At 38.1% G+C, this 144,179-nt stretch overlaps 1 protein-coding gene across 1 annotated transcript; it reads right to left on the bottom strand.

Moving 5' to 3' along the window:
• Positions 1 to 41,252: 41,252 nt before the first annotated feature.
• Positions 41,253 to 125,976, bottom strand: Rspo3 (R-spondin 3). The gene is made up of 6 exons (XM_048425375.3): positions 125,390 to 125,976; positions 95,640 to 95,831; positions 93,471 to 93,617; positions 88,628 to 88,825; positions 43,003 to 43,172; positions 41,253 to 41,607 (listed from the first exon to the last, which is right to left on the bottom strand). The coding sequence occupies exons 1-6, from the start codon at positions 125,484 to 125,486 to the stop codon at positions 41,572 to 41,574; spliced, it is 840 nt and encodes a 279-aa protein (XP_048281332.2). The 5' UTR covers positions 125,487 to 125,976; the 3' UTR covers positions 41,253 to 41,571.
• Between the last annotated feature and the right edge of the window lie 18,203 nt (positions 125,977 to 144,179).

Below are 144,179 nucleotides of genomic sequence, written 5' to 3'. Positions count from 1 at the left end.
GGTCCTTGGGCAGCAGAGTAGAGGGTGCCTGAACTAGCCTTGCCCCACTATCACACTGATGATTATCTCAAATTATCACCATAGAGTCTTTGTCCGGCGACGGAAGGAGATAGAGACAAAGTCCCTCATCAGAGCAACGGACTGAGCCCCCAAGGTCCAGTTGAAGAGCAGAAGGAGGGAGAAGAAGAGCAAGGAAGTCTGGACTGCGAGGGGTTGTTTCACCCACTGAGACAGTGTGCCTGTTCTAGTGGGAGCTCACCAAATTCAGCTGGACTGGGACTGAACGAGCATGCGATTAAACCCGACTCTCTGAATGTGGCTGAAAATGGGGGCTGACTGAGAAGCCATTGATAAAGGCACTGGGACTTATTTCTACTACATGTACTGGCTTTTTGGGACCGTAGTCTATTTGTCCTTTTGGATGCAAAGCTTCCTAGGACTGGATGTGGTTGGGCGCCAGGTGAGGGGGGGCTTGGACTTCCCTGCCTTAAGGAGGGAGGGGGAGGGAGGAGGGGGAGTGGGGGAGCGGGAGGGGAATGGGAGGAGGGGAGGAAGTGTAAATTATTTGAATGGAAAAATAAAAACATAAAATATACTTAAGTACTATAAAAAAAGAAGGCAAATACAAGAAAATGCCTAATTTTATAAGGTTGGAGGTAATGTTTGTCAAGGTATTGTGTTGTATTGGTATGTTAATGGTAAAATTTATTGCTATTCAGGCACATATTATCTGAACCAAGCTTCATACTGGGGGAAGGAGGAATAACTCATATATTAATATGTTACTAGGATATATGAAGGTGCATACACATCTCACAGAACAACCATGGACTCAAACTCTAACAGAAAATCTCTACCATCTTACCTACTTTGCTTTGCTTCAGCAATTACATGTTTTCACCTAAACCTCAAAGTCATTCAATCTACTTTCTTTTTAACATTATAAGCATCTGGGGATCAAAGACTGTGCTTTCTCTTTGTGTTTTCCCCCCAGAATCCTCAGGGAATAAATACTAAATGGAAAAAATGAAGTATTAAAAGTTGAGAGGTTCAGTTATAACCAAACGTACTTCAGGTGTTTACAGGGAGAATGAGTGCCAGGGTGCTTTCAAGACTCACAGAGGTGCATTTGTGAACATGAAGTTTTTCTGTTCCATATTGCCTAACTTTAAAATATAAAAAAACAATAAAATGAAATACTTTTTAAAAGCAAATGCTGCTCCTTTAAGACATATTCACTAAACTTTCCCATTTGATACAAATTCAAACAAATGCATTTTGTATTGCTAGCTCTTTATTCTGTTATATTTCTTATTAAGTAAAAAATTTTTAATTTAAATTAACTTGACCATATTTTCCCCTCCCCAAATCGTTCCAGATTCTCTCTCCCTCCATACCTGCTCAGCTTAAAATTATTTGTTAAAAAAATTAGAAAAACACCCCTCCAAACTAAGATAACAAAATAAAGTAACTCCTAAACTGAAAAAGAAAAGAAAGCTCACCAAATTGTAACCAAATGAAAGAACTCACTCACAAAATCCATTATATGTTGGTCAGCTCCTTCTGAACATGAGGTCTATCCTGAGGGTGACTGATAGACCCAGTGTGACTCCACTGGAGTAAACTGGTTTTTCCTTCACTGACAGTTTCAGTTGCTAATATTTGCCTTTGTAGCTGTGTTTTCATTCATTCAAACTAGAACAAAATAAAAGGCAATTTTCATGTGGAAGGTGGTGCAGGAATACTAACAGAGCTCAGTAACGGGCTAGTTGAAGATATGGTGAAAAGAAAAGGAAGGAAGAAAGGCATTCTCGTTGGTAAGGGTGACGAGTCGAGGTCACAGTGAGTTGTAGATGCTTCAGAATCCTTTATCTTCAGCTGAGAAGTGGCCTGCATGCACAGACAGGATAGCTTCCTAAGCATCACAGTATTGTGAGATATTATTTTAAATGTGTAACGGTATGTAACAATCAGAGAAGAAATCACACTACAAAGAACATTTAAGAGTAACAGGAGACTCTCCTTGATAGAAACAGGAGTGGATCAATAACATCAAAGCTCAGAAAATGAACACGCACAATCCAGTTTGCAAGCCAGTAACACTAAATTTCAAATGCCAGAGCAAAATAAAACACTTCTCTGACTAAAGAAACCGAAGCAATTCCTTGCCAGCAGACATGTGCACCAAGAATTATAAAAGACACTTTCTTGGGCAGATGGAAAATATCATTGGGAAGAAATTTGGATTTAATCTAAGAAATGGAAACCCCCTAAAAGAGCAAACAAAAGATGGATAGTTTATTATTAAATGAGTTTTTATTAACTTTAAAGATAGAGACTATGTAAAACAAATACAGTGACAATGTGCTTTGGTGTTTAAAACATCTGTAGATTAAAATATGTGACAGAATTAAAAATATGACAAAGGAAAGAATGTGGACTTAATATTTCATAGTTTTTAAGTAATGTATAAACTTAAAAATATCAAAACCTGCCAGTGTTGGCACATGCCTATTACACAAACACTTGGTATCCTGAGGAAGGGGGTTCAAGAGTTCAAGGACACCTGGGCTAAAGAAAATATTAGATCCTACTAAAGAAAATATTAGAGCCTGTGAGATGGCTCAATAGGTGAGCATTCCTGTACAAAGCCCAATGACCTGAGTTTGAGCAACTATATCTGCATGGTAGGAGGAGAGAACTGACTACTGGAAGTTGTCATTTTAGCTCTACCCACTTGTCATGCCGTTCTCTCTCTCTCTCTCTCTCTTTCTCTCTCTCTCTCTCTCTCTCTCTCTCTCACACACACACACACACACAAACACAATAAAAATATAATTTAAATATTTTAAGAAGAAAATATATTTATTAAAATTTCATAGTCATTGTTTTATAAATATTGAAATTATAAATAATGCTTCTACAATTGCTTGACACACACATACACACAAATATACAATATATTTATGTAAATATGATTATATATACACAATCACACACATATACAAGCAATAATGGCAATAAAGTAGGGTAAAAACAATTCAAAAGATGACAAAATTGAAAAGGATTTTAACTGGGACAGTTAGCAAATAGTATGCTGGGCATGGTGGTGCACACCTGTGTTCCTAAAAGTTGAGAGGTGACAGTAGAAAGATTAAAAGGTCAAGACTAGTCTTGGCTACACAGAGAAGTCAAGGCTAGCTGCAGCAACAGGAGACATTAACTCAACCACCACCAAAACAAACCAAACAAACAAACAAAAACAATAAAGCAATGCAAACTGGTCAGGTAGTTTTGACCTCGGCACACAGATGATTACACTAAATATGAAAGGCCTAGTATACTCATTAGAAACCAGAGATGCATACTTGGTGATAGCTTGGTAAAGTGCTTACTGTTCAAGCATTAGAACGTGAGTTCAATTTCTAGAACATATGTAAAACCAAGCAAACAAAACACAGAGGTGATGGTATGGGCTTGTAATCCCAATGCTGAGGAGGTAAATAAAGATGGGTCCCTAAGGTTTGCTGGCAAGCCATCCTAGCCTAACCAGAGAACTCCAGGCCAAAGAGATATTCTAAATAGAAACTCAAGATGGATAGTTCCTAAAGGAGGACACACAAATTCAATTTCTGTCCCCCATTCCCACATACATACTCATAAATGTGCACCCGCACAAAAATAACACATTCAAAACCACAGAAAATCAGAGACATTCAGATTGATGCTTTGATAAATAAAACAGGCCAAAATCTAAGCTATTTATTACCTAAGAGTTTGGGCTGGAGAGATGGTTCAGTGGTTAAGAGTTCATACTATTCTTTCAGAGACCTGAGTTCAGTTCCCAGCACCTGCACAGGGCAATTCACAACTACCTATAATTTCAGCTCTAGATGATCCAACGCCCTCACATGGGCTCTGCAGGTATCAGTATTTACATTTGCATGTCTCCACACAGATACACACACACACACATATATAATTAAAACACACAATTGAAAAAAATAATAAAAGATAGGGAGCTTAAATAAGAATAAACAGAGCAACAAAACTATAGGAAGGGGAAACACTATGGAATAATGTATGCCGTGGAAAGACTACTTGAGGAGTGGTTGATGACTTTCCTTCGTCGCCAAAGAGAAGAAACAGGCATAGTACTTAACTTTTCAAATGAAACAACATAAAGACTACATATGGTATGAAGCATCGGGTATTTCTGAGAGACGAGACAGTGGTTAGGGGCTAGGGCAGGTGTTTCCAGGTCTTTGGCTTCCTATTTAAGAAAAGAAATAAAGCTGATCCAGAATTCAAAGTAAGAAAAACCTTTATTCAAAATAAGGCGACAGCACAGATCAGAGCTACAAGGTCAAGGGTGACAGCAGGCCATATGAAAGAAGGTGTCAAGGATCCTAGCTATGTTTTAGGGGGCAGTGTTGCACAGCATGTGCAGGTAAAAGTCTTGGCTTCAAAATGCGTTATTTTTAGAAGATGTGTCTGTGTGCATAATCTGAACCAAGTGGAGTCCTTGTATTTCCTAACTTTATTGTTTCAAGAAGAATAATTATCTTGAGAAGTGATATGGCGATTCTATGATTTTCATAGTTCAATGTCTTGAAAGACTTTCCAGGCCAACATCATCCATGCTGACTCAAGAAGAAATCAATAGTCCGAATATCCCCATTACCTTGTAAATAAAGTGAAAATTTTATTATATATGTACCCACAAGTTAACTGATGGCTAACTTGCTTGTGTGCTAAGCTATAAAAATATTTATGAGAAAATAATATCAAACATGTATAAGTTTTAACAAACTAAGGAATATTTTCCCTTTGTTTTATGATACTATTTTTCAAAAACTAATACTAAAACTGGTTAAGGCAAAAAAATGCAAAACAAAGAACTGCCCAAACAAGAAAAAAATGGATTAATATTATTTATATGCATATATCTAAAAATTAAAAATATTATAGAAAACAGAGCCCAAAATTGAAATACAATTAGTACAAACTAAGAGACAGAAATTGAGGTTCAACCTGAAGGTCAGAAAAGTAAAACAGCCTGCCACTGGCTCTTACCTGTACTTCAGTCTGAATTGATGATCCTGACTCCAGGAATCTGAACGAGACTGAGCCTGAGAGTTGTCTCCTCCCGTTTTGTAATCCTCTCTAGTTTGGGATTGAGGGTGTACATCACTATCACCTGGTTTCTATGGCAACTAGGGTGGCTACTGGGATTATAGATCACTGTGTCTGGTCTACATGGTTGGGCAATGTGGCTGTTTTACTTTTCTGATCCTCAGGCAAGCTTTATTCATTAAAAAATAAGTGAAATGGTCCTACACAAACTATTTTAATTATATAATGCACAGTAACCAAGTGGGTTATCTTAGAAGCAATGGATGGGATAACAGAAGATGAATCAAGACATTCTCAATATTACAGGCTTAAAAAATTAATAACACACTTCCAACTTACCTCAATGAACCTAGAAAAAGTGCAATTCTATGATATTTCCCTTTAAAAAAATCAACCAAGAAGGAACACAGGAATCCCTGAGCCATTGAGTGGTTCTCAACCTTCTTAATGCTTGCAGCCCTTTAATGCAGTTCCTCCTGTGGTGACCCCAAACATAAATTTATTTTCATTCCTACTTCAAACTGTGATATTCCTACTGTTATAAACCATAATGTAAATATTTTTGAAGACAGAGGTTTGCTAAAGGAGTCTCAACCCACAGATTGAGAACCACTGTTCTAAGTCAAGCACAGTGGTGCTAGAACTTGGAGCAGGAGGTAAGACGATCAGGAGTTCAGGGTCCCCTTTGGCTGCAAGTTTGTGGCCAGCCAGAGCTGCCTGAGACCAGTTCTCAAAAAGCAAAAATAAAACTAATCAGCCAAATGAACAAGCACCAGCCTTTCCCAATTTTAACTTTTTTTTTTTTTTTTTTTTTTTTTTTTTTTTTTTTTTTTTTTAGGCAGGGTATCTTTTTGCAACCTTGGCTGTCCTGGAAATAGCTCTGTAGATCAGGAAACATCTGCCTGTCTCTGCCTCCCAAGTGTTGGAATTGAAGGCTTATAACACCCTCTTCCATCTGCCCCCCACCCCCTCACCTTAACCTGATTTTTTAAAGGCAGGTGCAGAAACCTAAGCTGATATAGGACTTGTGTGAAGAATTCAAGGTCGGGAGCAAGACATAGGTGTGTGCTTTTCTCAGGCACAGGATGGGCATGGAGGATTCTATTGTAAGCATCAAACATCTGGAGTGGAAATTCCCCTATGTATAATTATGTGTGATTTGGCACTGTCTGCATGCTTAGAGCTAAGTGATGTGACAGACAGAAAGTTCATAAGCTATAAGACTCCTTTCCAACAGTCATTTACTACAACCTTTTCACAACCTTTTTTATTACACAGCTTCCAGATGATCCACACTTTAAAAAAGAAGGCTGACTATACTTTAGACTCCAAATTCTACCTAGTATTGATGCAAAGCTGCCCTTTTTTGGTTGTTATTTTGCTAAAAGATGTGATCTCAGGAATGTTAAAGTGAATACTGAATTAAAATTTCTTCTGCTTTTGGTTCTGCCATTGAGGAAATTATCACACTTTCTCATGGCTCCTGCCATTTATTAAATAGATAAAGAACTACACGAAAGTCTCTCACCTTTTGCAGTAGTGGGTTTCAATGACTTTTTCAAAGGATCTTTAGTGAGTTGTATCCAGGTACTCCCTACTTTGCCCTCCTCCCCAACCCTCATGTATCACTTCCTGTTCCAGTATTTTCTTTTAACCCTTTGTACCTCAGTGTTCTATTTCCTCTCCCTTAAATATCCCCTTTTCTGTGACCCCTAACTAATCCCCTGACCTCTGTTGGTATTCCAAATGAAATACATGTTTCTGAAAATTGAAAGCTAACATTCATCAATGAGAAAAACATGCCATTGTCTTTCTTGATCTAGGTTTTATTTAAAATAATTACTCAAACACACACATAAGCAAGAAAGACTCTCACTTCTTCTTCTAACTTTTTTTTTAACATGGGCCAGAAATACCCTGAGAGTTTGTTCTCATGAATCCTGGATTGCAGCATCCCAGAGGCTCTTAGTCAGTGCATCTGGGTGTGGAGCCAGGTAATTTTCATTTCCCGGTCCTGATACTGCTCTTCGTGGTCACACTGGTCAAAAAACTAAATGATACTTAAGATACTTGATGATGTATTTTTGGATGACAAATAGAAATATTCCAGTATTTCTTCTCACTGTCTAGTAGAGCACAAATGTTTGTTTGTCAGTCACGTGGAAGTACTTGTGCAGAAAAGCTAGCATTTACTATTTAGTACCTCCAGTGTGTCCTAGGTTAATGGAGCACATGGTTGAATTTGGTTTGCAGTTATGAAATTTCATCCTTTTGTGGATTTTTTTTATGTACAAAGCTGACTTTCGGTATATCAGCATAAAACACAGTTGTTACTTTCAAGATAATAAAAGAGACCTCAGAGTACGGATTCAGATTACTCTGAATAACACGTCCTACTATGGAAGAAGTTGCATGGATAGTTTTAGTCACAGAATAAAAGTAATAAATCTATTTTTAATGCAAATATGTAGTTGGAGTACCATGTAAGTGAGTCACATCAGAATAGGAAAATCTATGTTTCTGATGTAACTACATTCTTAGCAGCAGGGTTGGTGGAAGTTAGTGACCAACTAACTTTAACAATTCATTTAAAAGTTTTATGAATCTTATTTTGTTTATCTATGAATTTAAATGTTTGGGATATACAGAATTGACTATACCTGCAATCTGTGATAATTCATTATTTTATTCATGTTCCCTGGTTGCTTTACAATATTCTGTTGTAGGATATTCAAAACGATTACTGAGATTTGTTGAATGGCTCTAATGTGCATAATGTATACTTCACAGAGTAATCCTCAAAATCCCAGAAGATAGTAGAATCAACCTTTATTAAGCATTATTTGGTAAAGTATCGTCTTTCAACTGCTACAGTTTTCTACCCACACTACCTGTCGAGCTTTGACTCAGGAAAGGGATTTAGGACTGATAAAATTATTTAACTGTCATTTATACACCAACACACACTCATTCTCACTTTTATCAGCTAGCAGATAGGACATTGGTGGACTGTAGGCACTCAGATGTATTTACAGATTGAAAATAGTTCAGAAACATAAAGAACAACAAAATGGGCCAGAACTCAAAAATCTTAAAAATATGTGATCAGTGCTGAAATGGTTTAAATGCAGTCACAAGAAGTTCATGTGTTGAAATTATTAACATATGAACCATTATGAAGTCCTGGGGTTGAAAATATAATGACTTTGAGGTGTATCAGTGGAACACTGGGTGGTGATTAAGGTTAAATAAAACTATCAGATCAGGGTAGAGTCTTATGAGTGTTAGTTTTATAGAATGAATAAACAAAGCAACAGATAAGAAGATATGTAAACATACGTTTGTGCTGTGCTGGCTTTCTATACATGAGAAAACACCTGAGGTGAGTGATGTAGAAGGAAGAAAGATTTATGTTTGCTCATAGTTTCAGAAGATTTAGGTTATGACCCTGTCACCTTTACCTCTGATAAAGGAATATATTCTTGCAGGAGGGCACAATGAAGAAAATCTACTTGCCTCATGTAGTCAGAAAACAAGAGAAAGAACAAAAGGGAAGATCCAGGGACAAGATGTAACAACCTTCAAAAGTGTGCTTCCAGCAAACCACTTCCAAATATTTTCCACCTCCCAGTAGCACATTCAGCTAAGAATTTATCAGTGGATTAGTCCATTAATGAAGTTATCATTCTTATAATCCACTCACATCCCATTAACACCACCAGATATGCATCAGACTTCCAATATATGAGCTTTCACATGGGGGCAGTGCATAACCAAATCATCATATATCCTTATTTGCCCCCAGAGGTTCTTGCCCATCTCAAAATTCAAAGTGAATGAGCCTATCTGTATAGGTCCCTACAATCTAAGAACTCTAGCATTGTTCAAAATTCTTCTCTGAGACTTAAGACCCCAAACTCTTTGCCATGAACTTGTATTGAAAAAGCTTCATATTAATCTGTATCAGTACAATGGTGTGATAGGAATAAGATTAGCATTACCATCCCAAAGGGAGGGCACAGGGACTCAGAAGAAGGATGAACCAAAGCAAGATCAAACCACAACAGGGCAAATATTCTATCTTGCATTTTTATGTCCGTTATTAGTGGCACATGATGGCATGATATGAGCTCCAGAGGTTTTGGTACTATGGTCTTTCTGGCTGCAGAGAGACTTCTTTTTAGATCTTGACATGTTGTCTACACATAACATTCTTCTTTCTTTGGCATATGTTTCACAGTTTTGGAATCTCCGCTATAGTTTAGTTATCGACTTCATAACCTCTATCCATCACCATCTCAAGGGCATCCAGTAAGTACTCGGACCCTCCTGTACATTGCCTGGATTGTGTTCCTTTCTTTGAAACTTGGGTGGGTGGAAACCTTTGGGACTGCTTAATTATAGCATGATGTATACCTACCAAACCAGCATTATGTGGATAACGCCAAGGTCTGCTACCAGCTCAAGTAGTCACAAGGTCTGCTCAAATCATGGCTTTAATCTCCTTGGAGTATTTGTAGAGCTGGACACAGTGGCAGGTGCATTTCTTAAAGCCCCTGTGCAAGAAGACTGCTCTGGAACTGTCTTCCATAATGTCTTTCAAAGAAGATTTTACTTTTACATCCTTGCGTTTACAATGGGTATAATCTGATCAATTCCTGAGACCATCTCTTCTATTGTCTTTCTCTTCTATTGAGACCATCCTATTGAGGCTGTCTCTTCTATGTCCCTCTGCAAAGTATTTGGCTTTTCTTTATAATATGATATCTAGCCATCACTCCCCTGTTCCCTATACTCTACACATACGTTTTTCTAGCTGTACTGCATCCCCTTTACATTCTTTACATTCTTTTTGCTCACAGTTTCACTGTAAATCCACCTAACATACCAGCCAGCAATGTCTGTGTAAGAGCATGGATGATGGCCTGCCTAGAAATATCCATCAGATTCACTGGTCCATTCTCCCTACACACAGTTTACTACACACTCCATGGCATGCATCTGGTGTAAGTTATTTGCCACAGTGCAACATGAAAGGACTTGTCTAATCCCCAGTGGACTGGTTATTTCCATCTGAAACCTCTTGAGCATAATCTTTTCTGTCCACATTTCTATCAGCATTCTGATCTTTGGGGTTTAGAGTGTAAGCACTTACATCACCAATTAAGCTCTGCTTACAACATTCTGGACATTTTTCTAGCCTACTTCTAATTTCCACATTGTTCTCACAAACATGTTCCAAAAGTTTCTAAATCCCATGCCTAGGTGAAGCCATAGCAACAACCCTCTTTCTGGGTACCAATTTCCTGTGCTAGTTGCCCATTGCTGAATGTGCCTTTTTTTTTTTAAAAAAGGGACAGTCAGTTGACAGAAAGGAAGACTTGTTTAGGTTCATACTTTCAGAGACTCCAGTGAATGACCGCTCAGCTTCATTGCTTTGAGCATGTGGTGAGACTGAACATCTTGACAGGGCATGATACAAGAAAGGTGCACATCCTAAGGCAACCAAGAGATAGCAAAAGGGCACAGAAACATTCCATACTCTTTGGTTATGTATCCAGAGCCTTGTCTTTCAACTAGTACCTAGATCCTAATAACACATGCATTTATGACTTCATCAACGACTTAATCCTCATGACTGAGGTTTCATATCAGTTCCCATGGCCTCTAGGGTAGGGTGTGGTTTCTTTTTGTGTGTGTGTGTGTGTGTGTGTGTGTGTGTGTGTCTGTCTGTCTGTCTCTGTGTGTGTGAGTATGCATGTCTGTGCATGCAATTTAATCAGTTGATACCTTTCTTTCTTGTGCTTTGTATTTATGTATGGGTTAACTTTGTATGCTTAATCTCCTCCATTCCCATCCAACTTTCTGCTCTTCCTCTCTCTTTCAAAAGAAAAACTTCAAAAATAAAACAAATAAAAAGATACAAGTATCAAACCAAAACAAACAAAAAAGGCAAACAAAATACATGGAGTCCTTTTTGTGTTGTCCAACTATTCCTGAGAAAAAGGCCTACTCTGGTGTGTGGTTGATATGCCCAGTGTCATACAATTAGAGAAAAACTGATTTCACTTCTCTTAGCAAGTCCCAGTTGCAAATAGCTTCTTGTTTAGGGGTGGGGCTTTGTGTCCACATTCTCTTCTCTAAGTCTGGGTTTTGTCTGGCTTGAATTTGTACAGGTTTCTCATGTGCTGTCACAGTCTCTGTGAGTTCATTCATATGTGCCCCAGTCCTGTTTTGTCTGGAAGACACTGGGGTCCTCTATCACCTCTATCTCTCACAGTCTTCTACCTCCTCTTCCAGGTAGAACCGTGAGCCTTGAGGGAGGGTTTGGATAGGGATATCCTCGTTAGGACTGAGTGCTCCAAAATCCCGCACTCCCTGCACATTACTGAGTTGTGGGTCTCTGTGGTAATTGTTATGTCCTGAGAAAAGATGTCCCCTTGATGAGGGTTGAGTGAGGCACTGACCTATGGGTACTGAAGAATGTCATAGGAGTCATTTTAATGCTGTGTTAATATAGCAAACTAATAGTGGTTGTGGTTAGTTTTCTGTTTGTTTGTTTTTACTCTTTGGGGGCCCAATACCCAGCTCCTATATAAATATACTTATTATAAAAAACTTATTCTTACTTTGAATGCATGGCCTTAACTTGACTTGTTTCTAGCCCATTTTTCTAACTTATATTATTGCTTTTCTCTTTAATTATATTTTGCCTCTGGGTTTTTTACCTTTCTTTATTCCATAAATCTCTCTTTCCTTCTTACTCTATGGCTAGTTGTTAGACTGGGTGTCTGGCCCCTAACATCCTCCTCTTCTTTTGAGCCTAAATTTCTACTATTTATTCTATCTGCTTGGCTTCCCTACCTAGCCCTCTCTAGCCTAGTTTTTCACCATTCAGCTCTTTATTGGACAATCAGGTGTGTTAGGCAGACAAAGTAACACAGCTTTACAGAATTAAACAAATGCAGCATAAAAGAATGCAATATATCTTTGCATTTTTAAACAAATGTTCCACAGCATAAGCAAATGTAGCATTTTAAACTAATACTCCACCACAAGTAGCAGGCTTTCCCTTGGTATTTTAGCCTTTTAGCTGTTCCTTCTCCATTCACAGAGCCATGGAGGCAATGAACTCAAATAATTCCCAGAGAGGCCAAAGGGACTCAAACAGAAGATACAATGGTTAGTTCATAAACATTTCTCTACTTCACCACTTCTTCTTCTACCCTCAGTTAGCCTCCTCTACACTTTGAGAACAAGTCAGGGCAATGCCTGACAGGCAGTGCATGTGATTTGGAAGGTCCCTTTGGAACCTCTCATATCAGTGAGTTGGCGAGAGGGCTGAGCTCTTTAAGTTGACGTTTTCATGGTTGCATGGGCTATCTCAAGAGTCAGTAGAGGCCAGGTATAGCTTCTGAATCCATTGAAAGTCTTGTCAACTTGGAGGTAAGGAAACAGTGATAACTTTGCACCTTGGAACGAATTCTTTCTCTTATGTCATTACCACTTGTGCCAGGTTGGAAACACAATCAGAGCATCAGGAAAGTCAGTTTGAATTAAGGTGTACTAGGTCATTTTCTCTAAAGCAAATAAACAAAAAGTTCATATATATATATATATATATATATATATATATATATTACATATGTAGGCTATGACACAAATGGCATAGCCAGTGAACATGAAGGATATCATCTGCTGTACCAAAATGGTAACATCATTGAGAGATTTGCTTTAAAGGTAAATTTGTAGAGATTCCATTTTCTTTCCAAAATGTGATTACTGTTCTTCCACACATGTTGATACTTATGTAGCCAGGACACTCTGTTCTATCTTGGTTTCCTTCCCTCCTTCTAAGTAGTTCTCTGTCAGCTTCTGGCAGTCCCTAAGACTTGTGAAAAATACCTGAAGAGTTTTCCATTTGGATATTAGCAAGGGATCCAAGTGTTCCTGGCGGTTTGTTTACCTCCTACCCACGGCCCGTGGCCAACTGCTAACTTGAGAGACAATAGGAAGGTCTGCCTCCTTTTCCTTCGGATGGAGACAGATGCTGTGGTAACATTGTTGTTGCCGAGAATTTGACATCCTGGCAAAATTATGTTGACTTATTTTCTTAGCTGCGTTTATGTTCCCATCCTGCTAAATCTATTCTTTTCCTTCATATTCTTACTCTATAAAATACCACTACACAAACACTAGTGACAGACTTGATAAGCATCTAAGAAGCCTTACCTGAATAGGAGTAACCAACCCCATTTTTATTGGATTTAAGGGCCATTCCATGAGGTGGAATCCATGTCTGACACTGCTAAATGACGAAAAGACTAAAGACCTAAGGGAAAGTCTGCTAAATAAACACAGCAATAAAAAGATTTCTGTGACATTGTGCTGTACCCATAGATCAGCAACTCACTCAATCCTCATCAGGGGGACATCTTTTCTCAGGATATAGTAATGAACACAGAGACCCACAACTGAATTATGCTGGCAGTGAGAGATTCTGGAGCACTCAGCCCTTGCCTCTGTGAAAAGAGAGGGAACCTAATATTGAATCCTAGCTATGCTGACTATGACTTCTGCAATACTATATGCAAAGAAGCTTAGTCAACGCGTCCTCAGTCTCTGTGATCAGGGTCATGTAGGTGCTGTGTTTTAGTCCATGTAAAAGTTATTGACCCCTCAGGAAACAAGTATTCTTGACAAATTTGTGGGACAACTTGCTAATTTGCCATCTCTCTCTTTGGCTTGTTTTCTTCCCATCCATTGGCCTCCCTCCCTTCCTGCTTGCCTTCCTTCCTCCCTCAACCCACTTATCTGAGTTGGGAAGGAAGAAATGAGCAAAAGAATTTCCAGGTTAAGAAATGCAGCAAGGTGAAAGAATGTTGTGTAAGAAATTAGAAGAGTCAGCGCTCTAAAGAAATAAACCAATAATGAAAATTTGAACATGTAATGATGCATAAAAGATGATTCTGAAAATAGTAATGAGGGCTTTTAAAGAAGAATGGAACAAATCCCAGTGCAGCTGGCCTGATAAAACTAACAGGGCCACAGTAAAGAATATTGAAGAATACCAGAACAAAACAGATATCCAAACCTGCTAATGGGATCTCAGGATGTCTTAGGTGGAAAATCCTACTTTTGATTATATTATTTTAATATATGCACTTCACCACATATATGAATTTAGTTATGGTACAATACATGGAGGTGTGTGTGTTCGTAAACCTATGAATACCATAAGAGATTTCACCCAAAGACATAGCTAACCAGGATAGAACATCTTCCTTTTAATCTTAACAAGTACTCATTTTCACATATCAAGGGAAATACATATACAACAGAAACATAAACAAACATGACAATACTTTGTTGCTCTGGGGTTCACATTCCCACAGAGATCTCCAGTGGGTTGAGCAAGCCTTGACCATTCAAAGATTCTTTTAGCTTGGTGTATTGGACCTAAATAGTCTAGAACCAAGGTTCGATAAATCACTTGCTTTTTTCTGTTTTGTTTTTGGCTTCTGCTCTGACCTAAATTTTGCCAATAATTCCTGAGTCAAAGAGAACACACTGTTGAAGAACAAGCAATGGACAATAGCACAGAAAACCAAGAAAGTGTTTGGCCACAGACACAGGGCAGAGTCTGCTGGATTTCTTAGAACCCTCTGTGTTTTGGGGTTTGGCAGGGAAGGGAACTCAAGGGAGCTCCCTTGGCTCTTCTTGTGCAGCTGGGTGGAAGCACTAGCCAGGATTATGCAACACACACCAGATAAATGTCTCTATCACTTACACAAAGCCAGAAATTTAAAGTGAACGAAAATTGTCTTTCTATAAAACCAAATAAAATTAACCATCAAGAACATCCATTTTCCCCCACAGAGAATTATTCCTGAAGAAATGTGAAAATTCTAAAGTTCCATAGCAGCATGTACTTTCTCTTTGCTTCCTGTCCTGCTGGAAGAATAGGCATTTATAATTTTCAAAGCTTTAGGTTGCCAATTCTGGACTTAACAGACCTCTGTTGAGTTTGTATTCTCGTTTTTCATACACAGATAACATTTGCTTGTTTGTTACCTATTTGTGGTTGTGAAACTAACTTTTCATGTCTAAACCATCTCTCCTGTGCTGTTTTACTATTTTATTTGCATCATTGAGCTGGAGGCTGACAGTGAAAGTTTCGTTGATGAGTGGTTTCTCTAAGTAGCTCACTACGAATTGAATCTATATTTCCTCTCTTGCCAGGAATTGTGGACCACAGATTCGCATAACTTCACCTAACAAATACAGAGATGATTTATCAATCAAAGGGCACCACATATTCACTGTTGTAGTATGAATATTCCAGCATAGGCTCATATGTTTCAGTATTGAATCCCAAGCTAATCATGCTGATTTGGAAGGTTGTACATTCTTTAAAAGGTAGCAACTTCCTAGAGGATATGGGATTATTAAGGGAAGGCATTAAGGTTTTATTGCCCATCTCTTCTTCTTGTCACCTCATTGTCATCTGACTGTGGATGCAATGTGGCCACGTTCCTGAGGCCATGTCTTCCTGGCAATGATGGACCATACCTGTTCCTCCCTTAAGTTGCTTTCCAGGGAAAGAAACATTAAAAGATACTACTACAGACGAAGTGTTGGAAAATCTTCCAGAACAGTCTTGCATAACCCCACCTTCCAAAGACAAAGAGATGAGATGTGATGAGAGTTTTATGAAAATGTTACCCTATGCAAAATATTCCTTCAGGATTTGCTTCATCGCAGAAGCTATTTCAAGTGCCTCTTATACAACAGTCTTGGGGATTTTGGTAATTTTAAAGTTTCTTAACAGCAGAAAAGTGTCATTCCAATAAATTTTTTATCTGTTGCTTCATCTAGGTTAAGGTAGCCTTTGGTCATGTATACCTGATCGAATCCTAATATTCCAAGATTTTCATTATTCCATTTCCATATAATAAAAATATTATTATACTGCTTTAAACAGGAGCTTGAGCACCAAATTCCTAGTGGGAACCTGGCTGATGAGATTTAGTCATAGAGAAGACTCATTTGCTTGTAAAATTGAACAGCCCTGGGTTACTTAGAGCAAATTCCAGAACTTGGAGAGCTTGGTTTTTCTGATCAAATGTATTTCTTGGCTTTCATCACATGGAAGATTCTGTAATGTACCCATTCTAGATCACATTCACACTTTTCACTCATCCTAGAAATTCAGAACTTATTCAGTGTGTGCTGGCCTGAAGGCAAGGCTTAATTTCTTCCTTATCTTTCCTACAGCTGAAGATGCCTTGAAGTTAAGTTCAGGTCAGGGACATCTTAGGATTGGGTTGTTCTCTCTTATGATTTCATAGATTTTCAAAATCTCTCTAGATGGTGAACTGTCAATGTCATTTCATTTCCTTTTCCTCAAGCATCCCTCTTTTTGGCTCTAGGACTGTCTAGGTGGAATTTAATCATACCTCCTGTACCACGAGATGACCATCATGAAATCAGATTGATAGAGCCGTTCATGACACCATCTCTGAGCCAGCCCAGAAACATATGTTCAGAATTTTCTTTTTACGTTTACTTAAATTTCATTTAATTGTTTATTGTGTGCGTGAGTGTGAGTGCATGCATGCATGGTGTGTAGGTGTGCGGGTGTGTGCCTTTGTGCAGGACTGAAGAAATCCTGTAGTATTATTTATTTCCTTCCACCTGTTGGATTCCTCACATCAAACTCTGGTGGCCACACTTGGTGGTACATGCCCTGTGTGTAACTGATACATCTGAACCATCTTGCTCTCCTAGAGTTTTATTAACTTATTTTGCATCATGAGCTAGAATTGACATCTATCTTCTTTAAATAACAATCGTTTCTTATATATAGCTTAGCTAATCTTAAGGGAAGCAGCATTCCAGGCAGAACATTATATTTAAGCTCACATTCAATAGAAATATTATTAGACTATCAAGAAGGGCTTCCAGCAACCACATTTCTCCTACTAGCATTACGGCCTAAGTAGTACTCTGAGACTTAAACAAAATGAGATTAGGATGATCTTGATAGCCAGTTTGTAAGAACTGAAGGCACGATTATAAGAAGCTTACATTCTCTCTGGAGGTAGAAAGCACAGAAGTTTTATTTTGTGATTGGATTTAGTCTTTTCAACATATACCAATATCTTAATAATGTTAAATCCAATGCCCACACAAAGTCAGTGTCACCTTATAAAAATGTATAGTGAATGTAGTTATATATGATAAACCTCCTTCAGCAGCTGATAACATTTAGCACAGTTAGTAGCTATTGCTTTTCTGTCTTTATTTTGGAGTTAGAGTGCTTTTCCTATTAATTAGAATTCTCTGAAGGCTGACACCATGACTATCTTACTACGTCACCAGGGTCAAGCACTATTCCTGGCACATAGATTATCATCAGTACATACTTATGAAATCAATGCCAATAAGACCCACAAGTGACGATCTCATAAATTAGAGAAACAGCTGTGGTGAGTACTGTGTTATAATAGTACCTTGATTAGACAGAATTCCTTATTGTAGTAAAAATTCTGGCGAATGAAAATTTCATCCTAAGTGTACTCATTAAAACAATCTTCTGTCAGTTCTTCTAGTTAGAGATAACTTGCTCTAGTGTGTTGATTCTGCAGTCCCTGACGATGACCTTGAATCATTCCCACCCCTGGAGAGCCGATATGAGTATTAGTATAATGAGCAATTATTCTCACAATTAGGTTACAAATCAGTTAGCTGATTCATTTCAAAATGCCATCTCTCCTCACTGACCTTGTTAGAAACAGATTAGTGCTTACAAGTATGTAAGCAGAATTGACAGACTGTCTGGGCTACAAGAATGCAAACATGTCTGATGTGAAATGACTGTGGAAATTGGACTTTGAAGAACTATAGGTGCTTTCTTGTAACCAGGAATGGCCAACAGCCCAAAGTCAGAAATGAAATAAAGACCCAAGCCACTCAAGAACAAGGAACTGAGTAGATCTACAAACATGAACAAGGTTAGAGAAGACCCTCACCTCAAAATGAGAAGGGCCTACATTTTGGTAAGTTTTTTGTTTTGTTTTGTTTTGTTTTGTATCTGTTTCTTAATAAGAGCTAAAGCAGAAGAACCAGTTACTTCAGTTCAAGGTTCCCAAAACTCAGGGAATTTGAATTGTTTTGGGGATCTTAGTTTGTGCTTATTGTTTTCACAATTGATGTTCCTTATATTGTCTTATCAAATACTCAGACTTCATTTTTGTCTCAGTATTTCCAGACAGCAAAATTGAGTTTTGAAAGATTAAACAACGTGCCAAAGTTGGTTTATCTACAACATGTACAGCACAGGGAGACTTTAGCAAAGTTGTGTAACCAGTAGAAAATCCTATACCATGTTTTTTGTGGTGGAGAAGAGAACAGAGGCTGCAATCCCCCATCTACCCCCCATTGTACCACTCCTATACTGCCCCGAGCTGATTTTTTGCTTCTATCCAATAGAGTGCAGACTGAAGACTTGAATCCTCCCTTAAAGTATATATGATGGCCAAAAGTCAAATCTTCAACTTTCAATTGCATTGATTCACTATTGTTTGTAAGACCGTGTTTTACTTTGTGACTCTGATTGGTATAGAACTCATTATGCGGCTTCTCATGGTTTCATACTCATAGCAGACTATTCTACCTCAGCTTAATGAACACCGGAACTACAGTCGTGGACCATGCTGTTTGGTTTTTACAGTTGATCTTAAAGGATACTTGTGTTTCTTACTTTTGTAACGACGAGGGATGGCGATACAGTCGGAGACCCACATTGGAGCACCGGACTGAGTCCCCAAAGGTCCAAACGAGGAGCAGAAGGAGGAAGAACATGAAAAAGGAAATCAGGACCGCGAGGGGTGCGATCACCCACTGATACAAGGGGACTGATCTAATGAGAGTTCACCAAGGCCAGTTGTCTGGGACTGAGCGAGCACGTAATCCAGCCAGATTCTCTGAATGAGGTCGGATTCTCTGCATGTGGCTGGCCCGGAGTCTTTCTGAAAAGCCATTGACAATGACACTGGGACTTGTTTCCTCTGCATATACTGGATTTTTGGGATCCAATCTGTTTGGATGCTCACCTTCCTGAACCTGGAGGGAGGGGGGAGGAGCTTGAACTACCCACAGGGCAGGAGACCCTGACTGCTCTTGGGGATGGAGAGGGAGGAGGGGAGGGAGTGGGGGGAGTGGGAGGGTGTTGGAGGAGGGGCGGAAATGGAGACTTTTGTATTTTAATAAACTTTGAGAAAAAAAAAGAGTTATCTAGAAATATGCATAAGCTAATAGGCCAAGTTAGGATTTAATTAACACAGTTTCTGTTTGGCTATTTCAGGGCTAATCAGCCAGGAATAAGCAAGCAGTCTCCTACAATAAATTGGCACTCCAATATGACTGACTAAATCCACTAAAACCTCAGAAAAGTTGAGAAGGAATTCTAGACACAAAAGAACAGAGTTTAGCTTGGTTTTTTAATAACAGCGTTTTCTTGGGTGGACTCCATTTGCTACAAATAAGCAGAGACATGATTCTTTTAAGAGAAGGCTTTGCTGACTTAGTGATACCAGCAAAAACTGTGCAGTTCCTATAGGAAGGTTTCCTGGTTGACCAGCACAAAAGGCTCTGACTCTTATAGGAGGTTGGGCTACAGAACACTTGAATGGAATTCCTGGGTCTGGATGCTTGTATGCCCTCTTGGGGTTAGGAGAAAAATGACTGAGACTATGCCTGGTTCAGTACCCATAGCCTGGGCAGGCAATGGGATCTGGTCTGTTAGGAGTTCACAGGCAGGAGAGCATGACAGATTCCTGCCACCATAACAGAGACATTTCCAGGTCTCACAGTGTGCTACATGGCAGATATAGCTTTTACTGAGATTAAAAAAAAAGGGTTTATATGCTGCATGATACTTTCCAGAGTTGAGGTGGTGAGGAAAACTCACACCCAGTAGTCTCAGAGGCAGTGAACAGACTTCTGCCGTGTCAGACTGGGTGGAGTCAAAAGGCAAAGCAGTCTTATTACTAGCCAAGCTGTTTAACGTTTTAAGAAGTGCCTGGTCAAAAAAGCATTACACATGCACAATAAAGACAAATTCAGATGAAAAAGACCTCTAAATGGGTCACAGTGTTGAATAAATATTCATAGGCTTGGGAGAGAGAAGAAAAAGATAAAAAAATAAATCAAAGTATTTAAAGAGACAGAGTCAACTTGTAGAAAAATAGTAGAGTAAAAAAAATAAGCCACATAAAGATAGAAAATACGCAGAGAATCTGGATTATGTACATCACTGTGTTTTCTTTGAATTTTTTGACTGTGAATGAGTTAAGTACAGAGAAATATTTTATTGTACAGACTGTTAAACTAAACCAACATACATACTGTAAAGATCAAAATTTAGTCTAATGATATGTTGTTTTGGAAAAGAGGTCCTATTTTTGTTTCAACAGAAGATGAGAACCTGTGGAATCCTTCCAGACTAACGTGGTTTGATGGACCAAGACTCCATGAAAGGTCTCCGTGAACCACTACCCCCAAAGAAAATGTTTCATTAAACAAAAAGCAAGATGCAGTTTGGAGATAACTATGCCCACATTCTCAAATATTGTTTACAAATGTTTGTTTACATTTAAATGGGGGCATATGCTATAGAGGTTTGCATTGGTATGGATCTTGCTCTATTGATACAAATTTTAGGTCAATTTTGTTGTATGTATATTTCTGCTCTTGATTAAGGTATTTTGTTTTTGCAGCTCATTTAAAAATGTAATGTATAATTAAGAAGTATAGGTTAATAGATTATCAAGTTTGTACTCTTATTAGGTAGGTTTTCTATATATACAGAGATATATTTCAGTTAAAAAGGCATTTTTCAAATCTTTCAGAGACCTTCAGAATAAGACATTTAAAGTGTTTTAAGAAGTTAGGACTTTTCATACCAATGAGACACATCTGCTCCTGGCAGTACCAATCTACTTCAAGAGGATGATGAGCATCAAAGAGTTTCCTTATGGCATTGGTTAGCCATTTGGGCAAGAAACTGCTCTTGCCTGGACTGCTTGATGCTATGCTGTATGAACTGGACATACAGGACCCACAGAGAAATGACTACTGAACTTACCTAACGGTGAGATGATCCTTCAGGATTCCTGCTTCATGAAAGAGTCTTCTAGACAGTCTGTAGGACATTGAAAAATGTGACTGACAAATTGCCAATATAGGTGGAACTGTCTTTGATATTTTCTGCTTCATGGGAAAGTCTGCCAGATAGATACTATGAGCCTGCAGGCTTAAGATGAATTTTACTAAAGAACTTTGGGTGATTGTCCAGGCAGAAAGATGTCTCTGTCAATTTTAGAGTTTTGGAAGTTGCTTACAATGCACTTCCTGCTGTTATTATTCCTAATATTAGGTAATATTTTATTCTTCTGGAGTCTTTGATGAAATTGAAGAATTGATAGTTATAATTATAGTTTTCCTTATTATGCTAAAAGATAAAGTAAATATAAATATTGTAATTCTTTCTTTATACATGGCTTATTTATGTAATTTTACTACGTTAGAATTAAAACCTTCCTTTTTATTTAGACAGAAAAGGGGAGGTGATGTGGGATTCCACTCTGTATGCTGTGATTGCAATTGATTAACAAAGAAACTGCTTTGGACCTATAGCAGCACTGAACAGAGGTAGGCGGGGAAAACTAAACTGAATATTGGGAGAAAGAAGATAGAGTCAAGAGACACCTTGGAGCCACCAGAGGAGAAAGATGCAAGCCACCAGCTGAAACCTTGCCAGTAGGCCATGAGCCTCATAGTAAAATATAAAATAATGAAAATGGGTTAAATTAAGATGTAAGAACTAGCCAATAAGAAGCTAGAGCTAATAGACCAAATAGTGATTTAATTAATACAGCTTCTTTGTGATTATTTCAGGATTCTGGGCGACCAGGAAATGAACAAGTAGCCTCCTAGTCCACTCAGAATTAAAACAATACCTTGAAAATGAAATAGGTAAACCCAAGGTAAACATATTCTAATGCAAGAAAAGAGAAAAAAATATGGCAAAGCAGAAGGGTCAGGAAGAAGGAAAGAAGGAAGAGGAAAGGAGGATTATAAAACAAATCTAAAAAAAAAAATAAATCCACTCTGGTGTTTGTACTGTATTTTTGCAAACCTTAAGGTTTTGCAAGTCTTAAGCAGTTCCTGCTTGTGTCATGCATTATGGATGTATTCAGAGCTGTGAAACTCCTTGAAGCATGTGGAATATCAGAGAACCTAGAACATCCTGATCCATCTGCCTTGCCATTATTTCAATTTTACAATTGGAAATAAGATTGCTTGCTTTGCATTAAATCTTTCTTCCTGGATCAATGTATTTTTAAGAGCTTTTATGTCCAGAAGTCGCTTTTAAATATTGAGGAGAAAGGATAAACTTGAAGAGTAAAAGTAAATACTAAGTCATCTCCCAGAGTCTCTCAGCCTCTTCACCTTTCTAGTTACAAGAAAGGATTGGAGCCATTCTCAGCCTTCCCTTTGTCCTGAACATTTCAGTTATAGCTTGTGAGAAATCCAGTAGCTCTAGGTCTGACCCTTTACTACTAGATCCACTGTAGCTGCCTCCTGCTACATCAACTTGTTTGAGCTGCTTCCTCTGTTTTTATCTCCCCAAATCTATTGTCATCCTAGAGAGAATTTGTTGAAATATCACACAAATTGTGGAAACTTCTCTGTGGAAATTCTTGAGTACTTTGAAACCACTTAGCTAAGAATAAAATTCAAATCCCACTCTTTTTACCCCTTGCTTCCACTCCACTCTGTTTAAAAATGCTGTAGTATCTTGGGATCCTATAATTGCAAAACTTTTATGAGTGGCCAACAGATGCAGCATGGAGTTTTTGCAAGAGTGCACAGCTGGCAGTCTCTAAATGTCTAAAATACTGTTTGATTGACTTGATTAAGGTAATTGAATGTATAAATTTAAGTTTGGCACAGGATTTTAAACTAGTGATTTCAGTGTCCTATGGGGAAATAAGTAAGCTAGGAACCAAGACAGGAGACTATCTTTGTCTTATTTCTGTAGCAAATGTTATGAAAACTTTTTTTTTAAAAAAATCAGAAAGTCCTTTCTTTGAATTCTGACTTTACTACATTTCCTAATAGTTTAATCTTGGATATTTTCATTTGTTCTTATTTTATTTTTATTCTAAAAGATTTTATTTAGAATGAATTTATAAAAAGTTACTGTCATGCAGAGAGTACTTAGTACAGTACAAATTAGTTGTTACTAACTTGTTTTTAAAGTTGGAAGGTATAGGATGCATGAACAAAATTTCATTTGAATGGCTATCTAAGAGCAGTATGGTGGTTAATATCACCCAGTGCCTTCTGGCAGAGACAAAGGAGGGACATGTTGAAGGAAATATAACAACATCCAGGCATACAACAGTGATTACAGGAAGATAATAAGAGAACAGACTTAAAAATAATATAGAAAATTGAATCAGGCTCCATAAACAGATTAAATACGCTTCTGGCTTAAGAGAGAGGGTATGATGTGGTACTGCTTACCAAGCTAGAAAGACAGACGGTATGTAAATTTAACACCAGGAAGATGACAACTCAGTTTGCTCCAGCATATGCTTGAAATGCTATTTAGGTCATCCATAATAATGATGAGTTTCATTTGAATTCCTTTGAATTATCCATTAGTGATAAGGATATGGAGAAGATTAGGGTTAGACATTTAGATGTTAGAGGATCTGTGTTAAATGTGGTTAATATCTTACAGATGTACAAGAGTTTTTCATACGGCAGATAAAGGAAGAGAATCGAGACTGAACAATATCATAGAAACTGTGCAAGGAAAGGGCATTAAGAAGGGGGAAGGCAAGAATCTCATGCAATCAGAGGGCTCATAAGGTAAGGACTGAAATATGCCTGGTAATTTTAGTAAACCAGAAACATCTGCAAGGTGGGAATAGCTGTGACAGAGATAATGAGACACAGATTGAGGATTGGACAGTCTCAGGAAATGGGGAGGTACATGTGAGTACATAGTACTCTAAAGAAACAACAGCAACAAAATGGGATATGGAAAATGAGAAATTTAAAAAGACTCTTGAAATATACCTGGTTTAACTAAGGAACCTAAAGAAATAGAAAGATATGGTCCAAACAACACATAGACACCCAATACACAGGGCAGCCATTTTGCAGTGTGTATTGTCGGGGAGGATCTGGAAGTAGAAAAATATTCTTGCAAAAGGGTCTGCATTTTCTCTCTGATGTAGAGTTCATTTGCTAAGAGTGATGGACAACATCAAAGTGGTGAAGGTTCAAAAATATTATTGTGGGATAGGAAAGAGGAAATGGACAATGAGCAGTTAAGAAATTTTACTGTGTAGTGCTAATAGCTCCACTGATGTGGGAGACTATAAGTTTGTAGTGGCATCAATCCCTGCCACCATGATTTTTTTTTTTCTCAATGGGGTTTTGAAATCAGATATGATGGGAAAGGCAGGGACTGGTTGATGTAGGGTTCGATCTGGGGTTTTAGGAAGGACGGAGGACAACTTATAGTCTCAAAAAGAGTTTTAAAAGTAAAAAAAATCACTATATATATATATATATACATATATATATATACAGAATGGATAAAGTAGATTATTCAATGTACCCTCTTTGCAAGAAGAAATGCTGATTTGTATAATTGATCTCTGTTTGTAACATCAGATGTATGAGTTGGGTATTATTATGCCTGTTTATAAATGAGGAAAATTTACCTCAAGTAAATAATTGAATGAACCAAGTATGCAGATAAGAAATTAAGATAGATTTGACACAGAGAATATTACTATAAGACCAAAAGATGGAGACAGCAGAAAACTGTAGAGATTGGGAAATAATATGGTAAACTAGAAATGATAATCCCAGAGCTGGTCACTCACAGTCCGCGTTGGTGTCCTTTAGGGTATTCATGAACATACAGAGGTGAAAGTATTGGGTTACTATCCATCCAAAAGTGCCAGTCGTCGGGGTGGAAAGTAGGAGCGGTGAAATGACAATAATGGCATTGTGTCTCTGTGGAGCATGTGGGGAGTTGTGAGGACAGAAGCAGAACTGGTATGGAAGAGAAAAGCCTGATTTTGCCAAATGTGAAGGCAGCATCCACCTCATCCTTTGGATTCCCTCCTTCTGATCTGCACAGTTTCCTGTCTGACTTATCCACTCTTCACTTCTTTTCCCCTCCCCTCGCTGGTTTCTCTTGCAGACTGCAGCATGTAACTTCTACATTGAGGTACCAAACTCACTAGTCACGGTTTTTTATCAAGCTCAGATGTGCACTGTAGCTGTCAGGTAGTGGCTTGAAGACACACCTGAATGATTGCTTTTGGGAAAGATTCCCAATGTGCTCATAAGGACACGACTCTGGTGTCTTTGAGAAATTTTACTCCAGGAATGTAATTTAAATTAGATAATTCTCAGGCTCTAATGTTGTGGTAGAAATATCAGTTCCTATGCCTGAGAGAGCAAGCTATCCACTGAACAAGGTACTTTTAAAGCTCCTTTAGATTCCATGTCTGCTTTCCTCTCTTCTTTTAAACTCAGGTTAAGTTAAAACCTCCACAGGATGATCTTTGTCCGTGACAATTGCTCTTAATTCCTTGTTTGTGTATAGTTTCTTTAATGGAGGGTTCCATTGTTTGTCCCAAATCTATCATTCCAGACTGTGTGATTCTTTTCCTATTTTGATTTTTCTTAATCTGTCTGTCAGTTATTTCTTTTTGCATTGCCTTATTGTTTCAAATTTAAGGAATCATCCAATATTTTAACTTAGTCTACATTAATGAGACGGGAGTAATGGACAGGTTGAAGGATACAGACTCCAGCACACAGTTATGCAACTTTTAGTTGATGCTGATGATTTTTAACAGGATCCCTTACACATAACAGGGTTATTCAGTAAGATACAAAGCCCATTCTTCAGAGCTGATTCTCAATATTACTGATAAAGATATCCTAAAGAAAACTCCATTACGTCTTTTGATCAATATAACTCAATGAAGATTTCTTAATATATTATTGTAACCGCCTTAAGCAACAACAAAAGCCATGAAGCAGGAAAGTACCATGAGAAAGCAGAGCCCGAGGTGCGGACACTGCTGTGGGTCAGGCTTCTTGTGTTAATCTTTCTTGTGGCAAAGTCTGCGTTTCCTGCTTCTATATCCAATGCATCACATTATTTTTAGAATGTTGTCATATATCCACAGGCAACTTTTCAGTTGAAGAATTTCCACTTGTTTCCCAGGGAATGGCTCCTTACTCATGGTAAAGAGAATATGTTTGGATATAAAGCAACCTTAATGTCAGTTGCTTTTGAATACGTGTGTGTGCTCACATGTATTCAAGTTATTTTTTCCTCAAAGGATGCACCGACACAAGAAACTGATTTTTCTGACCATGTGTCTGATTCTACACACTAGGCTCTAGCTAGAAATCAAACATTTCTCTACCATTAACTCAGAAGAAACTTGAAGATATGCATTTTACTTCAGCTTGAATTTCCATTGGGCAGAATCCTAGAATTCTATATTTATCACTGGATCTGTACTATAAACATTACATTAGGCTTCTATTTTTAGCTGTTAAATAAGAAGCTAATGGAGAGTGTTTAGCTGCACTTTTGCTGAATAGGAAAAGAAAAAGATGCTTTGTGTCAGCAGCTGATTACATTAATAAAACATCCCATTTTTAATTGAATAGCTGAAATCATGCCAATGTGTAAAAGAGTTGTAAAGCTGCTACACAATACCACAAGATGAATCAGGCAAGCTTGCATACAGTGCGCTGCTACTGAAGGTATTGGAAAAGTAGAAAATAAAGAGCAGAGATTTACAATTCAAATGTTTGAAGTTTTAGTAAAATATTTTACTTGGTAATGGTGTCAACATAAAGTTTGCCTTCTCATTAATCTAAACTCTTGGTTCAAATTCTAGTTGTAGCTTGATGGAGTGAGAAATTGCATCCTTAAATTGATATTAGTGCCAATATTATTTTACATTTATAGCATGTCATATTTAAAATAATCTCTCTTAACTTTATTTACAATTTATTAGTAAAGAAGCATTCAGTGAGTAGAAATTGATTGGGTCTTGTAAGTTTTCTTTGAATTAAATTTTGTTGTAGAACAATTTCATACATGTGTATAATTCACACTGATTACTCTCAACCTTGATTGATCATCCACTCCTCTGAACTATCCCATGTTCATGTCTTCTTGGTTTGTTTTGGGATTTGCTGAGTTTAACCAGAGTCATCAGCATCGCTATGAGAATGGAGCTGTGGTATGGAACCTTCTGCTCAACAGTGGGTACACTGAAGATAATGACTTCCCCTCTGCCAGGGTCCCTCAGCCAGTCGTTCAGCAGGTAACAGCACAGTCCCATGACCTCTTCCACTCTCCATGGCTAGTTATGTGACAGGTAAAATCTTGGGCAGACACAGTGCAGGTAACCATAGCAGCTGTGAGTTCATGATGACAATGGACATTAAGACTGATAGCATTTGTTTATGGGCAAAAACATACAAGTTTAGAAGGCAGCTTGATGTCATGTCCAAATTCGTAAACAGCAATAGTAGTTCTCCTCTCCTGTAATCTCCTACCTTCTGCCGTTCTTCCTATTTTAATGTTTTTTGTGCTTTACTAACCCTTGTTTCTTAAGGCATCCTCCATCCCAAATCCCAAATACTCTTTTTCTAGTTTCCTGCTTTGACAGGTTTTCCAAGTTAAGCACACAGATATAAAGAGTCACAGCTAGGGTCTGTAGGATTTTTAAGTTTCTGGCCACTGTTTGAGTATGAGGTATTGTCTAAATGTTGAAAATGTTGACCTAAGTTCAAAGGAGGGTGACACTGTAGCTGGAAAACAGTTAAAGTGAAATATCATTTCTGGTTGCATGTGTAGAAAATTAGACAGTTAGGTAAAAGAGAAGGCAAAAATCTTCTTATTGGAATCATTAAGTACTTAGGAGAATATAAAGAGAGAGCTGGAAAGATGGAGCAAATCAGATAACAATACTATGGAAACTGGGATTCATCCATCACAATGAATAGCTTTAGTGGTACTTCTAGTCTTGTCACAGGTTAGGAAAATTCTAAAAATTGTCCATTTATTTAATATTAAATATGCTAAATATTTAAATATACTAAAAAGGGGGGCAATTTAGTTGAGAAGGAGGGAGCATGAGTGGGGTTCATGGCAGGGTAACTAGAAGGGGCTGGAGGAAAGAAAAAGGAGGGAGAAGTGATGTAATTCTATTTCAATTAAAGCATTTTAAAAAGAAAGAAAAATACTTCTTCTCTCCCTTTATATAATAAACTAACATGTTCTGGTCAAGTTTATATTATTATAAAACAGGCCATTTGAAAACATTCAGAAAGTTTTTCTCCCCCACATGTTGTGGGGAAAGATGTATTGCTAGGATTGGTGTAATAAATAGTTGAATGGTTACTAGGTAGGCAGGAGACATTGGAGTATGGAAACTGCTAAATTAAACCAATCGAAAGATTTTAAGCCTGTCTAAACATCAAAATAAAAATTAAAAAACATATACTGTATTGGGGGAGAGGTTATACCTTGGTTTTCACAGGAAACAAAAAGCTATGGTTCTCTTCAAAACTAGTAAAGCTCAGATTTGATTGGGTGAGACCTCCTGAAATTCTCGGCTACGGATGTAAGAAAAGAAACCAAGAAAAACTACAGAGCAGGTGACTGTAGTTCTGTAGGTGATGTATTCTGATCACTCTACTATGGGAACAACTCTGAGACTTGATGAGATATGATAAAACTCATTGACTACAAAATAGCCATGACTTATTTTTGCATGTCAAACTTTCATATTGCATGGATAGAGACTTGGTTATACAGTCCAAAAAAACTTATAAAGTTTACAGATGCCTTTTTATGCTCAAATGTAAAACAAAGAATCATTTGTAATTAATTTGTGAGTGTCATACATTTCATACTTGTGTTAATATAGATATATAAGTTCCATTTAAAAGCTTGTGTTTTCAGAACAAAAATCCCAGACACCAAAGACGACAAGTAGCTCAGCTTATCAAGTCTCTCAGAACGCCTCTGCTACAGTTTCCTCAGAATTCTACATCCAAAGTAATTTTAAAGTTGCTAAGGAGTTAGTCCAGCCGCACACACTGCTCTGCTTGACCATTATCCCAAATTTCTCAGGCTCTTTTAAAGATGACAACAGACAACAGGAAGCAGCTTAGGGAGCATGATACCCACATTCCAAAGAGGTGAGGTGGGTGACTTTTGGTCACTTAGTGAGTTATGGTTGTTTGTCATCATTTAGGGGAATTGGTTACTCGTTGTTGCTGGTAATGGTCAGAGAAAAAGCTGTACAAAGATTAGATTCAGGGATCTCTTTCTGTAGAGAAAAAGGGAAACATAGTATAGAAATGATTGGATAAAGGGGTGGATTGTTGAGTCTACCTTTTAACTAAAACACAACTATATTGGTATGTATTTTTATATACTGATACAAATTTAAGGTTATATATGTTTCTACTCTTGTTTAAGGTATTGTACCTGTGCAGATTATTTAACAATGTACTCTAAATTTCTAGTCCTAGACAGTTATTTAGGATAATAAAGAAATACAGGTTATTAGTTATCTATAACAATCAAACTTTTAGTCATATTAAGTATGCTTTCAAAGTCAAAAAGAGAAAATTTTAAATACCATCTTCAAACACAACAGAGACCCACAGAATGTGGAATTTAAAATGTTTTAGTATCATAAGGCTTTTTGTGACTGTAAGACATGTCTGATCCTAGCAGCACCAATATACTTTTAAAAAAGATGATGGAAATGAAGAACCTCCATATGGAGTTTGCCTTCATTCATTACAAGTTAGCCACTGGGCAAAGAAACTGTCCTTGTCTTGACTGCTGACAGAATACTACCCAGATTGAACAAACAAGACACAAAATAAGGTGATTGCCAAACTTTGCCAAGACGGTATGACAGTCCTTCAAAATTCCTGTTTCACAGAACAGTTCAACAGATATTTTAGGCCCATAGACCAAAGATGGATGTCCCAAAATTGCAGAGGCATATTGGAGTGACTCTCCAGGAAGTCACGATGTCTCTATTGTTTCTTCATTTTGGAAGTTGCTTGTTTTGTATTTTCTATTTAATCAAATAATATTGTATCCTTCCAGGTCTCTGATGAGGTTGGAGATAAGAGCTATAGTTACAGTTTTCTGTGGTTTTGATAGAATGTAAACTAGATACAAAAGTTTGGATTCACAAGATAAGAGAGTTAATGGAATATTTTCTCTGAATTTGCTAAATACTAATGGATTAGACATTGTGAATGTATTTCTTACTTGATAATTGTTCTTATTGTATATAGTTTTACTGTGTTAGAGTTAAAACCTTCTGTTTTTATTTAGATAGAAGGGGTAAATGTTGTGGGGTATTTGTACATAGTTAATATCTATTGCTGTGATTGGGGTAATACAAAAAACTGAGCAGCCAATAGCTAGAAAGGAGAGACAAGAGGAACTTCCAAACAGAGAAAGAACTCTGGGAAGAAGAAGGCAGGTTACCAACCAGACACTGAGAAAGCAAGATGGGCAGGCAATACAGAGTCGGGGTGACATGAAAGAGTGTAGATTAAAAAATACAGGCTAATTTAAGTTATAAGAGTTAGTTAAGGAAAAGCCTACACTATAGGCTGAGATTTCATAATTAATAAGAAATCTCTATATCATTTTTTGTGAGCTGGTGGCCCATAGAAAAATCTGAATATATCCACTGTGTGTTATAATCCTAAAATGTATCATTGTTTCTGAATAAATGGATTTTTTAACACCTACAAAATAATCACCAATAAAAGTGAGGTAGACCTAAGTAAATTGTATCATAATTTGGTCTTGCCTCAAGTTTCCTTTTTATCCACTAGCTTCAGAACTTCTCTCTGGTGTTGCCCTCATTGCACATCTGCAATTTCTCACATTTGATTTCTTCCTCAGCATACCATTATGTGGGATCCCCCTCTGTATGTTGTGAATATCATTGCTTAATAAAGGACTGTCTTGGACCTGTACAGGGCAGAATAGAGGAAGGCGGGGGAAACTAAATGGAATGCTGGGAGAAAGAAGGTGGAGTCAAGAGACACCATGTAGTTGCTGCCAGAAATAGATGAGCCGGTATGCCACAGCCACGTGGCCATACACAGATTAATAGAAATGGGTTAAATTAAGATGTAAGAGTTAACCGATAAGAAACTGGAACTAATGGGTCGAGTAGTGATTTAATTAATAGAGTTTCTGTGTGGTTATTTAGGGTCTAAGCTGCCAGGTGGTTGGGAAACAAACAAGCAGCCTCCTACAACATACCATAGCCTTGATTCTATCTTTCTGATTTAATTGAAACAATTCGTGAAAGATTATCAACTTGGAAGATCCAGGTGCACATGTCAATATTAAATAAATTGATTTTATTGTGACATTTGAAATACGGAAATTCTCAATATTTCAATATCATCATTTGCTTGGTTCTTGATGCATTTACTTTTTTGTTCCTCTGTCTCAGATTCTACCATAATTTTTCTACTAAGTTTTAAATAGTGCTAACTTTTCTTGACCATTTTTCCCCTTTTCAAACACAGGATTCATTTTGCTCTCCTGTTTCCTCTTACTGGATGGCATGCGTCATGGCCAGTACCTTTCAGTGGTTCCTCATGTCTGTCCCTTCCTCCCTCTTTTTCTGTATTGACTCAGACTTTGTTTACTGTGAATTTGAATATTATTTTATACTTTACAGTCTAAAACTGTTGCTCATCAGTCTTGACTCATTCTTAGCAAAATCTACCTGTTCATCTCCACTACACAATACTTAGCAAAAGAAATTGAATCATGCGATTGCTTTTTCAAAATTTCATATACATACATACATACATATATATATATACGTATATATTTGTGGTTATTTATGTATCTTTATATACATATATTTATGTATATATTTATATTTGTCATCAGTTTCCTGCCTACACACGTACTAATTTTTTTACCAGACTCTAATTCTTCCAAGTGCAATTGTCTCATATATATATATATGTCTTCTCGCAGCCTGTGCCACCCAGTCTGTTATTTTTCTACTTTGTTTCACTAGCAAACAAATAGGTAAATTTGAGGTGCAGGTTCAGGGTTTGAACATGCATTCTTGACTTCTTTTCCATTCACAACTGAGTGAAGGTCTCATTCCTCTTGACCACCACACCATTATGCACATCAGTAAAAACAAAACAAAACAAAACAAAACATTAACAGCATGCAACTATAAATGTTTGTTTCTTCCTCTAGGATGATTGAGCGATGACAAATTGTCTTATGGGCTTACATCAGGACTATCAAACAAGCTTCTTGGCAATAAGTAGGTGTGAAAGGAATACAGATGTGTGTACGTGTTCATACATCTTTATGTAAGTGCTTCTATTTTAGATTGACTTGAAAACTCTGTTTTAAACAGCATTCATAGCAAACCGAGCAAGCAACAGTTCACGGAGGTCCTATCTTGTGCTTCGCATGTCCCATTCTTTGTTTTGTTATCCCTTGCAGTAACTGTATACAGTCATTTTCTGTGTGAGGATACCGAGAATCAGAGCTTAAGCCATTTCTCCCGTGTCACAGGGTCAACAGTAGAGAGATTTAAATTGCACGTCTCCCTGTTCTCAAAGTCTGTGTTTTTCCCACTCACTCACCCAACATCCCCCACCCCAACTGATTTCCTGTGTTCTCCAACGATTCCATCTGACAGTTCATCTTGGCAGCTTCTCTAGAAGTGCATCTGGTTTTCCCTGGAGGCAGTCAGATGGGGCGGGCCAACTGGGAGAGAAAGAGGAACAGATGAACAAGTTGTCTGCAGGGGGTGGATGGAGGACCTTGTGAAGAGGCACACACAAAGGACTGGGGTGTACCCACCTGCTTCTTCTCATCTCTCTGTCCCTCTGTCTTCTCCTCTTCTTTCTGTTGAATTATGGATTATTTATTTTTTGGTTGGTTATGTTTAGTTATGTACACATGTACAAAATGAAAACCCTCTCAAAACTCACGGTATGAATCCATTTTTGCTTTTGTTTAAAGGATTAATCATGAAAAAGATCAGGGTAATCCTTTAAAATTTATTACAACTAATCATGTGGGTACACTTACAGCAGGGGAATCTGGAATTTCGGACAGTTTGCATGCAGTCCACCTACAAATAGCAACTAGGTCAATTTAATCAAAGGTAGGGAATGCTGGATAACATGGTTGCTATTTTTAAAAGAAGAAAATGTTAAAGTAAAACTCATTGTGCTGATTTGGTTTGGAACAACTGAGAAATACATAACTATATGTCACTAGGAACAGACTGTGAGCAAATGAACAGATGAAGCAACATCTCAGGCTCGGTTAAATGATCTTTCTCTGCCAAATGCTACTCTGTGGAAAGAGAGACACCTGCACTTTAAAGATACTTCTACAAAATCAATATTGCAATGTATTTATTGTCTACTTCAGAAATATTTACCTTTTTCTTGGTAACAAGTTCATCTAATTTTTTTAAAACATTGGGATTTGTGACTGGGAATAAGAAATAAATGAGGGAATATAAACTGGGGCTTAGTCCCATGTTTATTTATTTTCTTTTTGATTTAAGTTTTTTTCTTTTTAATTTTATGTATATGAGTGTTTTGCTGGCATGAATGTCTGTAGGTGCTTGGTGCTCATGGAGGTCAGAGCGGGTTGTCAGAACCCTAAAAATTACATTTGATGGACAGTTGTGAGTTGTTATTTGGTGCTTGGACTTGGACACAACTCCTCTGCAAAAACAAGAAGTGCACTTAACCACTGAGTTATCCCTCCAGTTCCTCCTTTTAATTTTTATTGGTTGATTTAAATAAGACCTAATGGTTTTGTGGAGATATTAAAAGTTAATTACATATTATATACATTATTAGTGGTTTTGTTTCTTTGATATCAGAGATATAATGCTTAATGCACCATGTACAAAAATTCTACTTAGAACATGACATAAATTAAGTGGAATGATTTGAGGGACAAAGGTCTACATATTTGTTAAATTCCCCTCAAGTGACTGGAATATGTAATTATTTTGCATAGGAAGGGAAGTTTGTTATCATGTAGTCTCTTTATGAACATGACTTGAGTGGGGAACTACACACAAGTGAATGCATACAGGAAGTCCACGAAGCTTGCTCCTTTTCTTTACTTTGATGAGAAATGTTGAAGGCCATGGTCACAATGATATCCTCTTATGGCGGACATGCTGTGCCTTGGTAACCCATTATACTTGAGACTTTGTGATTCTTTGTTTCCAAAAACGAACACATAGTTTTTACTTTATGCCAAATACAGGAATAAATAAAACTAAATATGAACCGTTTTCATATCTAAATGAATTGACTCAATAAGAGAATGCTTACTTATTATACTGGTTTCAAACAATAGTAAATAAGAGAATTAACAAGTATTTCCAGGATTAATTTATGAGAAGACAGTTTGCAGACAGTGTTATATTTGAGATTTTAAAGTAAAACCAATTTACTCTTTGCTTGACTCTGGTTAATAGTGGAAAACATTCCTCAAATTAAAAAAAAAAAAAGAAATCCATTCTCTATTAGCAGTACTCAGAAAAGTCAACACCCCCCCACCCCGCTGCGTGCTAAGCTTCCCTTCCAGATGTTATTTCGTATTTATTTTGCAATGTTTATTATGACAGTCCAAGATGTTCATGTTTTAGAGATACATCGGGGTGTTTATTTATAGAGAGACAGCTTCTTGAAGTGAAGACAGTTTACTTTGGGTGTGGGCTAAGCTACACAGCACCAGAGAAACGGCATGTCTGTCTTCCTCCAGTGTGTTCCTCTTACTTCTCATTTCCTTTCGTTATGAGAACTCTGCCTTGTCCTTTTCTTTTCGGCTTGTGTTTTTAGTGCTGAAAGTTCTGTAAAGTTCACCTTGTGAAATGTGAGGTGTTACCTGGCAGGGAAGATAGGAGACCTCCATGGTGGGATGGATAATAGACTAGACACATTTGCTTATGAGTCTGGCTGCCATTAGAGCTAGGACCGGAGTAGATGGAGTTTCTCAAGGCACCTGGATAGAGAGCAGTTGACTCTGGGTTGACCAGAACCCTGATGTTTCTCAAAAGAAACAGGCCAGGAGACAAAAGAAGCAACAGATGTCTCTACTTGATACTCAAATTGGCTGGAAAGACCCGTGGATGAAAGATTCTCTTACCCTTTTCCACACTGCAAACTAGAAGAGTGTTCAACTGTGAAGGCAGACAAGAAAGGTTAGCCAAGTTTTCATTTCTTTCCTTTGACTACCTTAGGGCCGCTTTGGTAATTAATGGTGAATAGCATTTATTTCAACAATTCTTTTATAATATAAAGCAATGCTAAGTCATTTTCCTGACTCATTTTGTCCTGTTCCTCACAGTGTGCTTAGCTTTCCTCCAAAGAAACCCAGCTTGTGGCTAAGAGGCCCAGGGCACTTAGAACCTAAGACCCAGGGAAGGCTGGGAAAGTGCTGAGGACTTTCCCACAACCCGCTTTGGCATGCTAGTGCTTCCCTTCAAGAGGCAGTTTGGGAAGGGGTGTCTTCTCAACTTATATTTAACATACATCTCCTTTCAAGTTGATCATTAAATCACTCTTGTTTATGTGAATTTGTACTTAACTAACTCTGTATACTTTCTTTTCTGGTATTTTTTTGTGGGTGGGGCTTAGGTAGTAATGCCTTACTTAACAAAAGGAAAAGAAATAATCACCCAGAAAAACAATAGTATGTTTTCATTTTTTTTACTAAATAGAGTTAGTATTTATTATGAATGCCAGGTGTGATATATGAATTATCGCAAAATAATACAAGCCTTTAAACCCTCTGATAATACTTCCAGAATATTCAAATCTAGTCTGATAGCTTCCCTGGGGTGTCACAACACTGTTAGTGATAATTTGGTTTACCTTAAGGATCACAGAATCTATCTTGCCATCAGCTTGGCTTACTTATGTACATGGTGCCTTTCTGATGGGTGCATCTATTGGCTTGTTTGATATTCATGTCTCAGAGTAACTACTCTAAACATGGAATAAATTATCCTTGTTAAAGCGATTTTACTGGTAACTTATTGATTCCTAATTATACCTTGTTAACTTAGTCTTCATCTGCTATCTAGTTCACTTATTTCTTGGAGAGCAGGGTTAGGAAAGGTATAGGCATGGAAGCAAATTGTCAAGGCCTTCAAGAATGCTTGTGCGCAAATGTTCTGTTCAAACGATCACGAATCTGATGACATAAATGTGGAATATCTAGACATCCTAGACAAACATGCTCTAAAAAGATTTCTTCCTTTCTATAAATAACCCCATTTTAGATTCTATTAGCTGTTCTGTATACACAACTCGAAAGTGTTTTCTTAAGCCTCTTGTGTGTACACAACAGGCCATTCTCCCAGCATTCCACAGTCAGCAAGTGCAGCTGTTGCTTTTCTGCCGCAATTCGCTCTCCTCTCTCCTCAGTGTCAAACACCAGCGTTAAAAAGAAGCTGGTAACCAAGAGCACGGAGTTCATAGCTTGAAACTGACTCACTTCCCTAAAGTGACCCAATGTGTCTATGTCTCCTTTAGGACCATACGTTCCACTCACTGATGCTTTGGATAAGCCTGAAATACATTCTGGTGGAGCCTTTGCAATCTTTCTTCTTTAGAGATTGTAAGGTACTGAGGTCAGATGGTGGGCAGCTTGGGGCGAAGCAGGTCTGGGAAGACCGCATCTGGTAGTACTCACTGACTCACAAATGACTCTGGTTCAAGAAGCAAGATTTAGTCGAGTTTATTTTATTATTTTTGGGTGTCACAGTATTTGCAGTTGCTCTTCTCGTGACACTCCTAATGCGACTCCAGTGCCAGTAGCTTCAGAAAACAAACCAGAGGGGACTGGCTGCATTCTCAAAGGGGCACTCACCTCAGGCATTAGCTCTTCCCCTACCTCCTTTTAGGGAAAAATCTGAATAATTTCCTCCAAGAATAAAACCCTCAGTGTCGCAGCAGGGTGTGGGATGGAGAGAGAAAACAGTCTGTTCAACAGCGGAAGGTAAAGGCTTTCCAGATACTGGCCAGTTCTCCAGCTACACCAATCAAAGTTTATTCTGAGTCTTCGGTGTATTTTTGGGGCTAGGGGGCACACAGCAGGAAGGGTGGACCTGAGAGTAATGGGAGTCTACTGTGATCAGGGTGCATTGTGTGAAATTCCCAAATAATCGGTAAAAGTGTTATGTTGAACGAAAACAAAACAAAAATGTTTACTCTCTTTTAATTTATATTGATTGATTTAGTGTGTGTGTGTGTGTGTTTGTGTGTGTGTTGGGGTTAGAAATGCCACCAAGCACACATAAAAGTCATAGAACAACTTTCAAGAGTCCATCCTGTCCTTCCATTATGTGGGCTCAGGGGCACAAACTTGGGTTGGCTTGTGGTTAAGCACCTTTACCTGCCAAGTCATCTTGCTTTCTCTAATTCTGAGTAATTTTCATTGCCTCTAACTACAGATTCTGAAGTTGATTTACATATCAAATTGTTTTTTGTCAAGTAATTTGTCTGCTGAAACGGTTGCACCCTTGATTTCCTAGAAAACAAGCTATATGTACTACTTGATGGTCTTTTATCCCTTTATCTTAAGGGCCTGGAATAAAAGTCATTGCTGGGATGGAGCTCCTCTTTCACTCCTTTCTGTCTTCTTTTGATTTCTCTCACCCACCCTCATTCTTTTCTTAGTTCCATGCGATGGACAGGAAAGGATGTGCAAACATTAGAACATGTGTTCGCAGTGTCTCTGTAAGACAGCGAGTTAGCTTTCAAGTTTGTTATTCCAAGAGTGAAGACCCATTTCTGCATTTCTTCATGTCTGCCTTGGAACTAAGGGAAAGATGACAGTGCTGATCAGCACCGTATGAACAAATAGAGGACAACTGAATTGTGATCTGCTCCAGAGGCATAAAGGGCTACAGAAGCTGGAGCCTTTCCAAGGATTCAGATGGACCAGTCACTTTTGGCTGGTCTTTGTCTTCTCCAGTGGCGCATGATGTCCATCCTGCCTTCTTCGTTTTCTTGCTCGTGCTGCCTTCACTTATACCCCCACCACACAGGAAACCATATGTTGTGTACCTGTTCAGGGAGAGTTTTGTCCTGGGTCATTCCCCTAATAGAACTTCTCAGTCTTCTTCATGAGGTAGATTCTTAGATCATGACATATTACCGTCAACCTTGGAACTAAAAATTAAATGATTTTAAAGACTGTAATGAAGGAAAATTGGAGTTGACCAGAGATGGGAATGCCTCCCAGGTTTACTGGATATTGGTCATGTGATTTTTGGATAGTTCTCTGTGCTTTGAGTCTCTTGTTTGTGAAACATGGACATATCTAACTTCTTTAGAGGGATTTGGCATAATTGTGTAATACATCTTACTGAGAACATTATTGGCTACTGTAAAGGAGACCCAGCTGCTTCTTTCTCATTTTTCTAAAATTCAAAACAAAACAACAACAAAAACATTGGAATATAACAGTAGTCTGAGATGAGTTATCATTGATTAAAATGGGAAAATTTTCTGAGTGACTACTGAAGGATCAGATTTATGGGAAGTTTTTTTTTCACCCCCTTTGAAGTTCATGGCATGTCACAGAAGAAGGGTAGACAGAATATAAGAACTGAAAGAAGGGGCGGAGTTATAAAGCACCAGTTTCCAGGAACCCTGCAACTCACAACAGCTGTGATTATCTGCAGGAATCTGAATGATCTTGGGTTACTCAGCAGCATGTCACTGGGGAAGGAGAGACCATGGAGTTCCACCCTTATCTTTGGGTATATAAATTTTCAAGCGGCAGAATGAGACATTTTTCTTTAATGGTGTAGGTATTGGCAAGTAGCCTATGTACCTGTTAGCAAACCCTCACCCACGCTGCTGTAAGTAAGCTTAAAATTTAGTGACCCACAAAACAAAACAAACCAGAAGTGGATCTACTTATGAAGAGGAATGGTTTAGTGAAAGTAGGAGGTAGACAATAGCAGGTAATGGAAGGTGAATATGATCAAAATACATTATGTATACATGTGAAAATGTCTGGGCATGTAATGAAACCCAGTATGATACACAGCTAATATATGCTAGGAAAATTAATATAGGAATTCTCAATTGATCTGACCAACAACTTTAATCAGCCTTTTTGTGGAAGATGAATTCCACATATACTCCCAGAGCATGTGAGAAGTTATACCCCATAGTAAATTTGCCTGAGAACAAATTCTTTACCTTTAATTTGCCTAAAGATAGTTGAAATACTACTGAGAATGAATTTAGCCATTCATTTTTGCCACTGAAATACAATTGCAGGAGAGATGGAGTCTCTCTACTTATGTCTACTTATCAAATGTGCACATTTTAAAGAAAAATCATTTCTTGCTTTAAAGATTGAAGGCAAATTGTAAATTTGTATTCATTCTTGAGTTATTATTGCTCGGTTGCCACCACGCTTGTATTTACATTTATTTCTTGAAATCATTACACATGTATACTTGCTGAAATTCCATGTATTAATCAAGCAATAGAATTGATTTCCCTTTTTGATTTGTAGACACTAGTTTGGGGTGTGTGTGTGTGTGTGTGTGTGTGTGCACGTGCGCACGAAATATTCTTATCTACAGAATAGTTGTTGTTCTATTGAGTCATGAGTATTTTTATTCTTATTGTGTTCTTGCCAGAAAGAATAGAGACTGGGAAAGGCTGCGCAGCTGGTCCAGGCTTACCCAAGTATTACCCAGCTGACTGCAGAATTTAGGCCTTAACATTGACCACCTATGTGCAGATAAGACACACACTCTCCACTTTCTTTCCCCTTCATTTTGTGAGGCCCAACCTCTATTCTTGGCAGTAGCTGCTTTATACACTTTTTCTTCCCTTCATTATTCATTTGAATAACACTAGCATTAGCCAGGTCTATTTCAGTAACACCAGAGCAGTAAAGTCTCTTCCACATTCCACTTCTGTGAAAGGCAGAGTAAGGATCCTTTCCTAAGGACATTCTCACTGGTGAGGATTCAGTAGGTGCATCTTCATGATGTGGAAGAAACACTAAATGTTCCCTGGCCTGGATCCCCCTCTCTCGTTGCAATAAAACATGGAGACCCCAACAGTCATGACAATGGCACCAGACCTAGGATTATAACTGAAATCTTCTGGTGATAGAACAGTTATAAAGCCAAACTCTGGGGTTGTATAGATAAACTTTGTAAACCAGGGCAAGTTTATGAACTAGGTACTGACAGATTTGTGATGTTCTACTTTTTAAATTCCATGTCTACATCAAGAATTTCCTGGATGTTTGTTACTGTCAACACGGCCTTTTAAGATGAGTGCAAGAAGTTTTCCATAATTCAGTGGCTCAAGGAGGACTGCTTATTTGACTATTATATGATTTCTTATGTCAGAGTAGATTGAAATTTTAATACAAGTCACGATATAGCTTCACATATATTCTATCCAATCTATGATTAACATCAATTGTAATTTGTTTTCTCTTGTACTTTTAAGTACATCAGATATATAAATACTTTGTGGTATAGAAGATCATAAGGAAATACATGATGATAATTTGCCTCTGTTTGCTCCGTCTTTGATGCATTCTATCCTTTTTCTAGACCTTATGAAGTGTTGTTGGAAGAATGAAGGTATTGAGATGGAGAAATATATGTAAGATTACTGAGTGTGACTCACACTCAGTTAGACAAAGCTGATGTTTGATACATCCAAAAGTCCTTAACCGGGGACACAGTTCCACTTAACACAATTCTGTAGCATGGTGTTTGATTCCCTTGGGTAACATGAGTGTTATACGAAGATTGAATGAGACCTCCCCTAAAAAAAGGACATAGATCCAGTCGATTGGAAAGCGTATGCCATGCAAATGAGAAAAGAAACACCAGAGTAAGAAACAGTGACAAACTATTTAAAACTTTTATATCTTAATAGAGGAAAAGAGAGGTGGAAAACTCCTTAAATCAAGCAGCCCACACGAGCAGTAGAGTTGGTGAAGAAAGGGTGTACAGAGACAGACAGGTAGGAGGCAGAGGCATTGCAGGTTCTTCAGAAGTGACCTTGAGAGAGCCGGAAGCATGGCGCACAGAGCAGCCGCACATCCTCCTGTTGCTGCAGAAGGCTACAGTGGGGCATGAGAGTCTGTGCTGCACACTCAGAGATCTCTCCTCCTGTTCAACATTGGCTGGGTCCTCTGCGAAACACGGCTGAGGCCGTCTGCTAGGGTGACTCCAGTTCCCAAAAGAGATCCACAGACTGAGAAAATATGGAGAAGAAAAGCTAAATGTTTGAGATGCAGGAGGAATCAACTCACAAGGTGCTCATCTCTAAGAAATGAAGGAGAGGGGGGCAGTGAGATCATTTAGGTAGGCTCATGTGTCCATAATACATTTTTATTAAAGTAAGAAAAATTAATAAATATCTTCTAGCATCCCATAAGTAAGTTTCCATTGGCTCAGGTAGTGGTATATTGAAGCGGGGAGCACTGAAAATCTCATCTAAATTATTTCAGACACAGGTCACCCATAAAGTGGATTTCACCTTCCTAGTTCTTGAGTCTCTAACTCTTACCCAATAAAACAAAGTGAACGAAGCTTTAAAAACTATTAACAAATATATTTATTGTGGTGGCTTTCTCCCCTACTAGATACACCTTGTTAGAAAGTAGTATCCCTTTAGTTCCAGATGGACCCTTAAGCAGGTAATAAAATCGTTTTTCCTTCATTAAGAAAGAAAACATACACTTTTGCAAACATGTCACATTCTCCTCGCTCTAGTTTTGTTCTCTATAAAGTCAGAATTTTCTTCTAATAAGTATGTTTTTGCTTTTGGAAGAAAGTTACAGGTACATGTTTACAGACTTATATAAACCGAGGTGTAGCAGGCGATCAACCACACAGTGCTGCCATAGATTGGAGACCTGTTCCAGGTGAGCACAACCCTTCACACTACTGGAAAGCAAAGATGGTCTCCAGCTCTGTCATTTCTTCCACAGCTTGCCTCACTCCAATTCCACACAGTACATTTAATTCTTTTATGTATGCTCAGTTTCTTGCAGATGTATAGGATGAGGGAAATAGAAGTCGTCTTTAAAATATTTGCTTCTTTGATGATAAACTCTAGGATTCCAAATACCAGGCCTTAATTCTGAGCATTCACTAGATCTCCTGGACAAATCCACCCTGTGCTTGGAGCGATGTTTCTCTCCCCTGACCTTTGCTTGGAGGGACACTGCCTCTTTGAAGTTGCAGAATTATCTTTTGCTTCTTAAAGACAAAACTCGAAGAATATTTTTTTTTTATAGGGAAAAGATGTTTCTTCTCTGGGTGCCCTCATTACATTGAGGATAGTTTATAGCTTATTGATAATTATGTACAAATTTTCTCATCTTTTAAAAATACACAGAAGCACAAAAGATAACCATCTAAAAGTATCCCTTCTTTGAATGTTTGGCTCTTTGCTTTTAACTATGCTTGTATGAAGAATATAGCAACTATTTGGAATGTTGTTTAGACAGAGCGGTAACTGGTGTGTTGTCCGTTTGTGGCCCTAATGGCTGGAACACCTGTCCTGGGCATCTGGTTGAGATAGCAGCATCATGAGTCTACAAGAACCTCACAGGACCCTCTAGTGTACAGTGCTGACTGATACCGATTTCTGTTGCTTCTCTTGGGCTTTTCTCGTCTGCTGCTGCTGTCTGTCTTTGTTTTCCCGCTGCTCTGGGGTCTCTCTGCTGGACTCCAAACCTTTGCTGTCAGAGCTTGTATCCTTTCTTTCCTCTTTATTGAGTTTTTTCCGTTTTCTCTCCCTTCCTTTTTTACCTGAAATAAAAGGACATTCATTTAATACATTTTATTCAATTATATTCTCTTTGGTTCTTCTAACTTATTAAAAATAGCAGTTTTTTCTCAAGTTGCATATTATACTCAGAAATAACAAATATATACTCTTTAAACCTTTCTCTCAGATTCTTTTGACAAACCAATGGAATTTTTATGCCTAATAGAATTAAGGGATTTATTTTACATGATAGTCACTTCTGTATACGGAATGGGAAGCTTACATACATTTTTTAACCATTTGAAAACTCTATCAATTTGTACACTTATCTGGTTTATATTTAAGGGACTATTTTATATTCAAATTTACAAATAACAGTTACATATTTCTAAGCTGTGATGACATCTGCATGTTACCTAAGAGAAGGAAATTAATTTGTATAACAAAACTGGAAATAATAGTCCTTAATGTATAGCAAGGAAATTATGCTTTTTATTTTAGTACAAACTGAAATTACTTTGCATCGCAATTTCCCTGTGTGCATGGTGTTGAATACAAGTTATCAATACTGTTATGGTGTAAATTATAGGGACAGGAACACTCTGTTTATAATCAATCAAGCAGGTATTTCTCAGATGTATGCTGAATTCTATGGAAGGTCTTGACCTTAAACTGGGTTTGTAGTATAGATTTAGTTTGAACTAATATATGAGGTAGTTTCTCAAGTGAAATCAAGACACGATAAAGGCTGACGTAGACGTTCTGTTCTACATGCAACCACCGGTTGGAACATTAAATTTTATTTAATTGTATTAGATAACCATGAAAATTTTTGATATTTTACCAAGACACCAAATTGGACACCCTTTTTCCTATTTCTTTAAGAATAGGGAACTAACTTTTGTCAGATGAATTTCTTACATAAAATTTATAATTTTTAAGGACATGGTTTTGGTTTTAATACGTATGTACCAGTAAGAAATTATTTATACCCAAATAAATTTATAATAAATAAAAACTTGGAGCCAACCAGTCTTTAAAGTGAGACAAATCTTGAATGTTTATCCCATACCCAGAGCCACACAAACTTAAAATCAGTCTGCCTACAATGCGGCATTTTGGATGTAAGAATTTTGGGAAAATTATTTGTGTGAAAGAACCAAAATATTTTCATGTCCTGAAACAGGCTGCAAATATTGAATTCAGTGGTTTGGCTCCTTTTTTCTTGTACTTTGGTTACAGAATCCTGGGGAGTGGTGTTATTAATACTTCATATGTATACTAAGCCACTGCAGTTTCTTGTATTAATAATTTTATGCCATGAATAGTTTTGTCATGAGACCATATTTACAAAACCTTCAATCACTTCATGAAAACTTGCCTTGTTGAGTTTAGCAAAATACGTGTCCAGTTTTTGAATGCTGGTAGAACCGTTAATAAAAATGAGAGTTCAGAGAAGGATAAAGTCAATATCAAATTATTAGAGGCACACAGAGTGGGACAAAACAGTCACCTATTACTTCAAAGCAGAACTACTGATCCATTGATTTGCCAATTTCAGTTTTCTTTTCACTTTGAGGTTTATTGTGGTATTTGGAAAACTTCCACAGATAGATCCCAGGTCTTTTTGTTAGTTTTAATGACCACACTACATATTAGCAGAGCTCACTTAATTGAGCTAAGTACACAACAAGAACAAAACTGGAATAGCAAATCTCCCTTCCTGACTATGTGGCATAATTTAAACTCCACAAAGCGTCACAGGTTGATAGAACTCTAGTTTGCATACTCAGAAGTTTCTTCTCAAGAGACTCTTGCAAGCATTGAATGACATACTCTTTCAAGATTGAGGGGCACTTCAAGGGTGTTAAAGATCAATTATTAAATAAAAATGTCAATGAAAAATTATTTCAATGTTCTACAGGAGTTACTGACCTCAATCAAAATGTTACTTTTATAAAAAATTATCCAGAAGTTCCGTGTTTGACATTCTCTTGATGATGATCCAACATATAACAGCTGTGATCCCAGCCACAATGTTTTAGGAACATAAGAAATTTATTGTTTCTTCCTTGGTCATGGCTTGATGTATTTGTTTTTTCCCTCCATTTGTGACAACATATTCAACTTCCAATGCATTTCTGCTTATTAGCAAACTTATAAATTATTTCTTAAGATAGCCAGAAACATATTTGCAAGAGTCTTGAAGTTCAGTATTATGGCTTTATTATCAAAGAAATAGCTATTTACTCTGGGTAGGGTGTGGAAAGGAAGACTCTGCTACAGCCATAGGAAACTACCACATTGTACATGGTTGCTGCCCAATAGAAGGGTATTGCAGAAGAGGAAAATAATGGCATTATTTTTTCCATCACAGGCCATGTGTTAGTTGTTGGAAATATTCACAATTTTTCTGCATAAATAATATATTTTACTCTTCTCCAAGAAATAAAATACAAATGCCTAGAGTGACTGCAGTCCATTAAAAATCACGTGCAATTTGGGATAATTTTGTAAGGTTTTCATTAAAGGGCCTTCTCTTTCTATTGTAGTGACTTGCTGAGTTTTCACTGATGTGGTTAATAGTTATTCTGTGACTCTTTTGCAATTTTGCAAACTAAGCATTCCAATTAAAACAATCTGGAGTGTGTGCGTGCGTGTGTGTGTGTGTGTGCGTGTGTGTGTGTGTGTGTTGCCCTTTGCTGAATATACATGTGCATGATACACATGTGAAGTGATCTAATGATTGAAAGAACATTCATTTTTCCACTGAGGAGGTTTGAGTAGAAATCGAAGAGATATTGGTATTACTAGTTGAGTACAATCTTAGCCTTCTAGGATTTGAATGTCCTCTCTTTAGAACTCATGGTAAAATTTAATTGCCTGGTAATCACGGTTTTAAAGGGACCTTCAAAGGGTGACTGCATTGTGATAATTATGCCCTCATAAATAAATTAGTGATGCTATCATGACAATAGGTTATTTCAGGGTTAGATTACTGATAACAAGAATGAGTTTGATCCCGTTCCTCTTTCTGCCTCACACAAACCTACCAACCTTTCTGACATTTACCATGTAGTCAGAGAGTCCTCAATAAGACACTGGAGCAGCAATCTTAGACTTCAGGCCTCCAGATCCATGTGATAAATAAGCCTCTATTGTTTATTACATAACCTGTGAGAGACTTTTAGAAAAACAGAAACTAGACCAAGATGGTCCTTGTAGAGAGACACTTGCTGTGAAGTTTTAGAATACCATCCTTAGGGCCAGAAATCCCTGCTCAGCTAAGTCTAATGCAAGTAGTTGCACAATCTTTTGCAAGTTTCTAATAAGCCTCAGGATTAACTGATACTTCAAGTAAAAATAAACCTTTCTTTTTACTAAACTTTCCAAGATTAAATAAGACGCTTGCAGAGCACTTACCATGGTACCTGACATGTTAGTCATGCATAAAACAACAGCTAAGGTTGTGATTATAGAGCACGGACATGTTGCAAATTTTCACTCCACGCCAAAGATATGTCTTTGCCTGACCTTACGCTTGAGATGGTTAGCTGCCTATACTGAGGTGGAGGCAACCACAGACCTCGCAGGAAATTCGCAGAAAGCCCAGGTCTCAGGTAATAGAGACTTAATGCGATTCTTTAGATGATGTTTAAACAAGCCTAAAAGAATTTGTTTTTGACAAGAGCTTGTGAAGCTGATGAAGGAATAGGGCAAGGTAGGCAGTGAACGATATGTCAACACATGACAGTGTGCAAGGACGTGGTGACCTAGGACACTGAAAGTACACCTCCTTGGTTTGGTCAGAGTCTATATATAGGAAGTTACTGAGACACACTGGATTCAATTTCCATGGTCAGAGTTTTTCCTGAAGCATCAATGGTACTGAAAACTCTTCTAAGGGCTACTGCCAGAATCCTAGAACAGAGTGGAACTTTGAGGTTTGGGTGATAAGTTAAAAAAAAAAAACCTGCATGTTTTAATACGTAACATTTCATTTCCCAGAAACTTATTATACATAATGAAACCCATAAAGGGAGTGCAGATTGTATTTCTACAGCCTTACAGTTTTATGCTGTTAATTTAGTTTTTGACAGTTTCACACACATATACAAAACACATTTTAGACATATTCATCTCCCGATGCCCTCCCTTAAGAGACTAACTTTTCAAAAGAACAACTAAAATCTCTATGCAGAAAATAAAGTCACACATGATATAAGAACTTAATACAAATTATTACTACATATGTGAGTAGATAATAGATAGTATTGAGATTGTGAAACTATTCTCTACTGAAGAAAATCCATAGTCCTTCTCACAAGCTCTGTCTAGAACCTTCTATAGACAAGGTTCCAAACAGAGATGACTTTTTAAAATGCAAGTTTCTACACACTGTGGCTGGAGACTACAGCTCAATAGTTTGGTGAAGACACACCAGGTACTTGTATTAGCAACTTTAGTTTCACTTGGTCTTTTCCTTTCTTTTATATTCTTTCATTTTTCTTCTAGTATTTTCTTTTATTCCCAAAGATTTTACCTGAAATAGAATTACATCTCGTCCCCACTCCCTTTGCTCCCTCCAGCCCCTCACAGCTACCACGATGTCCTTCTGCCATTCTCAAATTGACAGCATCTTTTTCTTTATCACTGCTACATACATTATATATGTATATAAAATCATGTGTGTGCACAAATACATATAAATACAACTTCCTGAGCTTATCTTGATAACTGATGTACCTAAGAACTGTATTTGTAGAGAAATAGAATACCCTATTTCCTTAAATATAATACAATCAAAATTTAGCTCAAATCACATGGTTACTTTACATAATGAATGCAAATTTGGCTTTGACTTACTACTAATGCTAGTAATTTGTAAGGATAGCTTTAAAATTAGGTACGTTTAGAATAGGAACTGAGATGGGAAATAAAGATTATTTACAAATAATCTTTTAAAAACATGTAGATATACAACTATGACAAAAATAATAAACTTTCAAAACTATCTGAGGGCAGAAAATATCTCGAATTATTTTCTTTTTGTACATTCTATATTATACATTACATATTAGACATTATATCTCTATGTGGAAACATAAACCTTAGGGAACATTCAATACTCTTTTAAATCATAATGGGAAAATAATTAAGAACTATTTTTTCTGGAATCACAAGTGACAATTACTTAGATTATAAATGCCATGTGGTTTTTTTGTTTTTCTTTTTTTTTCCCCCACTGAAATATTTAAGGGGTTCATTTGTGAAGTTCTCAAAATTGACAGTAGGGGGAGCTAAGGAACTTTAAGTAGTTCCTTGACTCAAGAAAAACTAAATGAAAAAATTGAACACAAATCTAAGTGTACTCCTTATTCTAGACTGAGAAATAAACATCACCAATTCTATGATCCAACTAGCTAGTGAACTATGCCTCCAAAAAGATCAATTTTACCACTAGAACTTTAGTTGTAAAATGAGATTCAATCCGAAGCCCATGGTTTTATGTATTACAAGGAATTCATCTGATTTGTGAACCTAAATTTAGGCATGCTTTTATGCAGAAAAGACAAAAACTACAAGTTTTGTTAGTTTTAGTTAATAAATCAGTGGAGAATAGTTGCACGGGAGGGGGCTGCTACAGAGCAAGTATTTTTATGCAGCAATTATGATCTGTTGTGTAGATACATACTTAAAAGGCCTTTGACCTGTGGGCTGTATAAACACAGGACAGTTTGACCCAGTGGTGAAGAACACAGCTGAAAGCCATCAAGGCCACATGTCCTTCTCAGCTTTATTATTACCCAGTAGAGCTGACTTGAGAAACATATTCAAACCTTTTGCCCCTTTTTTCTTGTTTGTTTTTACTAAAATAGACACACTTATTGCCTCTGCTATAATTTTAAGAAATACAGTAAAAACAATCATTGACGAGACATCTTTTATAGACAGTCAGGCAGACATTCGATTTCTTCAACTTGAAATTTAAAGCCATCCAAGTTATGTGTTCTGTCGGTTTATAGACAAATCAGTCCTCTTGCTTTCCAACTTGACTTCTAGGGCCCTTTTGATTAATTAGCCAGAGAAAGTTAATTTGACATATTACTATGTACTCTACTGCGTACTGTTATTTACGGATATTCTCCTGAAATCATTTTCGCAATGACAATTCTGATCACTGGGTTCTGTTAAGACTTAGACTATGCTTTGCTCACAACCGGAAAGACAAATTTCAGGAGGTGCTGTCTGTCCACATCATGTTCTTTTCAGAGTTCAGAAAGAAAACGCTTAAGGTAAGACACTACAAGCATATTTTAGAGGTGAAAAGCAGATAATCTCAAGCTTCCTAATGCCGTCCCCGGGGTCCTTGTCCTCTGTGACTTGTCTCTTTTTGCTCCCTCACCCACTTGGCTGGCCTCAAACTTCTCTTCCTGCTCATCCCTGTATACCCTGTCCCTGCACCGCCATAATGTCTTCTGATCTCATATACTTGTTCACGGAGAACGAGAACTCGATTTCTAGACTCCGTTGCCTTACCTCAGGACCTCTTTAGGGCTTCTTCCTCACTTTTCTAAACTTTCTAAACTAGTCTCAGCTAGTTTACTTAAGTTACTTCCACAGGTGCCCTCAGCTCCCAGAGAAGATTTTTGCTGCAATCAAGATGCAGAGGCTAGGAGCAGGTCTGGGGGTACAAAGTTAATGCCGCTTAACTCAGAAGACTGAGGAAGGAGAATCTCAAGTTTCAGATCAGCCTGGGCAATTTAGGAGCTCCGGTGCTTTGCAAGAAAAAGTGCTCTTAACAACTGAGCATCTCTCCAACACCTTTAAGAAAGTCTTTTAAGAGTTTTGTCCCACCTTTCTCTTGTTTAGGCTCATTATTCGCTGAAGAATCAGAACCTGAAATTTGAATTTCGGTTCATGTGCTGACAAAGTTTTCTATGACCCTAAACACAGGCTGACTCAATCCCACCTCAGGAATGCTGCTGGCTTGAATACCAGCTTTCACTCCTCTGCATATGCCCTAAAGCAACTCTTCCTGGCGCTGAGTATTACCAGGCAGCATGTCTTCTTGTTATAAATTCTCAGGATTAAACAAATTAAAAGTGAAAACTGGAGAAAGTACCCAAAGGTGTCTTAAGAACAGAACTGTTCGGAACATTCAAAATGTACTCATTTTAAAAGTAAACTGAATCTTACTGTTCATAATATTTTAAAACAGAGTAAAACATGACACTTTGTATTAGATAACTTAAATTTAATAGTATTTGTTTCTATGAGTTTTTTTTTTCCATTGACCCAACTACCGTTTGGCTAAATATTGAGTTAAAGCTAGCAATTTCCATATTTTAAGTGTAAGAACTATTAACTTTGAAATACCTTCCACCCTATTAGGTCAGATGATGAAACGAAACTCTTGGAGAGTAAATCAAACACACTAATTTACATGTTGAAATGTTCTTAACTGGCACTGTTTACATAGTACATTTTGAATTGGATGTTAAGTCTTAAACAGTTTTATTGACTGGATAAGCATATAAATTAATTCTGATAATCACCTGATATCAAAATTATGTTTAAATTCATTCTAATTTAGTTCACTAAATTTTGTAAATTTCTTTCTTTAGTCATAAAACTCATGGCAACCTTATAAAATGCATATTATAGTTCCCTCAAAATATTCTGCATAAAATATTTTGGTTGCTTTATTTACCAATATATAAACTTTTATATACTGTTTATAAACTAAAATAAAGGTACTCCAGGTATTTGGAGAGGTTTTTACTGCGTAAGAATGTATTTTGATCGAGTATGCTTTTAATCCCTTCCTTTCGTTGCTCCTTCTATTTATTCTTTTTTAAAAACCTGTTTAGTCTACTTCGTGCTTCCAGTAATGTGCATGGGCGTAGGTCATCTGTTGAAGAATTGACAGCCTTTCAAGAGCCGAATTCCTGAAAACAACAACAACAACAAAAATCCACAGAAAACCTGATTCTCCTGTTCCCAGAGGCCATCAATTGCTAAGCTAATGGGGGAATTTTGTGACTTCTTCCTGCCTCCGTGGTGGGATTTTCTCCAGCTTGATCTTGTGCACAGTCACAATCACTGTGAGTCATGTGTGCCTCTGTCCTCTTAGGCCTGGAAAACACTGTGCGATACAGATGTCCCTTTTAGGACTGAGTACTCTGTGGGATCTCTTATTCTTGGCTCCTTGAGCAGTTGTATTAATTATCTCTGTGTCAATTGCCTTCTGCCTCAAAAGGAAGCTTCTCTGACGAAGGCTGAGAGACGCACTAATCTGCGGGTATAGCAATACGCCATCAGGAGTTGATTTAATGCTATCCTCATTTAGCAGAGCAGCAGTAACAAGACAAGTTCTTCTCTAGGACCCAGAACCCACCTAACCATGAGTTGTTGGCTGTATTTGTGGTGTCAAACATCAGTTCCATCTTGTTAGAGAGGCTGTAAACTCAGTCAAAAACTTGTTGATTAAACTCAAAACATTCATGTTCATGCCACTCTTGTGCTCGTGGGCAATGACTGAAATTAATATTTCAAAGACCATAAAATTGTACTTGGCAATGTCATTATGTCTTACTGAAAACCTTCGATCTGGACCTAATCGTCTCAAAACATTAACGAATAGCTCCTAAATGAATTGATGTGCTCATGTGTTTTATATGTGTGTATGCGTGTGTGTGTGTGTGTGTGTGTGTGTGTGTGTGTGCATGCGCACAATGTGTGTGAACAGGTAAGAGAAGTACATTATGTGTTCTGTCATATAACTTTTCACCTTGTTGACCTTGCCAGGCTCTCTCACTGAACCTAGAGTTAGACTGACAGTAGGCAGTCCTAGAAATTCCTTTCTCTGCCCGTGGTAGCTTTGGGACTAAAGGTGGGTATACGGCCACACCCAACTTTTTATGGGAGTGGTGGGTATTTGAAATCAGGTTTTCATGATTATGCATCAAGTATTTATAACAACTGCAACTTCTCCCCAAACCATCATCTTTTTATTAATTTTTAAATATATTCATTCTATATGAATTCAGTCTCCCTTCTCACTATCCACCCCACTTTGTGTCCTTGCTCATTTAGAATATGGCTGGAGAATATCTGTAAATCTATGCAATGTTTACATCAAATACAGTTGCCCTCAGTAGAGGGGAAGGATGGGGTCCCAGTGGGTAGAAAACCCCATGAAATCTCCAGTCCCTTATATAAAATGATGTAGAATTTACATGTAACTTATACAGTCTTCTTGGATATTTCAAATCATCTCAACACTATTGATCATATCTAACACAATATCCTGGCATGTAACTAAGCTGCGACACTCACTTGTTTAAACAATAATGACAAGAATAAAAGTCCGCACATGCGATGCATTTTGATCAGAAGTTAGTTGGATTCTCAAAGGCACAAGTGTGGTTTGGAAAGATGATGTAATTTTTTTTCAAATAACTTCAGCAAGTTTTCTCAGTAATTTAAACATTAAAAACAATGAAAAGCCTCTTAGAAACTTCTCTCATGCAGATACCAAATTTGAAGCCCATAAATCATATCAACTGTAAGTTTTCCTGTAAAACTGTTTGAATCAGTATAGTAATTATTGGTCAGACTATCTATTAAGCCATTACATTAAGTTTGAAAAAATTTCTCCTATAGTTCCTGACTATACTCAGTCCCTTTAAAAAAGTTTTCAAACATTTCCTCATGAACTAGAGGGCCTAATGTTTTGTGCCAGCTTAAAATTATTAGGGAGGTTGATAGTTGTGTCTATAGAGTAAATTGCTCTGAAAACTTACTTTTTCAAACGAAGCTTTCTTTGTGAATCTCCATTTTCTTGCTCCAAATCTTTCTGAGTTTAGTCATGCTTTCCCACCTCCAGCGGAGGGACTAAATGCTAGACAAATACCTGATGGGCAGACAGGTAAAAAGGTGGTGGGGGGGGGCACAGACAAGCCATAAAGATGGCATCCTCTGACTTCTTCACCAGGCCAAAGGACTCCGTATGTTTCCTTCCTTTCTGTGGGCCACTTTCTGGCTGATCTGGAAATCTGAGATAGGCCATGGACATTTGTGGTGAGCCAGGCAGCCCACTCTTCACTTTCTAAGATGACCAATCCAAACAAGAGGAGGGACACTTAGCCCATCAAACCTGCTTACTTCCTCAGCCCTCCAGGGAAAAAAGGGGATTTCAGAAACTAAAGTTTCTCTCCATTTTGAAAAGAACCTTCTTGCTGCAAGCCTTTCCCAGTGTGCACACTTCTTCACGTTTGATAAAATTTGTTATAAGTTATTGCCTGCTGTGTCTGAAAATTTCTTGCTTTTCAATTCTTTAATTGGTGGAGTAAATGAACTTGATTAAGACACCTAGTTTGCAACACGTAAAAAGTGGTTATATTTTTTGCCTTATCTAATTCATTTGTAAGGAAATGGGAACCCATCATTTTGTCAATATTTTTTGCATGTGTATATGTAATATGTGTGTTTGCATGTTCACATGTGTGGGTATGTTAATTTGTGTGTGTATACATGTGGACTGCCTCAAGGATTTCTCTGTTTATTTATTTCATTTAGTTGAGGCAGGGTCTCTAGCCATGGGGTTACAGGCAACTGTCGGTCCTGTCTGGCCTATATGTGGAGTTCTGGGGATCTGAACTCTGGTCCTCATGCTCACATGCCAAGTGCTTTATCCAGCGATCCATTCTCCAGTCCTGTGTCAGTATTTGCCTCTAAGTATTGATGCTTTGATATATGGTAGTATAATCATAGTTTTTTTTTAAGAGTTCTGAATAAAAATGCATTTGATTTCCTCCCTTTTCCTTCAGCTATACAGTAGATTCTTCCATGTGGGAAAGAGATGTTCTCATATCTCTTCATGGCAACTATGAAGCTGAACCTTTTGCAGTTACTGTTTGAAAAGGGAATCCCTAAGCCAAGAGCATTGTCTTCATCTTTGATGAAATATAGCTTTGTAATGAGCAGGAGAGGTCTTTGTTCCAAAGGCTGAACAGAAAGCTACTTGGGAAATTTACTCCAGCTGAGTAAATTGAAGAACTGAAAGAATTCCAAAGAATGAATATTCTCTCAGCATTATCATTTGATTTTCATTTGGATAAATTTCTACTTGCTCCAAGAGTTTGTCTCCGAATTTTGTTCCTCTGAGACAGAGAAGGAAGTGTTGATAGCCATGTTTGACTCCACTCCACTCCCTCGCCTATCCAAGCTGTCTGCTCCAGCAGATTGACAGGAGTGGATGCTTCACCCTTGCTGACAGGCTTGCATGATTTATTATGCAAGAAATCGTGATATTATTCTCCCCTCTTGCATCCTCTTAAGCACTCGATAGTTTTGCTGTCTAACTCTACCATAGCCTTCTCTGTCTTTGCTTTGAAGTTTTTACTGTCCTGTGGGGTGAGGGGAGTAGCTCTAATCTAGAGTCCTTTAACAGGGGAAAAAGAACAACTTCTAAGTGAGCACTTAGTGACATTTTTGCTGAACACATTATAGCCTTCTTTACTAAACACATCATAGCCACTTAATATTTCCAGCCATGTACTGACTACATAAAGCTAATTTTAAAATGTAACCTTGAGTATTTTTCTCTGATTCACTGTTTTCTTTACCCTTTGTCTTTGTTACATGGCATTTCCAACTCTTTCTATAACTGGTTTAAAGAACAAACAGGAGCCGAGGTGGTAATGCAGTAGTAGGGGGCATGTTTGTCATACACAAGTTCCTGAGTTCATTTCCTAACACCATGAAAACAGAAAAGCAAAAATGCTCATAGAAACTTCACACAGTATTCTAGTTTCATTCTTATTGCTGTGATAAAACACCTTACCAAAAACGTAACTTAGACGAGAAGGGTTTATTTGGCTCATAACTCCAGAGTACAGCTATCACTGCAGGGGTTCACAGGATAAGATGGCTGAGGTAGTTGGTCAGATCATATCCACAGCCCCAAACAGAAATAACAGCACACATGCTCGCTTGCTTGTTCTCTTGTGTTCAGCCTGGTGTCTGCCTTTCTAGATAGTTCTGATACTCTACTCCCCACGAGCCCTTCCCCTATGTCATCTAGCTAAGGGACTAGAACTAAAAACAGTGGACTGTGTCTTACCACATCACTGCAAGAGTTAAGAAAATTCTTCACAGACATGCCACGGGCCGGCCCAAATGTAGACAATCCCTCATTGAGTCTCCTTCCTTTATGAGTGTATAGATGACAATAAAAGCTAATCACCATGCTTGACATTTACTATATTATATTAAACTTTGTCATTAGTTGGTTTTAATGTAAAGTAATGTGTAAATAAGAAGCAAAGGGCAGAGTTTACCTATACCAAAAAGTGTGAATTGCTGTATCAATTGTCTCTACCATTCTGTGTAGCAGGGCAAGCTGAGGACTGCTGTCCACATGCAGTGTCCTAACCAGCAAGACGGTTTTTTGAGGCTCTTTCAATAGTGGTTGCATAGTGACTTAATTTCTTTAAAATATTTTAACTGTTAGATGCTCAATGATTTAAAAATATTAGTAAGATTTTACTGTACCTTATTTACAGCTTTTCAACATCCTTTGTTTATCACTGTGGTGATGTGTGCTTGGGTGGAGGAGTAGGCACATGTGCATCAAATGTGCTTGGTTGTTTGTGTGTGTATATGTGCATATATTTATTTATAGGTCCTTTCCAACCGCAGATGGAAAAGCTCAATTTTTTTTGATGGATTTAAAAATATAAATGCCAAGACAGCTGGTTTTTCATTTTAATCTTTGATAATTCTAAATGGAAATGTTTCCTTTGAAAGGCTGTTTTAAAAATTCAAATCTTCAAGAGATTTCTGTTTTACTCTATCTTTTCCTTTTTTTTTTTCTTTTCCCAAAATAGAGTTTCTGGCCCGGCCAGATTTCAAACTTCCTATACAACTAACTATGACAGTGACTATCTGATCTTCCTGTCTCTCCCTCCAGAGCTGGGATTATCAGTATGTGCTTTCATACTCAATCTATGTAGTACATGCTAGGCAAGCACTCTATCAGCTAGACTGCATCCCAGATTTTAACTTTTTATCAGCAATCATACGATCTTGATATTGAATTAACATGTAGCTTGTCTTGTTTTATCTCCATAAAACACAGTTGGAAAAAGAAATACAGTTTTGTAATAAACACCTGATTAAAACAAAATAAATCAAAGAATTGCTTTCATTTGGAGAGAACTCAAACTTTTCTGTATGCTTTATCTTGCAATATTGACACTGTCAATACAAACAATTTTTCTGCTTATTACTTTGCTCCTAGTGTGTTCTCTTCAATTAGTTTATCCACTGTGTATAATGGAATTCATAGTTAATTATGTCTGTAGTTTTTTACAACTTTTCTAAGTGATATTGAATTTCATTTCTATTTTTATAATGCTAGTTAGAATAGTATGAAAAGACCAGTTATGATGAACTGACTCTCTAGAAATTCTATCTTAATTTTGAGTCACCAGTATTCTATCATAATATAAAATGGCTAGTGCAGATTATATTGGGCAAAATTGAGGTGGGGATAGTGTTGTAAGTTTTCTAAGAGTAGGTTTCTGACCTATTTGCATGATTCTCTACATAAAGAGAAGCATGCAAAATATGTATTTCTGTTTTCTTTATGAGCATTAATTCATTGCTCTAAAACCAGGTGGCAATTATACCTTTCTTTCTGTCAAGAATCATGCAATAGCTACTCAATAAATTTACATAAATTCAATGAAAAACATAGTCTTTTTTTTAATTTCATGGCCATCATGCAATGAAGGAGACGTGAGAAGAACAGACATTGAGAGAAATGCCTTAACTAATGAATTCTTCTGCATATGAAACTCTGTGCTCCAGATAAATTTTCTCAATGAGCCCTATTTATTACTAGGGTGTTCTCAGCCAGTTACCTCTTCTCTTCAAATACTATATTCAAGTTAGAGTCATCATTGTCCCAGAAAAATCATTCCAGCTTGTCACATTCTAGTTGGTTCTTTGTGGGACCAAGCCAATGACTGAAAGACTATGACTAACCATGGAATCGCTGGAAAGAAGAGAGTCTAGGAAATCAATTTTCCAGAGAAGTGAGAAGGGATTATATTCCCTCTTATTCTGAAATTTTGAATTCTGAAGGATTCTTAGAGACTTAAGAGCTCCCAAGTTTCCATGAAATAGGGCATGTCGGCTATAGTTCACATCCCAGCTCCAAGCTTGACAACAGTCTAACAAAAAAAAAATTCTAAGATTGGAGAAAAAGGGAATGCGGAGCAACAGAAAAGAGGAAGAGAGGAGGAAAGAAAGGGAGATTTTTATGGTGAAAAGTTAAAAGACTCTAAAACAACTTTCTCTTTCTTAAATTATCTTCTACAGCAGGCATACATGACGCCTTGGTGGAGTTGGGAATGCAGTCTTATTTTAAAGTCATGAAATATGATCCTGGCTCATCTTGCCTCAATCTTGGGGCTTTTATCCCCTTTTGAAGTGGTACTACATAGTTTCAGAAGCCTGAGTTGCCCTTGAGTTTTGAATGACTGTGGCTTTTGTTGTAATCCATTGATTTTTGCTTTCTCTGAGATGCCATCCAAATGAAGGACTGTTGGATAGTGTGATGAAATTTCCACTTAAGAGTGTTTAACAAGGGAAGCAGGCAGCATGAATAGCGCAGTTAATGGGTAGAGAAAGTCATGGAAAAGGCTTAAGTCCATGATCTGAAAATTCAAGAAAATATGACAATCTCTGAAGGAATGAAGCCTGCTGTATGCTCAATCTTTGGGAAAGTATTTGTTATTAAGCGAAGTATTTAAAAATCAAGTGAAATGGCCCAGGAAATAAAAAGACCTGATGGAATAGAAATAGTGATTACATCTGTGTGTGTGCGTGGGTACGTACATGTGGGGTGGGGTGGGGTGGAGGTTGTTTATTGTTGTGTGTGCCTTCAGAGGCCAGAAGAAGATTTCCTCTATTCTGTCTTATGCCTGTAAGACAGGATTTCTCATAGACTCAGGAGAGTGACAAATAGCAAGTCCAGAGATCTGGACTTTATTTCCCATAGCTCTGAGGTTGCAGACATGCACATAGCCATGTGCAGCTTTTTACATGTGTGCTGGGATCCAAACTTATGTCCTCATGCTTACAATCATAACACTTGTACCCAATGAACCATGCCTCCAGTACCATTAATAAAGGTTTTAAAGGCTGAAATAGCTTTAGATAATCCACGAATTAGGTTTTATTTTCTGAGCAAAATGAACCACTTCCTTGTGTACCCAAAGACCATCTTAATGTAGAAAGTTTGCTGTTGATGGTTATATAAAAACCCTCCCTATTCCCTAAGAATTTTTATGGGTGCAAAGTAATGATCCAGAGACAGTTAAGAATATTAGGGATAAAATTGTTACAGAAAATATGATATGTAGGCTTTTTGCCCTGCTGAGATAGGTTTTGGGAGAAAAGAAGGGAGAATCATTTGCCTCCATAAGATACTGATGCCTCTTTATCAAGTATAGCATGTAACTTCACACACTTAGATGTTATGTTAAGTTATGGAGGACATGAGCTAAGCATGTAACATTTTCTGGGAAGGCTTTACTATATCTCAGCAAGTTGGAGCATAACTCTGGGAATCTGGCCTACCAAATAAAAAGTTAACATGTGACTTCTGAAAACAGCAAATATTTCTAATTTTAATGAATGGACTCAGCCAATTTTATAAGTTCTTCTAACAAGTGACAACATTCTTACTTACCACATGGAACTCTACTAATGTATGATGTGGGATTCCTCTCTGTACACTGTGAATACAATTTTAATAAAGAAATGGGCTTGGCCTGATAGGGTAGAAGAGAGCTAGGTGGGTAAAACTAAACCGAATGCTGGGAGAAAGGAGGCGGAGTCAGCAGAGAAGCCCTTGAGCTGCCACCAGAGACAGACATGCCTAAACTTTGCCAGTAAGCCCGTACCACATGACAATACACAGATTAATGGAAATGGGTTAGATTAATATGGAAGAGCTAGCTACCAACACACTTAAGTTATTGGCCAATAAGTGATTTAATCAACAGAGTTTCTGTGTGATTATTTCAGGGCTAAGCAGCCTGGAACCAACAAGCGTTGTTCTACTCTAAATGTATTTAACCGTGCTTGTTGAGTATTTAAAATTAGCCTTCTCTATACACTTTCCAAGGTACATTTCAAAGGTTATTTTTCACAAAGTCCCAAGGGATCATTCTCTAGCAGGTGAAGAAACATCCAACAGGAAGAGTTCCTACGACTTTTGACTTTGAAGTCACGATGATCAGAGATTGAATTTCTGCCAAGCCATTTAGTCAGTGTCTATCTTTGAGGGATGATAGGTAAACTCTCAAGACTTCATTCACTAAAATATGTGCCTTAAAAAAGAGTATGACATACAATGTAAAAACTGTGAACTAGGTATCCAGAGATGTGCCCTTTGCGGTCGGCTATATCATTCACCAGCAATGTGCCTGTATGTAAGACACTTTTGTAAAATACAATTTTTAAAGAACAAAAATCAATTACTATTTGAAATTGGTGTGAAGAACAAGTAATATGTAAATACTAGAATGTAGAAAATTACTAAATTAAAAATCTCTCAACTAATACTTAGTTATAATGATTCTAAGAAACCACAAATGAGCTGTGTAGGTCAAGTCACTTTAGGGAACTGACTAGTCTTAATCTGACTGCAGTAAAAATCTCAGGAGCACTTAATTCATTCAAAGTTTTGGAACTAATTCTTAACCTTTTCAAGTCTACACGCATTAGTCAAATTATGAAAGTCTTTACCACCTGCATGTCTCTTAAACATCCACCTCTAATGTCTTTTCTTAAATTAAAAAAAATATCTAATTTATTATTATGATGTGTGTATTTGCAAGTGTGCACACTTGCCATGGTATGTGTGTTTGGAGTCAGAGAATCACTCTCCTGGTCCAGTTCTCTCCTTTCACCATGGGTTCCTGGGACCCAGCCCAGATCATCAGGTTTGTGTACCAAATGCTTTTAAATATTGAGTCACATCACCCACCTGCTAGAGTGCCTCTTTGTAAAAACCTGTTTCAGGGTGTGTGTGAGTGTGTGTGTGTGTGTGTGTGTGTGTGTGTGTGTGTGTGCATGCACATGCACACAGATGTGCACATGCACGTGATTCCATGTACCTTCTACCTTGCTGTCAGGCTGTCTTTTTACAACACAGATGGCTTGTCTCTTATTTTTGTTGGTACCTTGATTTTATATGCTGCCAGTGTTGTCCACCTTGTTTTCACAAGATACAGAAGACCCTTTGTAGCCAACTCTAGCTTGTTTTCTCTTTTCATTTTTGCTTTTGTTGAATACCATCCTTTTCTCTAATTTGCCATTACTTCATCCATTTTTTTAAATCTCCCTATTACTTTGTTATCTGGATTTTTCACTTTAGTAAATGCCCATAGGTGGGAAGCTCCTTCGCCTTTTCATAGATGGAAAAGTCTTCCTGACCTTCTGGCTTCTTCACAGCTTATCCCCTCAACCTCAGAGAACAGTCTGCTCTGCTTTTGTTCCTTTATAACCAAATCTCCTAGAAAGTTTAAGGGCATCTAAATCAGCCTAATGTATATTTGTACCTTCTTACTGCAAATTTTATTTCTAGTCTCTAGCACAGTTCCAGAAATAGAAGTTAATACATGCCTGACACACAGCAGTTACAAGTAGTATGTGAAAATTAAATGAAAAAAAATCAGCAGATGAAATGTTCAACACCAGAATCATGGACAGTAAAATGGATGGTAAAAAATCACTAGCTGGAATTATAATTGTTCTCAAATAACACAATTGGATAATAATTCTACTCATAAGCAGATTTCTTTGTAGTTCAGATCATTTCATGGTCTTTCCCGCTTTATTTTCCTTTGTCATATTCTTTGCATCACTTATGGTATCGGAGAATTTGATATTGATCATATCATAACATTACCCAGTAGATAATATTAAGAAATGGAATTTTTGATCACTGCAACTGGAAAAATGAGTATGCAAGAGTTACCTAGAGTTCCATCACATCAAGCTTCCAGCTAGATTTTTGATGAGCATAAACAACCTAATCACATTTGAGCTAGTTAGGGATAGCAGATTTAGGTACATTTTTTCAAACAATGTTTGTGGGAAGTATTAGCATTTTGGAATCAGTGGAAAAAGATAGGAAAAAGGAGATAGTAAAAAAGAAACTAAGAAAAACAGAAAACCTAGAGAGACTTAGCTGAATTTGTCAACAGTAATTATGGAGGAAATCACCAGCATGGCTTTCCTTCATTAAAATGAGTATTGTCAGTTCACATCTGTTCTTGACTAGTAGGCCACTCATCCCAGCATCACTAAGAAAGTATTTTGCAAATTAGATTCTTTCACATTGCAAAGAGTCATGAACTGATTTTTGTGAAACAATCCTATAATAAGCAGATAAATAATCTCCTAAAGAGAAGGACATAGGCACATCCTTATCCTGGGAACCTATAAATATGTTCACTGAAATGCCAAAAACCAACTGAGATTTCAGATGAAATCTGAAATCTGTCTGAGCTGGAGATGAGAAGAATACTCAGGGCTATTCTGACCTATCCTCTTAGTTCTACAAGTCTTTGAAAAAGAAGACCAGGCAAAGGAGGGGGCCCAAAGATGCAACATGAAAAGACTCAACTCAAAATTTGTGCATGGGAAGATGGAGAGGGAGACAAGGGCCACAAGTCAAAAACTGAAAGTTACCTCAAAATCTAAAAGAAACCAGGTTCTTCCAATAAAGAACACCATCATGTTCTTTATTTTAACCTAGTAAAAACCCTTCTGATCTATGTAACTATACCATGATAAATTTTTCTTGCTTAAGTCAATCATTCTTGATAATTTCTGGTTGCATTGTAAAAGGAATACAATATCATCCTTGTAATAGTTTTCTAGTATTTCAATTTATATATGTAAGTAAGAGTTTTAAAGACTACTAACCCAGTATTCAGTGCTGGAGGGTACATGCAATGAACACTTCTTGTTTACGAACAGCATATAGCTAGTCTGTACAATGTTGGAACAAGAGAGTTTAATTTTCTTCTTGAAAACTTTGATACAACAAATGTAGCAAAGATGAATTTATCCATGACCAATTGCAAAATAATAAAAGAAACTAAATATTAGAAAGAAACATTTTCCCAATTCTATTTCAAGTTCATACTTTTACTCTGAATACAATTCTCACAAGTAGCAAAAATTTCTTTTTCCTAAAACTTATCTTATTAAATATTTATTAAATTATGAACAAGGCTTAACACACTTGGTGGTTCAGTACTGTAGGTTTTCCATGCAGAGTGTATAGGTTTTTGTGTCAATTTCTGAAGAAAAAGATTCCTATTAAGCAAAAATTCATCTGGACTGTATCATCTACAAGATCAAGACACATGAAAGAATCTGAAACAGGGAGATTCCCTAAGGATGAAATTTTATGCTTTATGCCATTACCTATGCCATGAGTTTACAGAGCTTTGGTGAGTTTCCACCCATGTTTCTGCTGTTCTCAGCATTTTCAGGGGCTTTTTTTCTCAGATAGTGAAGGGTGCTGAGCTACCCAGAAACCAGCACAGGAGCAACATTCCACCAGAACTACATGTTTAGTCTACCTCCCTAGAAACAATCAAGAAAAATCACATGTGAAAAGACATGTAACCAGAGATATTTATATGCAGCGCAGAGGTTTCTATTTGTCAGAATTGGTTGTGATCCTTGCCATAATGGCTGAGCCGACTCTCCAGCCCAGAAATGCAAATTCTTGATGAAAATCTTTGAAGAGGAACCTAAAACTATTTTGTCTAAAATTAATTTTTTATTAATATTTGCATATTAATATTCTTTATTAATAAAGAAAGTTTATTTAGTGATTCAAAAATTATAGAATTTAGCTGGGCAGTGGTGGTGCACACCTTTAATCCCAGCACTCAGGGAGGCAGAGACTGGTAAATTTTTATGAGTTTGAGGCCAGCCTATACTACAGAGTGAGTTACATGACAGCCAAAGCTACACGGAGAACCTTTGTCTCGAAAAACAAAAACAAAAACAAAAATGAAAAAGAAAAAATAAACCCCCAAAATAAAAGCACACAAAAAAACCTCAAGGTGAATTTGATGTATGACATGTATAGCTCTATATTTTCCCATAAATACAATATCTAATAAACCATTAAGAATCTCTCCTGGGAAATGTAACAGTTAACATTTTTGTATTCTAATTTATGATATTCCTTTAAAGGACTGCCAGCCCAAGACCTGCAGTTAAGTGTATACTTTTTAACATTTAGGAGATACTGGATTCATTTCTTAATTTCTGAAATACATATGAACCCGAGCAAGACTCTATCCCATAGATTATGTATGGATACCAATTCACAAAAGCTGTTTTACTGTTCCTATCTTGAAAAACACCACAATCCCAATAACTAACGCGAAACCTCAAGTCTACTTTTCGGCTCTGACTGAGTTCCTTCTCTAGAGAGCGCTTACAATTGATTTTTTGAGCAAAAATAAACATATATGTTAAAAAAGTTTGGCTTCTTATGGGTTTTCTGTTCCCTTGTTTTTTCGCTCTTTTTCTCAGGCTTTACAAGGAGATAAAGTAAACATAAATCCTGAAGATTGATCATTTTTAAACTTCAATTCTTTTCCCATTATTTTAATTTTTACTCTGCTCTGACTATTCACTCCAATGGTTTGTGACATATTGTGTTCATTTATCGTCACTATTTGATACCATGCAGAATAAATTCTTGTGTTCAGTGTGGCCCCGTGGAATACCTGGGGCCAGTTTCAAATCTATTTCAGATTACATCTGAATCATGCTGCATTTCTGATGGAGCTTAACCTACCCTGTTGTCTCACGGTGACCAATAGTTCTCACATGATCAATAGGCCTTTTCTCTATACAATTGCTGTTAGCAAGCGTTTGGTATGAACTGGTCCCTCAAAAAACTGGGAATTCACATTAGTGACACTGAAACAGATTTTAGTGTTATTGGCTCAGTCTCAAGAATTGGGCAACATGTTATAGTTTTTGATGATTTGTTGCTTACTTGTTATTCTTTGAAATTCCCAAGGAATGAGCAAAATACCCAAGTGGGAGCACTGATGTCAGCAACAGACTCGGTAGTCACTTTCATGGGACATCAGCCTTGGCACATCACGTGGAAACCCCAGAGGCAGGCTGTTTTGGGGTCAGAGTTCTTAGCGAGAAGATGTGCTACAACTAAGGATGAACCAACTATGGGAGAGTTCTTGGCTTGAAATGCTAAGGCTTATTACTCTTAGTGTGGTGGGTAGAAGAACAGGTAGTGCTCATTAGGATAAAACTGACTGCTACAGAGTATCTCTGGGGCCAAGCAGAGACAGACAACTAGCAGCCATCAGGAATGTCATGTCATCATTTCCCTCAATATTTAGAGTAGGTGTCACCTGATATAAATGTAAAAGAACTTTGAACTCTAATAAAATTAAAAAGATACAGAGACTCTAGAGCCTATTTTTTTTCTCTTAAATCATACCTTGAACTTTATTTTAACGTGTTCACAATTATCCTAAATTCATCCCTAAACTCCTTTCTGGTGACACCTAGAAGAAGAAGTATGTTTTCTTTCTAGAAGCTAAAAATTCATTGAGCTCTTTTAAGTTCAATTCTTTTGTATTTGTTTGACCACATTAAAATGGTAATAAAAATAGCCAAGTTAAACATGTGGGATGTTCGGATCCCAAAATCCAATAATAAGTAGTATTTTAGGTTTATTCGGAAAATAAAAGGAACTAGCTCCTTGATACTGGAGGCCAGCCCCTCTTGTTACAGGCTCACACTCTGGCTTCCCTTTCTGCTTAGTCATTGCCTGAACTCCCACTCTGAGATTAATTGTGTGACCCCGGGAGATGAATGGTCCTCCACTTAATTTTAGCCAGTGCAATCTGGACAACCTCAGGTTGGTTTGGTGAGGCTCCCCGTGGGTGGTTTTCATTTGTTTTAAGAACATTAAAGTATCTCATAAATCTATATTTATTATACTGCTGAATACTATACAGTAATTAAACATGAAATGCTGAAGACAATGTTAAGGTAAAAGTGGGGTCACTCTATTTTGGTAGTTTCAGGAATGCAAAAAACACTCCGGAATTTGATTTCATCTGTGAGTATGGATATCTTTGACATAACAGAGTATTATCCTTTCAGAAAAGAACTTTCTGGGTACTTAAAAAAAATAGCAAAAGCAAACCAGAAAGTTCTAAATGACAAATGTAGAATGTTTATGAGAAAATAAGACTAATCTTACAGGGAGTTTGACTAACAGTTTTCTTATTCAGTGTGATATGTTTCTGTTTAAACATAGTAGACATTTGTTAAAAGATTACTATTACCAGCCTCATGTCTTCCCCCACTGTGATTGCTGATGTCTTCTAACTATGAACCTAAGATTACCTTCCTTAAATGGCTTTTACGAGAACTTTGTCACAGTCAAGAGAAAAAGAATAAACATGCTAAAACCCCATACTAATTAAACCACAAGTCCCCAAAATAAATAAGGACCGTGTGCCTTGATCTTCTTTAAAAATCTATTTTCAGGTTAAGAAACACACTGGACAGAGCCCTGAAGTCTAAGAGTTCAGGAGTCTAAGAGTCCAGTCGAAGAGAGGGAGGTGGGATTATATGAGCAAGGTGGGTGGAGGTGTCAAGACATGACTGGGAAACCCCTCAGAGGTAGCAGATTGTGGGAGCTTGTGAGAGCTCACAGACTCTAGAGGACAGCTGAGCATCACGCATGGGACCACTCTAAGCCCTCTGCATGTGTTGACAGTTATTTAGCTTGGTCTGTTCGTGGGGCTCCTAGCAGTGGGACCAGGATCTGTCCCAGGTGAGTGAGTTGACTTTTTGGAACCTATTCCCTATGGTGGGATGCCTTGCTCAACTTTGATATGGGGGCCGGGGAGGGGAGGGAGAAGCTCGGTCCTGCTTCAACTTGACTTGCCAAGATTTGTTGACTCCCCATGGGAGGTTTTACCCTTTCTGAGGAGGAGATGGGGTGAAGGAGTCATAAAAAGGTAGGTGAGGGGAGGTAAAAGGAGGAGAGGAGGAAGGGGAAACTGCTTGGCATGTAAAATGAATAAAAATTTTAAATTAAAAAGAAGAAAATGAACAAGACAATGCAGAGGGGCAAACCAAAGGTAAACAGACATAATAGCAGACATAGGGACACAGTGAAATGGCAAGACAGAATCTCCAAGGTAAGAAAGTGAGGAGCGCTGCCGTGTTGTTGATGAGTGTGTTTCCAGTTCTGCCACTCCGTGCACATTATGTATCATTATCTTTTCTAAGTGTCTGTGGAGTACCCACAGATAGAAACCAAGGGAAAGAATAGAACTTGTTCTCCATTCTTGACCCTGCTGCTTTGTCCTAAAGACAGTGTCCTTTGCCACATGGAAGCTTTTCAGTTTCATGAAGTCCCATTTATTGATTATTGGTCTTTGTGCCTGTGCTATCAGTGTTCTGTCCAGAAAGTCTTTCTCTGTGCCAATGAGTTCAAGACCAGTTCTGAGTTTCTCTTCAAGCAAATTTAAAATACCTGCCCTTATGTTGAAGCTCTTGACCCATTTGGAGTTGAGTTTTGTGTGGAGTAATAAATGTGGATCCCTTTGTATTGTTTCACATGGAGCCATTCAGTTTGACTGGCAACATTTGTTGAAGAAGATGCAGTCTTTTCCCGGTGTATACTTCTGGACTCTTTGTGAAAAAGAAATCAGGAATCCAGAGGTGTGTGGACTTACTTCTTGGACTTCAGTTTGATTACACTGATCTATTTGTTTTTATGCCAGTACCATGATGCTATTTTATTACTACATCTTGAAATCGCTATCTCTAGAAGTTCTTTTATCATTAAGGATTGTTTTAGCTTTTCTGCTTTTTTTGTTTTGTTTTTGTTCTTGTGCATCCATATGAAGCTGATGTCTTTTTAATTATGTGAAGAAGTATGTCTGGTTTTTGATATACAGTGTGTTGAATTTGTAGATTGTTTTTAGTAGGATGACCTTTCTCATTGTATTAATCCCTCTGATACAGGAGCATGGGGGATCTTTCCATCTTCTGACATCTTAACATTTTTCTTGAATATCTCGAAGTTTTTATTATACAATAGTTCCACTTGCTCTTTTAGAATTATCCCAAGATACAATTTTAAGGTATTGTAAAAGGGTATTATTTTCCTAATTTCCTTCTCAGATCATTTGTTATTTGCATATAGGAAGGCTTCTGATTTTTGTGTGTGAATTTTGTTTCCTGGTAGTTTGCTAAAAGTGTCTGTTATCTATAAAAGTTTTCTTAATGGTTCTAGTGAGGTCAATGGGAAATGCTGTCTTTTTCCAACTGGACAATGCCAATGAAATAAAATCTAGTAGAGAGGCAGTTTCTGCATGTATCCATGACTCTGTTATTCTAAAAATAACCTGTGTTTCTTTTGCTCTCTTCGCACCTTCAGCCTTCTCATGATAGCATAGTTGCTATTCAAAGACTAACTGCTGCTATTCATAGACTAACTGATGTGCTCATAAAAACACACAGGCAGAATTCCATGAGACCAGACTTAAATTTGCAAATATCTCATTGTGTTTCAAGTAGTTTATAAGACTTTATAGACAACTGGTAGGGTTTTGATGAAATCTTAATTCTGAAAGATCTGTATACACTTTATGGGCAATACATCCATTTTTAATTAAAAAAATTAAGGTTATAATATAATGACATCTGTTCTGGCTAGTTTTATGCCAACTTGACACAAGTTAGAGACATATTAAAGATAGAATTCTCAGTTGAGATCAAACTGTAGGCAAACAGAGTATTTTGTTAATTAGTGATTGATGGAGAAGGGTCCAGTACATTGTGGGTAGGGATATCCCTGGCTGGTGGTCCTGGGTTCTATTAGAAGGCAGCATGAATAAGTCATGGAGTGCCAGTAAGCAGCACCCTGTCACGGCCTCTGTATCAGGTCCTGTCTCCCAATTCCTTCCCTGTCTGAGCTCCTGTCCTGACTTCGTTCGATGATGAACTGTGACATAGAAGCTTTGAAGAAAGCGTTTCCTCCATGAGTTGCTCTGATCATGTTTCCTCACAGTATCTCAAACTAAGACAATGTCATTTCCCCACTATCTTTCCTTCTCTAACCTTTAAATGTACACCCTTGCTACCTTTTGTATTTATGGCTTCATTTGTTGTTCACATGTGTGTATACAACCTCCTTAGTTTGTATAATTTTACTTGTGTGTATATGTGTTCAACAATGACCAGTTGATAATAAGTAACTAGTTGGTATGCTCTTCTCTGGGGAAGATCAAGGAAACTTCTCTTTGCAACAGATGGAGACCATTACAGAAAACCACAACTGATAAAAAGCTGTGTTGCATCCATGTGTTTTGACTAATTTGAAATTAAACCTATTTTATGAGCTCAAGTTCAGGTCTAAAGCATATTTAAAAGCTTCTTTAGTATTTTATGCCATCACTGATGATAGGAACAGTAATTAGGCATGCCATTTGAAATGGGATAGTCCTTGAGAACTTGAGGTAAAGTCTGGAAACAGGTATCATATAATGCAAGTAGAGAAAGCAATGTTTTTGCAAGTAATTCACTTACTGCCCACCATTTGCACCTGCAAACAAACATCCTGTAAAATGATCATGATAGAGCATTATCCTTGCTCCGTTCCTTGCCAGTTTTTCTTGTTTCCAGTGTTGAGACACAATATCTGAGGGGAAAATCTGCACCATCCGCACATGCCTTCAGCAGATGTCTACAGCAACAAGAGCAACATGTGATTTTTTTTTCACATCATCGTGTGCTTCAGAGAACAACCCCAAAAGCCACGCTGCATCTGTTCACTCACACATGCACATGGTGTTCTTTCTTGGAGCTCTACCCACTTGCAGCTTGTTCCACGCAAGAGGCCTCCTGGAATGGCTACTCTGCTGTGTGCGTCCAGCACATCCATCCATTCGTATTGTACCATGCAGCCCATCTATACTTTACAAATTGAGCAGAAAATCCAATCTCTTGAAACATCTCCTTCAGCCAGTTTTCCTTTATGTCTTCAGTATCACTTAATAGTAATTGGATGGGGCATGGCTATTCACAACGTTTGACAAAACTAAATGAAGTTTCTTATTAAGATTCAGAGTTAAACATAGCTCTGTGAAAAAGTGCACAAGGCACGTAGTGCCTGAAGTTTGCTGACTCCACTGACAGTGGTTTTGTTTAGAAAGCCTGATACTATGAACATAGCTATTTATAGCATTTCAAAATGATGTTAACAGTTTTCAAAAGCCATGTGTTTTAAACACCATGCAATAATGCAAAAGGGAAATCATTGAGCAGTTAAGCTCTTTGAACAGTGGAATAATTATAAACAAAAGACTAAAGCAAATTTGGAATGATTTCAATTGTATCAGGAACATTAACAAGGCTATCAAGAAAATAATGAATGATGCTAACTCTTATGGTGGCAGTGTAAATAGAGATGGGGAGACAAACAAAATACACCTTCATCCTGGACACATGGCAAGCGTTGAAGCAGGAAGGATGAAGTTCATTGTCTTATAGGTTCTAGCCCAACTGTTATGTAATAATTGTGGTAGTTTGATGGTGTAGATGTTCCCTATGTTTGTGTGTTGCTTTCATTGGTTAATGAATAAAGAAACTGCCTTGGCCTAGTTGATAGGGCAGAACTTAGGTCAGCGGGGAAGACAGAACTGAATGCTGGGAAAAAGAGAGTCGGAGTGGGAGAACTGCCATTGAGTCTCCAGAGTCAGACGTGCTGAATCTTTCCCAGTCTGCCACTGACTGCCACATGGTGATACACAGATTAATAGAAATGGGTTAAACTGAGATGTAAGAGTTAGCCAATAAGAAGTTAGAACTAATGGGCCAAGTAGTGTTTTAATTAATACAATTTCTGTGTGATTATTTCAGGGCTAAACTGTGACGAACAAGCAGCCTCCCCGCAACAGTTCGATACATACACATTTCTGTCTAAAATACTTGAAATATCACTGGAATTGGGGTCATGACTTTACTTTAGTACCATACCTGTTAATTATTTAATATTGTTCAGTCAACTACTTGCCCAATATCTCAATTTCTTCATCTTTAAGATAGATTTGTTAATAAAAATAACTACATGACTAGGATACTACATAAGATGATTACATAAAACTGTCAAACACCCATGGAATAATATTATTATTCAATCACAATCTAATTGGGAAGAGTATGTGTTAATGAATTAAATATAGGAAATGGAGCCAATTGAATAAAGACATAAACTAAACTAAGTGCGTTATTTTGTTATTTTCCTCTCTGGGTTGTTTTGTTGTTTGTTTGTTTGTTTTTCAAGACAAAAGAGTTTTTATGTGTAGCTTTGGAGCCTAACCTGGAACTCGCTCTGTAGATCAGGCTGGCCTTGAACTCACAGAAATCCACCTGCCCTGCCTCCTGAGTGCTGGTATTAAAGGCAAACACCACTATCACCCAACATTGTCTCTGTTTTTTGTAAGATATTTTTGAGTCTTCATGTAATTCCCCTGGAAAATTCTTATATTTTGCCTGAAGTAACTGGAAGATGCATTTGTGTTTTAGGTATTTCATGTGCTTCCGGAATTACGCATTCATTTAACTGAATTACCACATCTTAACTCTTTAGTACCTAGAAGTGAGTAAGTGGAGAAACTTTGGCCAGTGGTCTTATTACTTAATAGAACTCTACAGAGCTCTATAGATTTAAACCAACTTAGCATTTGAATCCTGTTTTTTTACGATCTCAAAACCCATACATGTTAAGCAATTTGGTTTTTATTGTGTTTATATATTTGTGTAAATAAGTATCTGTGGTTTATAAGTCTACTTTCCTGAGAAAGACAGGCTTATAAAACTGGCCTTCAAGACTAAAAAAGTAGGGTTTCATGCCAATCCATTCTTTAATATGATAAAAAGATATTGTATGTTTCTGATGCACATTAAGGTATTTCCAGTTAGAATTTGTATTACATATAGTGAGTTTGTTCCTTTTGATATTTTAGCACTTACGTTTAAATCCCTTGACATCAAACTATCTTTTTGAAAACTCAGTATTGCATACACACTGTTCAGTTAGGCAATACATCTGTCATCTGCCATTTATGAATATTAATTATAACTGGTCAGTGGCTTGTGGAATCCAAGTTCAGCAGCTGAGAGTTTTCTAAATTTGACCTCCTTAGAGTTTATATAAAAAGTGTTCGGAATAGTTCTCCTGAGGTCCCAGCCAATTTAAGGCCAGTTTGCAACCTAATGTTTTACATTATGTATTTAGCAATCAACAAAGAAGGAACAAATGACAAAAAACCCCGAAGGAAACATTAGGCCAGGGATTAATAGCACAAGATGCTCAGAATATGAAGCTGTATGTTAAAATGTTAGCTCAAAGTAATGTCATGCTTTCAATAGATCTGCTAGGCTCTGTCACAAATTTTATCCCAGTGTGCCCTAGTTTTACTACATTACTGGATAAATGGAAGTGCCATGTTCTTATGTTTGTGTAAGGGGATACAAGTATGAAGGGAAATCAAGAAACAAATAAACGCAAAGCCCAAGACAGTGTATCTTAAGGAAGCTACTTGCCACAGTTGCTTTTTCTTGTTTGACCTTTAACTTGCTATAGCTATGGAAAAGAAGATGCAAGGACATCATCTGGAATAAACTGCATGGCCCCATGGGAAATACACCGCCATCTTTCTTCTTCTGAGTTTCAAGCAATATTCCAAAGGGGAAGGGAACATTACTCTTTTCTATAGAAAAGAACTAAGAGAAATGTTTAATTCAGATTTTACCATGAAGGAGAGTAAGAAACGTCAAAGAAGTTCATAAAATATGTTGTTCCATGGTTTTCAAATATTGCAGTCTAACTGATGGATTTTGGTTGGTTAAACTCATTCTTTATCAAATAACTATTTTAACATTATTTTTTAATATTGTGATTTATGTATGTGTAGTATACATGATGCATATGCATGTGTATGGGCTGTACATATGTTGGTAAATTTATGGAAACCAGAAATGTGTGGGATCATTTTGACCTTCCACCTTTAGTGGGCTCCTGGCATAGAGTTCAAGATACCATCATGGCTTAGAAAGCCACTTTATATATTTTTTAATTGAGATAAATTATACATTACTATCCTAATGATCCAAGCATGCAGTTCAGTGGCAGTAAGATCATTCACATCATAAAGTCATCACAAACATCAGTTCTAAGGATGCTTCATTGTGCAGAATTGAATTCTATTTCTCACCCATGTCATTTTTCTCCTTCAAAGTCCCTAGTATCTGTCTAATTTCTATCTCTGTGATTTTTTTACTCCTGGTAGCTCATACAAACAAAGTCAATGGATATTTGTGTCATTGTGACCGGCTGATTTTATTTAGCATAGCATCCATGATGTAGCATGCTTTAGAATTCCTTTCTTTTTCAGACAATGATGTACCATCCTAAGTATATTTTGTTTCCAGTCTTCCACCCATGATCACAAATTGCTTACAATTTTTGGCTATTGTATGTAATACTTTAAAAAACATGTCTCTTTGAGATTCTGCTTTCAATTTTTTTATTATACTCTCAGAATTGGAATTTCTGGGTCATATGGTCATTTCAGTTTGGGTTTCTGTGGAGCTGCCATACAGGCTCCATCATCTCGCATTCCCGTGGGCACTGTATACAAGTTCCCATTTCTCTCTTTTCTTATTAACCTCATGTTTCTACTGCTAATCTGTTTTATGTACTGGGCTATGCACAGAATTTCAACAAAGCAAAGTGTTTTGTTACTAAAAATCAGTTTGAAAAGCTACAGGTCTGAACACAAGACCCTAGTTCAGTCCCTAGCATCTCCAAAACCAACAAATAAAACCAGAATCTTGCCTTCATGATACAATCATCTCATAGTGAAATCATTTGCAAATAGTCAAATAGTCAAGGAGACAATTACCAGTAGCCCTGGAGTGGTTGATATACCCAGTGTCATCAAGACACAGACTGCCCATTGATTCAACATTTTTGTATTTCTTTTTCTCGTCTTCTTTATTTTGCCTTTTCAACTACCTTTCCAACTCTCTTAACCTAATCTTTACCTAAAACTTATTCCACTTCCCTCTAGCCTGTGAATACATGCTAGAAGAACATATTTCCTTGAGGGGAGACTGGTTTAGCAGGGAAAGGTAGTTCAAGTAGTTGTGTAGAAACAGAAATGAAGGTACATGGATTAGAAGAACAAACTATACTCAGTAAACATGAACAATGACTTTGTGTCTATTAAAATCACTAGTTTTTAAAGGGCTGACAAGAGCCACAAGAAAGCTCAGTGATAAAGACTCTGGCTGTCAACAGTTATTTTTGACTTTAATTCTGACTTTTCATAAATTTCTACTACCATGTAAGAGGAGGATGCCTAGAATTAGAAGTGGCTAAGAAAATCCTTCTAAATTAAAAACAACAGGACAGAAGTGATATCTTAGGGACATATGACCAGATATATATCCATTAGGTGTACACATATACATAAACATCTGGATACACATATATGTATCCTCATTTACATGTATAAACATAACTACACTAGTGTGTCTAATGCTATGTCTAGCTCACAATTGTTATTTGATAAATGTTTGATGAATTCATTTATGTTGTCTGCTAGTCAATACATTACCATTGTAGAAATAAATGTAGCTATTTTTTAAAAATATTTATTTATTTATTATGTATACAATATTCTGTCTGCATGTATGCCTGCAGGCCAGAAGAGGGCACCAGACCTCATTACAGATGGTTGTGAGCCATCATGTGGTTGCTGGGATTTGAACTCAGGACCTTTGGAGGAACAGGCGATACTCTTAACCGCTGAGCCATCTCTCCAGCCCTAAATGTAGCTATTTAAAATATATGCAAAACCATTCTACTATACCTTGAAATAAATAAGAGGAATGATTTCTATAGACATGACTTAGTCACTATTTCTACTATACAAGGATTTCTCACACCTGCTGTGTTTTATTCAATAGACACAATAAGAAAATGCACAAATTTTAAAAATGCATCTCTTAAACCCTAAGTAGCTAAAATATTAGCTATCATTTATATAACTTAGTAGTTGTAAAATATACCATGATTATTAGCCGTATTAACAGTTGGCAAATGTTAGTTGTAAAGCAATAGGACACCATATGTTAATCTTCCAGGTTGGCAAGAGATTAAAGGATTAGAAACATTAAATTCTGGTTAATAACTCCTAAAACACTTTTCAAAAATGGTTCTTCAGAACATAGCAATATTTTTATTTTCTGAATTTTTCTTTTATTTATGATACTATAATATAAACAGACCATTTCCCTCTTCCCTTTCCTGCCTTCAAATCCTCCCATGTTCCTATTCTTGCTCTCTTTCAATTCCATAGCCTTCGTACTTTGATTTTTGTTAAATATATATTGATATTTACAAAATCAATATCTTTTGCTTTATCCAGCCAATATTTGATACGTATTGCATGATTATTATAGTCAGGCACAAGTATAAATTTTATATATACTGGCAACTCTTTATTTAACATGCTACATATTACTGTTAGTATTGTCTAACAGATGAAGAAAATAAGGTCTGAAAAAATTGACATAATTTGTTTAAATGCCAGAGAGCTAGTTAACTGTACATTTGAAATTTATAAACCGGTGTATCATCTTTTCTACCTCTGAGAGAAATTGACTCTATTACTAAAGTCAAAAGAATGATCTGGAAGAATGATAAAACAGCATCATGTAACTTTTCTCAGGGGATGGAACTACACTGAAGGGGACGGGTATTACTACTTTTAAATTTATATATCTTTAAAATTTTTGTGCTTTTGCAACAGCACATGTATACTTATTGACAATAAAGTGCTTTCGCAAAAATTAAACAATGAAACAAATAACACTGACGACAAACTTGCGGTAGAACTGAGACAGATCTGATTGCAAATGTTTCTTGCAAATATTTCTGTACTTTTACTAAGATGGCAATGGAAAAACTAGACATCATTTTTACAAGATTCCGATTATGAGAATAAACTGTGAATTTAAAGTTGAGGAAGACTTTTATGTGAATATTAACTGCTAAGTCAATGATAACCAAGCTACAATGCATAGAAGCACAGGGGTTAGGTATAGAGTAAGAGGCTTGGGGTAACAGATAGCTCTCCCTAAGAAAGGGGAAAAGAATAGATAGGTAGGAATGGGTGGGAGGTGACTAGAATGTCGGATCAAACGGAGATGGGGAAAGAAGGAGGGATGAAGGAGGAAATTTGGAGTGAGGTAGTTAAAATTAAGGACCTTTTGAAGGATAGTACGATAACCTAATACAGTAGAAACTTCCTAAAATGTATACATATATAAATGCAGTCTAAATGAAATAGCAAAGCCAAGCAGTGGTGTCACATGCCTATAATCATAACACTCAGGGGACAGACGCAAGTAGATCTCTGTGAGTTTGAGGCCAGCCTGTTTTACAGAATGAGTTCCAGGACAGTCAGAACTACACAGAGAAATCCTGTTTTTGAAAACCAAAACCAATCCCCTCCCAAAAGCCAGATAATGGAGGAGACAAAACCCCAAATAGACATTTTTTTTGTCACCAAATGAAGCTTCCAGTACCCAGTACTAGGACTGAGTTCCATCTAATAGAGTTGTTGGCCTAAGAGGCCCCAGGAGAACCCCTCCCCCCCCAAAAAACAACTCAGGCTGTTGCTCTCCACAAGCTGACGGCAAAGCCCCATTGCTGAAGACAACACCTACATAACTCATTGAACATGGAGAAGTCAAGTTGGTTCTTATATAGAGCTTTCACCACCGCCGATGGCTTTGGTACAGGAAGGTACTCTGCAGGCTACCAAAGAAGAAGTATAAACACTAACCCAGCCACAAACCATTTGGTCTACAATGGTGTCTGCCCTGCAAGATTTGCTAGGACAGTGTTGGCACAAAATCTATGGAAGTAATCAACAAATATCTGATTTGATGTCAGGTACTCTCCAGGACATTGAAACCATACCAGACACAGCTTGGATGACCTAAGACTAGACAGCCTACGAACTTAGGGAAAAATCAAATACTCTTGTGCTTCTAGGCAAATGTGAATCTACTATGTATTTATTCATGAAATATTTTGACAAACTAAATTGTAATTGCTAGGAAAACAAATTAAAGCAGAAGCCCTATAGCATGTGGTATAAATCAGAGAATTGTTAGGCTGTGTATTTGATACTTACAATGCATATTCATTATTCTGAGAGATAGTTCACTATTGTATTGTGTATTTCATAAATATGGTTATCTACTAAGCATGCTAATTACATTATAGAAAGCTAGATTATTATTTATGTTTATTCAGGTAATGCTTTTTGTTCCTTTTTACAGCAATAAAGTGATGGCTAATTACATTCTACTATATTCATAAATCAATCCTTGCTTAGACATCATCAAAAAACCTTCCTGCAGCAGATGGGAACAAATACAGAGACCCAAAGGCAGACAAAGTAAGAGAGAAAGGCCTTGAAACACTCAGTTCTAAACAGGATGCCATGATCATGCCCCACCCCTCGGGATCAGGCAATTGTGAAAAAAGAGGAGGATGAAACACAATAAGAGGAGATAGAGAACACCAAGAAAGCAAGGCTTAATAAAGAAACAGCATTGACAGCCAAAGGGAGTCATGGAGACTAATGCAGCATGCACAGGGACTTGCACAGGTCTGCCCCATTTGGGGTCCTAAGACTGAAAGATGTGGACACATGGCCTCATCCCTAACTCAGAAGCAATCTCTAATTTATAGCCATTTACACATGAAAATTTAGTTTCCCCTGAGGAAGTCTCACTGGGAAGCAAACGACTTTTAGGAAGCCCAGCAGTAGATGGTCAACAGAAAATGAACTCAATGACATCCTTGGAGGTCATGCAATGTCAGGACATTTTTGTGTTATTTTCCCTTATATTTTAATTTTATAATTTTATTTATTTATTTTCCTCTATTTTTACACTACAGGTCTTTTGCATATATAATATGAATTCCAGTTTAGTATTTTTTTAGGGGGTGGGATTCCTGAGTGTGCAAATGAGTGGGTCTTTGTGTCTATATCTTTTCCTTGCCTTTTCCTGGGGTCTTTTCCTTCTCTTTGTTTATTTTATCTGACTCCAATTCATCAGGTTTTGCTATGGTGTATTATTTTTATTATAGTATATTCTAATATACTATATAATAGAATAGAATAGAAGTTTGTTTGCTTTCTGATGAGAGACAGAAAGGGAGTGGATTCAGATCGGAGGGAATATGGGTGAGGAACTGAGAGAAGTAGAGGGAGGAAAACTCTAATCAGGATATGGCATGTTACAAAAAAATACATTTTTAATAAGGAGGAAAAAATAAAATTAAGGCAGCTGAATATAGTCATGCACACTTTGCAACCCAACTTGTGGGAGAACAGGAGAAACAGACTGTGAACTCAAGATCAAGCTGACATTGAACTGGATCATTACACACAAATGTGGTAAGGGCTTGTCAGAATATATGTAGATATTAATTAATTAAGAAAATATGCATTGGTGGGAAAATAAAATGAGAGAAGCGTTTTTAAAGGCTACCATAAGGTTGAAAGTGATTGAAAAAGGAGAGAAAAGGTAAAGTATAAATAAAAGACTCCCCAGCTTGGTGAGATGTCTTAGGCTACAGTGCTCCCAATGGCAATCCAGACAACCTCAGTCGCCCCCTAGAGCTTAGTGGAAGTGAGAAGTGACTGTGGTCCTCTGAAAATCACGTGTGTACTCCTGCGCACATGCTACACTCACACATATACTCCCTAAACAAACATTCTAAATATATGTCAACTCCCTTCTCTTACACATTGCAAAAGAACTCGAGGAACTAGGCAAATGGGAGCCTACCATGTCTTTATTCATGACAAACAAAATTGTAATTTCTAGGAAAGGAAACTAAAGCATAAGCCCTGTAGCATGTGATATAAATCAGAGAACTGTTAGGCCTTACAATGTATATTCATTATTCCGAGAGGTAGCTCACTATTGTATTGTTTATTTTATAAAAATAGTTATCTACTAAGCATACAAATTACATTATTAAAAGCTAGATTATTTTTTATGTTTATTTGGGTAATACTTTTGTTCATGGGTTGTAAATAGTCAGACAAAGGTTCCTATCCATTTTAAGTGTGTACATTTTTTATAATTGTTTCTCATTACATTTTATTTATTTAGTGTGAATGTGTGTATGTGTATGAGTGTGTGTGTGTCTGTAGAGGTCAAAGGACAGACTATACGGGTTGGCTCTTTCCCTCTACTGTGTAAATCCTACAATCCAGGGCAAATTGTCAAACTTGGTGGCAAAATATCCACACTTCCTATATACTGCTTTAGTTCTGAAATTAACAATATGTGTCAAATGTGAGTCTAGGATTTTATTTTCTTGACTGAATTTAGATACTATGCCAAGGTGAAAAATAAATGTCCTTCCAAATATCGCATTGCATGTGATGTAAAAGTAAAGCAACAAATCCATGTTCGTGTCCATCTTGACTCATGAAATATTATCGCTCCCTGTTGAGCAACCCTTCTGTTTATCTGATTATTTGGAAAAAATAAAACAGAAAAAAAAACCCAGGCTCCTCTCTCAGAAACAATAAATAAACAAAACAACTCTTCATAAGACATATTTTTCTGCTATAGTGAGCTGGCCTCACAGAGGCTAGAGTTATGACCCAATGGTGTATACATAACATAAACACAAGAGTTCAGTAATTAGGTTTGAGTTAATCTTAAGTTCCAGTGGCATGGTGAATAACTAAGCAAAAGGTCATTAACCACACTGGTGTGTCTCACAGGAACCCGGAGCAGCTAGAAATGGAAGTGAGTATGCTTTGACTGGAGTCCACAAATCAGTCCCAGAAACCATTCAAGGAGTAGTGGGATCTGTTAAAGTCAGTTTAATCCCATAAAGATGTTTTTAAAACCCTAAAGCTGTAAAAATTGGTTAAATGAAAATGTTAACATTAAGCTGAACTTGCACATCTGGTCAAAATTGGAAAAAAAAAGACTTGCTTAAACTTCATCACTTAAATTGCTTTTTCACAAATAGTGGCTGGAAGGTATCTTGTGAAAGAGTATGTTTCCATATTTGCATATGCATTATTGAGCTGAGTCATTTAAATATACTTATTTTTTTTGTAACTCAATCCACCATTTACAATGAACCACTTGTACCCAGTTTTAATTGGTCACACTCCTCCAAGTAAGACTAATCAAAATATTGTAAGTGCCCATTGCAATGATTGGTTCAAGGAGTGGACATGTGATTCAAGCTGACCAACTAGAATCCTGCATGCAATAGGGCATGTGGGTAGGAAAATAATGGTAACTGTCCTTTTCAATTGAGACTTCCACATACAGACTGGGGCTACTTGGAGCCAGATTTCATCTCAATTTCAGAAAGACTCACAGTAGTGGATAACACACTAATAAACAGGAAAAGGAAGAGAGAGATGAGTTGAAAAGGTGAAAAGAGAGAAAAAAAAAAGATGGTTTAATGGCCTTGGGCCTTTACAAAATCCTATGCTTAAAACCTATTATTTTCTTTTGCTTAAGATAATTTCAAGTCTGTCATTTCCAACTCAAAGGTCCTGATATATACTGGTACATAATTTTCAATCCTGGCAACCAGTTCATACAGATAATGAATAATTTTTAGAGATGCTGTAATCAGAAAGAAAAATTATTGAGAAATATTTTCAATTTACATCAGAAGGAATAAGTATAATTTTGAAAAAAAAGTGTCGAAAGGAATTGAATTGAAAATTGAAAGTACTTGAGGAAGCAAAATGGGTTGCATAGAATTTCCTTTCACATCCAATTGCCATGTTAACACAGAAGCTTACTGGTGCAAGATGCTGTGCTGAGAACTCCACGCTTGGATTTGTTCAAGTAAAATAAACACCTTGCTCTGAGAGCTTGCTTTAAGACTCACACAGGACTAAATCCCTGAAGATTGAGTGAGACATTCTCATTTGTAATGCCCCAAGTATACAGTTTTTAAATCCAGAAACTCTGATATTTACATAACCTAGTTTCCACAGCTATGGTTTGGCATCAGACAAAGCATCTTAATTACATAGTAAACAGTCAATTTTTAATGTAACCAAAAGAACATTTCTGTCCAATGATGCCCCAGAGATCAACTGCAAGCCAGCTGATCTGCTCCCTCACACCTCTTGGGAGACCTAAGAAGGTATGCAGTCCATTCTGTCACACACACACACACACACACACACACACACACACACACACACACTTTGTCTCTAAAGCTTCTGAAAAGTTTCTGCAGTAAATAAAGAGAGAGAAAGAGAATGATCTCTGAGAAGAATAATCCTTTTGTGTCTACAAATGTGGGGTTGCATCTCCTATGCCAAATGGACTTCAGCAACTTAAAACAGTGCTTCAGTTGCAGGAAGCCAGACAGGACCATGAAAGAAGGAAGTGTCTTCTTGGCTGAGAAATGTTTACTTTGTAATTAGCAAAGGACCAGTCCGGCCCTCATGCTACACTTCTGCAAACTACATTTGGGGGTGCAGAATTTGAATTTATGCTGATGCTCGCTCTTGGAGTCTCTCTCTCTAGGGAACCCTACTAATTGGCAGGACTCTCAGTTGGCTAGAGCAGGCTATGAATGAAGCCAAAGGTCTTAGGGTCATTTCTCCAAAGACCCTATTAACTCAAGCTCTGTCCTGCAGACACAAGCTGTACCTTTAACCCTACTCAGCCACTTGAAAACACACATTAGTTCATCTCCACGGGGGTCACAGGAAAATACATATGTTTGCCTCGAGACTAAAGCAAAGCATAGGCAGGTCTCTTTTAATTTTGCCGGCATAAACAAAAGCTTTTGTAAATGGTTAGATAACTCTAATGAAAACTGCAGCTACTAATGTTCTTATCATGAATATGAAAACTCTCAACACAGGTTTTTGCTCCAAGAGAGCTGAACAGGGTGGTCACAGCTGTATGGAACATTAAGCACCATATTAATGCCTAGAAAATGAAAATCATGGTGAAAGAGGAGAGTCTTTTTGAAATTTCTCATTTCTGCACTCACCACACTTTGGAACACCTAGAACAAAGTGGTGTTTAAGTAAATATTTACCTAGTATATGAGGCTATCTTGACCTGGCTCTAACCGTTATTTATATTATGATTTTATGCATGGGTGTTTTGCCTGCATGTGAGAGTGTATCACATATATGCCTGGTGTCTTCATAGGTCAGAAGACAGCAACAGATCTCCTGGGACTGGAGTTATGAATATTTGTGATTTGCCATGTGAGTTCTGGGAATCAAACCTGGATCCTCTGAAAGAGCAACCAGGGTTCTTAATGGTTGAGCCATCTCTCCAGATCTTAGGCCTGCATTTTAAGTGTTTCTTCTTAGTCTCCTTGTGGTGGTTAACTCTGACTGCCAATATCATCTAGAATCACTGTGGAAATTAACCTCTGCACATATCTACCAGGAAGTGTCTCTGTTATGCTGGCTGATGGAAGAAGAGACATGCGAGTGTGGGTGGCAACATTGCATGGACTGGGGTCCTGGACTGAATCTAAAGGAGAAAGGGAATTAGCTGAATAGCAGTATCCATCTCATTCTCTGCTTCCCAAGTAGCAACGTAACCAGTTGCCTCAAGCTTCTGTTGCCAGGGCTTTTGGGGTGATGGACTAAGACCTCAAAAGAAACCCTTCTTCCTTAGAGTGTTTTGTTGTTGTTATTGTTGTTGTTGTTGTTATGCTTGTTTTGTTTTGTTGGGGGTGGTATTTTGTGGCATCAGTGGGAAGACTAAGTAATACACTTCACACTATGCATAAGACACTATAGAAATCATAAGCATAAGCAGCACATCCATACTACGTATGAGAAAGGTAGAGACAGCATCACAACAAGAAACTGGTCAAGACTAAGTGACCACATTCATTGAACTGCAAACAAACAACAACAAAGATATCTGGATGGGAGAAATACCTCTTCCTGCCTGCCACTGCTTGCAAGGCACCTTGCAAAGTAACATTGCAGTCGCCCCAGGTAACAGGTGCAACTTATTTCTCATCTTGTGAGTCAGGAATGTCCTTCTGACTAGCACAGGATAACAGATGGTTGTTGAAATAAAAGCGTGCCAGTTCTAAGTACATCCTCAAAAAGAAAAAAAAACTACTTCACTTTTCTCCCGTGGACCTGATGGACCTTTCCTGACATTAAACATAGCCCAGTTTTTTCAACATTCAGCCACACAGACACATGATGGAGCCCAGCTAAGACCAGAATTGGGGGATGGATGTCTGTCTAAACTTCCCAGATACTGATTTTTAAATAGATGGTTCTTGTTTTAAGGTTGTTTGAGGTTACTTGTTATGTTGTGTAAATGTATTAAAACAGTTCTCAAAGCTAAACAAAGGTAAAACTAATCTTTGATTAAGGGCTATTTGTAGTAAGTTGGTACTGTCTTATGTAACAAAACAGTTTGCTATTTTAAACACATTAAAGACAGAGTTAAAGAGATGTGACAGTTGATTATGTCCCTGCCACCTGAGCATCAGGCCTGAGTTCAGACCCCCAGTAGCCTTGTAAAAGGCATAACAGTAATATCAGGCCTGGGTTGAGTGGGAGAGACAGAGCCCGGTAGCTCATTGCTAAGCCGTTCTAGCCAATCACTGAGCTCTACTTAGAATGAGAAGCCCTGTCTAAAGAAGTAAGCATGAGATCCATCAAGAAAGACACCCCACATCAACCTCTGACCTCCCCTCCCCAACACACACACACACACACACACACACACACACGCACGCACGCACGCACGCACACGAGGGAGGGAGGGGAAGAAAGAGAGACTCATAGAGACAGAGAGAGATTAAAAGATAGAAAGCTTTAATATTTAAATTTGTCATTCCCCCCAAAAAGAAAATAGGCATTTGCAAGTATCATTTGGGTAGATTATAGTTAGAATAGCAATGGCAAGGTCTCTGCCAACACAGAAGTCAATATAAATATTTCTGTAACCTTAGAGAGAACAAGTCCATATGAATAATGTTAACACAAGTATTTATGCCATAAAACTATCCACCAAGAATTCTGAACAAGATTGATAATATCCCCTCTTAGGGAGCTAACAAAATACAAGTGATATAAACTCGGTTTTAATTATAAAGAGGCATTAACAACTACGAGTTGAGATAAACAAAGTAATATAAACCAAAGAACATGAACCAGGAAATAAAGATCATCCTGTTTTCTGTAGAAACTTTCTTTTGGCATTAAGAAGCTTGTGAGTGCTGCAAACAGTGGTTCACAATTTTGATTCCAGCACTTGGATGGCAGAGAGATCTCTGTGAGTCTGAGGCCATTCTGGTCTACATAGTGAGCTCCAAGACAACAAGGACTATTTAGAGAGCCCCTGTCTCAAAAATCAAGAAGAGGAAGAGGAAAAAAAAAGGAGAAGGAGGAGGAGGAAGAGGAGGAGGAGGAGGAGGAGGAGGAGGAGGAGGAGGAAAAGTTGTTTGTGAGCATAAGTAGCAGTGTAAAATGTGTAAAAGGGAAGAAATCTAGTAACTGCATGCACTTTTTTCTATTTTCATTCAGATGTTGACTGGGTCCTTCCATTTCCTTATGGTATCACTTATACAAATAAAAGATCTTGGATTAGTTTCAGATCCACAAATGTGGGCAACACAGAACTCTCAGAAAGATTTGGATATTAAAGGTCAAATTAAAAGTTGTTTTCTGGCTTTCTTTAGAAAAGTGGAGTAATTATTGTTTCAAACAATCTATGTTATATTTGTGCAGAATTATAAAAGAAAAGTATAAATTTCCTAACATATAAAGATTATTATTAAAATGCAAGTATTTATAATATTATACATTAAATATATATAATTATCATAATGAATTTCATGAATATGTATAAATACATCTCAACTAAAAGGCTGCTGAATTTAATTCTGTCTAATAGAAAATATTATTATATATATAATAGCAAAACAAGAGTTAACAGTAGTTATTGTAACTAAATTTGGTAAAAAGGAAGCTAAATACCCACTGAACACTGGCAGGCACTAAGGACACATAGCGAAATAATTGGGTTGTCCCTTTAAGTGATCTTGCTATGATTGTAGAAGTAGAATTCATAATAAACATAATATTTGTTTATAATGTTAGTGATAGACTAATACCCATTTAGAAGTTAGCATGTAACATATCTTCTCTTATGTAGTTTACACTTAATGGTTTGTGTCTTTCTAAAAGTCTGAGAAGACACATAGGCCATCTACAGTTCATTCAGCAAAGAAGATGGCATGACAAACCTATACTAGTTTCTTCCATGGAGGGCCTTTGGGTATTTTGTTCTCTCTAGTTAATCAATTCCTTTATGTTTCTCAGATGGTGTGGGTGCTCATTCATTTTTAAAGAAGAGGATAGATGTTTGCTGTAGTTTGTCCATGTCTTATTGCTTTTTCCATCTCACGGTCACATGACACCTCCAATTAGTGAAAATCCTTTTCACAAATTAAACAAAAAATTTTCTTCATTATTTCTTAACTTCCTAAACATAAATTGGTGGAATGTACAAGTGGATAAGAAACACATCAATTCTCCTCTTAGTGCATGTGTGCATGCGTGTGTGTGTGCATGAGCGCGCGCACACACACACACACACACACACACACAGACTCATACACTGCTCTACATTAAATGTGGTCATACACACATGCTGCTTTACTTCCCCTGAGAAGATTACACTGAACGTGTCAGAAAGTCAAAAGTTTTGGATGGAAAATCACTGAAAGCACACAATCTCTTTGTTTACTATTTCAGTATATATTTTTAATGCCCATATGCTACAAGTCTATATGATTTCTTATATAACCTTTTAGAACAAATTTTATATGTCTTACATTTCAAATACATAGTTAAGTTAATAATCGTTCAAGACAGAAACACAGTCTAAGAGTAATAGCTTTGTAAGAGAACTTTGTGAATAATTCAAAACTGATTTTAAAAAAAAGAGTATGTCAGATAAAGGAAGATAATCCTAAATTGTGAACAAATAGTACACCTTGTTATAATTAGGAATTGGGAATACAAAAGCATCCATTGACATTCTTAGCAACAATTCCCATAGTGTTTAAAAGTGTAAGAAAAACAAGTCTTTTCAAAACACAATCCATTCTGTATCTAGGAACTATTTCCTTCTATTTAACTTTTTCTGAGTGCTTCTTTGGAAGCCATTTCTGGATCTTATCATTCTTGCCTGGAGCTTCTGCCTTTGGTAATTAGAACACAGCAGAAATGAAATCCTGAAAACAAGTTCTGCACCTGTTCCAAATAAGAGAGCCCTGCATCTGTCCATTGTTTCCCTCAGGCAGATAGCAGATGCAGGCTTCAAATCAAGATTTGTGGGTGCATTTTATAACAAAGACCTGGTCTTTTGCCTCATTCATCTTTCAGTGCTGAAGCTATACAATTAAAAATCCTCTTCCTTTTTCTATGCATCCCTAATCTGAAATCAGAGCAATTAAGCAGTAGATAGATAGGCTAGAAGGTAGATCTTGTCCTTATCATTTTACAGTGCTTATCTTTTAAACTGCCTGAAGGTTTCTTAAATTTAGCCTCTTAAGATAAAAAAGATCAGCTTTTCCAGAAACCTTAGGTCACCTGTCTTCTAGTCAACTTTGCCTGCCGGAATCCTTCCTTTCTAACTGCTTACGCCCCATATCATTTACAGTTTAAAATGCTTCATAGTATACCATCCATATTTCATAAATGTGTATGCAAGCTTAGTGAGGGCTTGGGTAAGATTCCCATGCTCTATATTGCTGACGGTGAGCATGTATACATAGGTCACAGCTACTTGCTTTCTGGGATTCTTTCTATTGATGTAAAATATTAGATAAGTGACGTTAAAAAAAAGTTAAGGAATGTGCTAAGTAGGTGATGAATTAAAAGTGTGGTTTTATTTCTTCCTTGAATTTTCAACCCACTTTAAAAAATGAAACCAGCACATTGAAATACAAAAGAAGAGAAAGAAAAAGAGAAATGAGACTGGAAATGTCATGATAGAGGATTCACAAGTCCTATTAGTCTGTGTATTTATCAAACTTGAAAAATAATAAAACATTTTTGCTGTTCTAATTGTATACCATTCTATTTTTTAAGTGTAGTGTTTCTGTATCCCAAAGAACAAAGATCAGAATCAAACTTGAAGTGATCTTTAAAGTTACAGGCTGACACGCAAACATTTTTATGGTGTAACTTCTCTTTTAGTTGCTAGCCTCAAAGAGCGACACTTATGACATCAGTGTTTATGGCAGGTGCAAGAAAAAGTATATTAGAAGAGTATCTACTCAATAAAAGAGAAAAGATAATATAACTTAATTTTTATGGGGTAAGCTTTAGGCCATTTATATTTTTAAAGAAATATGTACAAAATACTGATTGCTACTGTAGATTTTATTGAAAAAAATATGATTAAAGGCCACATGTAGCTCATTAAATTTCAAGACCATTCAGTAAACAGAAGTAACTGTGTGGCAATGGGTGAAGACCAACAGAGTGCTGACTTCCAAAGCCAAGTTTAAAAATCTAGGATGTTTTAAATTATTTGGTAACAAACGCTAAAAAAGACCCTTTTCACTAGCCAAATTTCATTCCTGAAACTAAATTTTAATCAAAACCTCTTACGAATTTAAAAAAGTTTGATGTTCTCTTCAGCGAAACCCAGATCTTCAAAAATCTTAGTACTGTAAGCATTGATTACAATGGCAACAGAGGTCTCCAAACATTCTCATCATCGCCAGCTGCTTTTCTAGTACAACAAAAAGTATTTTGCAAGGCTCAGGTAACCCAAATTATTTTTTTATGAACAATGTTCATGTTTGTAGTGTCCCCAAGAAACTCCTGTACTAGACGATACTGTGATCATCTGTTTAAACATCTCAGCTTCCCACTGATTGTCATTGGTGTGGTGGGCTGCATTCCCGGCACCCGGCTGCCTGGCTAGTTTACACCCAAAATAATGACACGGAACTCTATTCATTTAAACACTGTCTGGCCCATTAGTTCTAACCTCTTATTGGCTAACTCTCACATATCGATTCAACCCATTTCTAATAATCTGTATCGCCACTTGACTGTGGCTAACCGGCATGAGTCTAACCAGCATCCATCTTGGAGAGAAGAGCCATGGTGTCTGCCTGACTCTGCTTTCTTTCTCCTAGCATTCTGTTCAGTCTACTCCACCTATCTAAATTCTGCCCTATCAAAAAGCCAAGGCAGTTTCTTTATTTGATCAATGAAAGCAACACATAGAAAGAAGATCCTCCTATATCACACACTGGACTTTGAGTTTAAATTCAGAGTATTCTTAGAGAGGATCCTATTTAACTGTGAATCTCTTGGTGTTAGCATAATATGAGGTCACAAACATAAGAACTTAATAAACACATGTTGAATGAATAACTGAAGAAATGACTGAAATAAACTAAATAAGTTCAGCCACAGAGGCATCCAGCTCCTGTCAATTAGCTAAATGAGAGGGTCATTTGCAGGCTCACCAGAAGATTATCTATAATTACTTAAAGATATACAATGTATTTCTAGGCAGTCATATTGAGGGTGTGATTGAGAAATATGGGAAAATGCTCATTTAAAAACCAGCAACTGCTGTCCATCCTTCTAAATGAAGTTTATTTCCACTCATGCCCTACAGTCAAGGTAAATTTATCCTTGTTACTTATAAGATTTCAACAAAATCTGACATAGATTATAGGTTCTGCAACGTATATGAAGCATATAAAAGCAACTTGAGACAGAATGTTCCCAGTGGTCTTGATCCTTTACTTCAAATATGAGACTTAGAATCACTGGCAACAATTGAATTTATAGGCAATTGTGAAGGGAATGTGTTAGTAGGGGTATCCCTTTGTACTGGTCTTACACCAGGTGATGTTCACCTTCTGTTTATAAAACTTCCCAAACGTTCCTAGGCACTAACAAGACATATCACAGGGGAAAAATTCAAACCCTAATGCTTTAACAGGAATCTCCTGAAATGAAGTACTTTTATCATACTCTAAAGTTCTGAGATTAGATTCCATACTAAAAAAAACCATATCATTTCTATGATCCGTAACTTGGAGCTGTAATGTTCTTTTTCTACACATTAGAGCTTCAGATATGAGGAATACAGCCAGTATCCCATATAAAGATATAAAGTGAAATATGGATTAAGTTGTGAGGGCTCAGAGAAGCACATTTTGTTAGTATGTCTTTACCTCGCTCTCCCTTTGAGCACTTCTTTCTCTGTACTATACACGTCCTTGTCTCGCTTGTTGGGGGACACAAATTGCCCTTGGCTGAAGGATGCTGTAGGATTTCTCGGACCCGTGTTTCAGTGCCTCTTTTGAAGCCACATGTTTTTCCTTTCTTCATGCATGGACTCCAAGGGCCCCACTCACTGGCCTCACAGTGCACTGAAACCAAAGAGAAACAGTGTCATCTGGCTTGCAGGCACAGGCAAGATTGTTAGTGAAACAGAAGAGGAAGCAGACAAAAAAATGGCATATATTCTCTATGCATCTAAGTTTCCAGGAGAAATCCTGCATATCAAAGTTGGGCAAGATAACATAAATGAGGGGGCAGAAGTAGGATGTTTCTAGTACACATGTTGGGTCAGTTCATTCTTACACTGAATTGGCTTTCTGCAATGGACCTAGTTAAACCAGGCACTAACATAACTTCTCACAATTAATGCTTTGTAAATTTCATAGCATTGATATAATTGTAGGTGATAATAGAGCTTGAGGAATATTGTGATTCTTGACTAGCAAATTAAACTTTAGCAGATTTAAGAATTATGTGGAAAACACTATTGGGCAGAAGTTTTTATCCCACCGTGTTCCACAGCCGTTCAGTCTCAAAGAAACACACAGAGGCTTACATTAATTATAAATTTGTTGGCCTATTAGCACAGGCTACTTATTAACTTTTATATCTTACATTAACCCATAATTCTTGTCTCCATTATCCATGTGGCTTGGTACCTTTTATCAGTGAGGCATCCTCATCTTGTTTTCTCTTCTTCTGGGTGACAACTGCAGACTAAGCCTTTCCTTTTCCCAGATTCTTCTGTTCTTGTTACCCCGCATATACTTCCTGCCTGACTACTGGCCAATCAGCATTTTATTAAACCAATACAAGTGACAGGGTACAAGACCATCATCCCACAGGAAAGCACAGTAAACCACAGGATGCTAGACCTTTTCCTAAACCTTCTGATGAAGTTTTTGTTTGTTTTGGTTTTTCAAGACAGGAATTTTCTCTGTAACAGCTGTTTGTTCTGGAACTTGCTGTGTAGACCAGGCCTTCAACTCACAGATATTCACTAGCCTCTGCCTCCTTAGTGTTGAGATAAAAGGCCTGTGCCACCAATGCCAAATTTTTAGGGTGGAGCAAATGTGCCCTCTTAACAATGTAAGAGATGTTATGTGCAGATGGAAATGCTGTTTGATTTGAGAACATCTGTGCTAGATAGAGAATGACAAGTAGAAAAGGAATTTAGGTCTCTGTCCAATACTCAGTGCCCTTCCTATTCCCCATTCTGCTGAATACCTAAATATTATTTACGACTCAATGAATGGGCAGCAGCATCTCTCACTTCAGTAAACTTCTGGTCAGGCACTGCTGATAACTTGCATCTGGACTGAATGTCCTTATGTGGTTCTTAAAGTGCAGGATGTGCCCCACTGAAGCTCATGTGGAAATTGTTTCCTTTGTGTGAATGTAGTTTCTCTGCTTTTCATTAATAGCTTTCCTAGCAGTAGTAGACATTTGCACTTTTAATGAAAAGGAACACACCCAAAATGCCTTTTTCCTTCCTTCCTTCCTTCCTTCCTTCCTTCCTTCCTTCCTTCCTTCCTTCCTTCCTTTCTCCCTGCTTTCCTCCCTCCTTCCCTCTCTCCCTCCCTTCTTCCTTCCTTTCTTCCTTCCTTCCAGCAGAGTCTATATGCAGCTGTATCTAGCCTCAGACCCATGCTCCCATGCTTCTTCCTCGTGATTACCAGAATCTATGTGTGTGCTACCCTGGCTGGGACTGAAAATTCTGTTCCTATTTTTATACCATGAAGCCTCCTAACTTACAACAACGGAAATGGCTTCCAACTGTAAACCTTTGAGGTAGCACAAACTTGTCTTCACAAGAATAAGTTTTCCAGTAACTTTTTCCATTGTCTTCTGACTTAATGGGTTATTTTGCAAGGATGCTATCTCTGATAACTATCTTAAAAACAATAACCTAAGTGTTCTAAAAGTCTAAAGTTAAATTACTAGATATAAGTAAAAAAATTATTAAAATTTTAATTTAAATCTAGAGATCTAAAATGCTCTTTGTTTTAAATAGCTATTTTAGTCACTTGTAGGTATCTGAATGCAGCAAAGAACCACGTAAAAGTGAATTGCTTTCTGTAAACTTCAATGAACATTATTGAACCATCTTCAAAATAAACTTCATATTCACTTATACCTTTGCAAATCTGATCAGAGAAGAAAGCAGCTATAGTATTTGATAGTATAATCTTCTGCCAATTATGAAAAATTTCCCCTAGCATCCTCTCCCTAAATTAATCATCAAAGAGAATTACAGATTAGAAGTCTCCAAGAATGCAAAGGGAAGAAGAAATATTTATCTGTAAGTTAATATTGTATATATTCTTAACACTATAATTAAGAGGACGAATTAGAAAAACATTATTTAATATAGAAGCCAGAAATATTTCACATTGAATAATCTTTCATGATAAAGTTTAAAAGACAAATATATGATTTGACTTTATGAAACCAGATTTGAGAAATTACAGCATAGGTAATTAGTAATCAGAAGATGAATGGTTACAAAGGGAAATTTCTGATGTAAATCTTTGATAATTTCATTGGAGGAGGAAATATGACTGAAGAAATTAGATAGTAAAAATCTTTAGATTAGATTGTTAAAATGGTGGAAGGTAAGAGATCTTTCTCCCTCAGAAATACTTTAGAAAAGTCGATCATGTGCCAAATAATAATGTTTTATAAATCTTAATTTATAATTTATAAATTTTATAAAAATGGAAACTTTAGATAAATAATAGACAACATAAAAATGTGATTAATGTCCAATTTAGTTTAAATGAGCAATGTGGAATTGAAACATAATGTTGTTAAAAAATGCTTAAGAATGGACCAGGCAGTGGCTGAGGCCTTTAATCCCAGCACTCCAGAGGTAGAGGCAGGCGAATCTCTCTGAGTTTGAGGCCAGCCTGGTCTACAAGGGCTAGTTCCAGGACAGGCCCAAAAGCTTTGTTTTGAAAAAACAAAACAATAGAACAACAACAACAACCATAACAAAAACTTAAGAATGACCTTCCAATAAGAAGCAGCCAACATTTCAGCTCTTTGGATCCTAGCCTTCCATTCTTGTTTCAGGGACAACTTTGATAAACTTTTGTGTTCTGAAGCACACTATCATTTTCTCTGATAATCCTGGGGCAAGCCTGTGCATGCCTAATCTGCCTGAGGACCCAATACCAAATGACAGACGTCTTCCCTAAGGGAACAGGCTACAAGAGCCAGTCCTGAGCAGAAGCAGATGGTCTGAAATTCAACAGTGTCCTGGGTATCTTGTTCAATAAATGACCACGTGACTGCTAGTGCCTATTTTAAAATATGTAATCCATTGCCTAAAGTTTATGGTAAGAAAGAAACTTGGTAACACTGGAGATATAAAGCCAATTTTCTTTGAAAGCTAATCCCACAGTGCCAGCTGTTACTCCCTCTCTCTCTGATAGGAAAGTGTTAATGAACATTTAGCTTTTAAAAACTGAACCCTGCACCTTCAACAGCTAACAAAACTTAAATACCTGTCCTTTGTTCTGGGTAAAGAACTCCCATGAGCCTCCAGTAACTCATCCTCAGTGTCTGCTCTTGAATATTTCCTGGAGTGTTTCCTGTGTTTTTCCACTGCTTGGAACTTACTACCTCTAATTATCAACCTTCTGGGTGAGTAGGCCAGAAGAGACCTCATGGACCTTTTACCCTTTGTAAGTTGTTTTTCTGTGTTCTTCTTGACTAGAGAAAGAACTCAAACATAAAGACACACAGACTGATTTAGGACTGCTGATTTCCAGTGCTCGTAAGGTTAACTTTGAAATACCACATGCTGGTTTTCTTCTGACAAAAAGTGTACAGAAATAAAAGTGGTGGTTGTCCTGAAGTGGTTAAGCCACCAACTTATAATTATTTCTCCAACACTTTAGATTCTAAGAGAAGCGTCCTGTGGGGAGCCTGGAGGCAATCCTGGAGACTATCACACACTGAATCAGGAGGCTCTGTGCACACATGCCAGCGTTGGGTCAGCATCAAAGGTTCCTGCAGCCACTGCCCAAGGGACTTGGGAGTTTTCCTTTGCTGTTTTCTCATTCAGTTTCGCATCTGGTCCACAAGTGTGCATCCAACTCCTAGCTCGAGTAGCTGTGTAGCCCTTAAAAGAGAGAAAACCTAGCCTGACAGTGATCTGTTGTTTAGACAGACAACTTGTGTGAGGGATCTCCACTCCAGAAATCCAGGCCTGCCATTAATCACGCTTGGGATTGTCTCGTTCTGTCAGTTTGAGTGAGTCTAGAATTTTCTCTCCCCCTTTCTCTCTTTGTTCTATATACCTGTACAAGGTGGCCACTACAGCATTAATGACTTGTTTTCAAGAGAAATCAACTTTGATCATAGGTTGTTATTAAATTTAGGGATTTTGTAAAACTCTTGGTTGAAAGTGGAAATTGGTTGAGTTCCCTCTCTCCCTCTCCCTTCTTTCTTGTCTCTCTGAAATGTAACAAATCTTTGATGATTAGAAGAGTAGTAAGTAGTCTTTAAGAAATACCAGAGGACTCTTAAATTGCCCATGACACAGGCTGAATATGGCTCTGTGAACACAGAGTTAGGGCAGCATCTTTGTAAGCAAAGATGGGCAGGGTATTAGAGATAGCCTCTTAGGTGCTTGTGGAATAGGGCTTTGAGAAGGATTTTCATAGAGACTGCCATCATCATTTGAAGTGTGTCTCATTCATTCTAAGTCCTAGAAGCCTTCCTCACCAATACTGACGCATTCCATGGTATGGTTGTTGGCTTCTAACCCTTCTGGGCAGCTGTCAAGGCACTTCCCAAGGTGTAAGTAAAATCCACTTTTACACTTTGTGCAGAAATTTTTGTTGAAACAGGTATCACAGTCCGCTTTGCATTCTGAAAGAGAAACACAGAAAAAGAGTTGTGACTCTTCTGTCCTCTCCAAACTATTGCTGGATCACCTTTCCATATACGTGAAAACTCCTGCACCTACGTTCGGGATCAGTATTATTTTTACCACACTTGAATTGAGGACTCTTCCAAAGTCATTTAGGTGATCAACATCAGTTACTGCTTCCAAAATTGTGGTACAGATTGCCTCATGAAAATACCTTGATAATATACGCTGGGCAGCCTTATTTTCAGCCTCTAAAAGAAAAGTTCTTCTATGTAACATGAGGGGGCCTGTTTGTTGGGGCTTCTGTCCTGCCCAGTCCCCCCAGCTGTTTAGCCCCAAAGAAAATAACACAGAGGACTCTGTAAGTTATAATGCTGATTGGCCCATTATGTCAGGCTTCTTACTGGCTAACTCTCACATCTTGATTAACCCATTTTTCTATGTTTCATATGTAATCTATGTTAGCCATGTGGCTCAGTACCTTTTTCAGTGGCACAGCTCACATCCTGCTGCTTTGGTGATCTGGGCAGGAGTAGAGTAATCAGCTTCTTCCTTCCCAGAAATCTCCTGCTCTCCTTGTATCATTTCCACTTCCTGTCTGGTTTTCCCACCTACACCTTCTGCCTGGCCAGTCAGCGTTTATTTAAAACATGATTGACAGAATACAGACAATTCTCCCGCACCACTTCTAAAATCTGCAACATTTTGATCACTGACATCATGTTACAAAGTGTTATATATTTTTGATGATCAGATTATGGATATTCAGACAGTAAGTTCTATACAAGTGTTCCCAAATCCAAAAATCTTCAAGATCAAACCTGGTTACAGACAGTTTATAAAAGAGGAACTCAACCTGTCCACATGGGCGAATAGCTCTTTGCATTAAATGATAGTAATATTTTGTTATAATTTGAATTAAATACACAGAGATGTTACATTCATACTGTTCTCAAGAGTTATTTGTGCATTCAAGCAGTATGCAACTGTCTATTATACGTCAAAAGTTGGTTGATGGAAGTTCATGGGGGTAAGATCCACTATTCACAGCAAGCATTATTAATTGTCTTTTATGTGATGATTACCATTATCCATGGCTATTATGAGTATTTTGTGTTATTGTTACCTAAACTTCAGCATAATCCAACATAGTAGTCACTATAATAACTGTCATTTACAGCCAAGATGCCCAGAGGCTCAGGTCTAGCCAAGAACACCAGAAGCAGGCTACAGAAATCTGGATCCAGAGTGGTAAGTGTTCTGGGAAGACAACAATCACAAGAGAATTGGATCCATGTGGGAAAAACAGACAGGTGACTGACAAATACAAGAGACTTATTCTTCTGGGGGAGAGGAACATGGAACATGGCACTAAGTGACACTTTTAGAATCGGGAATAAGGGAACAAGCAGCCTCCAAAATGCTAAAGGAGCCAGTGAAGAACAAAAAGTGCCAAGATCTTAGAAGGGCTACAGTAAGGCTGGTGCAACCCACGAGGGAGTTACAGGTGGTGGCTCAGGAGGATGTGAATGGTTGACACGTGATGTTCCCTGGTTTGCACCTTTTAGGATCACTTGGGTTCTATTGCCGAGACTGATCTTTTGTGGATCAAGATGATTGTGCTCATAGACTTTAGTTCCGGGTGACAAAATATTGTTTTCATTGCTGTACTGGAAATGTATGGAAGCCAAAATAGCTGAACTAATTCTTCTACTCATTGAATACTTGGATTTTATAATGGTAATGGGAACTCATTTTCTATTGATCCAGTGAGTGATAATCATGCTCTTGACTTTAGGTTTTGTAAACAAATAGACAAAACACAAAAACAAAACTTGAGTGGAATTTATTAAATTAGTAGTGAAAATTTTCTGCCCTGAATCTTAAGTCTGTGTATGTGTTACCCTAAATATTAAGCAAATATTACTTGCTTTTGAATATTTTAGATTTATTAAAAGTTGTTTTAATCAGGAGAAATCCCCAAGGATAAGATAAAAATATAAAGTGATATGGGCACTTACTTGTACACTTATTTATATCTGGATATCGAGTTCCGTAATATCCACTTGGACATGAAGAGAGACACACTCCTATCTGCTTCATGCCAATTCTTTCCAGAACAAAAAATAGTCTGGGCTTACATGACAAACATCCATTGTAATCTGAACACGTCGCACAGCCTCCTTGGCAGCCTTGGCTGACGTTAGGATGCACTGGAGAGACAAAATAGGAAAACAGAAAGAGAAGTTAGACCAAGGATATAAAATCAAATGACATGTCGGTCTGTGAACAAGTTACTTTGATTAGTTTTTAATTTGGTGATAGTGGGCGAATGAGGTAAGATGTCCCCTACCTTTCGTTTTAACCCGGAATTTTCCCTAAGAATATATATTATTTTTAATTTTGAAACTCATACATTCATGCATTTGTAAGTTCATAATACATTCAGTTCAAATGATTCATCAAAAAGCCTCAGTAAAATATCCTTACTGAATTAGCATCCAAGAAAATGGAAAATGGGGGATTAGTCATTTTCTGGGTGTTGAGTGTGTGTGTGTGTGTGTGTGTGTGTGAGAGAGAGAGAGAGAGAGAGAGAGAGAGAGAGAGAGAGAGAGAGAATGTGTTGTTTTTGTTGTTTTTCACGTTGAAAGGGGTAAAATTGATTTGATTTTATGTGTGCCACAGATGATAAGCACACGTCTCTGATTTCTCAGCAGGTGTAATAACATGCACTCTGACTGGGGAGGCTGGGTAAGGACATTAGGTCTGGGACATCTATTTTCAACTCTGGCCCAAGAGCCCAGTTTACGTTTTGATCCAACTCAAACTGATTCAGAATCTGCATTAGCATCTTGTCACTACCCAATGATTTTCTGAAAATTTCTTCTCACTATTCAAATTAAAATAATGTAAAAAAAATTATTTAAATAAAGCATTTAAATTTTATTAGTACGTCTGTATAGATCAAATGCCAGTGCTTATCACAATTAATGTGTACTCTTTTGTCCTTTGGGAGAGACCTTAGAGGTTTTGTGACTCTATTTAAATCTGCTCATTCAAGTAAAAGGCGTATTTACTGAGGATGGACTGGTTTAATGGAAGATCACTGCCAACACACTTTCCGAGATTTTTAATAGTCATAAATGATCACTGGCAATCACAAACAAACATAAGGAATTATCTGAGTCATAGTTTACTTGAGCTCCTCTCATTTAACATGCCTATAGACATTAATTATGTGTCACTTGATAGAACTAAATAAGAGCATGTCTCATGTAGTGGTCAAGGTTATCCATTTTCCAAATGGATTTTCTGTTCATATACAATGCTAATCCTTTATAGGCCTTTCTAGATGCCAGGAGGAAAACGATGTTCCGTTGATAAGCAGAAGTCGACACGCAGGTATCTTAGCATATTTCTGACTTCATTTATTGATAGAGGAAAGTTTAAACATCAGTAGACATGGCCACTATTAATCTGTCTTCATAGGGATGTAAGATTATTAAACTCTATTGTAGAAACAATGCCTTCCAGTCTTATGGTGCCCCACCAGGAAGTGAAGTGGGAGGGGGACTGGGTTTTGGGCAATAATCTTCAAAGGTCCCCCGTTAATAATCTTTCTCCACCAGCTAGGCCCCACCTAAAGGCTCCACCCCCTCCCCAGATATTATCACTTACAAGCTCGGCAACAAGTCTTCAAAACATGAGCCTGTAAGGAATACTTCAGATTTCAAGAATAATAACAAGGGAAGGCATGAGATCCAATAGACCTTTACATCATTAATCTGCCTTCTCAGTAATATTTAGTTATTAACTTCTTCATTGCAAAAACTAAGTCCTCTAGACATAGTTAGAAACGGGACCCATAAAACCAAAGAACCTTCCCATTGGGGTATACGGACTAGCTACACAGAGGTCATTCGGTTGACCAGCTTCTCCCAGCCTGCAGGAAACCATCCCCAAATCAGCCACAGGAACCACAAGCAGCTTATTCTCATTCCAAGACGTTTCATAAATAAACTGAGGAAACGTGTGGGGGAAGGGAAGGCTGCTTTTCCTGTACATGTTCTTCTGTGGGGTGGAGCGGTTCTATAAAGTGGACGAGGAGGTTTTGCCTTTATGGAACCCGAGGGACTGGTATGGGAAACTCCTTTCCAAGTATCAGGGACATTTTTCATGTCCAACACACAGCACTGGGGACTTGGAGAAAACGAGAACCTATTTTTAAGGAGGGATACACCCTCAACACAAAAGGTTGTGTTGAACACAGGAAAGCCCCGAGTGTTCAGAAGCAATCAGAATCGAAGCAGAAGCTAGAGGTGTAAGTACAACCTGGAAAGATTTTTTTTTCCACAAAAACGTGTCTGTGGAAAAGGAGATCATACTTGAAAAAAATTGCTTCCAGTTCAGTCAGGCTGTGATTCCGGGTTCAGTGAGGATGGATCCAACTGGTCCTCACAGTTATATCGCTACCTCTGAAATGTGGTTTCTTAAAGAAAATGTGATTTTGAAATGATGTACCATCAAGTTTTTATGAATGATGAAACAGCTTTAAACAGATCAGTTATTAATATTAATGTGGTTTACAATTTCAGGAACTCAAACACTAACATTCCTTGAGATGTTTCATTTAAGTAACTGGGTTTGAATGTCCATAAACTTCTGAGAAACAGCCCTGAGTGGATCTAACGATTGGTTACCATTTCCTGTGACATGGAACGATATGCCAAGACCTTGCTCAATTCCCTGCTATTCTAAAACTCTTCCCAGTGAAATGATGCAAGTCAATATTGTGATATAACAAATCTTTCTGTATTTTCAGTTAAGAAAAAATTTTTTGAAAATTCGAGGGAGATTCAGTTGTCCCAGTTTGTGGTGAGGATTTGCTTGTTTGTAGTCAGAGAATGCATGATATGGACAGTGTTGTTTGAGCAAAAAATGACAACATTTTTTTTTCTTTGGGAAAGTTTATAGGGTGGCTATGGGAAATGACAGAAGTTTAGACTTTGAAGTTTCAGATTCTGGGATCCTGTTTTTATGGGTGAATAGTGTAGTGAGTGCTTTCCTGAATGCTGTATAAGGATCACTGAAATTATAGTCAGTATTACACAACTAGATACAAATTTCCCAAACTTCATCTTAAGACAAGAGCTTTTTACTTTTTATATGGAAACCGCAGAAAACTTTGGATTGCCTGTAAGAGCTCTTTCAGCCGTAAAATTCTGTGATTCTAAGACAAAAAAAAAATAGAATTTTAGTTTGTCCTGCTTCTTTCTTTTGGGCCTATTCTATTGACTATTTTTACTGATACATTACTATATTTATCAAACATTTTTTTTCTGTGTTGTTATATATGAACATTGAAGATAGGGCAGTGGAGTTGGAAGGGATGCTTTGTTTTGTAGAAATTTCCACTTTGTCTTAGAAAATAAGTGGAGTTTACCAGCACACATGCATGTCAATGGCATGCTAGAGCAGGAAACACCATCATTGGTCCAATTGAAAAGAGACTGGTATGAGTTTGATGCGAGGGTTTGAAAGTTTCACATAAAGGAAGAAAAAGGACTCTCAGGAAGACTGGGGGCATTAGGGTGTGTTTCTATTATGGAATCCGTTGTGGACCATAGAGTGACAGTCATTCTGTTTCTATCTCATGAGTGTGTGATATGATTTATATTAAAACAGTTTTTTTGTAACACCTTGTCAGACCTGGAGATCATAAGGTGCTTAATGTGGTATTCTATGTAAAAGGCTGAAGGTAATTTCCAATAACCTTAGGCAGAGTGATATGGTAAGGATTGAATGAGGGTTCTAACAGCACCAGGGTGGTGTAATCAGGCAACCAACAGAAGTCACCTGGATAAGAAAGTAGTTTGAGAAGTTGGGTTTTTGAGTTCTTGAGAGAGAAGGTGCTACTTGGGATGAGAAAGTCTGCAGGTGGAGAAATAGAATAGGTTGGGGGAGGGGAAAGGGGACTCTAATCATAATATCATGGCATAATATGATATGATTGAACAGGAACAGAACTTACTTTGGAGTGCCTGTTGGGGATGTACCTGGGAATCTCTGGTGGCAACTATGTAAGGTGTTGAGAAAGCCCTGATGGATTAAAGAAAAAGGAAACATAGCACAAAATAAAAAATGCTTTTTAAAAGAAAAGGGATGGATAGTGAGCAAATTTCAATGGTACCTCGTTTTTTTCTGCACCTTCATATTTTAGAGCATGTGTCCCGTAAAATAGCACATTTTCATGTGGCAGCTGTTCTGTGACCCGTGAAAGTGGAAGCTACCAGGAAGATTCACTTTTGAAACTCAAAGTTAGGTCTCAGCAACATGGAAAATTACTAAACAAATAACGGCTACGATCGAGATTAAAATATACATCTTTGGTGTCTGGCAGCTTCTTCTGAATATTGGTAAATGTTAATGTAAAGGGGACAGATATGAATGAGAAAATTCACAGGAATGCAGAAGGCTTCCAATGATCTAGCTGCTAAGCTTCAAGTTGTGACTTCTACTGCTCCTGATGCAGCAAGCCAATTGATCAAGAAGTCCGTGCAACAACTCACAGCAAGCTTCATGGGCCTCCCTTCCTTTACTCCATTTCTAAAGTGTAACTGCCATCGATTTAAATTGCTATGCGAAAGAAATAAATTGTCGTGTGTTGTACATCATTATCCCTGATCCTCATCTACTTGTAGCTGGAAAATGTTCAGATGTGCAAATTTAATCAGCTGTAGGTCCCTAAGACAATCTTGATTGAATTCAACATAAGTGTTGATTACATACGAGTGATTTTTAAAATGTTATATATTCACAAATTTGACAGATGTCATTTTAACTAAAAAATAAAGAAGCAAGCAAAATAAAAACACTCACCCAGACCCTCCCAGGGGCCCTGAGAGAAAGAAGAGAGAGAAGAGTCCTCTCATTCACCATGCTTCAGGCCTACCCCTCTTACACACTGTTTTTTGAGATAAGAAGTTCATTTGATTTGATTATTTCTTGATAGACTTTTTGGTAGGTCCCAGCTTCTCTACAGAGTGACTATTTATTGCATTGATTTTTATTAGCAAGAAGAATTGAAAGGATGCATCCAGTAATGGTGTTTATAAAAACAAGTGTTAAATTGATGAATACTTAACAGAAAATTAAACAAAAAAATTTTCTAGATGACATTTTCTTTAGTAATCCATTTTCGCAGAGAAAATGTGACTATGTTTTGTTTTTGTTTTGTTATCTTGACTATGTTAGGAAATGTACAAAGTAGAATTGATTGCAGAAGCATTGTTTCCGTCTATTATTGTACTAAGATACTATGGTAACTGAAACTCTTGGGATAATTCATGATTCCTTGATTGCCTAGCAAGACCATTTTAAAGAAAGATCAAACGTTAAAAATTAAAGTCACTTAATAGTCTCTTACAAATTTTGGTTAACTACACCAAGAAAATATTGAGATTTTTTTCTTAATTCATAAGTTGATGCTTAAATCTGACCTTGGCTGGGCCTCCCTAGCCTTTTAAACACTTTAGAAGAGTTAGGGATATATATCAAAGTAGACACAAAAGCTTGTTTGAACATGTATAATTATTTAATTGGATACAATTCTGTCTTTTTCTATTTTCATGTGTACATGTGTGTATAGGGGGATATGGAGTACTGAGGCTGACCTTGGGAATCACTGTCAATCACTCAGCTTATTCAAGGACATAGGATCTCTCATTCAAATCTGGAATTCCCAAATATGTTTAGTCTCACTGGCAAGCTGGCTTTAGGAACCCCTTGTCTATGCAGTCAGAGGTTCTAAGTCAGTGGTTCTCAATTTTCCCAATGCTGCGACCCTTTCACACAGTTCCTCGTGTTGTGGTAACCCCAACCATAAACTTATTTTCATTGCTACTTCATAACTGTAATTTTGCAACTGTTATGAATTATAACATAAATATCTGTGTTTTCCGGTGGTCTTAGGCAACCCCTGTGAAAGGGTTGTTTGACCCTCCCTCACACACGAGGGTTGTGACCCATGGGTTGAGAACCATTGTTCTAATTACAGGTAGGGGCAATATCCACTCAGCATTTTTATGGGCTCTGGGGATCTGAACTCTGGTCCTCATGCTTTCTGGAAAGCTCTCAACCACAAGATCATCTTTCCAACCCCAACACTATTTTAGATCCCCACACTGTGATAACTGGATAAAAAATTGTTTACTCACAGTCCCATGGTGCTATTATTATTTAATGATAATCTATTGAAACAGTTATATTTATGGATATAGACATAAGAAATATTGCTATCTTTAAATGCTATTTACCTACTGGATATAATGTTTAATATTAGTATATTAAATGATTTAAAATTCAACTGTTATTTATAAATATATAAGCATACAGATGTGGTCATGTGTGTGTGTACACATATATATTTACATATATACATATATGTGTAAATATACCATATACACATGCCACCATGCACATACACATCTACACATACTTCACTTAGTGTTTTACCTGCGCATAGGCAAGGCACTAAATTTCGTTTCCTCCAGGGGAATCTCACAGGGGAAGCAAACCACTCTTAAAGGTAGGCTGCATGCCCAAAAGTAGACAAGTAGACAGCCAACAGAAAATTAACTCAATGACTTATTTTGAGGTTCTTTGTCTCAGAATGTCAAGTCAAAGCTTTTTAAAATTTATATATATATATATATATATGTGTGTGTGTGTGTGTGTGTGTGTGTATGTATATGTATATATGTATACACACACACACACACACACATACACACACACACATTCTCTTTTTACTTTAGAGGTCTTTTGTGTATAAATCATGGCTTCCAGTATAGTGTTTTTATGAGATTTCCGAATGTGTAAACAAGTGGGTCTCTGAATCTATATTTGTTTCTCATGTCTTTTCTCGGGATCTTTTCTATCTATTTGTTTTGTGTCATTATGATGTGTTAGATTTTGTTATATATCATTTTATTATTATCCCTTAGAAGCCTGTTTGCTTGGTAATGAGGGACAGAAAGTGAATAGCTATGGTTGGGAGGGAAGTGGGGAGGAAGTGAGAGGAGTAGAGAGAAGGGAAGCCATAATCAGGATACATTATATAAGGAAAAAGTCAATGTTCAACAAAAGAAAAACATTTGGAAAAAGAATAAAATTACTGGATCATATCAAACTAAAATAATTAATTGTTAGAATGGCCAAGTCTGCCATATCTTTTATCCCAGCTTTTCACTTTTAACTGGAGAGCTGGGTCTTCACCTACGTTCACAGAATTCTCAACAGGTACAGTAAAAAGTACATTCACATCTGCTGAGTCCGTAACAGCTAGCGATCCACCATTATTATAATGCAGGGAAACACACTGTTTTTCACGGGGATAATTTCTCTGGGAACTTTGCAAGACTTTTTATTCACTTCCTTAATAATAATTTCCTATAATAAGTCTAACAGTTTTATTCTTTAACTATTTTAAAGCAAATGTACAGTTACCTAAGTAATAGTGAATAGCTATTTTTTTTCACTAAAATCAAGTCAATGCAAAATTCTAAGAAAATTATAGCTGCTGTATAATTCCTGAAATTCACCTTATGTGGAACACTTGGTAGTTAGATGTAAGCTTGGTTAGCAAAGACGACATTTATCCTAACCCAATCTATGGGGTCAGGATGAATCAAATATGAAAATGGGTTCATTGTGCATGAAGGTAACATAGAGGATATAAATTAAAGTTTTCAGCAGTGAGGAAGAACTAGCCATGAGGGACAGCATGAAAGGAACCTGTGAAGCTCCAGCACTGTTAGTGACAGGTGAGGAGGCTACAGCAGGGCAGAATCCAACCCCAAAAGCCCTTCTTAAATGAAGTCCACAGGTCAAGTTAGTGTCTGTGGACTCTGTACTTTGTAAACATCAGAAGGAAAGGAGAGAACATATTTGATCTGATAGTGTTATTCACTTTAAGTTTTCTTAATGTTACAGGTTGGGAAAAAAGCAGGTATTCTGTATTTTACAAACAAATCTGTTCTCTTATTAATTTTTATATTAGAGAAAATGTTCTAACTAGGCACACACTTGGGAATTTGCCCTCAGATTCCAGCCCTCCAAGAGCCCGTGGATTCATATCTGGGTTCTTTCATGTGAGAACATTCTATTTCTCCCACTGGTAGTAATTTTAGTTTGCTTGGAGCTTTTAAATTGTCATTCCCCTTTTAATGGAGTATATTTGGGTGTTGGGGTAAGCAAAGAAGAAAGGGAAAGTTATGAAGCATAAGAAAATAAAATCTTTTTAATCATTACAGCCTAGCATATAGTCTTTTCTTACATTTTTCTAAATCTATTAATGCAAAAGAAATCAATGAATGCAAAAGCTAACTTTGTGGCTTTCAATTTAATGAGACTTACTTAAGAGTCTCCACATTATGTTACTTTATTTGTTAAAAGAATGATAATTCATGGATAGATTTCAAAGTTGAATTGAATAATAGGAAAAATCATAGTACTTTCCTGTGATAACCTAGTCGGATCTACTGGTTCAGTCTGATCCTGAGAGTGTATCAAGGTGTCTGAAGGATCAAGAGCAAAGGATCTTGACCTTAACCACAAATAGAAATGTCATCATAAAGCAAGCACATTCTGCTCTGGGTTAACATGTAAGGTACTGAGTCAGCATCCCCAGCCGGTTCTAAGGGAAGGGAAACTTCCCTTTCTCCAAATGGCCATGTTCCCAAGTGGAGGTGAACAGAGGACAAGAGGGGTTGGGGAGGGCTGAGGATCCAGATTCTGCAGAGAGCCAGGACTGTTGATGAGTTTGTGGGTGGTAAATAACAGCGTTTTTCAGGAGACAGGTCCAACAGTGTTCATCCAACAGTGGGAATCATTATGTGCTCTGGCCAGGCTAACAGAACCATCCCCCCTTTTCTTAATGGGAGAAATAATTAGTTAACATAAACAGAAAATGCGATAGTTTAATGGTACTGACTTTGCATGGGTGTGAAGCCATAACTACCAACTCACATTCTTGAGCAAAACAAACTTCAGTCTGTGCAAAAAAACAAACTCTACTTTGTTATATTATGAATAAACTTGGATCTTCGTGCCACATAGCACGCTAAAGTAGCATATCTGATGGCTGAAGCCTTAGCATAAGCAAACAGCAGGCAAAGATTTGTGGTGTTTTAATAGGCACAAGAAGATGTGCAAATAGCAGGCGTACCATTAAAAAAAATACCTGGCTTTCTGAGTCACATTTAAAACTTGGAGCAGAGAAAAATAAGTAGCTCTTTCTCCTAGATTAATGAAATCGCTGATGACACAGAAGAATAAAGATGCACCGTATTGTGTGGGATGTTTTGGGAAACTTTGATGCACTCTTCCTGCATTGGTGCCTCATTTGGATATGAGCCCTGCACACTTCCCAGAGGAGGCCAAACAGTGGTGAAGTGCGGGCTCTCAGTTCGCAGTCTGGTTCGGAATTCCAGTTTTATTTTTCTAGCTAAGTTACTAACATTTATCTGTTAATCCAAGTATTTCTTTGAAAATTAAGTTACTAAATACTTTCACCCTGTTAACTAGCAAACATACAAAGATGAATAACACAAACTACCTGTGTCAAGAGATTGGAATCTGATTATTTATTTTGGCAAGATTTGCCTAGCCCTTTCAAATCTAGGGTTGTTTATCGGCAGTATGGGATCATCAACTTGATAATTTCTGAGAAGTATTTAGAAAGACATTGTATAAAGTACCTAACATTCATTAAAATTCTAACACTTATTAAAAATCCATTAAGTACCATTACCTTCTATCTCCTATTTCCAGAATACCCACACCATCCCCAGTGTTCCTTGTTAGTATTTTGACCTCCATGGATATTCCCAATGAAGCACAAGTATATAAAAATTCAAAGATAAAATCCTCAAATGATAGAAAAATATAATGCTTGTCTTTCAGGATCAGGGCTCAGAATTAATGCTTCAAGTTTCCTCCATTTACCTGTTAATATCTTAATATTACTTTTCTTAACAGCTGAATAGTATTCCATTGTGTAAATCTGCAATAATTTCATTATTTATTCATCAACTGATGGGCATTTAGGCTGTTTCCATTTTCTAGCTATGGCAAAAAGAGCAGTGGTGGATGAACAGGCATCTCTAGTGTAGGATAGAGTAGGATATCTCTATTCTAGATAGAACAGGCATCTCTAGTGTAGGATAGAGTAGGATATCTCTATTCTAGATAGAACAGGCATCTCTAGTGTAGGATAGAGTAGGATATCTCTATTCTAGATAGAACAGGCATCTCTAGTGTAGGATAGAGTCCTTTTAATATATGCCCAAGAGTTGGGTAGCTACATCATCTGATAAATCTGTTTTCAGATTATTAATGACCTTACATACTGATTTCCACAGTGGCTACACCAGTTTGCATACCCCCAGAAGTGAATAAGTATTTCCCTCCCCCCCTCTCAAAGTCAGTCTTTGTGGTCATTCAAGGGATAGGAGAAAGAACATAAAGGTTTAAAAGGTATTAATGAAAGAGGAAGGGAGAAATTGGAATTGGGGTAGGACAGCAGGATATAGGCAGGAAAAAAAGGGAGTGGGAAAGACAAGTAACACTAAGATCTTTTTTAAAAAAGTCACATAGAAAACTACCTACTGCTATAGAAGCTTACATAGTCACACACACACAATGAGTTAAATTGGAGTCACTCTGATGGGATGGCAATGCCCTATGAGATATCACAAGTTGACAAAAGAAAACAACAACAACAAACAGTGCCAGGAATGAGTTGCACCTCTTTTGGAATTGTTAGCCAGTAAGGTGTCATATTGATAATGCTATTGATTACCCTCCAGGACCTTAAAGTAAAGCCCTATTGCCAAAGACATCATCTTCTTGAGTCACAGAACATAATAATCAGGCTGATACTCACTTGGAAGCTTAATCCTTACAGGGCAATTTTCAAAGTGCTGGAAGGTGCTATACATGCTACTAGAAGATAAAAATAATCATCAGTCTTACCATGGTGTGATTCTTTTGACCTACAGTAATGACTAGTTTGAGAGGACATGCCCACTGATGAAAGAGTGTCATGAATATCAAAGGAGTAAGCAATATTTTCTGGGTGCATTTAAGTTCTGCTCTACAAGATAAAATACCTACCAGACAATATTGTCAGGCCAAGAACTTGGTACTAGTTAGATCATAGGCTTGAGGGGAGAACTTAATATTTTTATTCTGCTAAGTGGACATAGTGTTAAATTAATTCCTAATAATTGACCATTATGACTGTAAATTAATGCATCTTTCATTAAAGAAGCTTCTCTTTGCAGTATAGAATCATTAGCATAGAAACCGACAACTATCCAAGGTATTGAAAATGGGACATCTCCATCACATACCCTTCCACCAAGGATCAAGGTGGATGAGAGGCAGGAAGAGTTTAAGAGCAGAAGTGGTGGATGAATACAAGGAAACAGTGTCCTCTAGATCCAGAAAGACAGCTGCCCGTTTTAACTCGCAGTAGTTTCAGCAGCATGCCAAAGCCCCAAACTAGGTCAAGCCAGAGCAGACTACCAGAATGGGTATGCGAGGTGGCACAAAGTCCTTCCCTTAGCTAAACAGCCATGACAGCTTCTGGAAGAGGGAGTGAGAGTTTTCTCGAAGAGTGGAGCCCCTGGTAAGGTCATGACAGCACAAATTGAGGTGTGAGGGGAAAAATGGGCACCAAGCTTGGTGAATAGGGAGAGAGTAAAGGATCTGGGAGGCGTGGAAAGGGGTGACTATTAGTAAAACACATTTGGTAAAATTCTCACGGAACTAATAAAAGAAAAAAGAAAATCTTAAGTAAAGCTAGTATAGGGTGTGCTAGTGAATGCTTTTAATCTTAGTACTTGAAAGGCAGAGTCTGTGAGTTTGAACCCAGCATGGTATACACACCAAATCCAGGTCAGCCTGGCTATGCAGTGATACCCTATCTCAAAAGAACAATATATATATCGAAGACAATTACTGTATTGCACAGTTGTCTCTCTCTATGCATGTATTTGAGATAGCTGGTAGATTTATTCAATAATAAAGGATGGAAAGAGGGCATATTCTGATGCGTCTTTGTAATTTAAGATATTTAGCAACATAGGAGGCAGAAATTCACCAAGAATCAGTGTGAGAAGCTGTGTTGTAAGAGTCACAGACACAGACTTAGTACGCATTACTGATGACCCACTAGCCACATTCCAGGCAAAAATGCCCATGGACCTGACAACTCACCAAAGAAAGGACTTTAAACAGACTGAGACAGAGAAAATGAATTATAAAAACATTAACAGTGAGGCTATAGAGATATCTCAGTGGTTAAAAGTAGGTTCTGCTCTTTCCATGGACCTGAGTTGCCAACAGTCATGTCAGGCCACTTCAAACAGCTTATAACTCCGGTTCTAAGAGGATGTGAAAACTTTTTCTGGTCTTCAAGCACACCTGTACTCCTGTGCACATACAAATAGACATGCCTAGTCTGTACTTCTGTTTCCATGGCGTGGGGATGTGTTTAAAATTCAAATGATTGGGTTCTACTTCTAAAGATTTGATTTGTGAATGGAGAAGGTAGACTTAAGTGTCTACATTTGTAGGAAACATTTCACGTGAACCTGACACAAGTGGCATAATTGTCACTTTTTTTGCGTGTGACATCTTTGCTTTATGAAGAGTTTCAACTATTGCCCGAAGTGGTCTCCCAGGGACTGATAGATAACTCTGTGATAAAACAAGTACTCTCATTCAAGAAGTGTGTGACGGTTTAGGAAATTCATGCTTTTACATAGAAAAGAACACACATACATAAACTAGAAGCTTTTTGCAACAGAAATACCAGGAATAAGGGATTACTGGTAGTTGAGTTGCTTACATGTCATGTTCAGCAGTTAGGAGAAGAAGAAACCCAGATTGAAAATGGAGAGCGGGAAAGTGAGGACAGTTACTAGGTGCATATGAAGAAGGATGATTCGTGAGGATGCTGTTATGGTGGAACTTAATAGGACTATGGAAATCTTGCTCATCTCCATAAATTTTCAGATAAGAGCACCAGGATCTGCATAGCTCATTAATTTCCAACTTATAGAATGATGAATGTCTAAATCAACAAATGTCCTGATACTTATTAATTATGAAAATTTATATGAAATATTTGTATATAAATACTTATTTTAAGTATCTTTCTATATAGAACCCAGTTACTTCTACCACAGAAAGCAATTTATTCTTCTTTTTCCTTTAGGTGGTTTTTTTTAAAGTAATTTTATTAAATTATAAAAGTTTCCATTTCCGCCCCTCTTCCCAACCCCCTCCAACTCCCCCCACTCCCTCTCCTCCCTTTAGGTGGTTTTTTAAATAAGGATTTTTGTTCTTGTCTAGACATTCCTTTCATCCCATATGAATTCAATGAAATAGGACCTTAAAGATCTGCCAGTAAAAAAATTGTCAGTCAATCAAAATCTCTCATGTAACAAATATTTACCATGATATTTTTAGGATGGTAATACAAATTAAGACAGAAAATGACTTTGGACTAAGATAGAATAGCTAATACAGTACTTTCTCTGAATTTGACAAATACAAATGAACTGAATATTGTAAATGTAATTCTTACCTGATTCTTATTGTAACAGTTCTTCTTGTAACAGTTTTTCTGGGTTGGAGCTAAAACCTTTCCTTTTTGCTTAGAAAGAAAGGGAAATGTTGTAGAATAATCTTTTTGTATACCGTAAAGATTTGTATTTGCAACGGCATCTTCTGATTGGTTTAATAAAGTGATGAATGGCCAATAGCTAGGCATGAAGAGGTTAGGTGGGACTTCCAGGCAGAGAGAGAGGAAGATGAGATTAATCTGTGCATGGGAGAGACTCCAGAGGAAATGTAGAGGAGAGGCAAAAAGCCATGAGGCAAAACATAGATTTATATAAGAGGCTTAATTTAAGCTAGTAGGACAAGCTTAAGCTATAGGCTGAGCTTTCATAAGAAGTCTCTATGCCACTGTGTGTGTGTGTGTGTGTGTGTGTGTGTGTGTGTGTGTGTGAGAGAGAGAGAGAGAGAGAGAGAGAGAGAGAGAGAGAGAGAGAACTAGTGGTACAGAGAAAGAGTCTCAATACCTATATGCTGTTGATGCCAAAGTCAAAGAAATTATGAAAATATTAGGTATTTCAGTGGAAATAAATGGGGATTTAATCAGTATAGGAAAAAAGAAAATATCCTCCTTTCATACTACATTTTTTTTTTTTTGCTGCTTACTTGGGATTGTAATAAAATACTATGCAGAGGATATCTATGAACTTTGTTAGATGACTATCTAAACATTATCTGCTCATTTAAAAGGGATTAAAAAAACCAGGTAATGATGAAACAGTGTCTCCATACCATGCAAACCAGTAAAAGAATTCACTTTTAGTAATTGTACAGTGATGCTTTACCAGCGCAGGACCTGCTAGAGGCTTCTTCCTCCCCAAGGATAGAATAAGAACATTCTTGGAGGGAACTGAGAACTTAATAAGAAGTTTGGTAATTTGGCAAGAATAGTTTGCTACCAAATGGTGTTTCATTTATAAGTGATAGACTGTTGGGACTCTGTGAGTGGCCTGTCCTTCAGTAAGGAAATGAAGAGCATGTGAAATAAGTCTTTAGTTTACGAACAGGTAGCTCTCTTTGAAAAGATAAATTTGTGGGGAAAATGGCACCGTTTAGTTCCTAAAGTCAGAAACCCATGAACTCCCTTCATCTCCACCTCTAATCACCTTTCCCCACAGACTGTATTTCTGTAATGAATAGAGTTTATGTCTTTCATTTCCCACCAATACTACTGATACTGATTAGCAACCAGAATAACCATTGAGAAACACCAGCTCTGATTTCATTGAGCTGCCATAAAACAGTTCGATGTCCTTTTCTACTTCCCTGTAACTCTATCAATTATTCCGGTTTATTTCTTGTATCAGACTGACCTATTGTCTAATTAAATAATAACATTCCCATTTCTACTGTAGAGGGATGTCCTCTTTTAACCTTGCCTGCCCCGTGGGTATCCTCTTTAATAGGCTTAATGAAAAGCAGAGTGTCATAGTGAAGACAGTTACATTAGCCTTTGGATCTATCATTTCTGTATTATTTTGACATTTTCTTTCAATGGTTTTTATTCCGTTTCTTATTTATGTAATTGTTATCAATGTATCATCCACTTGTTGCAAAATAGCACATGTAAAAAGTGGCTGATAGTTGCCTTTCTTTACTTAAAACCATTCAGGAGTTAATTATAACTTACAAAAAAGATCTGAATCAAATTATTTTCAGTTCTTTGAATTTTAGGAATGAACCTTTTCAAAGTTATCAACTGATGTTAGAAAAATAATCAACTGACTTAAAGAGAAATCCAAATAATGTGTTGACAAACATCTGCCAAGCTGGGGCTTTAAGTGGATCTGGTTGCATGTTCCATGTAGTGATCAAGAGGTTGGTTACCATAAACGGTTTGAGAAATTCCTTGGATAGATGAACAAAAATGCACTATTTTTAAACATAAAATATTTCAGTGTTTGTTTGGTAGAAATAATTCTAGTTAATGAAGTAGTGTGAGAGTTGAGCTATAGAAATTAATAAATACACCCAAAATGGAAATTTGCTCAGCCAAACTATGCCACTCCAATCCAAGCTTTACCTAACAATGCCAGCTACGTTTACAGTACACATAGCGTACTTCCCGTGATTGTCACAAAGGTCACACTAAGTGATGACTCCTATTCATTAGCCATAAATTTTAAGACAAGAAAATACTGGGAGGCCTAATAAATTCCAGTGTTTTAGACTGCGCTTCCTTCCATCTTTGTGCTTCATTTCCACAATACTGGTCTCCAGATAAATATTTGGATGTGGCTTGGACTCACTCATTGCAAATAATTCAACTTCTATTTCTATTCAAACATATTTGAAAAAAGGAGTATGCCACAATTTATAAATATATCTAAGCATTCTATCTTTAGCTATATTTTGTGTTTGTCTGTCTGTCTATCGATCTATTTATGATAATTTAACTAGGGCAAAGTTGAGTTTCATTTTTACCGTGTATTTAATTCCAGTGAACTGGTTTCTGCTTATGTTTTAAAAATATAGTCTAAAAGATATATGAACACACCAAGAAAAACTTATACTTTTAAATTTAAGCCCTAATTCCACCTCCATGAAGCTGTGACAGGTAACTCTATATGGTTAGAATATGTGGCAAGAAGGCAAGAAAGGCTCATTGATGTCACAATTGAAGGGACCTAAGGTTAGCAACCTGTTCTCTGGACAATAAGGAGTAGTAGAGCTGCTTTGCAGTGGCCACAAAGCAATCATAGACTAAATGATTTGGGAAACTATACCACAGTCTAACAATTATCAATCAAACTTCTTTGCCTTCTACCTCTGAGTCGCTTCTCACTGTAGTCAAAATCCAAAAATACACAAGTTTTGAGAAGGTCAAAAGTTACAATTCTCTTACAATGATGTGCAATGAATTTTCCATTTGTATCCCATAGTTCCCTGCTTATTATTTTCCTTGTCACGCTATTATATATAACCAAGATTCAAATGTAAAACATTTTGAAATTTAGTGAGTACTGTATTTTCAACATGAAAACACAGGGATCAAATCTCATTGTAGATGTTGAGACATCATTCTTAGGTTGACTTTGAGTCCACAGAAATACCTACTATAGTTTCCCGAGATTTGGGGGTTGCATGTATGCACCTTCACATCTAAGTTCTATAATAATTTTTCATTGGAAAAAACATTAACTTATTTTGAATACCTTACTTTTTAAAGGAAAAAGTAACAGACTAACACGAGGTCTTAGATTGTTAATTGTCAGTGATTACACTGAACTCAGAAGGACGGAGTTTTAGATCTTAGTGTCATCATCAATGGACGGAGAAACAAGTTTTCTGAGGTCTGCGCTTGTTTTCCGGTCCACACTGTAAGATCACCGATACTGTAGCACTAGTCTGAACTTCAGCCAGTGACTTTCTTCATACATCACATGGCCTGGCTGTGTCACCCTTGACCTACTTACCTTTCTGCATCCATGAGTCTACAATGTCGACTGAGGACTTAAAATAATTTTTCAAAAAATTGTGTCTGTACTAGGCTTGCCTACCTTTTTCTTTATTATTTTCCCCTAAAAATAAGGTATAGCAGCTCTCTATCAGGGCTAAGTGTTGTAAGTCCTCAAAAGATGATTTACATATGCTGGAGATGTCTATAAGTTGTACCGACTCCTCTGCTGTATTGATTATATAAGAGAGCTGAGCACTGGAGGGCTTGACTCAGTCACCAATTCACTCTGGATGCTGAGGGAGGCAAGCCTGCTTGGACTCATTATTTGAGAATTTGATGTGGCCAGGAAACACTGAACGAGGACACTGGTGAGCTTACTCCTTGAGGCTGAGGTTGCCAATCTATTCTCACAAGTGATACTGGATATAAGCATTAGCGTTCAGCCCACATCCCCTTTAATACTAATTCTTGAGTAATAAGAGAGAAACCAGAGCTTATGTCAGAGCAGATCTCACACATGTTGCTTCACTCTGGTGAGCATATGGGAAAGCAGCAAGGGGCTATTTAAGTGATGAAGAGATATCTAACTGCCCCTTATCTTTTCGATCAACTTAAACTCATCTTTTATATTTTCAACTTAAATTAATTCATTTTTCTCTACATTATTTAAAAGTAAGCCTTCTAGAAATAAATGATAGGTAATAGTTTGCAGTTCAAATGACATACAGCACATTGTAATTCCTGGCTTGGTTACTTTTCCTTTGGTCTTTACGGAGGGTGTCAGACTCTATGCATCAGATGAAATAAGGTCTGCTCTTCAAACATTAATAAAGACCTATCATTTTGAAACGGTTACTTATACTTTGTTTAATCTCTAATGGAAAGGATTTCTCTAAATATTTACAGCAGAACGGTTGTCAGAATGAATCGTGAAAAATTGCTGGCATACTCCCAGAAGGAGAGGGCTGGTAGCTGGGGAGAAAGGGGATTTCTGGTCATATAATTTCAAGCAGCCCTAGAATTTTAGGGAGCTTCTTGCTAGGATAGGAAGAGCCTATATTAACAGAAGGTACTTCAGCATGAAAAGAAAGTCAAGTAAGATATTTGAAAAACCACTTTAGTTTATTGCTCTTGTAAAATTGACTTCACCACTGGTTCCAGGTTTAAAGAAGAGAAAACACATAGTTTTCAGAGACTAGATAAATCGTCCACAAATAGAAACTGGTACAAGAAGTGTGTTGAATCATCGAACCCATTCTGACCTGTGATTTGAAAAGCAGTTTCTAGGCGGAATCAGCAGGAAAGCTTCATATATTGGGAGAGAACTACCATTCACTGAGAATATAAATGCAGCATGCCTGTGTTGAGTTACATTGCTTCTCCCCAATAGCCCATAAATTAAGTAGTTTGTCTAAAAACTATTTCATACAAATTTGCAGAATTATAAACATTTTCTTTAGATCACAAACAGTATACTAATGGCATTGGCAAATAGTTTCCAGTGGGTCTCTGGACGCTGAAGATAGCAGTAGTAGTAGGAATCACTTAACGTACTTCTGCAGCTCAACTGGGGAAGAAAAACGGGATTTTCCTATCGCTAGACTTCTGACAAATTCTCAAGGAATGCAACGAATTCTATTACTCTCCTAAGTTGCTCACAATGAGAAGCAGCTCATTCCATCTCGTTACATATATGTGGACAGAACACGTCTACCAAATAACTGGAGATTGCCAGTTGCTAAAACAATCTGACCAGCAAATGAATTCATCTGTATATTTAAAATAGTGGTATTTGTTTCCATATGTTTAAACAAAGATCTAGTAGCCTAAGATCAAAGGAGTAAAGGAATATGCTGAATTCATTCCAGATTAGAAGGAATTTGCAACTTTAAGGATAGTGAGCACTGGATCTTTATGGTTTTGTTTAATTAAAGATCCATCCCACAAGGCAATAGGATATCCCAAGTATTCCAGACGGTGGCAATGGCTTCGAAGCAAACTTTCCCCCGGATTGTTGTGTACAGATCCCTTTGTGCTTGTTGTATGGAAAGATTTAACAGTCTTTCTTTTTCTTATGCTGAAACTTTCCAATGATTTCACTTTTTTTGTTGATAATTTCTACTTATCTGTCACCAGGCGTCTGAAAGGGGTTAGTTTAATTAAGTACAAGGAATCCTAAATTTGCCCTTGGCCTTTTTCTAACTGCAGATTTTAGCACTCCTGTCCTGCCATCATTATACATTACCATCTTCTTATCATTGAAAGCCCTTTCACTAATATTATGTCTAAATTGACCTGGGGATGTTTACGGGGATTTGTTTTCTCTCTCTCTTTCTTTCCTTTCTTTCCCCTTCAGATAATTCTTTTACAAAGACTGAATTCCTGGGGCTCTTTTTATCTGCTCAGGAAGGGAGGAGGCAGACTTGCCATAATGACAGCAGGCCTTCTCTGTGTGGTTTTTGCACTCTTGCAGACAGACAGGTGGTTTATGAGGATTGTGACGTGTACTGCGCCTCCGCCGGCGGCGGTGCTGGTGGCATGTTTCCATCTCGTGCATGCAAAGGGTGAATAACCTATTGAGAAGAAAGTTGGTGGGAAAGCATTGTTTTGGGTAGTTTCCTGCTTTCTGTAGCTCATGATTGCTCCCAATCCTTAGGGACAAGTAACTAGGTCTGAGCACGGAGCAATGTCTCAAGCATGCTGTGATGACCCTCCTCCCAAGGAGCCTGGCTTTCCTCAGTCTAATTACTTCTGGCAATTGTGGTTATTGGGATTTGGCCTAGTGACTCATTGCAACCCAAATTTTCCCAAAGAGCCCCCTTAACAAGCACAATGAGCTCTGACAGGAAGCCCAGACTTCCACCTCGTTTTTACATGGAGTTTTCCCTTAATTTATGGCAAGGTTTGAAAATTCTGTATGTAATTAAAAAGAATGATAAACAAGAGTTAGTGGAGACAACTGCTCAGAGAAGAACAGGTTATGAGAAAAAGGAAAGCATTTTTGAATTAATGATCTGCTCCAAACTTAATCCATTTGATAGAGTTGAGTCTCCCCTCCCCCCCATGCTATTTATAGTAGTCTTACTGATCACCAGTAGTCAAGCTAAGCAAGTCAGGAATTGTAGGGCCTATAAAAGAATGGAGTGTTTACTTCTTGTTAGGCAGTTGCTTTCCCATTAAGGTTTTCCTGACAATAAGGATGGCACTCGGGCACATCACCAATCATCTGGTAAGACATTAAAAATACAAACAAACAAAAAGCCAACCAATCAAAACCCCAGTTGTTCATTATTGAATAGCTTTGGAAATAAGCTTGAGCGTGGCTTGCACCCCATTTTACTTCCACAGTTGCATGGTTTCCTCCCTCGCCAACCACAGCAGCGCAGTCCCCTTCTTCTGAGGGCTGCCTTGCTGGGATCCAGCACACTCTCAGGCCCATGCCTTCCTGTGTGCACTTTGCTCTCTTCCTAGAATGAAGTGATTGATACTCTTTCAGACAGCTCTGCTTGCACAACTCAGTGCCTTGAGTTTATCAATTTCCTATTGAGAAATCGTACCGTGCAGTGAGAGGGCTTTCTGCTGTTGAGATGATACACATCTCCTCCCTTATCACACTTCACACAGGTTTATTTTGTCTGTCTAACCCTCATAAAACCGGCATAGTTTTCATCAGTTGCTCAGCTCTAATGGATGTTCTTGAATTAAGGATCTGAAAATATAGCACTCTCAGTTCTGTACTAGTATCCCCAGGACAAGTTTTAAAACTGAGACTATCTAGGCCCTGTCTCCAGAGATTGTGCCACTTGGACTATTTGTTTTAATTTTTAAAGATCTCCAGGTGATTCTAATATGAACTCAGCATCAGCAATCCCCGTACGAAGGCCCAGAAAGCAAAAATTCAAAATGGAGGTTATTACTAATGGTCTTGGGGAAAGTAACATAAATAACAAATTTTATGAAACATCATAAAGATAGCTTTCTGGATAACAAAAACTGGCCAGGGAAATGTCAATTGTGATTGTAAATTATATCTAAGGGTTTTGACATTTAACTACAGAATTACAGCTTTGCCCTCATCTTTATGCCTAAGTAAATCTTGTGTTGGTCATACTTGGGAAGAAGGATTTTGTAATACGTCAAATAAATCGTGTGATTTTATTGTCTGTGGTATAAAAATGATCAGCAACTTAGGTTAGAAACTGCCTATATGGAAGGTTGAGGAGAGGGGATAAAGGAGAATGGTGAGCTGGAGAATACAAGGAGTGAGAAAGAGCGAGTAAGGAGAAAAGGAGGAGAGAGACTGAGATGGCGTTGGAGAAAGTAATGACTCACGGACCAAGCTCAAGAGTGAAAATAGGGTGAATCTTGAAAGGCTGAACTTTGAAGTTAAACTTGAACGGCAGTCTAGTAACTGAATATCGTCTCTGTGATAACAGAGCAATCAATAAATAATAATAAACAGATAAAATGAAACTCCACATTGCTTCTAGGATGGGTGGGCCGAATGGGGTCTTTTGGGGAGCATGCCAAGTACAGTGATTTTGCTGAAAGGCAAGAAGATATTTAGGGAATTTATTGCTACTATAATATTCTCTTAAAAGACAAATGTAAATGTTAAAGTAAAATACATAGAATGCTACCGTGGCCCTGAAAGCTGTGAAGCTCTACTTTCATATGAGGCATTTAACATGCTTGGACATACCACTCTATCCCCTCTCTGTTAAAATGACACTTGTTCTGTGTATGTGGCAGCCTTTGTCAAGGAAGACTATACTCATACCTGTAAGGTTCCATTGTAGCTGTTAAATGTAGCAATTCTTCTCTTACTTGACTGAATATATGTCAGGGAGGTGGTTTTCTAAATTAAGTAGCTCTTAGATTCTGTTACTTTACAATGTGCGGTAGTGATTTTTATTATGTAGTAATAAAATGCGGGCCGTTTCACCACTCCGTTTCAGGAATGTACTTTCTATTGGGATATAATTACAAATATGCTTTTGAGCATATTTCTAGAAACAGTTTTGGGGACAGAATATACAGCCTACTTTACTGCACATTAATTTTGTAAAGGTGTACAAGAGTAAGATAAATGTAACTCATACTTCTGCCAAGTCCTTAAAATACTGGGAAAAAAATATACTCCCTTTGCTATGAAGCCTCAAAATGAATAGATGGAACCAATAGGAAACCTTGGAGCTGACTATGATAAGAAACTTATGATAGCTGATTAAAGACCAATCAGGGATGTTGCACAATGTAGATGAAGTAACTGCATGCCTTCCAAGTTCATCCTCTCCTGAGATGAGCACACTTCCATTGAGAAATCTGCTTGAAAGTGGCAATGCCACTGATAGAGGCTAGGTCCAAGTCCAGTGTTTCAAAACCATTCAACATCTCACAGTAATGTATTTTCCATTACTAAAAAGTTGTTCGAGTCTCCTTATGATCATTGGCAAAGTAACATGTTCCGTAGGCAGTAGAACTTCTAAGCCTAATCGTCAACTACACAATTTGGCAATTTAGAACTATCATTCATGATACCAGCAACCATTCTTTCACATAACAGAAGGTACTATAACCAAGTAATTCTTGTTGAAAATAACACATTAAAGCATTTAACATGAACCAAGTGATTTAATGTCATCACGCTGACACTGCATGAATAAAAACTTTTCATAAATAAAAGAAAAGGAAAGCATCCATGTTTTTTATATGTCCAGCTATCTTTCCTTCCTTCCTTCCTTCCTTCCTTCCTTCCTTCCTTCCTTCCTTCCTTCCTTCCTTCCTTCCTTCCTTCCTTCCTTCCTTTCTCCCTCCCTCCCCCCTCTCTCTTTTCTATTAGTGACACTACTGTCCTTCACTGCAGCTCTTGTTGGTCTCTGAAATTGGAGCTCAAGTCCTAAGTGTCTTCTAAGCTCCTCAAACTAAAGATAGTTCAAAAGTAAAACACATTTCTTGCCAAACCTACCTGTCTCATTCTTGCTTTGCTTGTGCCTATTATTTTTCTATTTACCGACATCTGAATCCTTATGCTCCTAAATTGATGCCAAATATGGTTTTGCTTCCTTTTCTTCTTCACACTCAATTAAGTGCCAAGGGCTATTGATTTTATTAACATGAGTCATCTGCATTATTCTCCGTCTTCATCATGCATTGTCGTGGTGTAGGCACTTTGTCCTTAAGTGTGGATTATCAGATGTGACTTTTTCTTACCTCCACAGGGCACGTCTAAAAGTTTCTATGACAGGCAAACTGTAACATTCCTCCACTTGGCACTCTGAACGCACTCCAGAAATTGTAAGTCTGAGGACAAGATGAACCTGCCTGGGTGTTACTATTCAAGTCTTGGCTTTGTTTTCAGACAATACCTGAAGGATGCAGAATGTCATATGTGACCCACTCTCCAACTTGAGCAATCACTTGGTTAATCTCTATAGCACATCTTCTGGGTTAAATTTACTTATTACAGATGAATGCCTTTATTTGTTTGCTTTTTTAAACCTAATATACCAAGTTGAGTAAGATGAGTAATTTGAAAGAACTATTTAGCTCCCTGCTCATGAATTTTGTTTCACAAAAAAGATTAATAGTTGTTAAGATTATTGGATGGTGTAGACTTAAGTATTTTTTTTTAAAAATGACTCAACCCTCTTATCTTGTCACAGAGAAAATACTGTCTAATACGGTAACAAGGGTTTGTGTAGGTCATGTAAATACTAGTGACCATGCTGGATAGTAAATCGAGATCTTTAGCTCTCTTTTCACTCTTCCTAATTCTCATTGGGGATTTTCTTTTTTTCAGGTCTCAATCTCTATCAAAAACTCATGAACTTGTTTATTACCAAAACATTAAAGGTCAGATACAACACTATGTAAAACGCCTTAAAGAGTTAGACAGTATTTTGCATAAAATACAGGCAGTTACAATTATGCATGTGTATGATTGAACATGCTCTTTGGTACCACTAAGCTATCTTTTTTTTTAATTTTCCAGAGAACTTTAAGGGTAGTAAATTGTTAGCTACATCACTTGCAGACCTTACAATTAAGGCAGAGATGACCTGAGAAGATAAGAGGCACTGTCAGTTTTTGTTTTGTGAATTAGTACTGTTCAGGTATGAAATGATTTCAGATATTTTATTTAATTGTCGCGTTGTTGAAAATTATCAGGTGGAAAAATGGGAATCTTATCATTCAGTGATGTCCAGACATTTAGCATTCTTGACATACTATGACCCTTGATAATGGAACACTCCATTGTTTTTAGCACTTCTTAATGAATATTAAAATTAGATCGCTAGTAATGCTTCTGAATTAAAAGATGTGATTGGGCACATTAAACAAACAAAAAAATCTCCAGTATCTTTCACTAATTCCTATATATACTTTATGTATATTATTAAGCTTATTTACACAGTATTTCAAATCTATTAGTGACTCAACAAATAGTAATTTCCAAGATGACGTCTTCATTGCAATCTTTTAAAGATTGCAGCAATCTGTCTATATTTTCCCACAAAATCAAAAGCAAGACAGAATCCACCAAGTTATGAGTCAAGATACTTCAAATTATTGCTTTGGAAATAACACCAGTGTGCAATATATTATAAGAAGGGACCACCCTCATTAAGTCAAACACAATTTCAGCACTTTATCATGACTGCCTCTTGCTGTATTCTCAGAACTTATAGATGTTTTCCTAATTGCTACCAAAGTTGATTCTTACATTTCATGAAACACAATATCCACTCTGGTGGCATTTCAAGAATTCACTGAAAGTTGAGAATGGTATTATTTTTCTGAGTGTGAATAGGTGTATGAATCAGGGAAATGCTCAAGTTGAGTGCTTTAAAAGAAGATAAAGAGAAAAAAGTAGTAAATTAGAATATCAGTAATAATTGTCGTTTTAAAGTTTATTTTTGTAATTTCAGAGTAATATTTCAATATTACTTTATGTAAGGTTCTGAAATGCTTTCTCATGAAGGATTAAAAGCACTACACATTTTAAAAATGCTTAGAAATTTAACTGGAAAATATTTTAGACATTTAGTAGCAACGTAGAGATCCCTACCCAGATTCAAATAAACTAAAAGGATCAAATGTCTAATAAAGTAATTTTGTAGTAATATACCAAGGGTTTTTCTATAACAACTTGAAAATCAAATTTTACTGCATGTTGTAATTTCAATTCATTGCTTTCTGGAGACCTAATTTGTAGAACATTAAAAACCGTGGAACTCTTTAATGAAGAAATGGCTTAGTAAAGCCTGGCTACTTACAAGCTTAACTACTGCTCATACTGCATGTTCAAAAGAATATTGAAATATTCGTGGTACACCCTTTTCACTTGCTCTTTCATCCTCAATGCTTAGAGTGACATGGGCTAAAACAACAGTATTTCAAAATACCATTTTTCAGGTGTTTAGGAAAATCGTTCTACTGAAGCAGTAAACATGGATTTAAAATAGAGTAGCAACAAGGAAACAATTTTTCTAGTTCAAAGACGGTTGGTTCCCTTAGAACTTAGAAAGGTAAATGCATTTTTTTTCTACTTTGTGTTGCCACCACTTCCTCAAAAGTTGAATTTATCTTTGATTTTCATTCATACTATGTGATATGCCTTAGATGCACTTTCTTCGACAGATTTTGCTCATATCTCTGTCAAGCTATTTTTCTCAAAACTGAGGCATATAGATGAAGAATGTTGTTCAGGGAGGAAAAACATGTATTGTTCCCAACCTCCACATGAAACATTCAAATTAACATATTAAAATATCAGTGTGTTCTTCTTTCATCTGTTAAATTGTCTTCCAGGACCAGCAGTAAAATCACAAGAGAACATCAGAACCTTACACCATAAGTCTGCATTTGCTATACTGTCATAGCAGTGATCAATATATTCTTCTAAGTATATTATCAGTGTAATTATTTTTGTTGTATTCTTGCTTCTTTTTCATGTTTCTCTAAAGATTGTAGTAGCTAGGTTTTAATTATTAAACTTATAATGAACTTCTAAAACATGCATGGTGTATAGTGTGGAACGATATGATGAAATAATAGATGCTCCTATCTGAAGACCATGGTACCTGATGGCCTGCTTCTGACAGTAACCCTCTGGGGCAGTATCATGCTATAGAGCCCGTTGGATAATCAAATAATGTTAAGCAAGTTTGGTGTGCAATATCTGACATTTGTCCATGTTGTAGCAATACTTATCAAGATTATGCTATTTGAGTAGAATAGTTTATTCTCTAAACATATTGGGAAAATGACAATCTGGAGATCATAAAGTTAATTATTCTAATAGTCTGATATCCTCTCTATGGCAGGGAGATTTGTGGGAGAAGACAAACTTCATTCACTGACTCTCTGGCAGGCTTCTTGGGTTTTGATTCTTAAACTCATTCTCTACAGAAGCAAGATCAATGCCAGCCAAATGACAGTTCTTGTGAAATGTGATGTATTAGGAAGGAATTGCAATTGTTATGATAAGATGATGCTTAAATTTTATGAATATGCAAGCCAAAATTAGAAGGCTTTTTTTTTAAAACCAAACTTCAAAGGAAAAAGATTTCAAGGCTGGAAATGACATTAAAGATGAAGTTTAGGTTTTGTAAATTCACATCCAGGATCCAAATCTGGGACTTGCTGTTAAAAAATCTTGCTGGATGGTAACTTCTTTTGAGTAAAGAGTTCACATTTTATCCTGAATAAATTTATTTTGTCATCACTGAGCACCATATATCAATCAAAATCAGTACAATTTTGATGTGTTTATTCGCCGTAATTACACAGATATTCAAAAGTACAAGATATCTGTTTTAAAGCAATATAGGGTTTTTTAGAGAAAATAGTAGTGCGTAATAATTAGGATCATTTGGATTTTTTTTTTTTTGCCAAGTGGAACTCCGTAGGATACTGATTATTGTACAGAAACAGGAATATTTGCATAACTTGTTGGCTATTTCTGACAACAAATGATGGTTGTTAAGTATGAACATGATTAACTCTGGAATGGCTCTCCTTGCTAGAAAGGGCCTTTGGTACTGAAACATTCAAGAGGCCACTTAAAAAAATTTGGAAATATTTTTAACCTAATTTTTCCACTTCTGTCATTAGTGGTGTTTCTAAAAGTTTAAGAAAATGAAGTTATTTATACAGGGCAAAAGCAATACCCTTAACTGCTCACTTTAGTTGCCCGACTGTGGAAAAAAATAGGGATGTCTGATCAGTTTTAAAATAATTTGACCACTGCTTTATTATTCATTATAAAAAAATTCCCAGTTACTCTTACGGACATTTTTATTCAGATATTTCCCAAAACGTGATCCTGGTTAATTTATGAATGTGTGGCATTAATTTCGAGTTTCTGGACATTGAACAAGGACATTTAACTTTCTGATCCTTGATCCAAAAAAAGTCATGCTGAACCTGCCAAATCTTTCTTCTGTCTACTTAGAGGACACAAGGGGTCGCCCCTCTACCAGGATTGCAGGAGCAACCAAGCTGCAAAGGGAGACTCAAGTGCCTCCCAGCAGCAGTGATGCCTGCAGGAACTCTTTTCCAGACTCACTCCCCTAGAATCACTGGAATTTCAGCACCATTCCACCGATTTCCTCTTTCATCCCCTCAACACAACCAGAGGGCGCCTTTGATCCAAGATCCAGGCAGAGAGAGAGAGAGAGAGAGAGAGAGAGAGAGAGAGAGAGAGAGAGAGAGAGAGAGAGAGAGAGAGAACCTTCTCCTTTCGACTTCACACATCACCCATCTAGTCCCAGCCCAGATGTGCGCACCCGCACCCAGAGTTTCCCCTGCTCTGGTCCTCAGTGGGGAAGAAGAGAAGGAACGCACAGCGAACTTTCCTTGCTTTCTTTTGTTTCCATCAGAAACAGCAGGGACCCAGCCAGAAACTCAGGTACCAGTGACAATAACGCACAGTGGGGAATCTGCCCCACTCGGGCAAGTATGGAGCTCCCAAGGGTGAGTGGCTGTCATGCAGGGCAAAAAGCTGTGTTTCTCCTGAATTCGGTTTCCCCACTGGCCCTGAAACTCAGTGCTCAGTGGACCTAGCTTGCCTGGGTGGGTATGAGGACCTCTGAGCCCCAGGCTGCTGCTTCCGTGCGGCAGGAGAAGGGCCTGAGTGATAGACTGGGTGGGAGGGTTGCACAGAATACAAACCACTCAGAGGCCAAGAATAATAAATCGGATGCCCTGACATGTTTAGTTTAGGCCCTCCTGCACAGAGACGCGATCCGAGAGGCAGTGGAGCCAACTCGGACTCCAAGTCTCTGGCGCTCCCACCCAGCCACGATTTTTAAAGGCAATTTTCAGGTGAATCAAACTTTGTCTGGCCTGGGCTTTGCGGTACAAAGGGAGCTTTCAGGAGACCCTCATGTCCAGGGCCAGGGCAGAGACAAACAGTGGTGAGAGGCGATTAGTAAATTTTCACTCCACACAAGTGTTGTTGTGTCCAGAGAGTTGCAGACGTTCCTGCCCCAAGGGTTTTGCGGGCTGGACACTCAGGGAGAGATCTCATCGGGAGACCAGACAAGGTCGTGGACTGACCAGCCGGAATAGCTTTGCTGAATGATGTCAGTTAGTTCCCCTTACTTACTAGCTCTGGGCTCCTGTGCCCTCCGCCAAGCCAGGGTCGTCCTTAACTCTGCAAAGGGACTCTTCTCTCGCGGGCACCCACAGCAGAGGGGCGCGTCGAGCCACCCGGGAACAAATAGAGGAACCACCCTCGCATCTCTGCCCGTATCTCTGAAAGGTGCCCCATTGCCTCAGACCAACTTTGGTGGAAGCTTCCCGGGAGTCTCCATCTAGTTCCAGAGAGAGCACCCTACACAGCCGCTACAGAACACTCTTCTAGGTATTGGGTAAAGAGCAGTGAGGAGAAGAACTCAGGGGGAACCCCATTCTCTGTGTGTCTGTCTCAGGGGACCCATTTGAAAGACTGAGGTGGCCAAAGCTTCCACATGGGACAGGCAAGGTAAGAAGGTAACTGGAGTTCCAAACCTCCGGAGTTCCTCTCCTTTCAGACTCCAGAGCGTGGGCAGCTCCGCAGACTGTCGTGGAAGCCCCAGCGCCCCTGCACCACTCTACTCCACTCGTGCGCACGTCGTGGAGAGCGATCCCGCAGGCGCTAGCTCACTGCCTCCCTCCCCTCCAGACCCGCCCCAGAATGCTTGCCTTGACTACCGACTACCATAAAGCAGCTCTGCGGCCCAACCAAAGCTCCCCTGAGCCAGATGGCAACTCGAGGTGTGCTGGTGTTGTGCTGGGCCAGTATCAAGCCACCCAAAGGCAGCCCTGCCTGGGGCTCTAGGCCTCCGTTGGAGTCTCCAAAGGAAAGCACACATCGCTAGAGCGAATCTAAGCAAGAAACGAACATTTCCAGACCCCGAATTATAAGGGGGCGGGAGCCAAGCTAGCGCTGGGTGTACAGACCCCAGCTCTGGCTAGAGAAGGAGAGTCCAAGCCCAAACTGTTAATCTCCTATGGGAGGCGTAGGATGGAGGCTGGAAGGACTATTTCCTCTGGCAGCTGACTCTGGACAGGCAAGGAGACAGGTGAATGCGGTGGAAGGGAGCAAATGCTCAACACAAACCAAAACAACAGCAACAACAAAAATCAAAACAAAATAAAAACCCTAAACCAAAAAGCAAACCCTGCACTTACTTCTTCGCTGGCGCCGTCCCCGGGAGGCGTTTTGGCTGCCGATGTATTCCATAAAGTTCAAAATGATAAAAAACCAAGAAATCAGTCGCAAGTGCATAGTAACCCAGTAATGTTTCTCTTCTTTCTCTCTTTTTTTTCTTTTGACTATTAGTTATATTAAATGTTTTTTAATATGTACGTAGGTTTTAGGCGTGTCTATATGGAGCGCTGAAGAACCAGAGCAGCGGGACTTCTCCACTGAGATCCAACAGGCGTGCTGTGATGGCAAGCGAAACGGGGCGGGTGGGCAGGGAAACCAACAATTGCATTCTCAAATTGTCCGAACACAGCCGGCTGCTCTGAGGTGGCTGTCATCGCCGCGAGCGAAGGTTGTAGGAGCCTCCCGGCTGGTTGGCGGCAGGTTAGCCTTGGCTGCGCAGTGGCTGCGGCCGCGGGCGGGATCCCGGCGAGCAGTGACCCCTGGGGCTCAGAGGCTGTGGCGGCTGCAGCAGTGGCTGGGACCTCGGGAGTGCAGGGGAGAGGACGCCGTGGGTACCGTGGCCATGGCCAAGGGGCGCTGGAGAGACCCGAGCTGCTTCTGGCGTTCCCGAGCAGGAGCCGCTCCAGTGTTGGGCAGGGCTGGGAGCACCCCATTCGGGAGGAGGGGGAGGGAGGGGGAGAGAGGGATGGCTGCGGGGGGCGGGGGGAGCTCGGGGGGCGGGGAAGGAAACTGCAACAACCCCGAGCGACCTCAATAACTTTCAATTTCAAGAGGGAAAGAGGGAGCTGGAAAAGTACAGGCGTTGCGATTTGGCAGAGGGACGGGAAGAGGCGCCTAAGGGGTCCCGGGTCTGTGCTGGAGCATCTCTGGACACTGCAAGGACTGCTGGAAAAGGGGAGCGGGGTTGGGAGAGGCCCTCGGAGGGATAATTCGGACCGGGTGAGGTGGGCACACTGGGGCTGGGTGCGCTGATGTTTCTGATCCAGCTGTCCCAAGTACCCCAGACCCCAAAGCTTCTGTTGTCAACATCGTAGACACTCAGTCCCTTGGCTTTACAGAGACCTCCTCACTCCAGCAACCGGTCCTGGGCAACCAGCCTCTCCTCTCTTCCACCGGAGTCACTTGTTTCCTGGGTTTTCTGGTCACAGATTCCTCCCAAGCTCTCCTTAGCCGGTCTCGGTTTCTCTCTGCTGCTGTCTCCTTCAACGCCCCCCCCCCCTTTTTTCAATGAAAGTAACTGTGATCAGGTGCTGGGCAGGTGATCCCAAGGGGTGCTTAGATGGGCTTTATCCTTCATCCTGAAGGTGATTTACCTGATCTCAAGAGGAGGACCCAAGGTGTGTGCTTTGGGGACCTTCTGGATGGAAAAGCTATTGTGCCGAGGCTTTCTTCCAAACCCAGCCTTTGCTGTGGCTCTGGTAGATTCCTCCTCCCCTCAGGCACTTCCCCCTGTATTCAGCTCGCCTGTTAGGCGCTCTCTCTTGTCTCCTAATGTTCTTGAGAGGATCTGTTGTACATTTTGGCTTCTCATCTGGGAGCCTGGGAATACTATGTGGAAAGACTGTCCCCATTTCGGGGGAGTTCAAAAAGGTCCATTTCTTGCTTCTGTTTCCAGCGCAAATCGGGTGGGGGTGGAGGACTCATGGCAGTAGCAGGAAAAAAACCAGGTTCTCAGGTCAACACAGCACTGTGGAAGAGTCAGGGCCCTGAGGTGCTATCCACTGTTGAATTCCTAAGTCTTCCACAGTAGCACAAACCCATACACTCTGCTGTCCTTCCTGGTGTTATTTTGTTAAAGGTTACAAACCTCAAGGCATTTTTAACATAAACCTGCTCTGAGAGTACTTAATAGTATTCCAAAGGGTTCTGCAGTGCCAAAGCTTTATGCAAGGCTGGATGCAAGCAGACCACTTTGAAAACAAAGTGAGATGTGCAGGGTTGCCTTCAATTTATCTGCCCACAAATTAGAGAAGAAGCAAAGGTCATAGGCCCTACCTGTCCCATTTTGTAATCTTTCAAAACACCCCAGGTTACCGATCTCTGGAATCTTTTTACCTGGATGTTTCTTATATGCCCCCAAATTGGGGCTGAAGAGATGAAATGGCCTGGATACTAAAGTCAGGGAACTTCAAACAGGCATTCTTTGCTAAGCTTTAAGATCTAGCATCTGGGAGGCTGGCCTTTTCCTGCTAAGTCTTTATTAAATGTCTATTATTTTGCCTACTTGTATTGGAAATTTGAAAGCAGGCATAATATCCTGTAAGTTTGATATATGAGAAAAGCAGTAATCCTGTCAAGAGTATGATTTTTTAAAACTTGTTTTTAAGAATTCCCATTTACCACACAGTTTCTTTTTCTGCGGTAAAACCTTTTTTTCTGAACATTCCACAAGTAGCAGGACTTGCATGAGATACACACACACACACACACACACACGCACGCACACACACAATACTCACGCACACACACACGCATACATTGCTGGGGGCAGGCACTCTGCATCAATTGTATAACATCTACTGGTAAATGACAGTTTATCACTCTGAACTAGAAAAGTCACAGATGCCCACTCGATTCCAATAATGATTGTCTGGTACAGAAGTCACTATATTCCTCTGTGTCTGTCCCCATCAGCTTTTTTGTTCTTTCTTGCTTAATACCCCAGATTCAGAATATCTGCACCATAAAATGTGGAGGATTTAGAAGCTATGGGAGGCTCCCTTTGAAGAGGACTCCAGAGACTGCCTTTCTAATCCAGGATACTTGAGCAGGACATGATGAGATCGCAAAAGGCATATAAAAAAGCAATTTGGTGAAAAGTTCAGGGAACTTGGCATGCAGAGAGACACTCACTTCTCACCGTCTGCTCTACAGACATATGTTCCTTAGAATGGGAACAGGAATGGCAGTGTAAGTAAATAAACAAACCCAGTGAACTAAGGTTCTTGAGCCATCCCAGAAAAGAAGTGTTAGACTCAGTGGGCAGGAAAAGCTTGTCAAGGAACAAGCACCGTTCAGAGGAAACATAAGGAAAACATTAAATAAATGGGGAGAGCATTCTTTCTTTCTTGACACTCGACTTTAGAATAACTTATTTTTTTTTTTTGGTCCATGTTACCTTAGTATTAAATGTGTGTTTACTTGTCTGACTGAGTCTTACATTCCCTCAGCTGTCCCAGAAGCTTACAGAAGGCGTGCCATGGACTATTTTGTGCAATAAAGTACCCATTTTTCCAATTCAGTAAAGAAAACAATGCTTGTAGAAATTGGCAGTACCTCTCAGAGCGCCAGACTAAAGCAAGTTTAAAGCCACGGGTGCAGCACAGAGTTTGAAATTTTCTTCTGATTTTACCATTTGTCAGATCAAACTGGAATTAAGAGTTGGAGACTCAGGGCAAGAGAAGAGTATGGGTTTGGATAAACACGGGGAGATAAACATATCCAGAATCAGACTGTAATTTCTCATCTTTCCTCACTGCGTCCTCTGACCAGGCAATGACAACAGTAACAAGTTATTTTTATCCGCTGCAGCAGTGGCACTTTAGGGAACAAAAATGATTGTCATACTGTTGAACCCATACAGCAAATATACGGAAGGGAGCTTGCCCCAGAATGAGAGAACAAACCCAAGAGTCTGGAATGGGGGACAGCTCATAGTGACCGAGAGATGTTTGCCAAAGCTGGAAGTGACATCAGTCAGTATAACGCTGAACCAGTATGCAGATTTGGAAAACGCTCCACTCTCTATTCACCCAGATCTGGATGCTTCTGCGTGATCAAATCCAACAGGGTATTTCTAGCAAGGTCTGTGTTACTAATGTGGCTAGGAGCTATCCTGGAAACATGGAGCTGATAGGTTATATAAAAGTCATTGGAATTAGTAGATGGAATCTACCCACTATTTTAGACAGAGATAGAATTATTTGATCAATTTAAGAAGCAATTCAATGGACTGCCGCATTAAGAAAATGGGAAAATGAAGACATGGAGTAGATAAGAGGGCTGCCTATCAACACTTAGGAATGTTGCTTCTCCTAGATGAAGTCAGGAAATGTTTGTAAAATTGTGTTGAGCACTGTCCTGCGTGTTTTTATTTTAAAACTAATTTCTCTCATGACATCATTTAACTGAGTATCTAGCAGTATTCACTGCAAAGAATGTAACACCCCAGAAAATGCTGCTTGATTAAAGCATTTTACTGTCAGGAAACTGTGTATTGTAATGAGAAAGCACAGGTTTAGTAATCTGTACCATCGTGGGTCCTGGCTCGCATTTTCACTGTGTTTATGTGTTTCTTCATTTGAAGAATGAAGAAAATCAATCAAGTGATTTCTAAAGACTCTGAATGCTCTGAAAGTAATGACAATACCTTCCAAACAGAGAGACGGGCTTGTAATTCCAAATGTGGAAGCTATTTCTAGATGTATGACATCATAGTTAGCACTTACGGAGTTGTGTTTAATTGAATAGGTCCAGATTTAGAAATCTGCTTTCGAATGGATCCCTTTGCTGGAAATATCCAGCCCTTTACAAGAATCCTAAATGACTCTGGTCTAGCAAAGCAAATCCAGGACTAGTTTAATCTGTCTCTGTCGACTTTGGGATCTCATTCAAGTGTACATCATAAACCCTAACTTCTGGGTATTCTCTTTGGGGAAGTGGGGAAAGTGATTCCTACATCTCATGGAGATATTGATCCATTTTAGTTTGAGTTTGTGAATCATACAGGAGTTGATTCACATGGGCTCTACTGAGCAGGGTTTTTTTTTTCCTAATCTCATGTCACTTTATCTTTTCAGCTAAAAGAATAAAAAGCTTCATTTCCCCCCATTTGTGTCTCTTTTTTCATAAGGATGTATATCTGTGCTTCCTTTGTTCCTGAAGACTCTTCAGAAGGTTCACAATAAAGCCTGCGTGACTGTGCTCACACCTTTAGGCTGTCAAATTGCTACGAAAGACATGAAAGTTTTACAGCATATAGAAGACTATAGAAGGAGGGATGCTAATGAAAACAATTGCCGTTGCACTGACATATCCCTCCTCAAAACAGGTCTCCAAGCGCGTAGTTTCCAGGATGAGACATTTGGGAAAAAACAAAAACAAAAAAACAAAGTCACATGTGGTCAATCTTATGTAGAAAGTACCGTTTAATACTTGACATTACCTTTTGATCTGATTTTGTTAGCACCTCTGTCCCCGAGGAAGTTGGCAATGTTGGATGCAGTCACCAGAGCTCCTTCCCACTGGTTTCCAGTTCAATCGGTGCATGGCAGCAAAGATTGCTTCTGTCCTCTTCCTGCTCTGACCTCGTTCTGGAAGTAGGTGTACCCCATGGGGGTGGGGCGTACATCTTTGAGGAGCAGCACCTTTTCATAAATCCAGCTAGTTCTCAACCAGGTTTTTATACCATAACATTATATCTCCTCCTTACTCTTTGAGTGCAGCTGACAAAATAACTTCTGACTTTTTCTAATTTCGGGGTAACTTACCATTTCCCTTTGATTCCTTTTGTTTTGTAAATGCCATTTAAAATCTGATTTGACAGTAACATTTTCTGGAGATCCCTCCTGAGCCCCTTAAGTGTCACAAACTTATCAAAGCTGGGACTTGAAACTAGGTTGTCTGATTAAAAGCATTGTCTCCTATACCATTTTATCCTGCCTCTCCAGAGAAAAATATGCATATTAAAACTGAGTTAGTTGAGCATGGTGGCACGCACAATAATTTCAGCACAGAGGAAGCAGAAGCTGGTAGATGTCTATGAATTTGAGGCTAGCCTAAATTTGAGTTTCTGGATTAGGGCAGGTGGAAGGGAAATTCTTTATAGTAACAAATGGTCAAGCAACAGACACCAGAGCAATGTCATGGGTTCAATCAGTGTGAATTTACCAGAATCACAATGGCAATTGAAAAGCAAAGTTCATGTTCAAAATTATAGCCAGGCAATGGGAAACAAGGGGACAAACAGGAAAAGAAAGAGCAAAGCAGCCAGGAAACAGCCGCAGCAAAAGCGAAAGCTGACTTTGGTTTCCAGGCATGTTTTCACTAAGGCACTCTTTATTTATTTTTTTCCTGCTAGGCTAACAATATCTCCATAAGTGACTAACGGTAGTTTATGTAAAAGGACTGACAGCTGTCAATCAGTCAACTACTCATCTCACACGTAGTTGTTGGATGTCTCCTCTGACTCCATTTATTGACTGAAGTAGAGTGCCATCTTTCAGGCAAGAGTGTGGAAGGGCTGACTTTACAGGGCTTCTGTGTCTCCGACTGAAAGCCACGGCAGAGTTTATGATGAGCTTAGCAGCACACAGAGGACATGAAGGTGTGTGCTCAGCGATGTTTAGGGCGTCTATTCTTAGAGTAGAAGCTACCTTTAATGGAGGAACACCAGCTGCTCCACCTACACTTATTCTCCACCTATCCATTTGTTACTGCCATATATGTACGTAGCTACTTTGGTTCAACTGGTTATTTTTCTTATTTTCTTTTTCTACAGCTACTAAACATGTGGCAAATACCATCTAGGACCTAGTGACACACAACAGAAGAGACTAGGACCCTGTGCTAATTGAAGTTGCCCTCACTGAGGGAGGCAGACAGATAAATGATTAAGCTTTCTATGTGATAAGTGCTAGGTGATAAGAGTGTGCTCTGGGAAGAAAAAAGTCACCTGGCAACTTCTACGGATGATGCAGTGTTGGGCGTATGGATGATGAAACCTACTGTAGATAAGGACCTGTTCCTTCCTCTGCTTTAGACCATTCCTTCCTTTGCTTTAGACCGATTCAGTGGTGGGGAGAAAGCATTTTCTCCCCCTTGTTTTATGGCGGTCAGTGGCTTCGGTTGGCTGCCTGTTCACTAGGGAGGCAGCCACACTCCACTGGTGTCATGTGCCCTCCTCCAGCGATTCACTGTGTTGTGTTGACGGTGTGGGAGGGCTGTTAATGGATGATGCCTGGTGTTGGGGTCTATGCAGGTTCATGATTCAACCAGTTTACTGTAGCTGTGGGCAGGGTCCTATCAGGTGAGAACAATGACATTTCATCCCTCATATTTCCTAGAAGTGTTTGAGGAATTTAGAGTAATTGTAAAGAAATGGATGTTGACCTTCCCGACCTAACTGCGCCTGTTTATATTTCCCACTCCTCTACACGACATCTCTTGTTACTCATGACATGGTCTTCCCAGACAGAGGTTTGTACACCCATTATCAAAAGTCTGACCAGTGAGGCTCATACATTTGGTTTTCCAGTCTTGTTCACGCCAGACATTCCAGACTTTGCAGTTCCATCCTTGCACTTGTTAGTTATAAGGACTGGCTAACCCTTCCAGTCCTCTTTTCTTCTATATAATACTTTTTCTCAGGGAGCTCATTCTGATTTCTCATTGGCCTGTGAGAAGTGTCCATTATGGAGACCAAAGCTGCTGTTTTGTTGAATGATGCTCTTCATGTTATTCCACCCACCACCTCCCTCTTCTTGCTGGGTACCATTCTGTGCTTATCAGAAGAATTGACTCACTAGTATTTAGCAAGAAGAGAGGAAGTAAAGACTTTGCTTCCCAGGGAGCTTGTGTCAGTCATACATTGCTGAACTACAAATTACACCCATGAAGAGTGACCTAAAATGCCAGCTATTCATGATTTCCCACAACCCCTTGGGTGAATTAGCCACCCACTGTCTTCCCATGGGTTTGTCATGCGCAGCATCAGCTTACAAGTCACTGGAAAAGGGAACAGGGCAGGCCTCTTCTACCAGATATTTCTTCATTTTCAGAGTACAATGCTCTTTTGGTTCTGTACTGGGAGGAGAGAAGTTTCAGGGGATGTCCTCTAATGTCTGTTCTATTGTGTTTTGGTTTGGGCCCAAGAAAGTTGTGGGACCAGTCTAAATTCCAAGGTTCATTCAGTAGACCTGAACATTTGATAGAACTGAGCTGCAAAGAACTGTTGGCTGTCTTTAATACAGAGCTATTGAACATACTAATCTCTGTTTGAGGTCAAGTTTTCACATATTTTTGATGAATCAAAAAATTTGGTATTGAGCAAACAGAAGTTTATTACACACTCTATCTGACCATTTAAAGAGTACTTTCATAGTCTAGATTAAGTCTTACTCAATTGAGTTTTGGTTCTACTCTTTAGACCTTAGAATATAGTAATACAGAGCCTAACTTTGTGTTTTATGCTTCCAAGTAAAAGGAACTATGGTTTGGAACTCAAAGGGAAATAGCTTTAAAGGAATCTCAACATTGGGTAAAGTTGTAAAGGTTTCTCCTGCAGAATTTTAGCATGCGATTTTCATGGTTTCTCTCTGGTTTTCTTGAGAGTTGGATAGGTAAATGTGACAGCCAAAGCCCCTTGTGGAAAGGATCCTTATAGAAATACCTTGCCAGACAGACTTCCTCTTGTTTACTAAGAGTCAATGTCAAAATTTAACATGGTACTGCATAGTTAACTGCAGATTATATTCCCTAACCTTGAGACTTAGTCAAACAAAGAAGGATCACTTTCTCTACACTATAGATTTATCTTGAGGGTTTAAGAAAGGAGACAAGGGAAGCAATGTCTTTGCTCACTCAGTTCTACTTGATACTTTGACTTACTTGAGAGTCACTTGTTACTTTTGGATGAATGTCTGGTGCAGATCATTACTGTGGCATTAATATTCAATGCTTGTATTGTTTACTGTTCTAAAGACAGTGGTACCTGGTGGAATGGAGCCTAAAAATGAGGTGCACTAATGTGTCAAGTAATAACCAACTTTATTCAGAGCATCAGACAGTTTATACCCTGGGCACCACATGGTTTCCTATTTTCTGGATTCTGATCAGTTGAGATTTTCTGTAATGGTTTCTAGCTTGGGAAAGGATCGAGCAAGGAAAGGAAAAGGGAAAACAATGTAATTATATTTTTAATTTTAAAAAACACCCCAAATATTTTCTCTTTAAGATTTCCTAATCTTAAGTATTTTGTTATTGAAAATAGGTTAAGATGCATAGTTCTATAGCTTTTCCCACTTGTGTATTGAAACATAATTCCAAATAATACTCATAAAAGTGGGTTCTTTTGGGGGGAGGCAATTAAGTCATGAGAATGCTACCTTTACAACTTGAGTTAGTGCCTTACAGAAATTCTAGACAGCTTCTTTGTCCCTTTAACTATGTGAGATCTGAGCCACAAAATGCCATCTTGTCATCCTCATCTTTGAAGCTGAGAGAACACCATTAGCACAAGCCAACCATGCTGACTCCTTGATTTTGGACATTCCATCCTCTGTAACTGCTCACTACATATCACAAATCCTTTGTTGTTAACCCAGAAGATAATAACTAATCAAAATTCAGAGAGTAAGTGACAATACAAGACTCATCACAAATAGGACACTGCTATCATTGTCCTTTCCTACTACAGTTCAGGGACCTTGGGAACAGGAGGTAGCAAGAATAAGACACTGAGGTTAGGGTGGATGGGGCAGGGTAGTGTCTTCTTGACAAAACAAGGCCACTACACTCATAAAGTACAATATCTGTGCCTGTCTGAGGAAGACTTACACAAAATCAAGGCAGTCAGTATTCTAGAAAAGAAGAAAGAGCTCAAGAGCCCTCACTTCTAGCTAAGGAGTTATTGAGCAGTTGATGAGGGAAAGTCAATTTCCTCTCAGGATGTGTCCTCTAGAAACTTAACCATGCTCCCGTGGATGGCTAAAAACTCATGATTATGTAAACAGCACAGTGAACTCTGTGAGTAATCAAAAAATAGCCAAAGTTGAGAGATAGTCTATGTAGAATGTGAATATGGGAGGAATTACAGGAGATAGTCTATGTAGAATGTGAATATGGGAGGAATTACAGGCTATGGAATAATCTTTATACACTGGGAATAGATATTACTCTCATTTGTTAATAAAGAGCTGATTGGCCTATAGCTGGGCAGGAAGAGATTGGGCGGGAGAACCAGACTAGAAGGACAATGGGAAGAAAAAGGAGGGAGTCTCAGGAGTTTCGAGATAAACATGCTGTGCTGAGATAAGGTACCAAGCCACGTGGTAGAACATAGATATAAATACGAGTTAATGAAAGTTGTAAAAAATAGTAACAAGCCTACGCTATTGGCAGAGCATTTATAATTAATAATATGTCTCTGTGTGGCTATTTGACGTTTTCTTCAAGATTTATTCATTTATTAAGTATACAGTATTCTGTCTGCATGTATGCATACAGACCAGAAGAGGGCACCAGATCTTACTGCAGATGATTGTGAGCCACAGTGTGGTTGCTGGGAATTGAACTCAGGACCTCTGGAGGAGCAGTCAATGGTCTTAACCGCTGAGCCATCTCTCCAGCCCTCTGTGTGGCTATTTGAAGTGGGCTGGTAGAACAGCGCTGACCGGTGGTCCTGATGAAAATTTCCACCTACATCTACTGGGAGAAAATGTAAGTGAATAGGATTTTTCACAAAAGCACTGTATGAATTTTCAGAGAATAAAAAAATATAATAAAAAATAGATTAATCATCCTGAGGTATTTGGTTCCAAAAGAAAGAACAAACACATCATATACTTATATACAGGCCCAGACTAGATTCTAATAAATAAGTCCTTGAAGATTTTTCTCCCAAATAATTATAAGAATGATTTACATTTCTTTTCTTTCCTTCTGTGTGAGGGGATGTCTGTTTGTGTTTCATAACTAAAATCACTTGTAGTTGTCATATAAGCCATTTGTAAAGCAAGTAGTCCCATGAAACTTAAGAGCAAGTGCATCATTAATGCAGCGTGTCCTTCTGAAAAGATTCTTGACTTTCTGTGGGAGAAGAGGTCCTAACTTATGCTGAGAATTATCAGATGTATTTGAGAAATATGTCTAATATGGAATTTAAATAATTATCTTGAAGGGGCAAAAAGTGAGGCAAGAAAGAGGAATTCTTCAGGAAAAAGTGTAGGTATAATTTAGTGAGCAAGCACTGCGCAGTGCATCTGAGGCCTTGGTTTTGTTATTAGTTTCTTTTCTTTTATGAAAAGTATTTGCCAAGAAGCAACTTAAAGAAGGAAGGGAGGGTTTATTTGGATTTACAATTGAGGAGATACAGTCCTTCATGGAAGGGAAGGAATGGTAGATGGGATAGAGTCACTGGTTTCGTGTCATTATCAATTAGGACGTAGAGAATTGGATATGAAGTGATAGGCAATTACCTCCTGCCCATAGGGACCCATTTCCTTCATTGAGGCCCTGACTTCTAAAAGTTCTACAACCTTCCCAAAATAGAGCGAGCAGAGACCCAGTGTTAAACGTATGAGCCAAGCCCACAGGGTGACTATTAGGGGTCAGGTAGAGGGGTGGGGTAGAAGAGAGCATTTCACTTTCTTGTTTGTTTGTTTGTTTTAGAGACAGGGTTTCTCTCTGTAACAGCCCTAGCTGTCCTGGGAGTAAGTCTGTAGACTCCTCACAGGGATTTGATGGGGGATTCCCCTCTGTAAGGTGTGAATACCATTGGTTAATAAAGAATCTGTTTCAACCAGTGCCTCAGCAGAGTAGAGCTACCTAGGGTGTGGTCAGTGAGAAGCCGTGTAGCCCTGCCAGAGACAGATGCCAGAACTTTACCTTGTAAGCTACAGCCTCGTGGCAATACACAGATTAATGGAGATGGGTTCATTTAAAATATGAGTTGACTGGAAATACGCTTAAGCTATTGGCCAAACAGTACTTCAAATAATATAGTTTTGTGTGGTTATTTTGGGTCTGAGCAGCAGGGAACAAGCATGCGGCCTTCCAACAACAGAGATCTGCCTGCCCCTGCCCACCCGAGTAGATTTCACTTTTCCAACAGGAGGTATGAGTGGTTCAAGAGAGACCACTGGTTTTAAAGATGACTGTGTGTGATGCAATAATAAAAAGAAAGCACCCTTGCAATTTTAGTGAACTCTTATAGCCATGGGTAAAGAATAGCAAGCAAATCACTCAGTCAATTGTTTTAAAGATAATTTAAAAATACTCTAATAATGATCTGCCTGATGGTGTGTCTGACGAGCCTGGAAAAGACCACTAAGACCATGAAGACTGGAAGTAGTGTGCACTTCTGAACACTAAGGTGCAAAACTGAGAGCACGATAGCATTTTGTATCTTAACCATTTCTTTCTAAAATTATCAAAATTGCTACTGTAACTTATATTTGCTAGTAATGATTACATAAAAATATTTTTATCTTCCGTGACCAGTTTCTAAATTGATGCTAGAGGGAACCCTCAAATAAGGATGCAGTTATCCTTAACTGGATGCTAATATCTATATTGCATGCAAACTTAAGGGTGGCCCCAACTACCAAAAAAGACTTTACCTAATAATCTTGAAATAGATGTACTTTCGTTTCCTGAAAATTATATTGTCCTATAATTCCTCTTTCCGTTGAGTCCTACTGTTCATCCTTTGAACAGGAGGGCGAATGCAACCTAGACTATGGTGTCATTGTTTTGGTTTGAGTTTCAAAGCTCCTTTTTGTGGATTTCTAGTAATAATAGTCTCATCATGGATTTCTTTAGTGATTTCTAGAGTCACCTTTTATACATTCATATATACATATGTATACACACACAATACACACATATAGGTAGATAAATGCGTACAGGCTAAGTTGTCTAACTATGCAATTTCACTGAAAAACGCAGGGCAGTGAAAATTCAGGAATTCAAAGATACCCTTGTTAGAGGAGAGAAGGAGAGGGTGATTTCAGGTCCGGAGGGAGAGAGCAGAATGTAGAACAAAGGAGAGAGATCCAAGTCTCTTGACATTTGATCCTTTGTGTTTACTTTCTCTCGGGAGTCAGGAATTGCAGTGTCCATGAAGAACTTGGAATCAGAGGTCAGAAGACGCTCTGATCCTTACTGCTGTGCTCTTGGGGATTGGTAGAGTTTTCAGCCAAAGGGTTTCTGGAGGCCAGATACATCTTATTTACATGAAAATGTTGGAAGAAGTGGCATAGGGGCTCTCCCTGTTACGCTGGCCTGAAGAGCATTATCGAACTCCATTAGAGCCTGTGAGCACAATGCTGCTTTTGGGACACTGTTTTCCGGACCAGTAGAGTTCACATTTCCTGCCACTTCCTTAGGCCTGGGGCATAAATTGGGAAGAAATGAGAACAAAACTGACATTAATTCCTTAAAGGAACACTTGTGGGGCGCCAGGATTGAATCTACTACATTCTGTCTTTGGGGTTTCTGTGATCATGGCAACACCTAGGAAGCCATTATCAGATGGAGTCTCAGATTGGGCAAAGCATGGGTGAGAAACATAGTTATGTGGTCATTGAACTGCTGATATTTCCCTTGCTAGATCTGGAGTCCCTCATTCTGAATATCCAGCACATGTAAGTTAAGATATGTACAGAATGTCAGTAAATAATACTTTAAAAATACGGAAATGGCAATTTAAATAATAAATTCCCATTGACAAATGGGGAAGAATGACTAAAAGGTAGAGCCGTTGAGTTCTTTGAAATAAAATAGAGAGCCACTGTTGCTAAATTGGTATTAAAAAGTTCAGTGACCTATTGTCATTTATGTCTAGCATGCTTTTTGTTTTGCTATTGCTTTTGTTTCTGCTATTCTTGCTATGTTTTGAGATTGCATCTCCTATAGTCAAGGCTAGCCATGAACTCCCCTATAGTCAAGGCTAGCCATGAACTGATTCTCCTGCCTCATTTTTCTGTTATTACTAAGCTCCGAGAGTATAGATTTGTGCTACCACAGCTAGCCTGCCTATTATTAAATAATTATTTCATGTCGTCTTGCGGTTTTCATCACTATAATGAAATACTGGAAAGAGGCTAATTTTTTATAAAGACCAGAGGTTTATACAGCTCACAGCATCAGCTTGACACATGGCTGGAACATGCAAAAGGAAGAGTCATGCCCTGAGAGTGATTCAAGGACTAGGTTTGGTCTTCTCACAACTTCCTGTTACTATTTAGGGAGCATCGAGGCCCTCGGATGACTACTATTATTGTCCCCAAAGACAGGTCCCAGTGAGCTAAAGATCTCCCAACAGCTCTCACCTCTTAAAGCCTGGGTGATCCCCAGGCACAAACAAGTGACAAGGTAAATTCAGATGCAAGTGCTTGAGAACATACGGAGCCCTGGAGAGAGAAATGAATATAAACTTTCCCACTTGACAGGCATTTCAGTCTGGTGTACACCCTTTGCCTTCAGACCAATAGTTTTCAATCTGTAGGTCACAGCCTCTTTGAGGGACGAAGAACCCTTTCCCAAGGGTCACCTAAGACTATTGGAAAACACAGATATTTACATTACAATTCATAATAGTAGCAAACTTACAGTTATGAATTAGCAATGAAAATGATTTTATGGTTGGGGTCATCACAACATGAGGAACTGTATTAAAGGGTTGCAGCATTAGGAAGGTTGAGAACCTCTGCTCTGAATGCTATGTTATTGATAAACTCTCAGGATCCCATATTACCACGTTGACAAGGGCTTTCTCATTGTTTATATGGGGGCACTGTGCAGGACTCCTGTTAACTTGTAGGAACTGGAGGACAAAGAAAACATGCTTGGAGTCTGAACCAAAAGGCCAGAGTGCCTGGTGATTCTAATGGGTTTGTGGTGAGAGAAGCTTGGGTCTCCTCTAGAATGTTTGCAAAAGAAAATGAAGTTAATTTCCCTGGAATGGCAGATCGTGCCAGCATAAGGCTTCCCTGGAGAGCTGAAATTTCCAAATCAGCCAGGTGAAGTAAGTCAGCACTGGGAAGTTGATGAGTTTGAGGTCAGCCTGGTCTACACAGCAAGTTCCAGGAGAGTTAGGATTGCGGAGTGAGACTGTCTAGAACTGAAAGTATAGGAGCCGACTCATCGGAGGAGTTAGTTAGCCGTCTAACTCTGTCATCTTATTTTTAATATGTGCCCTGACCCCTGAAAGATTACGGGATTCCCTTGACAGGCTCCTGGCAAGGTTAAGTCTCCTTGCAGCTAGAATGATGCTGATCACACCGGGCTTCTGAACGCTGTGCCATCAGCCATCGGGTGTGTCATCGCTCTCCTGCTTTAGAAGTTTCCATCTTTGTCCTGCATCTCTGGTGTCTGAGAGCTCCCTCCTCAAGCAACTCATCTGCTGCATCCTCTGCCCTCTCTGTGCTACAGGGCTATTCTGACATTGCCCCTGGGTCCCATTGTTCTTCCAAACTGAGAATTCTTCACACACTTTAAAACAGTTAGGGCTTTGTCAATTTTCCTGGGGCCAACACTTTAATTCCAGTTCTTCTTAGTAATTTCTTTCTTTCTTTCTTTCTTTCTTTCTTTCTTTCTTTCTTTCTTTCTTTCTTTCTTTCTCTCTCTCTCTCTCTCTCTCTCTCTCTTCCTTCCTTCCTTCCTTTCTTCCTTTCTTTCTTTCCTTCTTTCTTTCATTCTTTCTCTCTTTTTTTATGCCTTTCATACCCTCTTGATTTGCAAAGCCTCTGATCAGGTGACTTCTGGATATAATTGAGAGAAGACAGTATTTTTGCATGCAGCTTAGTGACTAAAGGCTGTATTTGTTTTTATAACTAAGAAAATCCATATGAATTTGTTCCACAAACAGGCTCTGTTTTTATTCTTCAGCTGAACTTAATAAAAAAATAGCCTACTCGAAAAAATTAGGCATTGTGTTTATGTATTATTTATTTTTGCATTGCTAAATTTATTCATTTATTTTTAAATTACTGCGATGAATAAAACCCACTTGGATTCTACTTCTACACTGTCCACCAGTGAGCAAGCTGGGGGCTTTGTAAGGAGAGACCAAGCATAAAAATATTAATAGTGAGAATGACACCAAAAACAGAAAGAACACAGGTTTATAATTTATTGATGAAGAAGGCTTTAGAAGTGCATTAATAAATACAGTATTATGTATCAATTTTTTAAGACTGAAAAAAGATTCTCTTCAACTATAGAAAAATGAGAAGAATTAAGTCAGGGTCATTAAGGTGGCCATCTTGGAAGCCTTGAATAGTAAATTAATTTCTGAACCAAATGAAGTCTAAATCTGATGGCAGTTTTGGCAAAGGGCAGTTCAGGTATTGAATATTACTTTTCAAGGGAAGACTTGCATAACAGTTCTTCCTGTCTCCTCCAAAATCAATTGAGGAGTCACTTTCTGTACAGGACCCTTGAGAAAGTTCCTCAGTTTCTGAGAGCACAAATCCCAGGCCTTGAGTGAGGACCCATGGTATGTCATTGTAATTATATCCGTTAACCTGCTTTGGAGCTTTGTGGGTTATCTTCTGCTTTTGTCTCTGTACTATGCATCTTATCCATCTTCAGAGTCTACAACTTACTTCTAAATGTGTGTGTGTGTGTGTGTGTGTGTGTGTGTGTGTGTGTGTGTGTGTGTAGAAGGCATGGAGGGTGAAGGAGACAGTCAGTACCTTCCATTGTGGCTCAATTCTCAAGCTCTCTGTTTAATAAGTTTTAGAGGTGTTCCAAAGATCAGCAGGACCAATAACAACTGAAAACTGTTTAGAGTCATGGACTCTGAGGCTCTGCTTTGGTTCCACCAACCAGTCATTTCAGTCTTTTCCACAGGGTTTGTATGAGACTTCAAATGAAAGAACCTGTGTCATGACACATCAACACCCAAGAACACGGAAAAGCACCAAGAATGAATTCGATTTCAACACAGTTAAATCAGAGCTGGTGAATGGTGAACAGGTGTCTGTATGATTCACACAATGCTCGGGAGACCCCATTGTGTCCCAGGGTTAGGACTCCCTGCTCTACTCAGGCTCCAAAGAACCTAAAGGCATGAGACACTTAACCCCCTTGTTAAATGAAAACGGAAAATTCAGATTCTATGTTACTGCAACCACTGAACCCTTAGTCTGAATTTTCACAGAAAGCTCTTGTGTGTATCTAGTATGTATCTCAGGTTGTTTCTATCTGCTTCTCTTGAAGGGGGAATCTCGGCCTTTGTCCTCACAGCCTTCATCAGGTGACAAAAGGTGAGGAGGACAGCATGCAAAGTAGAGAATGTGAGATGCAATAAAGATTCTGAAATCTGATAGGCGGGGGCATCTGAGGGGGTGGGGCTCCAATCAGCTAAGCCATTAGCTCATTATCAAGAACCTCTGAGACGCCCAGGGAAGTTAAGAATTCCAGGGGCCCTCCTTGTTTGGAAAAGAGCTGCTTTGGTATAGTCTTAACAGAATAATTAGCCAAGTCTTTTGACTCAATATAAAGGGAGAAAGAAACCATTCTTCAGACCATGGATGCTATCCTTTAAGTTTATTTCACTTTTATGTGATAGTCAGAACAAGGACCAACCACTCCAAGAACATACAGTTTCTTTACACGACACAAAAGCAACACATTTCTCGGGAGTTTAATTACTGTGTTTGTTCAATAGATCTGCCCCTTGCCACAGAAGACCCAGTGAGTTTTATGGATCATTCTTGGTAAAACTGTGTTGCCACTCAAGAATTTGTTCAAGACCAAACACTGATGAACAGAATATCTCTATGATTATTTTAGAGCGGGAGAAGCAGCATGCATCTCAAGCATCTCCATACAAAAGTATGTCGACTACATGGCAAGGTGTTACAGACAGATGACACGAAAGAGTAGAACATCTGAAAGGTTTATTTATTGATTTCTTTTCTGTGGTGAGGGGGTCAGGGCTTGCATGTGCAGTCAGTAAACAGCAACAGAGAGTACAGACCAGAGTGGAATGAAAGGCTTGGGCAGGGTCTGATGAGCGGGAGTTGAGGGCTCCAACTGCCTATGGATAGTCTCTGAGCTCCCCTTCAAACCCACGTCTGTGGGAAATACGGGACTCTCTACTATTTCACCTCCTGTTCTCAGGTAAAGCTTTGGTGGTTATTTAACTCCTGGATCTTACAGGAAAGAAATGGTAATCCCTGACTTCCCCTGGTGCTAAACTTAAAGGAGCTCCCAGTTCCAATGAGTGAGTTTATCTAGCTTGACTATCTAGAGAAGCTACAAGACCTTAAGATAATTTGCCTTTGTAAGAAGCAGCCAAACTGAACATTTGGCTGATAACTCCTGTTAGGCCTTCCCATTCTAGCAAAGGCTTGTGATTTCCCAACAAAGGCAGCCGAGTTGCAAAACAGCAGGACTTTGCTACAGTTAGTAATTAATGAGGTGCTAAAAGTGCCAGAGCAGAGGCTCCCAGACTCAGTGTGTGACTCAAAGGGCTAAGAAGCACCCAGGCTTTCAAACAAGTGTCAGTTAAATAAACAGAGAGTCAAGTGAGTCCACTCTGTGGAATGGGAGATGGTCCACTGTTATCAGGAAACATCACAAGACTGTGTAATACAATATTAGAAAGATTAGTCACCACATTTTGCAAGTTGTGAGAAACTGGAATTTTTTTCTCTCTCCAGTCTTTCAAAGTTGTAGAGTTATCTGTCTTCAGCATTCAGGGGAGTCAAAATGCATTCCTAATCCACCCCAGTGTTCAAATAAATAACCAATCTGCTACAGTTTCCCACTAGCATGACTTTGCTTTATTCTTTAATGTATATTAATCAATCAAGTTAATTATTAATATTAGTAGACAAGTCAAAATACTTTACTTATCAACCAGTTGCCAAGGAACCCAAAGACTAACTCTAGCTTCCTTTGCTGGAAAAACATCACTGAGGAAGAATAATATAAGGTGTCATTTTTGTCAAAAATGAAATGTCCTTTTTTTTTGAAAGAGCAGAAAAATTCTTGAATAAATTCAGATGACTGTTATTATTCACACTAGATTTTATGGTTTCTACTCTCACGTTATTTACAAATTTTTTTATGTAAATG

Source organism: Myodes glareolus, chromosome 1 (assembly GCF_982192425.1).
Source record: "Myodes glareolus chromosome 1, mMyoGla1.1, whole genome shotgun sequence".
Lineage (NCBI taxonomy): Eukaryota > Metazoa > Chordata > Mammalia > Rodentia > Cricetidae > Myodes > Myodes glareolus.
Note: the sequence above shows the minus strand (reverse complement) of the source record. Positions and strands in the feature narration are given on the sequence as shown.

Coding starts and splice junctions, on each gene's coding strand:
- Rspo3 (XM_048425375.3), bottom strand. CDS start 125,486: ATGCACTTGCGACTGATTTCTTGGTTTTTTATCATTTTGAACTTTATG. Junction 88,826..93,470: donor CATGGAATGCGTCAGTATTG/GTGAGGAAGGCT, acceptor CTTTGGTTTCAG/TGCACTGTGAGGCCAGTGAG. Junction 43,173..88,627: donor GTGCTCAAAGGGAGAGCGAG/GTAAAGACATAC, acceptor CTTTTATTTCAG/GTAAAAAAGGAAGGGAGAGA.